Source organism: Colossoma macropomum, unplaced genomic scaffold, assembly GCF_904425465.1.
Source record: "Colossoma macropomum unplaced genomic scaffold, Colossoma_macropomum, whole genome shotgun sequence".
In the NCBI taxonomy this organism is placed as follows: Eukaryota; Metazoa; Chordata; class Actinopteri; order Characiformes; family Serrasalmidae; genus Colossoma; species Colossoma macropomum.
Window position 1 is genome coordinate 20,622,519 of NW_023494801.1, and position 129,645 is coordinate 20,752,163.

General features: G+C 38.1%; 8 protein-coding genes across 11 annotated transcripts; 3 read left to right on the forward strand and 5 right to left on the reverse strand.

Annotated features, from left to right (window-relative positions):
* Window positions 1-15,603: 15,603 nt before the first annotated feature.
* Window positions 15,604-17,169, forward strand: rasd4 (rasd family member 4). The gene has a single exon (XM_036590589.1). It carries the CDS (start codon window positions 15,830-15,832, stop codon window positions 16,454-16,456), a length of 627 nt encoding a protein of 208 aa, XP_036446482.1. The 5' UTR covers window positions 15,604-15,829; the 3' UTR covers window positions 16,457-17,169.
* A 2,430-nt stretch (window positions 17,170-19,599) lies between these two features.
* Window positions 19,600-34,553, reverse strand: prpsap1 (phosphoribosyl pyrophosphate synthetase-associated protein 1). Of its 2 annotated transcripts, XM_036589555.1 has the most exons (11): window positions 34,213-34,553; window positions 32,675-32,727; window positions 31,669-31,735; window positions 31,329-31,501; window positions 30,936-31,051; window positions 30,787-30,842; window positions 28,985-29,130; window positions 26,728-26,766; window positions 24,823-24,893; window positions 22,811-22,957; window positions 19,600-21,400 (listed from the first exon to the last, which is right to left on the reverse strand). In XM_036589555.1, exons 1-11 carry the CDS (start codon window positions 34,293-34,295, stop codon window positions 21,242-21,244), a joined length of 1,110 nt encoding a protein of 369 aa, XP_036445448.1. In that variant the 5' UTR covers window positions 34,296-34,553; the 3' UTR covers window positions 19,600-21,241. The 2 variants fall into 2 exon arrangements, with proteins under 2 accessions (XP_036445448.1, XP_036445449.1); XM_036589556.1 differs by lacking the exon at window positions 26,728-26,766.
* Window positions 34,554-37,474: 2,921 nt separating this feature from the next.
* On the reverse strand, window positions 37,475-66,106 carry LOC118821597 (myosin phosphatase Rho-interacting protein-like). 2 transcript variants are annotated; one of them, XM_036590294.1, is made up of 22 exons: window positions 65,950-66,106; window positions 64,288-64,365; window positions 64,132-64,197; window positions 63,507-63,658; window positions 61,986-62,070; window positions 61,654-61,825; window positions 58,467-58,800; window positions 55,201-55,300; window positions 49,811-49,909; window positions 49,603-49,659; window positions 47,109-47,177; window positions 46,934-47,023; window positions 46,117-46,226; window positions 45,525-46,023; window positions 45,251-45,337; window positions 42,704-44,608; window positions 40,957-41,104; window positions 40,761-40,875; window positions 39,178-39,337; window positions 38,281-38,382; window positions 37,961-38,047; window positions 37,475-37,793 (listed from the first exon to the last, which is right to left on the reverse strand). In XM_036590294.1, exons 1-22 carry the CDS (start codon window positions 66,073-66,075, stop codon window positions 37,599-37,601), a joined length of 4,836 nt encoding a protein of 1,611 aa, XP_036446187.1. In that variant the 5' UTR covers window positions 66,076-66,106; the 3' UTR covers window positions 37,475-37,598. The 2 variants fall into 2 exon arrangements, with proteins under 2 accessions (XP_036446187.1, XP_036446186.1); XM_036590293.1 differs by having other exon boundaries at window positions 55,201-55,303.
* A 2,119-nt stretch (window positions 66,107-68,225) lies between these two features.
* LOC118821802 (splicing factor U2AF 65 kDa subunit-like) lies at window positions 68,226-81,194 on the reverse strand. The gene is made up of 11 exons (XM_036590531.1): window positions 81,133-81,194; window positions 80,237-80,411; window positions 79,815-79,918; window positions 78,741-78,892; window positions 77,630-77,746; window positions 76,780-76,918; window positions 76,458-76,537; window positions 73,025-73,147; window positions 71,607-71,693; window positions 71,017-71,259; window positions 68,226-69,502 (listed from the first exon to the last, which is right to left on the reverse strand). Exons 1-11 carry the CDS (start codon window positions 81,191-81,193, stop codon window positions 69,371-69,373), a joined length of 1,413 nt encoding a protein of 470 aa, XP_036446424.1. The 5' UTR covers window position 81,194; the 3' UTR covers window positions 68,226-69,370.
* Window positions 81,195-84,559: 3,365 nt separating this feature from the next.
* dhrs7ca (dehydrogenase/reductase (SDR family) member 7Ca) lies at window positions 84,560-90,920 on the forward strand. The gene is made up of 8 exons (XM_036589247.1): window positions 84,560-84,697; window positions 86,666-86,743; window positions 86,835-86,991; window positions 87,097-87,209; window positions 88,912-89,122; window positions 89,219-89,311; window positions 90,187-90,339; window positions 90,435-90,920. Exons 2-8 carry the CDS (start codon window positions 86,732-86,734, stop codon window positions 90,641-90,643), a joined length of 948 nt encoding a protein of 315 aa, XP_036445140.1. The 5' UTR covers window positions 84,560-84,697; window positions 86,666-86,731; the 3' UTR covers window positions 90,644-90,920.
* Window positions 90,921-93,101: 2,181 nt separating this feature from the next.
* On the reverse strand, window positions 93,102-99,004 carry LOC118820911 (gastrula zinc finger protein XlCGF49.1-like). The gene is made up of 2 exons (XM_036589248.1): window positions 96,795-99,004; window positions 93,102-94,874 (listed from the first exon to the last, which is right to left on the reverse strand). Exon 2 carries the CDS (start codon window positions 94,777-94,779, stop codon window positions 93,985-93,987), a length of 795 nt encoding a protein of 264 aa, XP_036445141.1. The 5' UTR covers window positions 94,780-94,874; window positions 96,795-99,004; the 3' UTR covers window positions 93,102-93,984.
* A 2,019-nt stretch (window positions 99,005-101,023) lies between these two features.
* On the forward strand, window positions 101,024-103,110 carry im:6904045 (protein NATD1). 2 transcript variants are annotated; one of them, XM_036589250.1, is made up of 3 exons: window positions 101,024-101,274; window positions 101,397-101,518; window positions 102,106-103,110. In XM_036589250.1, the coding sequence occupies exons 1-3, from the start codon at window positions 101,118-101,120 to the stop codon at window positions 102,220-102,222; spliced, it is 396 nt and encodes a 131-aa protein (XP_036445143.1). In that variant the 5' UTR covers window positions 101,024-101,117; the 3' UTR covers window positions 102,223-103,110. The 2 variants fall into 2 exon arrangements, with proteins under 2 accessions (XP_036445143.1, XP_036445144.1); XM_036589251.1 differs by having other exon boundaries at window positions 101,400-101,518.
* A 380-nt stretch (window positions 103,111-103,490) lies between these two features.
* On the reverse strand, window positions 103,491-106,506 carry si:dkey-282h22.5 (uncharacterized protein LOC107988040 homolog). Its single transcript, XM_036589249.1, has 4 exons — window positions 106,375-106,506; window positions 105,783-105,876; window positions 104,894-105,020; window positions 103,491-104,327 (listed from the first exon to the last, which is right to left on the reverse strand). The coding sequence occupies exons 2-4, from the start codon at window positions 105,874-105,876 to the stop codon at window positions 104,054-104,056; spliced, it is 495 nt and encodes a 164-aa protein (XP_036445142.1). The 5' UTR covers window positions 106,375-106,506; the 3' UTR covers window positions 103,491-104,053.
* Window positions 106,507-129,645: the final 23,139 nt, after the last annotated feature.

Genomic DNA, 129,645 nt, shown 5'->3' on the forward strand with positions numbered 1-129,645 from the left:
CATTACAGAAGACTTGCAGGTTTATTAAGGATTCTATAATCTCCAGCTTCACCTTTTAATAAGTCTTGCATGGCATAGCCTACATAAGGCTGATTAGAAAGATATGGATAGGCATCTCCATTTGGACCTTAAGGGATGCTAATGCTGTAATGAAGGACGGGAAGAGAATGTAAAGGGCACGTTTTCATTTTGTTAAATATGTAGCAAGCAGTCATGGCTTACCGCCACTCCGCATAGGCAAACACATTGTACTTACAGAAAATGTCAATACATCACATGATAGAAGTCATTTACATTTCAAAAGGTCATATGATGTGCATATCAAGGGAGAAAATTCCCTCAGAAATAAGGCTGAGCGAGCTCAGCAGAAAGCTTTGTGTTTCATTAGGTAGAAAATTACCAAGTTTTCACCGGAAGGAAGAAGCATATGTTGCCATTTCAAGAGTATGTTCAAGAATGAAGCTGAACAACAGGCAATGATTTCCAGAGGTGATTATAGTCAGGATCGAGACCACAGGCTTTCCATAGCAGTGAGTGAACCACTGAGAGCTCTGTCCTGTAAGAGCAAACTGAAACTGGGAAAATTGCCTAATCCTTCATGGAAGTTAAATCATATACCGCTATGAAATACAAAGCCCCCAGGAAATGATGGATGTAGGGCAGCTCTTCTCATAAGATAGCTCAAAGCTTTGTGATCAGAAACAAATATAGCTAAGAATAAAATGACAGTGCTACTTGTATTTCAATCAATGTGACATCCTGATGAATAATATTACACAGGCATAGCTCTAAAATTACCATTATATTGTATAACATACGGTTCAGGCAGCTTGAAACGGTCAGTGGTCAAACGGCATGAAATCAGATCACTGGCATTTTCTCAGGATGATGTGTTCTGCTGAAAATGTATATTTTGCTATCAAAGTTCGCTCTGAATTTATGTGTAATTTATATCTGCAGCTACAAAATAAACAAAAGCTCAAAAAAAAAATAAATCTCACTAGCGGCTGTTTAGTGATTCCCTCTCTCTGCTTTCATCTGGCAAACAATTCAGACTAAAAAACAGGTGCCATGGCAACAAACAGTCCTCTGCTGAAGAAATGCTTATGAAAGATACTTACTCTATCAGAACTCATCTTGTAAAGAGATATTTTAGCTTTTATGTATGACAATCAACCAGTAAGTGCATGCAAAGTAGCAGCTCACAGTCTATGCACAACAAAAGAAAAACAGGGTGATATTTGTTATCCTGATCCAACAAGCTCAGGGTATGTCTAAGAAGACAGGCTGGCATTTAGGAGACTCTGTCCCTTGTGGTGATTAAAATAAAGTTGGTAATTACTTTTTATTGTCCTGCAGGTTTGCGGAAATTAAAACAACATGGGAAAACAACAAATTAAAACTTGCCAATTTTAATACAACAAGAAACTTGTACTTCTGCAGTGGGAAAGTGGCTTCTGTACTGGAGCACTGGTGCACAAATACAGCCACCAATCAATTTTATTTTTTAATATTAAAAAATGAATGGGTTAAGTTTTATTCATGTAATGATATTAGCTCCAAGCTGTGTCATTTATTTTCACTCAATATTCTCAGAGAAATATGCAGGAGCTGTTGGCATGAGAGGGAGTGATGCTAGTGAATTTAATGAGTTTTTAAAATACCAACTGAAGCATAATGGAACATCACAGCTCCAGGTTTCGGAGAGTGAAGGGTCAATTCCCTTGAAAATAATAATCACATGATAATTTATGCTAAGCATCCCGCCACAAGGTTTCTCAAAGAAGATGAAGCTTCAACTTACGGCAAGTTGCACTTGTGAATGTTGACTAACCAACATCAATTTTTTTTAATCAGAGTTCATCTGATTAAGAGTGAAACTCTTGCAGCCTAAAGCAAAACTTATGTCTGGTGTGCTGGAATAACCCTGCGAAAACATGCTCATCTTCCTCAACTGAAACTAGGTCGATCTGTGAAAAACGACTTCATAAATCTGAGGCACACTTTACAGAACGATCTCTCTGCATGTCGGAATTTTAATAGAAGGGAAAGAACAAAAAGCAGAAATGCATTGTCTTGCGCTTTTTTCATGCTTTTTTATTTTTTTTCTTGTCCTCTGAGACTTTGACCCTTAACTTTGTGTATGCCATCCATAACAGTCATAAAGTTACTGCAGAACAGGACAGTCCCTAAGCTACTACATTACCATTCCCGAAAGAATATCAACTATGCACTTGACAAACTTTGGCCAATGAGTCCTATGAATAATGAATAATCGTGACTGATTAATATGCTCTCATTGTTGCTGAACTAAATGAATACTGTTATTGTCAGAGCCTTTTTAAAGTCTGAAAAAGAGGTCAAAGATGCAAAACATTTTCAGTACCAGAGAAGACTTATGATGTGAAGTTGTTAAGGAAAAGTTTTTATTTTCAAGTATTTTAACTTTATAATGCACCGTCTATTATTGGAAAAAAGAGCTTGTTTCCAGTAAGTATACCCAAACTTTTGAACAACAGTGTATGCTAAGCTGTCTGTCTTGTCACGCTAATGACACAAACGAGCACTGACTTCTTAGTTCATCCCCTGTCAAACATGTTCGACTTCAATCAACATTTACAGTGTCACCTTAGACTCGTAAGACTTAGACTGTCATCTTAGACTCAGGGACACTCAGGTTCCTACAGAAAATCCTTTTTTTATTTTAATCTTGCTCTAAACATACATTCAGTCCAAGGAACAGGTCTCTAATGTTTAAGCTGAAGCTAATTTAATATGCCTGCACAAACAGTGCATTAAAACATATCGCTGTTGTCGGAATAAAACCTCCATTTTTGACTTTTTCAGTTTTTGACATAATTTAAAAATACCTGCTGCCCTTTTGTACGTAAATTTCATGATGAATGGACTAAAAGAAATGACTTGGAAAAAACAGTCTGGTTCCATTGACCTACATTAAATATAAAGTTGAATTTTTCTCTTTCCTGTAAAGTTACAATTTTGGAGATATAAGTTTTTTTCTGACAACAGTGATATACACTCTTAATAGTATTTACAACCCCATTTCCAAAAAAGTTGGGACACTGCGAAAAATGTAAATAAAAACAAAATGCAATGATGTGCAAATCATTTAAATCCTAAATTTCATTGAAAATGCATCCAAGACAACATAACAAATGTTGAAACTGAGAAATATTATTGTTTTTTGAAACATATTTGCCCATTTTGAATTTAATGCCAACAATACATTCCAAAAAGGCAACAACAAAAGGGTGGCAAAGCTGTGTAATGCTAAACAAAACACCTGGTGGTTAATTGGCAACAGGTCAGTAACACAATCAGGTATAAAATGAGCACCTCAGAGAGGCTGAGACTTTCAGAAGTAAAGATGAGGAGAGGTTCACCACTCTGTGACAGAGTGCACGATCAAATAGTGCAACAATTCAAGAATAACATTTCTCAACATTAAAATAGCAAAGAACTTTTACTTTTCATCATCTACGGTACATAATATCATTAAAAGATTCAGAGAATCTGGAGGAATCTCTGTGCACAAGGGACAAAGCCAAAAAACAGTATTTGCTGGCCATGATCTTGGGGCCCTCAGGTGGCACTGAATTAAAAACAGAAATGATTCTGTAGTGGAAATCACTGCATGGGCTCAGAAACACTTCTGAAAAACACAGTCTGTGCAAACAGTTCGGTGCTGCATCCACAAATGCTAAATAAAACTCTTAAAAGCAAAGAAGAAATCACCTATAAACAGGATCCAGGAACGCTGCCACCTTCTCTGGGCCCGAGCTCATTTAAAATGGACTGAGGGGAAGCGGAAAAGTGTCCTGTGCGACAACATTTGAAATTCTTTTTGGAAATCATGGACACTGTGCCCTCTAGGATAAAGACCACTCATCTTGTTATCAGTGCACAGTTCAAAAGCCAGTATTCAAGATGGTTTGGGGGTGCATTAGTGCACATGGCATGAGCGATGTGCACATCTGTGAAGGCACCATTAATGCTGAACGATATATACATGTTTTGGCAACACATGCTGCCATCCAGATGATGTCTTTTTAAGGGAAGGCCTTGCTTATTTCAGCAAGATGATGTAAAACCACATTCTGCATGTATTACAACAGCATTGCTCCGTATTGAAAGAGTCTGGGCACTAAACTGGCCTTGCTGCAGTCCAGATCTGTCACCACTGAAAACATTTTGGTGCATTATTAAATGAAAAATACAACAAAGGAGACCCCAAACTGTTGAGCAGCTGAAATCCTATGCTAAGCAAAAATGGGAAAACATTTCACTTTTAAAACTACAGCAGTGTCTCCTCAGTTCCCAAACACATACAAAGTGTTGTTAAAAGAAGAGGTGATGAAACACAGTGGTAAACATGCCCCCGTCCCTACTTTTTTTGGAATGAGTTTTTGGCATCAAATTCAAAATGGGCATATTTTTCACAAAACATTAAAATCTCTCAGTTTCAGCATTTGATTTGTTGTCTTTGTACTATTTTCAATGAAATATAGGGTTCAAATGATTTGCACATCATTAAATTTTGTTTTTATTGACATTTGCACAGCATCCTAACTTTTTTGGAAATGGGCTTGTATGTTTTGAAATAATTTATTAGAAGAACCACTTTTGATTCCCTTAAATATCTCTTCAGTGTATGGATCCTTTAAAGAACCACCTTTGTAAATGAGATATGTAGAGTGAATAATTATTTTGAAGTTTAATGAACTGGGACATGTTGCAAAAGTTCTACAAAATCTAATTTAATATAAAGAATAAAGGTTCTCATCCAATCCTTGGCTTGAATGTATGGTTCTAGGAAAAACTTTTACATTATGCCTCCAAATGATTATTATATGCTGTTCAAAGGAAAGGTGATGTAACAGTTATGAACATGCTTCAGTCCTAACCTTTTTGGAACATGTTGCAGACATCATATTTGGAATGAACATATATGTACAAAAAAGGTTCAGAAAGTAAAAGTATTTTTTGTACTGTTTTTAATACAGGTCAAATAGAATCTACTAATCACTGCTTTCTGTTTTTATTGGTGTTTACATACTGTCCCAACGTACATAGTAGGAATATATATATATATATATATATATATATATATATATATATATATATATATATATACACACATATATATATATATATATATATATATATATATATACACACACATTTTTTCTACTACTACTACCACCAGTACAATAACAGAAAATATTATAACTGTTACTTCTACTACTATTTTCTACTACTACTACTACCTCAGACTGTACAATATGATCAAAAACACTCCACTAACTGCACTAGCATTGTAGCTTCTGAGCTAGCTAACGTTAACTTCGCAAACTTGTTACAAAGTAATAATTATGAAAAAAAAGATTTACATTCCAGTTTACATTCTAGTGTACTTATGTTTTTTCCCACCAAGAAGTACAGCACAGCAACTGAAACCAGAACTATCTGTACCCTGGTTGAGTACTAGGGTCCATTTCTCATCACATAACAGAACCAGGAAAGTAGGGAACCATGAAAGTAGAGTTTTCTTTAGCTTGCGTGGTCACATGATTTTTAAAGTAAATTTAGCATTAGCAGTAAACAAAAACAACAGCAGAAATAATGGAGGAGCTTCAAGCTCTGATTTACCTTTTACTCAACATTTGGTTTTATGTGAAAGTCACAGACAGCAATTCTATCTATTTTTAATTCATTAATTAATTAATTTATTTATTTTAATGGGGGCATTTGATTCCAGTGACATTGCATGATGATTTTGTAAATCACCAGCTTGACCATGCCTAGCTCCACCCATATGGCACACCAAATGCAGCATGAGTACTCTAACGCACTGCCCTGTGGAAAAATGCCATAAATTATCATGTAACAGGCCTTTACGAGTGCATCCTCACCCAGAACAGTTATTAATAGCTAAATAAGGCTGTTTACACAGCAAGATAATGGAAAAATTCCAACTAAAGTCAGACACAGCTCGCCGCTGTGTTATTTCACCCATTATTAGATTTTCATAAGACCAACGATGTGTTTAAATGAATGCGTCCTTACATTATTTGTTAGCCTTGTATAGGAAGCAGTGGCAGGAAATGAGGGCAGCATGTAATGATGTATAGCATCACCTACTTGTCTCAGACGACCCTTGTGTATGCAATTTCTAACAATGGGTATTAGTCAATCAGTGACTCAGCAAGAGACAGCGAATCAAAGTCTAGTCCACTAGGCGGTCTAGCAAAAATGGCTTTTCACAGTAAGGAAATTTGTTAACATTAAAATTATTCTTCGGGCAACTCTGTTCACTGGAATATAAGATAGACACACCACATAAAGAGTGAACTTTAGGATAGGATATGACAAAAACAAAAAAGAAAAAAAAAAGCACAAATCAGATCAAACTGAGCACCTCAGAGTGACAGCTCTCCACAGGCAAGACAAGGTCATTTTAGAAGCGATATGTGAAGAGTGTGAATGTCTCCCTGCACCATGGGCAGCAGGGACAGAGGCTAGCAGTATAGGAGGCAACGTGTCTCCACAGCATGTGACTGGGTGCAGAGCGAACGTACCTGATTGACACATCATCTCCAGAAGTCAGACATGGATATCTGGGTTACAGACTGTGACAAAGTATAGAGCCGGTTCCTCCAGGCCTGCAAGCGACAAAGTTTGAGTTCACTGTCTTCTGGATGTTCCCTCCTCAGCTTTATGGGATCTCCAAGGTGGCAGATGGGAAGGGAGGGAGCAGAAGGGAGCGGGATAATGCAAAGGAGGGTAGAGGATGGAAAGGACCAGAAGGCGCACTGTGCTCTGTTTTGTGAAGGCTGAGTCACTGTTAGAGAAGGGAGAAAAGGAGGGGAAAAAAAAGCAACAACACATTGCACACATTGCCACTTTCGATATCTCTGTATTCAAACAATGTGTCTCCATATAGAAGGTGACATTCTTCGATATCAAAAGTTCAGTCTGACCTCACTGTGGTCAGTCAGACCTGCACAGTTGTTATGGTCAGCTTAGCTCAAGTGTGCAAACAGACTGACAATGTACTCTAACCTCAGCTAGCGCCATTGCAAAGACAGCTTGGATGCGTTTGTCTCACAAAAAAGGTCTGAAGTCACAGAGACACGCTTCAGCTTCACCAGTCAACACGCACAGATGCACACGCTGAGGCTGGAGGCTTCCAAATTCCTCAAATATGGTATTAAAAAGAGAGAAGTGAAAGCACACTGAACTCCTGCGCCTGACACTCCTTTCACACATTAAGGAGGAACGCCATGGACCTTTCTCAGAACAAGCCATAGGCAAAGGTCAGCAGCGTTGGACCAGGGGAGCATATGCAGCCAGCAGACAAATGAGTGGCCTTGTTCTAACTGTTCAACAGTGCGAGAGTAGAGAGCACAGAAACAGAAGCTGTTTCTATGCAATAAAGACTGCATGGATAGAAGAAGAGGAAGAGGAAATTAGACCAGAATGTGATATGACTGCAGAGGACACATATAACTAACAAAAGACTAAGCTTTGTTCAAGTGGGTCGCTATTTTATGGTATTTAATTAACACTAATTAAAGAGGGATGCAGAGGGTTTTGATTTATGAAGAAGTATCTGAACAATGCTCTTCTGAACTCCGCAGTGACATGTGGATCCAATAGGTTCATCCTGGAATCAAGTGGGTCTGTGGTGCATCAGTGGTGCCTCCCATATTATTAGTCACACCCAGACTGTAGTCTTTCATTTGAAGGCAACTTTCTTTCCTCTAAAAGAGGAGAATGAAAGTTTGGAGGCATAATAAACTAGTGGTGGACATTTAGGACTAGTGTTGTAGCACTTGAGTCCAGTCTCTGTGTTGTCTCAGTATTGACATTGTTTGGACTCGGTCTTGTCTTGGTCTCAGGGTAAGGTGGAAATTGTTCTTGAAAGCAACTTACTGCAATGCCAACATCTGAGGAAACTGGAAACTCATTTTTTTATCTATCGTAATTGAATAACAACACCTACAAACAGAATAAAACAAAGTCAATTTTACTATATGTTTACATGTTAAATGTTAATAAAATCTGTTTACTGCTAGTTGAGGACCTAATTCCTTTCCGTGAGGGTTTAACTGGCGATTGTTTGTTAATGTTCTTTGGTTCCAAATTCAGAGCAGAATGTTATTATTACTGTTTTCATTTAGTAATAAAAATGGATGTATGCTGTTTGGTTTATATTCAGTTGACTTTAGGTGGTGAGTCTGAATAAGCTTTAGAGGAAAAAAAAAAGAAATGGAATAGGCTCACCATTGTTTGTTTTCAAAATTAACATTGCAAAGTTGGACTAAGACTATATGATAATATTTTTAGGCTGTATTATGTAATATGTCACAAAATACTTAATAAAATGAAATGTTATTTATTAATGTACATCATGTATAATAATAATAAAGAATGTGCATCAAACTACAAATGAATTTCTGGGTTTTACCCTTTTTTATTAGTTTTTTTATGTTCTGAAAAAAATCCCAATCTGGTCTCGGTATTGTCCCGGTCTCAACTCAGACTTGATGTTTCTAGGTCTCAGTCTTGACTCAGACTCCCTAATGGTCTAATGGTCTTTACTGCAACACTAATTAGAAACCAACAGTACTATTCATGTCTGATTTGGTAGAGTTCAGACATTTGTCGGGGTCAGGTTGGTATTGGTGTCAGGCTTGTCATAGCTCGTGTTCTTATTCTTTCTCCACACTTTTATTACCTTAAACCAAAATCTGGCGTGCTAAGATCACTTGTGTGTCATGTGTGTCCATTATGCAGAATCTGTCTTGTACCCCCCCCCCTTTAGAAAAAAAAAAAGTATTAAAAAATGGAAAACGTCAATCATTTTGATTAAAAGGTAATTTAGCAAACACTATCATGAGGAACAAGGAATTTAACTTGATTGTCCGGTTGTTGATGGCCAAATATGAACAGAATTGAATCAAACTGTATTCAAGCTTAGACCAAAAGTTCAGGTTTAACTACAGCTGTACACTGAATGCAATCAATTACACTGGCTGAAAATGAAAGATGATTAAAACATAACTAATATAAGGTTGGTGAGTAAGATAAGGAAAAGCCTAAATTAATTGCAAACTTCTCAGAACTAAATATCAAGATATTTCTACTTGACATTTTTCAGCGAAATAAAAATGTAGGGAAAAAATAGATTTCCCAGAAGCAGCAGCCTGCCACTCATTTTTTTCAGAAAAAAATCAAAAGAGCTACACCCCTATGCCTGAATTCCTCTTCACTATTAGTCTGAATGAAGAATGAACTGCCAAGGCCTCACCCCAGATCTATTACTGGCTGGAAGAAAAGTCAATAGCATGCCTTTCAAGTTTGTCTAGGCACTACAGTGTGCTTATCATTTAAGGCTTCAGACATCAAAAAACTCTTGAATGATATAAATCCAATTAGACTGCGTGCCTTCATAAGATCCCAAACTGGGTCAGTGGTAAAAGCGCACTCGTGCACAAAAAGAGAACTAACGTTAGCATTCGGGATGATTCATATGGGTCAATGGCTGGCTGACTAGGCTGACAGAGGCAGGGAGCAAGCTTCTCATCTATGAGCTCTATTGCCCATAAGGCAGGCAAACAGTCCACAGTAGCCGGCGTTCTGCATAGCTGGAGTGTGAATGATGACGCACGCAGTTCTCATTAGTACAAATAACTGTCACTTGGCTTCGGTGTTCTCGGAGGAAAGAACTGGCTCAGGACGGCCTGTAAAATTGGAAAAATGGCGCTATCCCCAGTTGCCTCTGACAGAAAACCCAATTGTTTTACAGATAAATACAGCCCAGGGGTCACTACATTTATATATTGTAACTTTAAAAGGTCTGGCAACTATTATTGGTCCCATATTTTTCCCATCCTACAAACTGTGCTTCTTACTCTCCCAGCTGGGATTTGTTTGTCTCAGCCTGACACAGTAACCAAGTGCATTCAACTGAAAGATTACAACAGCTTGTTAATTTTAAATGGCTCAACAACGAGCACCACCACCACTGAACCTTCCAAACTGGAAGAAAATCAAAGTTTTGGTCTCAATGCGGTTTACATGAAAGCACTCTTACTCATTTGTCCATCACAGTTTGCTGCAGGGCTTTGAACAGCACCACTACAGTTGACCTAAGAATACCCAATTAACTCAGCAGAAACAGAAATGCAAACAGAGTTCTCGTCAGTTTGAGATTTCTGGGTCAGACGTGTCACTCAAGCCAGAGCTACAAATCCGGTGGCATCCAGATTCATTAACAATGACATACGATTGAGTGATATGGACTTTGTGTTCCAGGAACATTCAGGGATTTCACTGGGTGAAGGGATGCTTGGGGTATTTTATTGTCCAAACAAATAAGCATATCCAAATGTCAACTCCTGTGTGAAAAACAAATATTCTTCTCAAATAAATGTCTAAATTACTGGCACCCCTGTATTTATCACTTTGTGTAACCTCTTAAAATCCTAGGCTTATTGTACATTAAGGCGTATTATTCAGTAAGTACATGGACTGCAATGCAAATAGGCTGAGTTCTTCTTAGGTTACAGAAGTGTGTGTTAAAACCTTGGACCTGCCAGTGGGTCCTGGTCATAAGGTCATGGCTTACCATCATATCCCACGTTGTCCAGCATTATAAAAGACAGGATTTGAAAAAAAGGAATGTGCAGCTGTACTTCCATAGAAAACATCCCTCTAGATGCCTCAGATTTCTTCATCCTTGCTTGTGGACTTCCATCTTCAGGTCAGCCCACAGGTTTTCATTGGATTAGGTCAGGGAACAGGCTGGCCATTTTTGATCCATATTCTCCTGGTGTTTGGGGGAGTCTGTGATGGCTAACCTAAAAGATTCTCAGGGCCTTTGGGGGAAAAACAGCTCCACAAAATTGGATATTTAACATTAAACCCATCAACTCTACACAGTGAGGAATAAGTTATTTTGACACTTTAAATCAAACTCACCACTGGTGTTTTTTGTTGCCAAAAAGCTTTATTTTTATTTCATCTGACCACAGAACAGTTCAAATCAAAGTTCTAGCAACGAAGAAAGCTCAACCAAGTTCATTAAGTGAACTCAAGGTACTTGGGTTTCTGACAGCTGTGTATTTTTTATTAACAAACTGAGAAAAGATCGGCCTTGTTTTTGTTTAATGTTTTATTCCTATCTGTAGCAGCCCTCCTCCTTGCAAATTAGCACACATGGGTTGTAAAAATTCATTCCCCAAAGGCCATTTACACTACTAGCTAGTGGTTTATAAAATGCTTTCTTCTACTGAGGTTTCCAAATAGTTTGTTGGCATGGAGATGATGTCTAATTGTAGTTTTGGAAACTTGGACCAACAAAGTCCTGCAGATTTCCAAATGTGACTCAGAAAGTCTCAAACCATCCAACTCACAGTAAAAGATGGATGGGAATATTTCCCATTTGGATTTCTTTCTTTAGATAATTTTTTTATAATGAGTTTTTGTTTTTACTCATATTTACCAAAAATTCAACATAGCCTTTGCAAATATATAGCATACAGTTTTAACAGGGTGGATATAAACTGAGTTGCATTATAGATTTTTAGTAGGTTGAGTCACTGATGATGAATCCAGGTTGGCTGTGACAGCCGCTTATTTATAGTACATGGTGACAGAGGATGGCACCCAGAGCTGTTGATAAATGTAGAAGATAGTGGGCTGTTAGCTCATACTAAATGCTAAGAAAACTGTATATATAAAAAAAAAAGAAGACTGGGAATGAGGTCTGAGATGAATTACTGATATTTCTTCATTTTGGTGATCATTGATTATTTGGTGTCACTGAACATAGAACTGAAATAAAAAAGGATTTTCCTTTTCAGACACAAAACATGATGAGTGTTCTGATTACTACCTAATATGAATGAGTAAACACTGGAAAAATATGCACTCATTGTATACATCGGCCATACAATACAATCATTTAAATTAACCACACCTCACACGTTGATCTGCAAATAAAACCAATTAATCCAAAGGAATTTTGACAGACACTTTTATGCAGTGTTTAAATTTCAAAATGCAATCAAAATTGACTCCTGACAGAAATATGATGAGCATATTATATATATTTGCCACAATAGCACTGTTGGTATATGAAAATGGTTGCAACTGGAAAAGATTTGTGATTCATGTGATCGCCCGAGGGGAACAAAGTAAAAGCATTTTTCTGCAAATTACACAATTTCTATACACAGTTTCTACAATAGTGTACAATTTCTGCTTACTTTATTTTAGTTTAACATAGTGGGGAAAAAAGAAAATCTAAATCTAAAAATCTAAAATGCCACGTTCCTAATACGGTAAATTCAGCAAATAAACAGTAATTGTATATTAGTGTGCAGAAGTGTGCTCTTTGTAGCAGATGTGTACTCAAACTTTTGAATCGACTGTATGTATCAAACTTTCATATACTCTGCTGACCTGAATCTCAGCTTTTCAGTATTTTAAAATATATAGTAACAAAATATATCAGCTGAATGTGGCCCTCTCCCAGGAAATTATTTTAACTGCCAGAACAGGATGTTCTTCCTGCCACTGTCTAGGTGCTTGTGACACTGAATCTCTGGGTTTGGAGAAAGCTGATGAAAACTGAATGGCTCAATATCAGAATATTATGTTCAAGCACACGGTCCCGTCAGTCACATGGGATACTGTGAATCAGCCATGCTGTTCTTATCTGGCACGCACAACCTGTGTCACGATGGCAGTAATCTACGCATTTTAATTCCCATTTACATACTTTTACAGAGCTGGTGATTCATGGTGAGACATCATGGTGAAGTATCGCTGTTTCAATTACCCACGCAAGAAGGGGTGCTTGCAGAGATGCCCAAATGAAATAAGGTTTCTTACATCAGGATCATAAAAGCACACCACTGCAAATGTGTTCTTTTAGTAATGTGATAAATGCAACAATTAAAATGATTACAATACTACAGAGAGCAACAGTTACGATGCTATCATGGTTTCATTTCCAGAACAGTAATTTGACAGCAGTAAAAGCAGCTGTGTTTTGGCATATAACTGACAGCACTGCAGCAAGCGCTCATTAGCAACGGCAGAATATTGTGACAGAAAAAAAGCCTTGGGTGCAAAATTAAAAACTTGACAAAATGAATGTGTGGGTGGATGGATAGCATTGTGTTATAAAGTGCAGTGGACTACAATTTTAGTGGAGCACAGTGAAGTACACTCTTGAAAATAAAGGTTCCTAAAACAGTTCTTGGCTTGGATGATTTTAAGAAAAAAACTTTGGTTAGTCCAGAATCTTTATATTATGCTAGGGTTCTATAATGTACTAAATCATGGGTATAATGTCACTACAGTTCATATCTATATGACCTTTCTAAAGAGTCGTATCCATTTAAAGAGTCCCAGCAAGGAGCATGTTAGAAATACTTGAAACCCATTAAAAAGAACAGGCTGGACATTGAAATAATGCCACTGTTCTCTAGCCTCTTCATCTTACTAAGTCTACACTAGTGCCAGCACATTGCAGTGATGTGAATAGAGCCAGAGAGAGGGGACTGATTACGGTCTCCCACACAGTGGAAGCTTTGGAGCTAGAGGGGCCACGTCAGCAGAAGATGAGAGGGGCCAAGTGGCTCTCATACGAAGCAGCATGGCCTTATACGTGAGCCAAGCGGATGGATGGCAACTCACGGCACAGTCCCTGATGAACTCAGAGCATGATTAAAGCTCCTGGAATGAGAAGGGGAATCCCAGAATGACACTAAAAGAGTGACAGGGAAGGAAGACAAAGGCTTAGTGAAATTTATGAATATGTGATCTAAATAGAGAGAACTGGGCAATAATGGCTTTGTCATGATAAAATGAAGTAGATTAGCTCATTAAAGTCAGACAACTAAATTTAGGATGATAAGGAAATATGTCACAGAGCTTGTTCTGATTGGTCTAAAGTGATGTATATTTTGGGTAGTAGCCCTTGGGGGAACATTCAACATCCGGAGAAGAATCATGTAACCAAAAGGCTGATTTTAATATGAAACCTGATAAAATTTGACTTTTTGGACATTTGATTTTATCAAGAAAGAACATTTTCTTCTGTTTTGTGGCTAGTCCAGAGAACACAGGGACCAAAAGAAATTTTACATTTCATACATTTAAAAGCATAGAGGATTTCAGATGCAGCAACCATGCTAAAAGGTATGACAGAAATCCATACAAAAGTGAACAACAGATGGCTACTAGATCACCTTTATGACTGCACCCCTGCTATTAGCATATTTTAAATGTATATACACTTAAGTTCAAGGGTATTAATGAGTGTATAGTGTATCAGTTTGTACATTATTTTGTCTTTGTATGGATCTGTGTATTTCCTACAAAGCACCTGGAGTTCCTGGAGCAAGTGCTTTAAAGAGTTTTAACTCTCAAGAACTAAAACTGTGAAAAAGTTTGTATAAAAACTTTGTATAAGACCTTCTGGCCTATGTTTCTGACATATAACCAGTGCTCTACAGAGAGAACCAAGGTTTGTGAGCCGTATTCAGATACAGAAGAAACAGGAAAAATAGATATGCACATGCAAAAGCAATAGGAAGAACAATACTACTAGTCTCTTTCACACAGTGATGCTGATTAAAGGCAAAGACAGGAACTGCAAGAATGAAAAAGGCTTTCAATGTTTTATACTCTCAAATGCATAATCTTCACATACCTCACTTAAAATGCAGCAGAAACTTCTTTCTAAATACTGACCGAAAACTGACAGAATGGTAATGCGATGAGCACTACATAGGTTTCCATAGGGCTCATTGAAATTACATGACACAGTAAAGATCTGTGCAGTAATCTCGCATGTATGCATATAGTATGCCACACATGTAGTGTCATGGCTAAATATAATCTATTCTGCTCTCACAGCAACAGCTCTCATTTGTAAGCGGCATCTAATCCTCAACAGCTCGGTAAGGATTTCATGCATTTAAATGAGCTGAATAAAATATGTGTTAGTGAATTGTCAGTGTCTAACCTCTTTTTTTAAGGTTTCTAACCACACTAATTTGTGTAGAGAGAACAATTCCATTTAGATGATCTTTTTAAGATCTTAACAATATGCAACAGTGAGCCATTTACCATTTAAACAGTGCTTTAAGGCACAAGAAAGAGTCATTACTGTCATTATAGACTATCTAGAAAGCCAGACATAAAAACTAAATATAGAAGAAAACTATTTTATATCTCTAAATCTATAATTGTAAAATGAACAGAAAAGCCCATCAATAATAAAACGGTACACTGCTTCGCTCAGTACAGTGACAGATCTTTACTCGGAATATACAGAATCCAAAGCACAAAACACATCCACAGCTATGCAACCTCTTATCTGAGGATATCATAACATTTCTCATCTGCATGTTCCTTTTCCATTGGTCACAGAGTTAACAATAAGGGATGCTGCTTCAATACGATTGGCTGAGAGCTCGGAGGGGGGGCCTGCAACCTCTGTGATTGAGAAAATCTATAAATAGGACATGCAGGCGCTCACGAAACAGAAGCACCTGTCAGCTGTGCAGCATGCACTACTACAGCTTCTCAATGCCTGTTCACATGCTCTGAGGCAAGTGTTTATCTAGCATTCTCTGCAAAAATACCTAACCATTTTCTGAGGAGCTCCAGAGGCTTGTGGCTGAACGCTTGCCAATGTCAATTTCTGCAAACTTTGTTGAGGTTGTGATTTAAAAAAAAAAGTTTCATCAGGTTCATTGGGATAAGAAACAAGTCAGAGGAGAACATGTCCCTGGACGTGAAGGAGAAGACAGAGGTACGCCTGGTGTTCATGGGAGCAGCAGGCGTGGGGAAAACGGCTCTGATCCAGCGCTTCCTACAGGACAGCTTCGAGCCCAAGCACCGGCGTACAGTGGAGGAGCTTCACAGCAAGGAGTATGAGGTGGGTGGCATCAAGGTGACCATTCACATCATGGACACCAGCGGCAGCTACTCCTTCCCAGCCATGCGCAAGCTCTCTATCCAGAACGGGGATGCTTTCGCCCTTGTGTATTCAGTGGACGACCCAGAGTCGCTGGACGCCGTCAAGAGCCTGCGGGAGGAGATCCTGGAGATCAAGGAGGACAAGTTTACGCCCATTGTGGTGGTGGGCAACAAGACAGACCGGCAGGGCGAGCGCCGGGTGTCAGCTGAAGACGTGCTTGCCACGGTCGAGCTGGACTGGAACCACTGCTTTCTGGAAGCCTCGGCCAAAGAGAACGACAACGTGCTGCAGGTGTTCCGCGAGCTTCTCCAGCAAGCCAACCTGCCCAGTCGTCTGAGCCCCGCCCTCTGCCGTCGTAGAGAGACGTTCCCCAAGAATATCGGAGCACGACCGCCAATGAACAAGACCAACAGCTGCACTGTCTCCTAAAACAGGCAGGGAAGAAGCTGTGTGGGGACAGGGGGGCGAGAGGGGAGGAGGAGAGTCTGTACAAAGCCCTATGGCAGCGGAGAGAAAAGGCAATTAAGCTAAAAAAAAAAATAATAATAATAATAAGCTTGTTAAACTGCACACTCCTCACAATCTGTGGAACCTTCCAAACTCAGCATCACTGTCATCATCCCAGTATTGACAACAGCAAAGGTTTTAAAGACACTGACTGCTGATAAGGGGAGGAAAAAGGAGGAAAAGACAATGATTAGCTTTTACTCTGTGAGAAAATGCAGGAACTTTTGAAGACACTTGCTGGACATGCTGAATGTTGTGACAGTTTTCAAGTTGCATTAAGCTTGTGAAGCTCTGATGCAAGATCAATGTAAAGTGTCAAGCTGATGCAGTTGTGCCAAGTCTGAATGGTGTACAAGTCTTTCAAAAAAGTATTCTGATTATGTAAGTTATGTAGGCTGTAGCATAAACTAGCCTAAATGTACAATTCTCCTAATAGTCAACTGTATGAAGTTTGCATTGGTTTACAAGTAATTGCAACAAAGCTCTGAGCCATGGTGTTTTTAAGTTTTATCTCATTTCTCAGTACCATGCTTGTCACCATACACATGCACTTTCGATATTCTATAGACATCTTATGTTGCACATTTTTTATGTTTTGTTACTCTATCAACAAATAAATATTTAAAATGCTCAAACTGATTGTGGAATCAATGGAACTTTCCTGTAGAAAAAAACAAAGTGACCAACATTACTATTCTAAACAAACAGGCATGTTTATTGTTATTTATTACCTCAATAAAATCTATTCATGCTCACTGATGTCACCAAATGAAAACAGGTAGATGAAACAGGGGTGGCTCATATGGGGAAAAACAATAAAAGCACATTAGTGTAAAAAAGAAAATGTGGGTACAATGACTTTATTTTTATAAGTTTCACTTGCTGCACTGTAAGAAATCCAATTCAATGGGATATATGTTCTTTTTGTAATGACCACACTGTTCTTTAAGACTCATATTAACAATATGCTCAGTAAAGCATATCGTGATGTAATACGACAATTTTTCAAAATAACAGTAAACACTGTCACATTGCCCTTCCCTAAGGTGAACCCTTAACAGTCACACTCTGTGAGCTCAGGGCAAGTTTCCACATAACAAATCACATTTAAAGACTTGTAATGCATTATACAAAAATATGCATAAATCAATCCTACCAAGACATTCCTGCTATCCATTTCAATCAGAGAAAATCTCTATTCTTAAGTTGTATCTGCATAAAATCAATGGTGTGAAAGGATCATCCAGCAGCCTACTGCCCTCTAGTGGTAACTAACGCTGCTTGCATCTCCTCATCTTACACTACCCAAACAAGAGTGCAATTGTTACAAGCAAGTCAAAGCAGAAATACAGTGATAGGGAAGCTCACGCTTTGTTAATCAAATGCCTACTTTCTCTTCTCCTCCTCTTACGGGATGTCAGCTAGTTCCCAATGCCCCTTTCAGTGAATGGCCTTTTGAATGTGAATATCTGCCAGGGGATTTTCTATTGAAACTGATATTCCGGGCGAAAGAAAGAGGTCAGTAAATCACTTAATAATATTAAATATATTCACCCACATATGTAGGTCAATTCAGTTACACCATATTATTAGACAAACACTTCAAATTTACAGTATCCCTTTATTTGTTATGCAAACATACCTGCTGAAACCAGTTCCCCTAGTAACAGCAAAATACAGAGCTATTTTCAGTCTGCTTTCCACCAACATCTATACATAACGTATTTGAGTTTGTCGATAGCATCATATGCGAAACTTTGCTGACATGCTCTACTTATCATATAGACACACACAATCTTATTGAGCACAGCCACGCACACACACCAACACAGAAAGAATTTCCCCTTTCGAGACAAGGTGTATTGTTCCCCTGAGCTGAAAGAGGGAAGTGACCAAAGTGCCGGTGCTCTAGTTCCTCTTAAAAGTTCAGTTAAAACACACAGCTGCCTGTCCTGTCTGCCTAGATGTTAAACACACTCCAAGACACCAGGACTGCTTGACCCTTCCACAACCTGAGGTGAGTAGAGGTGTTAAACATAGATAGAATGTATTCAAATGAGTAACAGCAGCTGAAAAAGTGCAGTTGATATTTTTCAACTCTTGAAACCTTTGTAATTTTTTGTAAAGTTAAAAGGGAATTCCATCCACTGATGTGAAATCGTGCATTGCAGAGAAACCAAGCAGCCCAGATTTACTTTTCTTCATGACCAGTGAACCTCTATGAGCCTTCTGAGTTTTATATGTAATTCTGACAAGGACAAAAACTTCCAAAAATTTGATAAACCTCTAAGTTTTTTGGAACTATTTTGCAACAATTGGACTGTACGTCTTCACCATAAATGGATCTTTAAAAAATTACATTTCATGCCAAAACCTAATATCAAAACTATCATCAAACAATGTCTCATGCTTCAGGCAGAGTATTCATTACATTTTATTTACTACTGTACTCTGAGGAAGCTTTTAGAAGCATCACTTCTTCATCCCCACTGTAAACAATTTTACATCAAACTACTCTGAATGCCTTTGCTTACATCTTAAACAATTAACTGTGCAAAGCATGAAAAACTGATGGAATTCTCTTTTAAAAGGAAAAATTAGTACTGCTTCAATAGTTTACTGCACTATAGGATGCTAAATTTTAACCCTGGAGGACCAGTAATGTAAAGTTTAGGAATCTCCCTACTCTACTACATTTATTTCTTTGATAGTTAGCTGATGAGTTGAACCATGCATTAATTCTTGAAGAAGCGCTATAACCCTCCAAGTGTGGAATCAATAACCACTGTTTTAGAAACTGTAATGAGTGGTCTGCAGGGTGTATGAACTGCTGTCCTTGCCCCTGGACTTGGTCTAAGCTCCTCAGTGTCCTCTGAGTTCCCCTGAGGAGTTCTGAGCAAGTAAAGGGTCTGTGACTAATTCAAATTTGTGAGATTCAAGTACAGTCAAATCAATAAGCTCATTTACTTGGAAGTCATTTGTTTCAGATCCAAGTAGTCCATGCCACAGTAAAGATGTTCACCTGATTTATATTCAGCTCAATAAAGAGACAACAGAACACAATAAAGCGTTCAACAGTCTTTATTTACAAAAATATGGTTTACAAATCAACAGCAGTGACATACGTAACATCACAAACAAAAACTTTGATTAGAAGTGTTGGAATGCAGAGCAAAAATGCGCTGCATGGGAAAATAATAATAATAACAATAATAATAATAATAATAATAATAATAATAATAAAAAACAAATTAATCCAGCTTTGAGCACGGTTGCCATAGCAACCACTATTGCTCTCAAAGACGCCCAAGCAACTCACATGCCAAGCATGCACCCGCCTGGCTGAATGTCATCCACCATCAGAACTGGAAGTGGATGTGAAAGGGAAGGTATGGTGAGGAACACCGCGTAGACCACGTGCGCACAGAAAGACTTTTCACTCACAAGGAACGGCGTGATGGCAGAGCAATAAGAGGCCTCAGTGTCAGGATGTAAGAACACTGCGGTCATGCACGTTTTGGCCTTGGATGGAATGAAACTGCACACTAAAACCTCCATGAACTTAATGGCTCTGTTAGCATACATAAACTGGGTATGCTATCATTAATTATATAAACCTGTCTTGTGAACAACTAAAGCAAGCTTTTCTTAAACAGTTTTCCCTTTATTACTGTGGTCTGGTGTGTCGGCATAGTTATTGTTGTGAATCAGCTGCCAGGCATGGAACACAGGTTGGCCCATGCCATGTGATTTTACGGTCTTAAGACTATCTATACATCCCATGTCACTTTGCTTTATGGTTAACAATCAAACAACCTGAGCTATGACGATACTGTGTCTCAATCTAAAGGCAAACGTAAACATTCACTAGTGCATGGGTCAGTTTCATTCACATGCTACAGACATCAGCTTCAATAACGCCACGCTTCGTGCCATAAACTGCATTTCTTGGGTATCCCTTTAAAACTTTGAAAACCAGGTGTACCCTAGCACACATCAACTGAGATGACAGGACAGACACAACACATTTCAGACACAAAGTTTTGTTCCCTTAACTTTGGGATTACGTGCACAGCACTCTTAAGGAATGAATCAGCAAAGCACTCTCAAAAATGAATCAGCTCACCCAATACTCTAATAGTTTTAGGGCATTTTGGCTCAAGTGCAGATACTAGACTTAATATTAAGAAAGCTGTATAAAATAAACAGCAAGCAAGCAGCTACTCTTGCACACAACACATTTAGGGTCCTTCAAGTACTGGACATAATGTTTAAACAAATGCCTTCACTTGGCAGACTATTTAAGCAAGCAAATATTGAGGAGCGAATACAACATACAATTAATGGAGGGAATACAAATGAATGAGTGCAAATGAATGGAATAATATTCAACACTTTTGCATATAAGAGGTATTGCCGCAGTCAATGACTGCTGCACAGATTAACTGATTGTATAAGAGTAAAGAAGGGATACTTGCATTCAGACACAATGGTAAGGTTCCTAAAATTTAACTCAAAGCTCTATTTCTCCCTTAAGCACTTCTATTCAGACAGATTTTTAAATAAAATAAGTTTGTTTTATTGTTTAAATAGTTGTGTTTTGTAATACTTGGCACTCCTAGCATGTTTAGGAGAGGAGAGAGAGAGAGCATCCTCAGCTCTTTGGAAAGACCTCACCTCCAATGCAAGCGCAAAGCTGCTTGACGCCTAATCGTCTACAGTGATGTTGCGGAACAGGTAAGCCATTGATTCTCCGTTATGGATGCGGCGGATGGCTTCGGCCAGAATCATGCTGACGTCCACCGTCTTGATCTTCGGGCACTGCAGCTTCTGCACTTCATGCGGGACGGTGTTGGTCACTACCACCTGTAACAGAACACATTCATACAAGATGTCATATTGGATCAAGTCATTCATCACACAGTCTTTTGCTGGGACAGTGTACACAGTGTTATAAAAATCCCAGCAATATTGCTGTGTCTGATATACTTCTGCAGTCAAATTTTGAATACCCCAGTCAAATTACGTTGTATTTCTAAACGACAATAATACATCGTACAAGAAGCAAGCATTTGTCTATAAATATGGAATTTGTACAAGTGTATACTTTCCAGTTATACTGGAAAAAATAAAACATAAAATGTTCCATAACTTTTGCATAGACCACAAAATTATTTTCCAAAATAATTTAAACTCTGTAAATGAAAAGTAATTGTGTATTAAAATATGTAGATGTGTGTTCTCTGTAGAGGATGTGTTAGCTTATTTTCAGCAGGAAAATCAACATCATTTGATCAGGGTAAATCAGGAAAAATCAACAAAACATGTCATCTGACACACTACCATGCAACTAGTATGTTGGTGTAATTGCTCTGCTGAGAAAGGTCCCCCACCCACATGATATCTCGTCAGGGCTGTTCCTGTGTGGTTTCCAGTGATGGATGGGGTGGAAGTTGGCTCCCAAATTGTGCTTAGTGACAGGTGGGCTACAGTTAGAAAACATACATCTAACTTCTACATGCTCTCAGAAAAAAGGTACTGAAATGTCTCACGTGATGTGAGATAGTTTAGTACCTTTTTTAGGAAACATAATTGTGCCACATCTTGCTATAGTTATATCTTGTTAAATTACATTAACGCTATGCATTTTATTTTAGCACCAATGTAAGTGGCAGGCATATTAAAGTGGCACTGTTTTTTCTTGACTTGAAGTTTTTGTTGTCAAAGGTTTTCGTATACTAAGCTGTAAATATTTCTCTCTCTCACAGATGGGACAAATATGCATTAAAAATAAATATGCATTACAGACATCTAGCAATGTCCATCAGTCAGTCATTAACTACAAAGGAATCGCAAGTATTAAACATGACAATTTTATTGTATAAGGTCAAAAAAAGAACAGAAATTGTCACCATGCAAATTCTTACAAATTGCAGTAATAATTCACATAATGTGAATGTGAATTAGGTTTCAGGTTTATAGATTCAACATCAGTATAACTTAAATCAGGGGTTCCCAATCTCAGTCCTGATGACCCCATGCTCTGCACATTTTTGTGTTCTCTCAGCTCTACATACCTGACCCAGCCTAAGAGCGGCTTGTTAACTAGTTAATGAGCTGAATCAGGCATGCTAAATGAGATTGCAGAGGGTCACCAGGACTGGAATTGGGAACCTCTGATTTAGATCAATATTTCCCAATGCTGGTCCTGGAGCCTGCCTTGTCCTATACAATTAAAAGGGCCAAAGACCAAAGACCAAGACCAAAGTGACTCACCTCGTCTATGGCAGACTCCTCGATGAGACGCGGAGCGTCAGCGGACAGCAGGCCATGAGTGGCCATGATGTAGATCTTATAGGCTCCTCTTTCCTTCAGAATCTCTGCTGCTGCCACAAAATCCTCTACATCATCTATGATGTCATCCTAATAGCAGATTAAAAAAAAACATTATATACTAGTTTAAATGCATTCAAAGGTTTTGTTGTAGCTCAGTACACATCAAAACACATTCATGTTTTGCCACACTTCTCCACATTATGTTACAGTCTAAAAATCGATATTACAAGCGTGACTCCTTTTGGTCTTTATTCTGTTATCAAAGTCGCAGAAATATTCTGTTTACTCGCTGTAAGTTTGCTCTCTACCCTCAACAGCACTCTGATTGGTACAGCAGTGGTGTGCTTGCCTAAACAAAGAATTTACCCCTTAAATCCGGGGGAGATCGGGCTTCTATTTCCCATGCCAGTCTGTATTCTTTTATGATGCAGTAAGTGAATAATACGCCTTAGAATGTAACAACCCTCACAATTTAAGAGGATAAACTGTGGTCTCCTGGTTTTCACTGCTCTAACATGTACCTAACAAGCAATGGATGTCTATGTCACCAAAAAAAACTTGTGGGTATAGACTTTCACTTGCGCCTCCAGTGAAAAAAAAAAGTTTTCAGCTTCCAGGCCACTTTGAAAGAACAGAATGTTGAGTAAATCAACAAAGGCAACAGCATTCCATGATAAAAAATTAAACATGCATAGGCCTACACTGGTGAGATTGTGGGATTTAACAATAATAAAAGAACACTTATTTGTTTTGCATTTAGACGCAATTCATTTAGCTGTTACCTTCACTATGAACAAAAAAATTCAGTAATATTCACCTAGAAATTACATCATCTTTCGTTCTGATTTATGTTGTCAATGAGTCTAGAAGGCTAGTCAGCTCTGTATTCTGACAACTTAATTAATTAGATTTAAGCAATGTTGTTTTAAATCCAGCATAGCAGCAAAGCAGATTGTAGTTTGTACATTTTTCTCATAGCAGGTAGCTCGCTGCTACCACACTCCAAGCTTTGAGTGTGACATCTCCATCGTTGTCATTTGCATGACTCTCGTCCAACTGTACTTCAAATGTGCATGGCCTTCAGTGCTGCGTGCATCCAGTTCAAGGACACGCTGATAACACAGAAGCACTTTCATAGCGCTGGCAGTGCTACGTGGTGCAGAAACTGCATGGTTAGCACTTCTGATCTAAAACTTGCTTTATTTAGCTCTGCTCTCAAAGGGAAAAAAATAAGGATATGCATTGATGCAGCTTCTTCACAACCCACCAGTACGTCACGGTCCACAGTTTGAAATGCACTTCATTAGGCATCTAATTACGTTATATGGAATACAGAATACTTTAAGAGGCTGTTGTCGGCTGGTTTTCGCCAATGACCGAACAGCTCTAAGAGGCCCCGGATCTCAGACACTAAGAAGGGATCAGCCTAGTTAGGGCCTGGATGAGAAACTCCTTGGGATTTCCAGGTGCTATAAGCTTTCCAGCCCTACCTTTGTTTTGAAAGGTATACTGAATACACCTAAAAAGTAGAGGATATTATAGAACAGAGTGCAAAAAGTCTGCATCCATCAGGTCATCTAGAGTGGTGGAACTTTTTAAAAGGCTGTCTTGCCAGCCAACTTTCACCCAAGACCAAACAACTCTAAGAAGCCATCGTCTTGTTAGATCTCAGAATCTAGACTAGGCCATTCCTTTAATCAACAACCCCTTCCTGAGTTGAAGTAGGTGTGATAAAGCAGGAAAAGACCCTCAGACCACCATCTAACTCATTTGCGTGAGTGTAAAATAACAGAAATTCACACCACTGGTGACCACACGCGCATTAGTGCATGTGCAACCTACAAAAAGGATATTACATCATACAAGCATCGTCTGTAATTCCAACATCAGATAAATATTAATAAATACGTTTTCTCTCATCAGCTTTGCATATGTCATGCACCTTTACTTACAACAATGATGGCGATGCGCCCTCCAACATCTCCCACCACCGTGATGGGCGGTTTCTCCTTGGCCATCATTACTACAAAGAGAAATACCAGCAAGTCAGTCACAAACGTATTACAGAACGTTCTGAAGAGGGACACCATTAAACAAATCAGGCTCCGTTGTCAGTGTAGATTGGGTAAGATGGGTTTGAGTGCATTTAATAACCTAACCCGTTCTAACTCTAAACCATCCTGTCAAAATGATCTCTAAATGACAAACAAATCAGGTGAGGAGTCACACAAACCATAGCTGGTTTGCAGTAGCTTTATTTTTGTTTCCTTGAACTTTTTTTTTTTTATTTTATTTTTTTAAGATTCTATGTTTCCCATTTTACCCCACCTACAATCCAGTTTCAATTTGGAATGGCAATCTCAATGTAGCACATGCCATGCAGAAACCTCTTTTTGCCCAACATACCCAATCACAGAGAAGAATATCTAGGAGACTTCCACACAGAAGTCTGTGCAGATAAACTGCTCTGAATACACACAAACCAATCTTGTCCTGAAAGCCAACAAGCCTGACTCAGTCTGGGGAAGTACTCAAATTGAGGGGTGGTCAAGATTGCAGGCCCGTACTCGTTCAACATTAAGCCTTCAGCCAGAGGAGAGGCACGAGAGCACACAACCAGCAAACACACTCACACAATCGCACGCCTGCATACGGTTTAACACATAGGGAGCAGACTGCAGGTTCTGAGAGGGTTAATCAAGTTAAACATGCCTTCAACACATGCCTTTTATTTAAAGAACAAAATACACTACAGTGACTTACTAGAAGGTTTGATGAGTTAGAATGCTTTGCTCTAACTGGCCATGTCTTATGATGCATTGCCAGTCCTGAATGAAACTGAACCACTGCAACACCTTGCAGACAAGCCAGGTTTTGAGCTGTTGAACAGCTTTCATTTTAATGCAGTAACTTCATTTGAAACATTGAAGAGTCCATGACAAAGTAATCAAAGGACTGGCAAAGGACCATCAGTTTAGGTTTGTTAAAATGTGTGAAGCAAACCTAGAGAAACCTATTTGATACAGAGGCTTCCTGTCCTGTTGTACAGAGAAGAGAATGCATGCAACATGTGCAGGTTAACCAATATGAAATGCAATTTTTGCCTAATTTGGAACATCAAAACAAAAACTGTACTAAAATATCTGGGCCAGTTCCAAATGTTTCTAGAGATGTTTGGCACATTCTCAGCCTTTATTCTTATCGTTCAATAGCGTTCTCGCTGTATTTTTTCTACAGCTTTCCACAAGGTCATGTGTTTCCAAGACCTTACAGAGGCCTTGGCCACAAGCAGCTACAAGACAACTGTTCTAAAGGTCTAATCTACAGAATTCTCCACAAGCAGGCATGGGTGTGTTGACTGGCAGGATGGGCCCTGATCGAAACTGGACGCATGTACATATCTTGGACAGATATTCAATGGTTCCATTTGTTCAGAAGGATGGTGATTACGGAGTAAAAAAAAAAAAAACAAAAAACAAAACAAAAAAAAAGCACTTCATTTGAGGTTTCTCAATCCTGTTCAGAAGCACTCTTAAGTCTACACAGTCCACATCTCTACTTGCAGTGTTTAAATTAAATTAGTTACTATATTAAATTAATTTATTAAAAATAAGGGTATGTTAGAAAGATACAGACAGAGATGTTAGCTCTTCTGAAATAAAGAACTTCCAGCTACAATGGTGCAATGGTATGTGACGTAGGTATCAGCATGAATTAGTACAGCTTCATGTCTACAGTCCTCAGAATGCTTTTGGCTGCAGGTATTGAGAGGCCTCGATCACTGCATGCACGCATAGAGGAACCATTTCAGTGCGGTCACTGCTGTGATCGGAAGCAAAGACAGTTAACCATCGTACTTGGGAGCTCTATGCCTGGGAACGGAGCTTGTTGCTTGCCTATTACCAACAAATAAACATCAAGTTAAATAACGTCCACATACATACAGCTCAAAAACATAAATAAATATTAGACACAAAGATGATAGTAGAACTTTCACAATCCTCAACACCCACTAAGATATGAGGTCAGCTGTGTTATCTTTCAGTAGTTTCAGTGATGTCAGATTTTCTTTTTTCAAATACACCCAAAGCATCCGAGGTTCAAAAGTCACTTTTCAATAATATAAAATCATCAATCTTGCAGACACATGTAAAAAATGATTATATGATGTTACTGATCTACAACTTCATAGATTGAACTTTGTTGACTTGTCAGATCACAATACATGTTTCCACAAGGGCTGCTTGATTATGGCAAAATCATAATCATGTTTATTTTGGTCAATATTGCGATCACAATTATTTAACACGATCACTCACTGACTTTGGAAGCATCATATACTGAATTAAAAAAAAAAGCCTTTAACAGACTAAATTTTAGATGATTAAACAAATCGGTCGTATTGCCTTGTGGTGCAGAGATCACCATGTATCAAATCTTGTACAGTATTTGCTGTTGTTCCTCACTGGACTCGTTCAAACCAAAGTGTTTCCAAACAGCAAAACTGGTTCTACCTTTCCTGTAGGGGTGCAACACAAATACAATACATATTGCCATTTTTGCTTCTTGATACATTACGCTTTCAATAAAGAATTAGAAAAGAACGCTAGCATAACTTCTGCATTCATTTATTTATTGATAATACAAAGCACCTTGGCAAACACGTGTCAAGGTGTCACGGTTATCACTGCTCATAATAATGAAAGTAAATTTAAAAGTGTGGACTGTAAAGCTACATCTCAGTATTAAACTAACTGAACGTTATAAGTTTATTTACAGCCAGGTCTTGTGTTTTAGTATTTAATGTGTGGGATTTTCCGTCTGGTAGTAATGAAGGAGAGAGGGGATTTTCTAGGCCCCTTTCACCCTGTTCTTCAGTGGTCAGGACCCCCATGGACCCTCACAGAGCAGGTACTATTTTGGTGGTGGATCATTCTCAGCACTGCAGTAACACTGATGTGGCGGTGATGTGTTAGTGTGTGTTGCGCTGGTACAAGTGGATCAGACTGTGCATTGGTCCATTTCAGATGAGCTAGAGCCCAGAGGAGTTCGCTGCCTGTCTAGGCATTGTTGAAATATGGCTTCTGCTGTGCATAGTATAGTCTTAACTTGGATTTATGGAGATTGTTTGTGACACTGGTTTTGTGAAAGCATTTCATGTGATGATATCCATTATATCCATGTCAGTTTTTAATGCAGGGCTATCTGAGGAATCGATGGTCAGGTTGATGATATTATGCACTGAAACTTTTAAATATGTCTCAACATTTCTGGAATTTAGATTTAAACAATGATTTCTTATAAACAGTATGCTGAGCATGCTGACGTAGTATTGCGTTCAGTAATACTGCAACATAAAAGAAAGTGTTTAACTATTGCAGCTAGTACTGTAAGAAGTCAGATGTAACATATTTGATACATGTAACAAAGACAGAACATACAGCTTCTCTACTCAATTCAAATTCTGGATTGCTTAATTTTGAGAGAGCACTGCAAAACTCATCAAAGTTGCTCAAAGGCCTTTAACACTGTAAGGGCTGAGGATTGTCAAAGTCCACAGGAGACATTCAAAAAGCACAAATGAAAACACAATTAACTGGAGTAAATATCTGTCAAGCTATATTTATTACTCAAAAGTGATGCACAAGTTACCCCAAAAGACCTGCTTGCGATTTGGTGTTAATATCAGATTTGTCATCAAAACACAAAGGAAAGATGCCAATTTATCTTAAGTATCAGCTTGAATCGAAGAGGATAAGCACATAGGAAAATGAGTGACTGTACCTCATCATTTATGACATGCAAGGCAATGCAGTGAGAACAAAACAGTGTTCTGCAGAGAAGGCCTCAAGTAGGCTGTTAGTATTTAGATGCAGTGATTTCTATTGAGAGTTTGACCTCATCCCGACCCTCTTATAACATCCCTCAAGTAATTAAGAAAAGGTATGTGTGTTGAACTAACAAATAACTTGAGTGTATATTCATTCTAAATTTTACCTGCCAACCAGTGGCTGTGCAAATTGTCTTTTTTGGACAAACAATCTACGCTAAGACCTTACTAAGCATAACTGTGACCTTATGAGGTTTACAGTCAGAAGCAGAAATTGGTCTTACATGGCAGCTCCAGGCCGGGATGGCCGAAGGTGTTGCGGACGCAGGGAGGAGAGTGCCGTCCATCGGCCATGTCCGATTCAGAGCACTGGGCCTCCCCGTGAATGACGGCCAGGCCTAGACGTAGCCTCTCCGCGTAGGACTGAGCCCTGTGGTCAGCACACAGAGAAAGACATGGTCCTAATCCAGACTTGAGAAGTTGTAACTATGAAGTTTTTGCACAATGCATTGAAAGTTCAACATTTTTCCAATACTGCAACATTGTAAACAATTCAATAATTCTAACTTTCAAAACTAAAAATTATAACAGGTCATAAAGACTGAAGTCAAAAATCAAAGGTGTTAATCTAAAATCAATTTTAAAAATTCTCAGAATCATTATGATACTACGCTTGCTACTGATATCTAGAGCAGAGTTCTGTATCATGCCTACCATACATTAAAGTGCTTTGAAGCTTTGAATGTTGTAGCCATATGATGCCATATTATATATATATATATATATATATATATAAACATTTCAAATATGTACAGATCATGCTTATTGCTTTAATGGGTATTATTGCATGGTTATGCTTTAATGTGTTATGTTTTTGTATGGAAATCCTCAAAGTGAGTAACCAGAACTTTACAATAAGTTTAAGAGAAGGGGCGTTTCCCTGAGATTTTATGCCACCACGTAATAAAACTAAACAAGAAAATGCGGTGAAATGAGGGTTAAACTTGAAGGAATTGTCTTTTTTTTTTACTGCTTTGCTTCTCACTTCACTTCTCTCCATGCACATAGCTTTTGGATTCATTAATGGCTACTGGAACTATGGCATTAACTAGTGTTGTTTTGGAACAATTAACCACTCAAACTGGCAGTAAAGCTTCACCTCTTAGGAGTTCTTTAAGAGAGTGCAAAATCAAACAGCCATTTTTCTTCCATTTTCCTCCATTGTAAAAATGTGCATAATACAACTAACAATTACAGATGTAAGCAATGTCTATGGCCTATCAGCTGAGAAAAACTAACCTGAGTTTAGAAAATAAAGAAAAAGGAAAGAATTATTTACTATTGGCCACTAAAACCTTTGCCATGATGATGATATGCTAAAGGTAAGTAAGCTGGAAATGTGGGTATCAAAACTGCTTTTGTAATTATGACTATGTTCATGGAAAAATTTTAGGTCAGAAGCTTGCATTTATGATCATTACAATATTACATCAAGGCACCAAAATCTCTGTGAAGTCAGTCAGAAAACAGCCTTAAAAAATAGTCTGGCAATAGATCAAATTACACAATGTCACTTAGCTCCAAGTGCCACTTATGCTAGATTAATGTTGCTAACCAGACTGTCACCAAGCTCATCTCTGTAAATACAAGCCTAAAAATGTCTATTAACCTGCTCAAAACTCATCCAGATCTTCATTTGTCTTCACAGACACACCAACGTGGTTTAGAACACATTATGACTTAATTTAGTCCATAAAAACAATAGACTTCTCCGCATAAGTGAATGGCAGAGCAAAACCATTTTTGCCTCAGCACAATAAGTTGCATCATTCTGTGCAAGACAGCCAAAGGTGGGGTTATGGGAAATTCCTAAACACAAAATGAAGATTTTGGCATGTATTTACTAAGAGGACACCGGTGACATTCTGGTGTTCAGTGTTCCGATGTTTGTTAGCAACATAAGCCTAGCATCTCACTTTGTGAACTAAAGAAGTTTAGATGTCAAACATATCTTGGCCAAACTGTTCCTTAAAAGCCAGAAGTGGTGACAAAATTTTGTAGATATGTACATTTTCAGACCCAATACCTTTTTGCAGCAGAGGGGGACTTTGCAACAATGATGGCATTTCTGTAATCAGGGACCTGAAACAAACAACAGTACACAGTATATGAAATTTCATAATACTAGAACATTCTGCACTGCCACTGATGGTAAAAGGTAATGTAGTTACTGACCTCTTCTTGAATGTACTGTAGAAGAAACGGAGAGGCACGGAGGTTGTCCACAGGGAAACTGAAGAAACCCTGGATCTCTTTCTGATGGAGGTCCATGGTGATGATGTGACTCAAACCTGAGTCACAAGAGCAATTAAGGCTATTTAATTAAAAGCTTGTGAGCGAAAAAAATCTATTAGCTCTGTAAGCAACATGCAACTATATGTATGTTTATACATATAGTTCTTAAACATGCACAACATTAATATATTAAATCGGCATTCCACATTTCACCTGTATGTTTTTAGCTAAAGACTAAAAGGACATAACTGTGGGTGCAGTATTAACCAGTTCTCCTTGTAATAATAAAAAAAACACATTAATACCACCATAAAAATCAACAAATGAAAATACCTGCTTTGGCCAGCATGGATGCCAACAGTTTACACACTATGGATCCCCTCTTCCTCATCTTACACTGCTTACTGTAGGGAAAGTATGGGATGACTCCAATTATGTTTTTGGCACAAGAGGTCTTGAGGGCATACGCCATGACCAGCAGCTCCATGATAGCAGTGTTAACATCTCTGATAAACGAACAACCACAAAAATGTACATACATGAAATTTAACTGAACACCACTGTGCAGTCTACAATGTAAAAAAACAGCAAAATAATGGCAACAAGATCACAAACAAGCTACACTTCTGCTTGTAGTACACAGCTTTAGAGTTCATTCAGGAATTTACATTACCTGGGAATTGTCTGGATGATGAAGATCGTCTGGCCTCTAACAGACTCTTTAACATCAACTCTGGTCTCTGTTACGTTAGGCAGAAGGGGTCACAGTGAAATCAAGCTCAATCATCTTAGGCAAATGCTTATGCCAAGGATAACCATTCCTATCTGCAAAGAGCTGGTGTATTGCAGGTTTTCATCCCAAACATGCAGCAGCACATGATCATGATCATAATCGCTCCTGCGTTGTTGGAATAAAAACCTGCAACCACAACTGCCCCTTGCAGATAAGATTGGACAATGCTGGGCTATACACATGTTTAATAATGAAAATAACACCTAATTTGGATTACTTCAATTTGAAATAAAAACTAATCATAAAGCCCTAGACACAAAAAAACAATTTTCCTAAATTTTTTACATAATTAAGTAGGTAAGTAAATGTAAACAGTTTCATTCAGGGTGTTTTGAGGTGCGATGCTCCATTCTAAAACTTAGTGAGTCAGAAATGTTTATAGCAGTTGTGACAGGAACCAGACACTCCAAGAATGCAGAACTGAATTTAAAAGCTACCTCACACAAAACTACATGAAATGGTTATGAACGTGTTGCCTGATGTCTGAGACATTCATGGTTGAGAGGTACATGCAGGGCACTGTGAGGCAAAATAGTCCCCAAAACAAAACATTTTCTTTCACATTTTTCACCATTTTATCATAACAATTGCCATTTATATATTTATATATTATTGTCAACATTGCACATTAACACTCAGAAGACATGTAGTTTTACTAGTGGTTTTGGATAGTACATAAAACAGTCATATTTGCATTACTGACATTACAACTCCTGGTTCTCATCATTATCAGTGTAAAAAAAATCTGAGTCTGCGTGTTTCTACAGAATGGCACATTTCACATTACGATACTCTGAATTACTTTGTTTACATCTCAGTGGCAGAGTTATGGAGAACTTTTGAAAAATCAGTGGAATTCCTCTTTAAGTTGTGGGGTTCTTTTCACCTCTGTTAGCCTCCTGGTAAACCACAGACTTCCCCAACTCCACTCCAAGGCGCCTAAAGAGTGAAAAAGAAAAAACAGTCTGAATCAGAGTTTTGTTTACTGACAAAAACATAAAAACACAATTAAAGTACTATTCAGCAAGGCAGTTTTGCTTAATCACTCTATGACCTTCCCAAAATCAGGTCAAATCAATGAAGGACGAGTTCACATTTTGTAGGCAGACCAATCACAGTAGCTGCAGACTTCACCCCCCTTTTGTTTTCGTAGGTTTTAGATCTTACGTGCAAATTTGACCATGCATTTTACGGCATACTTCAACGTCAAACAGGATGGCTTTTGTCAGCAAACATCCCATCCTTATGAAAAATGCTACAGTGAGGCCAAAGAACTGAAGCCAGCTATTGTTTGGATTTTCCCGTTTCACCTTAAATGGTGCAGCAGTTACATTCCAGAATGTAACTGCTGCACCATTTAAGGTGGAACAGGAACATTCTAACAAGAAGCTGATGAATACAACGCCAAATTCAGCCTCGTGTGACCTAGCTAACCTAGCTAACGACTGACATTCTGCCTTCACTTTTTTCCCCCAACTACGAAAAGGGTCAAACTTGGCAAAATCATCTACTACGAAGCTAACAAGATAACACATCTAACATGTCCTTACACATCGTTGGCCTGCTAGTAACTAAATGATACGTAACTATTAGCTAGCTCAAATGTTTGCTCACTGCACGGCAAAATTAGCTACCTTAGCTAATCCAACCTATCTAACTTACTATAAAAACCTTATTCAACATTTGCAGTTGGAGGCTGAACCAGATAAGATTTAGGCCTCGTGAATCTAACAACGTGAAGTAGCTATTGTTAATACGACTAGTAAGCTAGCTACTTAACGTCTTACGCTTTCCTTGTTTATTACATAAACAAGCACTTAAGAACTGATGACTTGCTGAACTAAAATGATGACCCTGCCAACAACACTGTCCTCTTAGCCGGGGTCCCACCGCCTGTTTGTTTGATTAGCTTACTGTATCTGGAGGTTGTTTACTACCTATAATCATTTAGACAGAGATACGCTAGCTAAGTCAGTTCAGGATGGTTAGGTTAGAAACCAACGGCTAATTCATCCTCCACACTAAATATTCGATATAATAATGGGAATAATACTATTATCCGACATTACACGATATCTCTCATTGACCGAAACTCGCTCAGGAACGTTTGCTCTGGACGTTTCACAATACTGAGAGCTGTTTTTAAAAACACAACGTTAATGAAATATCAATATTTGAGAACAGTGACGAATTAAAAACACTGGCGGAAATACCACCAAGGATTTACCTAACAATATTAACGTAGCTACATGTGTGGCTAATAACGAAGTTTGGGAAATTAGCTAGCTAGCTAGCTAGCTTAGCTAGTTGGCTGTACGTGGAAAAGGTGCCGTTGCGCTAGCAAGCTACAGAAAGTAACGTTAACTGCAGTTCACTACAATGCCAACAAAGCAAAAGCAAAAGTGTTACTGACAGAATACATACTCGGTAATCTTCTTAGCAAGCTCGGTACATGCAGGCGTAGAGTTGGCTGAGAAGACGCGATAACCGCTTTTCGGGACGTTCATTCTCAAAGTTTGTTAGCTATGTCGTGCTAACACTTAACAATACGAATAAACTGAGAGCGGGACTCTTTTCCTGCTGACCAGTTACGTTTTTGTCTTTTTTTACCAAGAGACCTTCAAACGCGACGAAACGTCTAAATTACCAACTCCTGTCATTAAAACGGTGAACGCTAGGTTAACTAACTAACACACGCAGGAGCGTTAGACGCTGAGGAGTTTGTTGCCAAACAACCGCTCTCTCACTCTCCGTCCCGAGCGGCCCATAACCGCCATGAGCTCCTCTAGCGCGCCCACCTGGTGTGGATCCGGAGAGCGAAGAAACGCAGTTACTGTACTTTATTACAAGGTGTAGAAGAAAAAAATCCAATAAAGTGCAGGAGAAACACAAAACAAGGGAGGAAGGCAAAACGTTCATCACTACACTCACAAAACTGACTTCGTTTTTTCCTTTAGAACAGAGCGCTGCACAGGCTCAGCAGTTTGGACATAATGCTAACGTTAGTGCCGTTAGTGTGAGAGCTCCATTGTGGGGGTAATTGCTCAAAAAAAGTAATAATTACAATTTACTAATTACTTCTCTCAAAATGTAATGGGATTACTTTGATTTCTACAACCCCTACACTATGTAGACCATTTTTTTACAGGAAAATCCTACAAAGACAACATATCAGATGTTAAAACTGAGAAATTTTGTTTTTTGAAAAACGTGCCCATTTCGAATTTAATGCCCACAACACGGTCCAAAAAAGTTGGGCCGGTCATGTTTACCACTGTGTTACATCACCTCTTCTTTTAACAACACTCTGTAAGCGTTTGAGGAGACACCGCTGTAGTTTTGAAAGTGAAATGTTTTCCCGTTTTTGTTTGATATAGGATTTCAGGTGCTCAACAGTTCAGGGGCTCATTTGTCATATTTTTCATTTAATAATGTGCCAAATGTTTTCAGTGGTGACAGATCTGGACTGCAGAGAGGCCAGTTTAGCACCCAGACTCTTTTAATAGAGCCATGCTGTTGTAATACGTGCAGAATGTGGTTTGGCATTGTCTTGCTGAAATAAGCAAGGCCTTCCCTGAAAAAGATTGGTTGCCAAAACATGTATATATCGTTCAGCATTAATGGTGCCTTCACAGATGTGCACATCACTCATGCCATGTGCACTAATGCACCCCTATACCATCATAAATACTGGCTTTTGAGCTGTGCACTGATAACAAGCTGAGTGGTCTTTAGCCCAGAGGACACAGTGTCCATGATTTCCAAAAAACATTTCAAATGTTGATTTGTCGGACCACGGGACACTTTTCCACTTCCCTTCAGTCCATTTTAAATGAGCTCAGGCCCAGAGAAGGTGGCAGCATTTCTGGATCATGTTTATTTATAATATTTATGGTTCCTTCTTGTTTTAACTTGCATTTAAGGATGCAGTGAAGAACTGCGTTCATAGACAGTGTTTTTCCAAAGTGATCCTGAGCCCATGCAGTGATTTCCACTACAGAATCATGTCTGTTTTTAATCCAGTGCCGCCTGAGGGCCCAAAGATCACGGCCAGCATATACTGGTTTTTGGCCTTGTCCCTTGCATACAGAGATTTCTCCAGATTTTCTGAATCTTTTAATGTTATTATGTATCGTAGATGATGAAAAGCAAAAGTTCTTTGCTATTTTAAGTTGAGAAACGTTATTTTTGAATTGTTGCACTATTTGATCATGTAGTCTTTCAGTGGTGAACTCCTCCTCATCTTTACTTTTGAAAGACTCAGCCTGATGCTCTTTTTATACCCAAACATATTACTGACCTGTTGCCAATTAACCACCAAGTGTTTTTTTAGCATTACACAATTTTACCAGTCTTTTGTTGCCCCCCCATCCCAACTTTTTTGGAACATGTTGTTGGCATCAAATTGGCATATCAAAATGGGCATATATTTAAAAAAAAAATGATAAAATTTCTCAGTTTCAACATTTGATATGTTTTTACTATTTTCAAATAAATATAGGGTTTAAATAATCTGCACATCATTTTGCTTTTATTTACAATTTGCACAGCATCCCAACTTTTTTGGAAATATGGTTGTACTTCCTGGAAAAAGTAATCTCATTACTTTACAATATGTGACTACCAAACTATCTCACTATATTGGCAGATAATCTTTCTTGTTTTAAGCATTAGGTTTCGCAAATGATCTGCCAATAGTGAGATAATTTTACTTAACAAAATTACTTCTGTTACGTCTAGAAATTAGATAAATAATCATATAATATTCTTACAACAGTCTCAAGATGAGAAATATTAGATTGACCAAATTTAAAATGGTTTCACTTGTCAAGACATATTATTTGCAGTTGCGTCAAGAGCCCAAAGCCGAATAATTTAAAAATGTGTATCCAGGGAGCCCCACAGTCACTAAATCCACCCACACTATACATCCAAAAGAATTAAGACACTCTAATTACTTTATTCAGTGTTATTAAGCTGCACCCATTGCTAAAACAGGTGTTTAATTATGCAGTGACAGCTTGTATAATCTCCATACAAAAGCATTGCCAATATAATGGGACACGCTGGGGCAGAGGCACATGAGCCTAAGGTCTCTATGCACAATGCCAAGCATTAGCTAGAGGGATATAAAGCCCATTAGCATTCGGCTGCGGAGTGGCAGAACTGTGTTCTCAAGTGATGGAGCACCTTTGGAATGTGCTGAAGTGGCATTTATTATTCAGAACTAACCATTTAGCAGTAGTTGATCTCACTAATTCTCTTGTGGCTCACTGCATCACATTCTCATAGCAATGTTTCAACAGCTACAGAAGAGCTTAGGCTGTTACTGCAGAAAAGCAGGACAAATGCCCTACTGATACCCCTGATTTCAGAAAAAACAGTGTCTACAAACTTTTGGACATACATGCACATTGCATGATTTGTACTCTTGATTCACAAACACTACTGCAATGCATACCAGACCTAGCATGTTGGAAATCTGTAGAAAAAGAAGAGCAGAACCACTGAAATTTTCACAAGTCAAATTTCTGATGCTTGTTTTATTGTAATGCTTATTGATATAGGCTATAAAAATACCTTATTATTTCTAGCTTACACAGTGATGTTCTTTGTTTATACTTTGATATCTTTAAATCTTTGTACAGAAACACAAAAGAAACAAAATAAATAGTTCAATCAAGTCAGTCTAGATATCTTTTCATTGTAGCACTCCTCTTTATCAGCGAAGGTGGGTAACTGTCATGAGGCTACATTATGGGTATCCTGGTCAAAATCCATTATGTTAGAGAAGTGCTGTAGCTTTAATGTCAGCTTTTTAGTAAGGCGTGATGACCCGCATTAAGAGCAGTGGCAGAAGTCTTCTTCTCCATAGACTCTGCTAAGGCCTCGTAAGCAAGTCTCAGATGCTCCCTGAGCTGCTCGATCTGCTGTTCTGCCTTCTCTTTCACCATGCAGTGATCCATCTGTATTTCTTGGTATCTTTCTATAGCAAGCCTTTGATCCTGCAAGAAATTGAATACGCAGAATGACGCACATGCAAAATGCAACTGAACATGATGTTTTCAACTCATTTAATGCAATAAAAGTCACTAATCATTATGCTGGTGATTTGCTGTTGTGATTATCACATCATTGTACAATAGCATGGATACTAGCTTATCATGCTCACCGTTTGGGCACTCTCAAGTTCATTCTTCAAAGTGCTGATTTCCTGTTGTAGATAAATGACCTCAGTTTCTTTTACTCGCAGCATAATCTGAAATGAGAGACAAATGAATGAAACATGCATGGAAAAGGATGGCTTTGTAGTTTTCACTATTGTATCAGTGCTGGGACATTCAAAACTCAATATAGGCACAAAGCTCATATTTATCCTCCTAAGTATCTACTCTACAAACTAATCCAGATGGACTGGTGTCAGTTTTGCTGATTGGGCTTCTAGAAAAACAGAAACCCTCAAAATTGGTGTTTCTCAAACAGCACACTAACCTCCAGTTCATACTGTTGCCTATCGTCAATCAGCTGACTGGTACCATCCATCGCCACTGTTGACAATCTGATGACTTCCTCAGCAAGGTGGTTGTTTAACTCCTGTACAACGGGCACATACAATGTTCAGACACAGAGTAGCTAGATCTTACTGGTCCAGCATGGACCTCAGCTAGTTATAGGAATAAATGTGCAACCGTGGCAGTAAATGAAAGAAACCACTTATTCATAAGCATAGCTTTATAAAGATATCCATACAAACATTAGTATTTTGAGGCAAACCATTCATTTAAAAACCACAGTGCATCTCGGATAGAAAGAAGAAACAGAGGCAGATACCATAAAGTCTCTATAAATTTAAATGATTTGGTCATATATAGTGGCTGTAGTTGTAAGGCACTGTTGTTTTAAGCAGTTACATATCGGCACTGTCGCAAAAAAAAACCTCAAAAAATCTCCATTTTGTCGTTTTTCCTTTTTGGCATAGTTTGAAAACTACAGTTACCCTTTGAAATGTGTTAAAATTTCATGATCAATGAACTAAAACAAATGGTTAAAATTACTTGGGGAAAAAAATCACATTTCATTAACTTCTATTACAATGAATGTTTTTTTCCCTCTCCATTAAGGTTACTATTTTTGAGACATGAGATTTTGCTCCAACAGCGACAATATACTAACCTACTATGCTAACAGTGTGACACATACATATATGAATAAATATAGTTTAAAACCAACAAAACATTTTAAATGCACATATTTTTACAAAACAGAGTTGTGTTCTAGAATGTCTCATTAGAATGGGATTTTTGCCAATGTTCCATAAAACTTGTCCAATCTTGTGACAGTAGGAATAATACAATGCATTTGTGGGTGGAGCAATGATAGGCCAGTTACCTGGTTGCGTGTACTGAGTGCTAGATTCTGGTGCTGGCAATGCTGTAGAGCCTTCCTCTCTGCCTCCAGAGCTTGGGCCAGGTGGACACACTCCAGACATTTCTGTGAGTACAGCTCAGACAGTATATCCAGTTCCCTCTCAACTGATGCCAACTCCTCACTAATGTACACACACACACACACACACACACACACACACACACACACACACACACACACACACACACACACAAGCAATACACAGAGTTGCAAGTTTATTACTTTTACTGTGCAAATAGCAGAGACCATCCTTTGTTTATTTACTTTTCCAGTTTAAAAAGACCATCCAGTACAAGTTATTCATTTTTCAGGAGAGGGAAAAAAAGCAGAAAACATATAGTCAACATAAAATTTCACAGAAGTCTCAACCAAATATAATAACTTTTTTCAGTCCACTCTTTGCCTTTATTAAGCTTCCACTCTTTTTGGGAATCTGGCTTTCATTTTATCAAAATAAAAAAATCTGCACAGATATTTTTCCACACTTCCAAAGTTCAGTCTTGCATTTTCTGCTTCTCATAATCCAAGTAATCACAAACACATTCAATGATGTTGTGGCCTGGACTCTGGGGTGGTCAATTCATTGTCCCAAGAACAGCTTTATTAATAGTTTATTTGTAAATTTCCTTTTAGTGTATTTCCTTTTGTCAGTTACACCTTCTTGACACATCCTTTCAGACTCAAGAGTGTTGAGCTGTGTTCTCACAGTAGAAGGACGGACAGAAACACCTGTGGATTTTTTTTTTCAGATCTGAGGCAAGAGTGGAGCTTGATTCTCTCCTCTCTCTCAAAGATGAAGGCTTTAAGTACTGTTTATCCGATTTTGAGTTTTGGTGGTCTCACAGGTCTTGCATGATTGTTAGGAGTCCCATTTTCTCTATACCTTTTATTTATTTAACTTCATTTTAGGAAACTCTTTATTTTCCACTGATTTTCTTTTGACTTTCCCTTTCTTTATGCAAGTGGATTGTCTTATATCGAATCTCCTCTGAAGTATCTCTTGAAAAGTAGTTGATGGCTGTTTTAAATGCAAATGAAATAAATTAAAGGTGGTCTCTGATTTTTGCTCAGTACTGTACCTTTACTCATTGGCCACTTTATCAGGTACACCTGTCAAAGCACACCTTGCAGGTATACAATTACTGGTTATAGCCCATTTGCTGCTGCACAATTTGTAAGCCACCTGCTAGCTCAAACAACCATGGAAAAGAACCACCAGGATGACTGCTGACCAGAGATTATATTGTTGGTGTACCATTCTCAGCCAGCAGTGATAGTGGTAGTGGCATGTTAGTGGGTGTTATGCTGGTACAAGTGTATGAAGCACTGCTAGAGTTTGTAGGGTTTTTAAACACTGTATACTACATATAACAAGTTATATCGTACCAACATTTTATGCAGAAACAGCATATTGCTAGAAGTTCGTAACTGCAACGTGTGAAATATTGTAAACATGGTAATATAAAGTAATTGGTTATATAAACAGTAACATAGAATACATGATTTAGGTCCATCTTTGCCCTCTGACCTTTATATTCCCTTACCTGTGATTTTTCAATATCTCAGAAATGCTTGTGTCACCACTGCTCTTCTCCTGATTTGCCTTCTGCAGCACTCGCTCCAGCTCTGAGCAATGAGCTCTCTTCATGGCTTCAATCACTATGGAGGTTCACATTATCAGTTAAACCCACAAAAAACACTGAGAATAAACACCACTACTGTACAAATAAGGAGACATACCAGTGAGAGTGGCGGCTGCTTCTTCGGCTAGAAGCCTTTCCTTCTCCTCCTGTAGGAGCTCCTGTTCTTGCTGGTGTTTGATGAGAAGGTCTTCTGTGAGCTTCTGATGAGACTCCTTCAACAAGGTAAAGCCCTGTTCATAGGCAGCCTAAAGAAAAACAGCAGACCGTGTTAGAGTTAGGCCAATTTGCCGTGCCCAAAAGTCTACTTTAAAAGTGACAACAGGATTAGAGATAATGAGAACTATAATCAGATCTGAGTCATGGTCATGCTTGTACTAAAACAGTGATGCATTCAAAGAACACACAAAGAACTGAAGGATTATGATGTTAGTGATTTGTAAGGGTGTAATGATTTCAATAAAGTACTGAAATTTCAGAAAAAACAAGCTTTCAAAACAGGGTACTGAAATCTGAAACTGCACTGCTGATACGCCACTCGGTCTCTTGTCATCTTTGGTGGACATCACCATCAATGATGAAAACTTCTGAGCGCATCCTAGCACAGTTAAGTGGGTGGGGAGAGGGACGGGCTTACGCTATGTATGCTCCCACACTCAAATGACTGATTTCACTTAAGGGGTTGTGATTTTTTGGTCTTCTTTTGTTAGATGCCAGTGAGAACTTTGCAAACCATCTGGGAAATATAAATATTTATCTGTGCTAATCTCTGTAGTATGTAATTACAGCTTTGTAGAATCAAGACATTAACATATTGTCGCTGTCATGCAAAAAACCTTGTGTTTCTGTTTTTGCTGTTTTTTACTTTTCGCATAATTTGGAAGCTCCAGTTACCTTTTACATCGTGTTAAAATTTTCATGAGGAATGGACCAACAGAAATGGTCCAAAATAATTGGTGCAAAATCGTTTTACTTTAAATTCCATTACCAGTTAAAAATGTTTTTTTTCTTTCACCTGTAAAGTTGCCATTTTGCAGATAAAAGGTTTTGTCTTCATAGCAACGATATACAACATCGAAAACTGAATTGAGTCTTATTCTCAGAATAAGAAAACAGGAAGTGGGTGTGTATCATTATACCCCTAGAAAACTGGTCATTTAAGATCGAAGCAGCTAAGTTGAATTTTCTACATACTTCAATTGCTGAGATGTAAACCAAGTCATTCAGAGTGCTCTGATATTAACTGTTGCATTGTATGAAAACTTACCAGATTACTCAGAAACACTGTGGTGATATGAACCCCGGGTCACAATGACTACAGTATATATAGCTTTTTAACTTACTATACAAAATGATTAGTGAACACACACACACACACACACACACACACACACACACACACGTTCTTTGGGTACTATTTTGCTTGCATGTACCTCTCTGCCATAAATGGCTTTTAAAAATACGTTTTAAAACAAAACTTTATCTTAAAACTACTATAACAATGGTGTCAGACAACAGGCAGTGTATGTGTAACCATTTCAAGTAATATCGTTCTGTGATGTAGCTTTTAGAGGCATTAAACGCTTCAGATGTCTGCTTCCTATCACCACCACTGTCAACAAATTCTGCCCCTTTAGAATGGAGCATTTCACACTAAACCACTCTGAATGAGTTTACATCTTAGTGACTGAATTATGCAGATCGTTAGAATTCCCCTTTTAATAGAATGAATGTACGGAAACAAGGAAACAGGTCTTGAAATGGAGCTAGTAAGGTTAGTTAGCTGCTTGCATTAAGAAAGATTATTGTCTAATTTTAAAGTGAAGGATAAAAATGATTAGCACAACCACTATGTCCATCTTGAGTCTGTCCTTCTCCTCCTCATGTTGCTGCTGTAGAGAAGCAAGTCTCTTTGCACCGTCGGATAATAGGTGTTCAAGTTCCTTTATACGACTTTTCAAGGAAACAGAAGTTTCTGTCACCTCATTCGTCTCCGTTTTCTCACAATTGTTGTTCTGCTCCAGCACAAACTGGTTTTCAGTTTGTACTTCTACAGATGTTACATTGCTCCCTAATGGCTCAAAGATGGGCAATGTCCTCTCCTTCTGAACATCAAGAGTCCCAACCAAATAGGCAGTAAAGATGTCCAGGCCTGCACTGACAACAGGATCCTGCATCGATGATGGGAAGTCAGTTGTCTGCATGCAGATTTCACACTGTCTTTCATTAACTGATGACTCCAATTTAGATGCTACATGGTTTAGCAGGGTCAGTCTATTTTTCACATGCTGTTTCAAACTTCTCCATATTAAATCAAGTTGCTCATTCAACAGTATTGTCCTTTCCTTTTCATCCTTCATTGTGCCGTCATGAGTTTCAGTTATGTCAAGACTGCTCAAAGACATGTTAGTTGAAAGACGTGGGTCTGAATCTTTGCTCAGGGAAAACAGTGTACTGCTGTCTGTGGAAATGCTAAGGGCCGAGAGGTACATCCTAATCTCTTCCAGTTTTATCTTGCCATACCACAGCATTTTTTCCACACCCTGAAATGGATCGTCTTTCAAGGCATTCACAAAGCTTTCCCAAACTTTCTTCTCTAACAGTAGCCTCCTAATCATTGTAGGATTCAGCTGTATATTCTCAAGTTCTGAGGTAGATCCCTGTTTCTCATTCCCAGCTATATGTATGATGACCTCTAGTAACTTGCTGAGCACGCTGGACCTCATCCTAACCCTTTCCTCAACCACACGTTGAATTCCTTCTCTTGATTTCCTTCCATCCTGAACCTGCTGTTGTAGACACACCAGTCCTTCCCATTGAGATGATGTATCAGGTTCTAGCTCTCCTTGCAACGTCTTAACTGTCTCTTCAGCCTCTATTATCACGTGGCCATTTAGAAGCTGTGATTCCCTGACCAGCACATTCTGGGTCTGGAGTTCCCTACAGGTCTGCTCTGAGAGAGCTAATTGGCTCTCTAGCTCAGAAAGCTTGATCTCACTCTGACAACTTCTGTCAGTTTCCCCTTGGGATGATATTTTGCTTATCTTTTCACTGTCCTTGGTCAGGAAACCCAGGCCTCTTAATGTGGCTTCCCTCAACTGAAGATCTCTCTGCGTGTCCTTCAGATTCTCTTCCATCTCTGCCAGCTTGTTCTGTGCCTCCTGAAGCTTTTCACGGTTCAGGGATAATTCCATCTCAAGAGGCTCCACAACAGACTCCAGTTCTGGCTGGCAGCTATTTGGTTGGTGTCGCAGTTCTGCCTTAAGCCTGTCAATCTCTCTGTTTGCCTCAGCAAGCTGGTTCAGTAGTTCTTGATTATGTTGCTTCAGTGCCTCATTTTGCCTGGCTAGAAACTCGGCTTCCTGAGAGAATCGCTTTACCACAGTTGGATCTGAACCAATGTTTTCCTTCACCACTACCACAGCTCTTTCACTGAACCAATCAACCTCAGCCCTGCTATGCTCATCCTCCCAGTCTCTGCTTGCCTCACACCAAGTGTGTGATGTGAGGCTGGATTTGTTGAAAGTCATTTCACAATCCACATTGCATTCATTCTTTATTTCAGGCTCTTTTATAAACTGTGCTGAAGCACAGAGGCCCAGCTGGTTCCTTATCTGCTGTCTTCTCAGATTCTCCAGCTGAAGAAGCTGTTTGGTCTCTTGGTATTTGTCAGTAAGAGTCAGCACAGGATTTTGTTTATTTGAGCCCATCTTCTGTGGCTTATGTTGTACTCCAAGATCATGTGTCAGCTCCTGCTTGGAAGAGGAATGAAAATTTTGGTCATATATGATCAGATTTAAAAATCAGTTTTTTTTTAAATAAGCAGAAACAATGATAAATCACTGGTCTATGCATTTGGGCTGTCTAAATTTGAAATTTACATGCATGTGTGTGTGTGTGTGTGTGTGTGTGTGTGTGCGCGCGTGTGTGTGAGATAGTAAGTATATATACATATATACATTCTCCAAATGTAGTCAATCGGCCAAGACATGTATGATGCACAAATGTACACCTTTTTTCTGTAATTGCTGCCCACTGCGTTTGGCTACGCAGTTTAGTCCATTTTTGTAGTTGACAGGAAATCATACTGTGTTCTAAACCCTGACGAGTCTGAGTGAGCTTAATGAAGACCAGGAAGCAGTTTAAGCAGGCCGTGAGACGTTTTGAGGATGTATTTACGGTAAAGATTTAGTTGACCATTGACCTCTAGTGTTTGTTAACAATATTAGCCTCATAGCTCCAGCACTAAACTAAAGAAGAAAAATTGGGACAATTAACACGTCTTAGCTGATCAGCTACATCTGGGGTAAGCAGAAAATTGTGCACATTTGCCAAACTATTCTTTTAACCTAACACAGAACAATAATGTGAGTATGAATACAGTACAAACTTGCCTGGCAGCTCCAGTCAGCATTGTGCTCTTGCTCTAGTGATTGGTTCTCGTCTGCGGACTCTGTTAACCGGAGAGTCAGTTGTTCCACCTGACATCATTCAGAACAGACACGCACACACACACAGTTACCAAACCTAAACCCAAAGAATATTTGAATTTCAATACCAAGTATCTCAGTGAATATTATGTTTATTCAATTTTCAAGCTTTTAACTACTGTCTAAGCATCTTTATGTTCAAAAAGTATGTTCAATAAGCAGCACTAGCCCCTCTTACCCTCCTCTGGTAATGTTCCAGAAGTTTCTCCAGCTCCACAGGGCTCTTACTCTCGCAGTTCGGATACAGTGGCACCTTCTTTCCCTCTCGGATAGCTGTCCTTTCCACCTGCAGCCAACGTTCCTCAATCTCCCTCATCCTCTGCTGCTGCTGCTGCTGCTGCTCTGAAGAGCCAAGGCTGCTACTCTCATCCGTAGGACAGGCTGAAGAACCCATTACAATTGCATACCTCTGCCTGCGCTCTTCTCTTCCTCTCCTCCTGCTCCTGCTCTCTTGCTCCTTCTCAGTCTGGAGATCCACCCACTTCTGTTCTCTGCTAGTTTCTGGTTCCATCATGTGGCTATGTCCAACCTCATCCCAGCCAAAGGTTTTAGCGCCATGTTCATGTCTCCTATTGTGGCTGGACTGTTGTTCGGGACAGCGCTGGGTAGAGCGGGAGTCCTGAGTCACATCTGGCCCGCACAGGGCCTCCACTTGGAGAAAGTGGTTCTCTGCAAGGCTGGTAAAGTTCACAGTTAGTGAACCAAGCTGAGATTCACCACCAGTTCTTTCATTTCATTTGTCCGCAAATCAACCGACCTTTTTTACTCACCTGGCTACATCTGGTGCATTACGGTTCTGTATATTCTTCATAAGAGCCTGGATCCAGTTTTGCCGTATCCCAGCAGTCATAGCTGCCAATTTGTAAACCTGTTTATGAGTCTAGACAGATCAAACATATTATTTTGATCTAATCATCTAGTTTAAACTCATTAACTGACTTAAACTTTAGACTAATATCGTTTTGCTTTGAGTGACCCCATGTCTTAATTACATTCCATTTCCATTTTATTAAAACAAATGACTGAAAATTTTGTCACTACCAAAACAATCATAACACTACTGAAACGTTACCAAATGTTTCAGTAGTGACAATTTTAGCTGATTTTAAGCATAACTCATATATGACTTGCAAACACAGCTTTGAACAGTTGTACATAAAATTATAATATTTTTCATTAAATCACAAAAAAATAATTCATTGTTTCAGTAATGACAATTTACTTCAAAACTATAAATGCTCATCTTGTGGCCGTAAAGAAAAGGCCTGCAGTCTCACGCCATACCCTAAAATGCAGGGGTGTGGCTAAAATAAGGCTCTGCCTATGGACTAAAACTCTGTGTTTCGGTAGTGACATGAAAACACGGGACAATATTTTAAAAGTTTTACTTAAAATTTAAATGTGAAATCTAAATCTTTCAACTTCACTTAAAAAAAGAACTCAAAAAATCTTAAAAATGTAAAAAATTAAAGTATTGAATGAACGTTTACTTAATTTTTTTTTTGTTTTATTTTACTATTAGGTTGCAGTTTGAACTAATTGAGTAGAATGGCGCATGTATAAACGTTTGCCTTATGTTTGCCTTACATGTAGTTGAAAGCCATAATTCCTCTGAACTTGGTTCTCAGTCACTTGGTAACAGGTAGTCAGGTCAATTTCTCCCACCAGTTCTGAGGACTTAAACAAAAAAACAGAAAGTCATTAAGATCATTCTGATCATTCATGAACGTGACATGATGGAAAATAAGGTCAGTGAACCTGCCTCCTCGGCTCCAGAGTCTAAGTAGTAATGCAGGCTGTGAGCAGACAGCACAAACCAGTACTTCCTCCACTGGCAAAAGACAAAAGAAGTTTGAGACACACACAGTGCTGAAAACATGTCTGTGCTTATAGATAAATCATCATCAGTGACATCAGTATATCAGCACCAGTTAGTACATCACCTACTTATTTTAAAATGGATAAGTCCCGTCTTAAAAGCTGACAGGCATTCAAAGCTGTTGTAAAATATATACACACACCTATGACTGCTTTACAACAACTGAATTCTGTATAACTGCACCAAATCAGGAAAAATACTTGTGCTAGAAATGAAATTATCTTTGACTGTAATGCTGCTTGCATGAACCACAGAGAGTACAGATAAAGTAATAACCTGGTTATGTTCATAGTGAGAGGCTGACAGTTTATTTTCCTACCTAGAACAAGGCTGATCAGTTAGCCAACAAATTAAACAACTCCTCCATTAATATCACAGGCTTTGAATTAAAGTACTTACTGCATTATTCACTGTAACAATGCAACATAAAAGACTACAAATCATGCCACTTCAATGTCTAATATACTTTAAATGACCATGTTTTAGTCAGATCTGCCTTAAGTAGCATCAACCAACTCAAATGGTTTGCTATTCACTAAACAGTGTGCTATGCAAGTTTTGAAATTCTAGCTTCTACACCTAAATAATGCACTTATGTGTCCAGGGTGGATGTGGCTGCATCCCAAATGACTATTTGTTAGCTATATTATGCACTGTTTGAGTGCAGGAGCCAGCATTTCAATTCCTATGTAGTGTACTACGTAGGGAATAGTGAGCCTTTTGAGATTCAGCCCCAGTGTGGAAAGAGGGATGTAAAACACCATTAGCTTCATGCTAAATAAGACTGGAATTTGCATAGAGGCGCTAATGGAAACATTAATTTTTTTCTGTTTCTTTAAATTAAAAAACATATTTCATATAGAAAACAAATATAACGTAAGTGTACATTAACATTTGTAGATTTATTGTTTGGCCAGGGGTGCTCAAACTTTTGCATACAACTCTAGGCTTGCTAGATTAGCTATTGCTTAGTCGTACGTTTTTCTGGCTCAAAACAAAGAAAGTTGAAGATCACAATTTTGTTAAAGCTGTGTTGCAACTGTTTAAGCATAAGCTGGGTAGCACTTACTCTTACATAAGTGCTACCCATGATTAAAACTGCCTATTTTACACTGAATGAGGAGAAATGTGGCGAAATGCATCGTCCATTCATTGGTTACTGGAAGGTTTTTTATGGGACATACATTGTATATGTATATTGTGTGCCTACAAAAGCAAGATAAACCTACTTAGAATGAAAACATGAACTTAGGTTCCTGGGGCTTTAAAGGCTGCCAAGACTGTAAACATTTCTGTCATCACTTCAAGAAAGTGGAATATCACTATTGTCCCTCTTACAAATAAAGTATGTACCACAATTTGTCAGAGGAAAAACAGAACATAGTGAGCAGTATGGCCTAGACATTCAGCAATCTGATCCCACGGGGATTCCCCCATAAATGTTTCCCACAGTAAGGCATCTTACTTTGCCCTGCTGCATCTCATTGAGTACACTAGCACAGACAAACAAAATCTGAGCCAAACACTGTCAGTCTACACGAACTTTCCTAATTAGGCACAGACTACACTGGTCACTGGCAGGTCAAGAAACCTGCAGGGAATTGTTCCTCACACAAAATCCAGAGGAAAGCTAAAATAATTATATGTAAGCCTGACCCAAATAATCTGAATACTCAAGCATTAGTTTATTACATTAGTATTTAGTTCTCTATTTAGTATTTAGAAGTGTCGTCTTTTTTAAACCACACAAATTATAGCATTGAATAGATTTCATCAGCAGAAGTTTTAGAAAGAGCAGTTATGGTTAATAAAGGTTAAATGCTAAAAATAAATGAATTATAGCTGGTTCAGTTGAACACATCATAAATTGTTTCCAGGTTTCCACGTCAGCTTGTCTTGGAGCACAACAAACGGCACTGTTTTCCCACGGCCATTGAAACTAACAAAGCAGAGATGTCTGAGAAATCCCATGTGGGAGCTAGATAGCTTGGTCGGATTTAGTGCAGCTCAGTATGAAAAGTTAAATTTAGAAAAAAAAAAAGTACTCAAAAGTAAAGTACTCAGAGCTTTTAAATGCACTACTAGTGCATTGTGTCTCTAAAATATTGTGACACACATCATCAATTGTGATATTTTTGCTGTATCGCCCACCCCTAATGGGAGCGCAAAGGCCATAATTACATGTCATTCTGTAGTCAAAGGTGTTCAACCTTGTATCTAGATGGGACTACATTAGAGCTTCCCTATCAGATCCAAAACATCTACTAGAATGAGCTTCATTTCCGGTTAGAGTAAGGAACATTCTCAAATAGCTGTTAGGGCTGTAAAATCATCCCGACGGGCACAGCACACAATAGTCCAGTTTACATGTACTCACCTGTTCATGGTCATTCAGGCTGAGCAGCCATCCTTTTTTGAAGTTCAAAAGGTCTGGCTGTGAGGATAATGAATAGTCCATTTAACATGGGCTTTGTCATTTTATCATTGCATAAACAAAACTTTGATCTTTCATCATGTCACTTCAACACTTCAACTCCACACTGAATAATCGGTTGTTTGATGATGTGGTGGACACACTAACTCACCCTCATGGTAGAATCTGAGGCCCTGCCATCCAGTGACCTTGCTCTCCTCAGCGGACAGAGGCTGTTCTGCGGAACTTCTAGAAATCCTTCGGATTTCTCCTAAACCAAAAAAGAAGAACAATACATACAATGCTGTTTAAAAGCTTGAAAGGTTTATTTACAATTAAAAGTGTTTTGGGAACAAGAATTTATGACATGGCAAAAGTAGTAAATGTTAATAAATGACTGTAATGATCTATTTACAGTAATCTCTTGGCATAAAATAACTATGAATAGCTAGTTGATCGGTGAGATTTGGTACTTGGTCACCACTTTTCAAATCTTAGGCGTTCTGGATATTGATTTTATTGTAAGTAGTAACAGTACTGCGTAGAAGTCAGAGACCATCCTTCATTTGTTTAATTTCCAGTCAAAATGGCTATTACGTAGAAGTTATTCCTGTTTCAGCATCATGAAAAAAAAGTCTCAACAACTAAATATATAACAAATTTCAGAATTTAGTGGGTTTACCTCTTTTTGTCTTTCTTTCAGCATCCATTCAATTAATTCAAAATTTCAAAGAAATCTGCAAGGACATTTTTCCACACCTCCAAAGTTCAGTCTCAGAAGTTGGTTGCATTTCCTGCTTCTCGAAATTCAAGTAATCCCCAACATATTCAGTGAAGCTGAGTTCTAGACAGTCCATTGGTCTGTGTTCTGAAACCACCAGCAGCTTCTTTGTTTGATTTGTAATTTTTTGTCTATTTCACTTTCTCAGCTACACATCCTTTCAGACCCATAGTGTTGAGTCTTCTCACAGTGGAAAAATGGTCAGAAACACCGGAGGATTTTTCTGATCCCAAAGCAAGAGTGAAGCTTGAACTCCAGTACTGGAAACCTCAGTTTTTTTTCCCCCACTTACTTTTCTTTGACTTTCCTCTTCCTCGTGTGGATTATCTTATATCTAAAGTCCACAGAAATATCTCATAAAAATAAATGGCCGTTTTGACTGGAAATTAAATAAATGACTTTTGCATAGCACTGTATCTGCAACAAAACTGGTTTCATATTATTCAAAACAGTGATTCCAAACTTCTGACCAATAGCGTAAATGCACTTATTTTGTGCAGTATTGAGGTCAGTTCATCAGCCATCAAACACAAGATATTTATGATTTAAAATAAAAATAAAATAAAATGAGTAATTACAAATAATTCACGATAGCTGCTACTGTGATAGTGATATTGTGGAACCTGATGAGCTTATGTTTTTTTGGGGATGGAGGTGTTTGCCTATTAAAAAACATATACAACTCTAGTTTGTCCACATGGATTCGGCTGATTCACAAACGGATATCTGATATTCCTATTCCTATTCCAGGTCTTTCATTCTTGCGGACCAAAAACACTTTTAAACTGTTCTCGACTGCTTCAGAAAACAAGTAATCCATCGCTGACATTGGCATTATGTCATTTTCCATTGAAAACATACAGTTCCTCATAGTGTAGCATTGCACAAGCTAGTAAGCACCAGTATGACAACAGTGTAAAACTTCTCAAGCAAAGCTAATTTTAGCCATTTTACGTTGCAAGGAACTCTTCCCCTCAAGTAAAAGCAGGATGGGAAACAGGAAGTTGAACTATCCAGGGGGTCCAGCTCCACAAGACTCAACATAGCAGACTGAGAGACCTTTAACCTCCCTCCTCCAAACAAAATCAAGATACACATATGCAAACACTCTATATAGACTAATCTACAGAAAGCAACTCTAAGAATGCACAACACTTTAAGTCAAACCATTCTTAACTTTGACCATCAGGCAAAAAGGCTTTGATTCACTTTGAGGGGCATTTGTTTTGGATATGTGAGTTGCTACGTATGTACTGCTGTAATATGCTGCTAAAACAGATGCCAAGAATGTGAGAACTGGCTATAAACAGTGAGAAAGAGACTCAGTAATGCAACAGTATATACCATTATTGGAGGTCTTTTTGTTCCATGTGTTCTCAACTGCAACCACTTGTTATGTGAGGTGATACAATTAGACTTGCAAGTCTTAAATCTGTCATTTAAGGTGCTGATATCATGTTTTGCCAGCATTGTGCATTGTAAAGTGCAGACACCTTGTCTTCTTAGCAACAACAGCAGGAACAATGTCCAAATTGTTTCAAGGCTATGGAACACAGACAGTGTACAGATGACAGTAACATGATAGCTTAATAAAGCGAGTGTATTTGTGCTAGTAAACAGTAAATAAAGAGTATTAGTGAAGAGTATTTAGACTAGACTACATCATAACATGTATCAGATGCTGAAAATCAGCTCAGCCTCCTTTTTTTCCAAGGTATATGGAGATACATGATGCCTTTGGTCTTGATTTTATTAATCCAATAGTACAAAACCAGATTTTTTTTTCTCTTTCTGGTGAGAGGAAAGCTTCTGTCCATGGTGCCTTTGGCAGGAGTGGTTAGATAGCACAGTGTAGAACACCGCAGTCACACATACACATGGAAGCTTGAGGGTTTGATTTGCTATCCAGGCAGCAAAGACTGCTTTACTAAACAGGGATGGGCATCTCAGTTACACTTCGTCTCTCGGGGTCCCGAGTGGCACAAGTGTTATTATTGGCCCCATCATCAGGAGACTGGCCTTATCATTATTGAATCACTCATGTGCCTTCGAAAATTCTAATTTACCATTCAATTTTTTAACAATTTCATGACTAGTTCAGTCTCTGGTGATGTTATAGTTATGTGGGGAGAAAATTGGAGAGAAAATTGGGGAACTGAAATGAAAAAAAAAACAAAACAAAAAATGAATCTCTCGAGTTAAATTAAATCCAGAACCAAACCACAAAAACCATAACAGGTGACCCACAGCTTGAATCATTCAAGTTACTTTAACCTTTAACTTCTAGCTGGAAAACAAATTCTTTCTCTGTTTGCCCTCTGGTGGAGTATAGAGCTCAGACATTTCAGACTTCTCTCAAATATAAGAACATATAACGTTAAAGAGTAACTCATTTGCTATTTTTTTAAGCTATTTTTACTATTACATTTTTTACAATTTCATTACTAGTTGAAAATTCTGACTCATGACTAATACCAATAAGAATCTGTTGGCAAGACTCCTAATATAACATTCACTTATCATTGTAAATATGAAGAATTTAATTCCAAAATGCAACACAGACTACTTTTTACATTTTCCATGATATATGTTGTTAGGAGTTCTATGTTATGATTAATACCACTTTTATTAGAGAAATAAAAATGTGTTTTCCATTACATGTCAGCTGCCATTCTTTTCCGAACTCATATCCACAGCTGGGTCACACTTTATTTTGTTGGGCCCATATAAATGTTCAACAAATACTTAAATTATTAATATACTTTCGGGTAATAGTTGATTATCAACAACATTATGGTTAGGGTAAGGTTTAAGAGTAGGATTAGGTTTTGTGTTGTTTAAGTTAAGGTTAGGGTTAGGTTTAAAGTTTAGGGTTAGACTCAAGTTGTTACAAATGGATATACAGCATTTTGGAAAGAAACTCAGTGTTGCGTTGTCTACTTCTTGATTCTGTTTTTCTAATAAACAAAATTCAAATAAGATAAGCGTAAGAGTAAACTTTAATTACATAATTCGATAAAGAGTAGAAACAAAGAAGGCCAAAAGTTATAGATCTCAGTATACTACAATATGACAGAATGCAATACATCATTAATCTTTAAAATTTGCAATAGAATTGCACATCTGGGAAAAATAAAGTGCAGGCTACTCATGAGTAATACAGCCAGTAAGGAATTGCCACAGATTTAATGACCAGAAAGAAACAGGAAACATGCTGAGCGTTCACACGCAGAGCAGTCTCAGCGCAGAGCACAACTGTTGAGTGAATTACATCCTACTCCTACACAACAAACAAACACACCCACACACATACACATGCCGGGATACCCTGAGGACAGGTGACTGGTTCATTCACTCATTCCAAGTCTATTACATACATGCTTGTATAACTGTGGGTCTTTCTGTACATCTGACACTGTGAATCAGCAGTATTACACATATGCTCACAGATCAGACACCAGCTCCCTGCTATCAGCTTACATGTCTAGTGAAGAGCTGACATTTCCTCCCTACTAACACCTGGTCTCGTGAGTCACGGCCAAACAAGCCCCCAGGCAAAACTGCCACAACCAGCTGTGCAGTGCCCTTAGCACTGGAAACAAAAATGATAGAGCAGCTTGACTGAAAAGGTGATGATCTGATGAAATAATTGCCAGGTAAATATAACAGACTTAAAAGAGAGTCTCTGTCACTTCTTCCTTGTTCAATCTGGGCTAGCAGCAAATTTCTAAGGTGAATAAGGCATTAAAGCCTAGACTTGACTTAAATGTACAGCTAGCAATAAAATAAAAATAACAAGCAATAAACTAAAAAACAGCTAGCAATAAAAAGCTATATAGTGTGCACTTGGTCAATACCTATATGACAATTTTGTGGCCAATACCGATTTTAAAGGACTAACAATTACAATAGCCAATAATATCAGCCTATGTCATTTTATATTTTAATTTTAGTATCAAATAATTTTAGTTAAGCTGTGATCTAATGACAGATATGATTGTCAGTTGTCAGTCACCACACTTCTTAAACTTGATACAATAGAACTACAAAACAACATAATGTATCATTGGGGGTGGAGCTAGCCAGAATATTATGTGCTTTCGATTTTTGTTTATCATCTCCTTTTTTCTTACTTTTCATTAATTCTCTTTTTTAAAAAGTATGTAAGTTTGTATGTAATTTCATGCTAATTGTTAAGTTTGGATGTTTTTTGTGCCTGTGATACTGATATATGTAAACTACCTCTGTTCTGATTTGCTGCCCTGTATTGTGGATCAAAAAGCAGTCTGAACAGAGACTATGAACTCCAGTGGCCCGCACAGAGCCCTGACCTCAACCCCACTGAAAACCTTTGGGATGAACTGGAATGTCAATTGCCAGCCAGAACTTCTTATCCAACATCATTGCCTGACCTCACAAATGCTCTTTTGACAGAATGGGCACAAACTCACACAGACACACTCCAAACTCTTGTGGAAACACTTTCTAGAAAAGTGGAGGTGGTTAGAGTTGCAAAGGGGGAGCAACTCCATTTTAATGCAGATGGTTTTGGAATGGGATGTCCAATCAGCTCATATAGGTGTGATGGTCAGGTGTCCACATACTTTTGGCCATATAGTGTATATCGACACTAGCATCAACGCATGTATATGAAAAATACCAGATATTGGCAAGAGCAGAATTCCCATATCAGTTAGTCTCCAATTGCAGTACTAGTGTTTTGCACGAATTGCGCAGCCCTAACTGTGTGTCAACAAGGGAGGAGAACAGTGGGACAGTACCTTCTGGATTATGTGAGTCTGGCTTCTACTTCTGCCCTGCCTCCTGCAGCGCTGACACATTTTACCCTTTCTTTCATCAGTCGAGTAGTCATCCTGAACCCTGCTGAGAGAGAGAGAGAGAGAGAGAGAGAGAGAGAGACAGACAAACAACAGCTTGAGATTCAGGTCCAAAGTCACTCAGATACCATGCCTTTCATAAAACAATCCTGGTGGCAGACGTTGGCTAAGCACTTTATAAACGACTGTTCACATGTGACCTGAATGTGCCTCCGTCCAGTTTTCCTTATTTATCTTAAACCGAATTAAATTCCATGACAATATGTCATATTATGCTTTTCTGAGCATATCACGGATATCGTCAGTACTTAAAAAAAAAACGTAATTTAATTACATAGACAGCATAATTAGCTCTGTTTAACTGGATTTAGTGCAGTGCAATGTGTGAAATGTTAAACACAGATCACTGAATTCATAGTTTTACTTATAGTATTTATTAAATGTGGCACATATGTCTGTTCCTACTAATCAGAGGTCAGAAAAAAATAAATATTGTGGCATATTGTGTATCGTAAAAATGTAGTGAAGTATTATGATACCACATTTTTGTAATATCACCCAGGTCTAATTAAGCCCCTGCTAAAAGCTGTTAGCAGTGGGATGTACGAAACAGTGTCCTTCCACACTCTATCAAAGCACGTGCCGATTCGAGAAGTAAACGTATACACAGAAAACATGTCCGTCATTCAGGATTCACTTGTTAAAGCTCCTCCATATGCAAACATGAAACAGGACGTGTTGAAAGTGGATGTCATAGACGGACGACCCACTTTTCTTAGTATGCCTTCTGAAGGAATGATGACACTGAGTGTTAAAACATGTCACTATACAGGTAAAAACACACATAGGATTAAATTCCTGGAATGTGTATAAAAAAAGGTCAAGTATGCAAAATGCAATTACAGTACACTCGTTTCTGAGCAATTTAGATTAATATGGGGTATATTCAAAAAGAGAGAATGGAAGATGGTCACTGATCCCTCACTCCAGCCAGACAGAAACATACTATCAAAAAACAAAAACTTCCAACAGACAGAGCCAAAACTGTAACTCAGCTCAACAGTGTTAGATGTTTTCAGCACTTTCATTAACTACTGCTACTGATGGACGTACAGACCTATGCAGTTAAGATCTCACAGTCAAGTTCCGTTACTATTAGACCTATAAGTTGCTGTAGGTAGTGTGTTCTGTATATACTGTTAAAGAGTCAGAAATCTTTGTTGTACTTTTTCCCCCGAGGCCCACAATTGGCATCTGTGTGGCTCTATCTATACTTCATTTTTACAAGACTATTTTCCAAAAATAAATAAATAAATAAATAAAAATAAAACACCTGTCTTCATTCCTGTGCCTTTAAGACTGACATATGTAAATGACCTCTGTTCTGATTGGCCACCCTGATGCTGTTCCTCGTTCAAAAAGCAGTCCCAGCTGAAACTCCTCATTTCTTCCACATGAATGACTGAGGCTAACCTGCTGTAGGTCGAATCGACAGATGTGCTGGATTTTGAATGAATTCAAAACAGACTGTTTAGCTTAGCTTTCATATAAGGACTGCATGAACTCTATGTTTTAACAATGATTAGATTCTGTATCTAGTATCTAGTAAAGCCCTTAGATTCTAGATTTTACATTTTGGGGAGTAAACTCTGCACTCTTTAGAGGGCTCATATCATGAAAACCTAATTTTCCCTCATTCTTTTGCCATAAAAGGGTTCAATGTGGTACGTAAACACTGTTAAAGTTTCAAAATGCACTATTAGCTCCCCATTCCATATGGAAACCAAGATGAAAAAACAGCTGGTTTCGAATGTATTGTTTTTGTGATGTCACAAAAACCAACACATTCACATATATCTGCCCCAAACTACAGCAGTTTAGCTTCACCCATTCATACAAAAACTATAAGGAGCGTTTCAGTGGGCTGCTCTTTGAATGTGGCACAATACAGAGCAGTCAGTTTACAGCAGAGCTCATTTACACATTTCAGACTTAAAGACACAATAATAAATACATCTGGGTGAATTCTAATGGATAAAAAGAGGCTGAAACATGTTAATGTAAAAATGAATTGAGATTGTTTCTACATGAAACTCTTTCATTTTATTTCAGAAAAAAAAAAACATAATATAGGGCCCTTTAAATGTGTATATAATCAAAGGTTGACCATATTTACAATACTGTATTATACTGTTCTACACATACTGTTCAGTCTGTATATGGTGCATTTTGTACATAAAGCAAAAATCACTAGACCTTCTAAATCTTCATTACATTCACTATTTTATTATTATTAATATAATAATACTATCATAAGTAGAAGTAGAAGTAGTAGTGGGAGGAGGAGGAGTAGTAGTAGTAATAGTAATATTTATTCTCTTAATCTACAGGGAGACCCTGAATATTCTGTTGTAACTCCCACTAGGATGAAGCAATCTGAACCAAAAAAATCCGCTACATACCTTGACGTATATGTAATCGATTGCATTATGTGATGCTGGAAGTAATCTCCGTTTTCTGCCAGACACATGAAGGGGTACGGGGGTATGCACCCAGCAGTTGCAAACGGAGGTTAAACGTCGCAATGGCTGTCCGGCACCTACCTCATCACTCCAACGCAGGAGCATCCCGGCTTGTTCAAAGCTCCATATACTGAGGAGCACATTGCACATTGTTTCGTTCAGATTGCTTCGTCCTAGCGCGAGTTATTACAGACTATTCGGGGCCTCTTTTGAGTGAAACCCCTGTATTTATTTATTTATTACTACTCACTTGGCCAATAAAAGCAATTCTGAATCTGATTCAGATTCTAGCCTTTGCTTTTCCCTGAAAAGTTCAAAATCTGATCACGCATGAGGCTTTTTAGTGACGCAGATCTCACACTTTACAGGCTGTTGGGAACTGGACTGGGAGGGATTCTATAAGCTAAATTTAAAGGCAGCTTGCCTGCTAATGGTGGGGTAAAGGCCTTTGATCTCACGCTCTGCATAGGCTGTGGCGCGAGTAAAACTTTTAACTACATTGAAGCCATCTGCCGTCCCTCACTGCAAATTGTTTGCACATTGGGACTATCCTTGACCAAACACACACACATACACACACGCAGGAAGAGAACAGATGCCCATACTCACAAACACTGCGAAAGAATGAAGCTTTTTGAGATTCCTAGCTGGATTTGCAGAAGTTTTGCAATCATGACTGATTGTTACCTGCTGTTGGTGAAGCAAGAATCCTCGCTGTCACATTCTTCACGGTGCTGATCAGTTTGGTCTCTCTCTATGGCCTGTGTTAACGAAAAGCTCCCATCGTGACTACTAGCACTGCTGTCTGCGTCCTCATCCAGCTCCCAGTCCACTGAGCTGGAGGAGCTGCTGAGAGTGGAGTTAGAGGGTGGCAGGCTGCAGTCCAAAGGGAATGGGTCACACTCTGTGGCCCATGGCTCAGGACTGGGGCAGGACAAATGGAGCCGTGGGGGCAAATGGGAGCTCTCAACAGTGTCCACCCTGCACATCTCATGGAAAACATCAAGTTGCTCTACTTTTCCTATAGAGATATGGAGACATGACTTTAGCAGAACTTCTTCATACAGCCGGTAGTAAAAATCATCAATATAGGGGCTAGGGGCGAGCAATATGACAATATTTATCGTAATTGTGATAAATTACAACACATTACTTTTCTAAGCATATCATGGATGTCATCAGTACTTAAAGAACACAGAACAACTACAGCTTTCTTTAAAAAAGGGGCATAATGAGTCCTGTTTAATTGGATTTAGTGCAGTGCAGCGTGTGACACTCTGCAAAAAAAAACACTGTATTCCTAGTTTCAGAAAACATTTTATAAATGTGGCACCACTGGTTCTTTTACTTCTCTGATCCAACTTATCAAACCTCAGAAAAATGACTTAAATGACAAAGTTAGTTGATAAGCTCCTTACGTCAAACAGTAATATGGTTAAAAAAATAATAATAATTTGCAAGTTTGGTGTCTGAAGTTTAAATTTTTTGTTTGGCACTAGAGCTATGAGACTGGTGTAGCTACAAGTAATGGAAGCTAATACCCCAGCAATTAGCACTGTGCAAACTGCCTTGGTCTGTATGTGTCAATAACTACATTGTACAGTGTCTAAAAACGCAAAGCAAGCCTATTTGAGATTACATAACAATTCAATGTGATCATCATTAAGTGTGATCATTAGCCTGCACTAAAGAAGTGAATGTCAGATCCCAAATAACATATAAAAAAAAAACTGAGACCACTGGTAAAAATGATTCTAATTTCATTCAAGGTTTTTCATTAAAAATGCCATTATCAGCATAAAGATTTGGTGAAAAGTCTTTGAATGTTTACATGAATTTCAGGATTTCTTAGTATTCAATACTTCCTTTTGCTTTAACACCAGCCTGCGTTTGAATAAATGGACTCTATAAGTCCGAGCAGAAGCCTCTGATCAGTAGATGAGAACCACCTGGTTTTAATGTAAGGAATAAGACATTTCTTCTTTTTTTTATTTTGTTGTTCATTTCCAGGTTTAAATGAATAATAAATATCAGATTTCTAAAGTGTATACACACAGAATACTTTGCACCCTTCATTTATTTAATTTCCAGTCAAAATGGCTGTTAAGTACAAGTTATTTATTTTTCAGTTTTTCAAAGAAATGTGCAATGATCATTTTCTGTTTCTCGTGCTCCAAGCAATCCCAGAAACATTCAGTGATGCTGAGGTCTGGACTCTGGGGTGGTGAGTCCATGAGTCCCAAGAACACCTGACTTCTTTGTTTGATTTGCAAAATTTCTTCTCTTTTGTCTGATTCCTTTTCTCAGTAACAGATACTTGTCAGCTCCACATCCTTTCAGACTCACAGCGTTAAGTTGTCTCCTCACAGTAGAAGGATAGACAGAAACAACTGCTTCAGATCTGAAGCAAGAGTGGAGTCTCATCTCTCAACTATGAAAGCTTTAAGTACTGTTTATCTGATGGTCAAAGTTTTGATGGTCAACCAGCTTGCACACTTGTTAAGAGTCTCATTTTATCTTTTAATCATTTTTAATTCCAATTTCGAAAATTTCTGTTTTTTTCTCCAATTGTTCCCCTTTGACTTTCCTCTTCCTTATGGAGGAGTATTATTTTATATCTAATCATCCCAGAAATATCTCCTGAAAAAAAGAATAACTTGAACTCAATGGCTTTTTTTTGCCTGTAAATTAAATAACTGAAGGGTGGTCTCTGACTTTTGCACAGTACTGAGTATAGCCTGTTGGAGTGTTCTATGCACTGTACTCTATAATCATTGAGGTCCCTCAAATGCTGTTGCTCAATTTCTCTAATGAGAAGCCCTGCAGGAAGAGTCTCCACAGGAAGACTTTCTTTTAGTCTTAATCACATGGTCTGCCTTTCAATGAGACTAGCTTAAAGTCGAAAATGGAATCCACCACGAATCTGGTAATGTCAGGAACAGCTGAGGGAAGCAAAATGAAACAATGTAACAGTAATTCAAGGTAACCTGCATGCACTATTCGGTTTCCTGATATGTTGCTTGTTGGTCATATGAGCAAAAAGGAGATAAAAACAAGATATGTAATCTTCTACACTTTTAAAAAAAGATGGCTCTTCAAACGTAGTAAAGACAATATATAGAACCATTTGCACACTTAAATAAAATGCTTAAAGAAAATGGTTCTTCAGATTGATGGAGAATGTGTTGTATATTGTCTTATATAGAACCTTTTTGAAAAGGGATCTTCTATTGTTACAAGACACTGCAATAATAGAAGAGCCCTTTTCAAAAAGGTTCATATATAGAACCATATACAACACATTCTCCATCAATCTGAAGAATGATTTCACCATGCAAAGAACCCTTAGGCATGCAAATGGTTCTTTAAGTGTTCATAGTTCTATATAGAATCATTGTCTTTACTAAAGAACCCTTGAAGAACCATCTTTTTTTAAGAGAACACAGAATAGTCACAGCCATGCAGGCAAGAAGCCAATGCTGCGGTTTCATTTAAATCCTTTAACAAGATAATGAACTAAAATATGTCACAATCCAGGTTTGAAGCTGCTACTGTTTTTTAGCTATGCTATGTACCTTTGTCCATTTTTATAGATAACAGTATGTCATACAGTGTCAGAAACCACATAGGCAGGTCTATTGACATATTGTTTGTATTTTGTACAGTGTTAATTGGTTGGGGTATAAGCTTCCTCCACTTTTTAGCTACACTAGCCTTATAGTTTTAGTGCAAAATTAAAGAAGCAAATTTCGAACACCTTCTCTTGGCTCCTCGACAGACTGTTCTTTTTTAAGTTACTACAAAGTCTACACAAATAAGACTTTTAGAATAGACTTTTTTTCTCACCAACTCCTCCTCTTTTTTTGACACTTACCTGGGCCCAGGTATTCAGTAGCAAGAGCATTTGTCCCATCTTGGTCTCTCCTATTTGCCCAAGTCTTTGTACTCAGTCCATCATCTTGCTCTGGACTGCAGGGTTCATTGCTTTCTGCTGCTCCTGTTTCTGAGGCTCCAATATTACACACTGCTTTCTCACAAGTTTGCTCCTGAGAGGCAGATAAATAGGTTTAGAGTTCCCACTTCTGTCTAAAGGGACCACACTGGTAAGACAAAATAACAAAGTGAACATATGAACATGAACAAAGTATGCTGAAGGTTTTAGTGTCTTGCTGAAGCTGATCACTTTAATTAGACTGAGAGGATCACCTGGGATTGAACAGAAGACGCCTTCCTCTTCTTTCTTCGGTTCTGTTGATTGGTCTGAAGAAAAACTGTGAGCTGCTCGTTCCAACTGGACACATAAAAAGACACAATTGTAACCACAAAGAGATTCCAAAAAAAAAAAAAACAAGAATTTTCATAATTATAACCACAGTACATCCACATTTCACAGAACTAGGGCCATCACAATTACTTGAGTGAATCTGATTATTTGATTCAAAAACATACTGATTATAATGATATCTGATCTCAATGAGAGTAAAAAACTGATTCTGATGCATTTTCAAAATAGTGTTTTAACATTTTTAATGAAGTTTAAGTAATCTTTATCCAACATCTAAGTATTACAGAATATTTGAAGTTCTGCATTACTTGTTATCGTTCCATGACGTCCACTTATTTTGCTTGGCCATTTCAATAAGTAATGTATATAAGTATATATATATAAGTAATCATCAAAATAATCCACAAACTACTTAATTACTAATACATTGTATGTCCAAAAGTTTGTAGACATCTGATCATCCAACTGTTCTTCTGAAACCAAGGTTAGTAATACAGAGTTTGATTCTATTCTTCTGAAAAGGCTTTAGACTAGATGTTGGAATACTGCTGTGAGGACCTGACTGCGGCCACAAGAGCATTAATGAGGTCAAGGCCTTCAGTTCAGGTCATAAATGTCAAAAATCACCCTAAATGTAAAAAAACCCTCTATAATAATGCTGATTTGTACTAGCGACCCTATGGGACTCCAGTATGCATTAAGCCAATAGCAATTCACATGAACAGCAGATGTTGTTTGAAGCACGTGACAGACATTACCTTGTTGTAGCAGTTTACAGTGACTCCTTCAGTAAAGAGCCCTGCTATAGAGCTACTGCAGCTGTTTTCCATTTCTAACATCCGACTAAAACCTGGTTAGACTACGGCTCATGCTCGCAGCCAGTGAAGTATCTGGGACTCCCAGAAGGCCTAGGGTGGTGCTTTTTCACACAAAATTGGTTCTACCCATTGAAAATCTAACCGTGATTGGTTGATTCCACTGTCAGTTCCTAATTTTGTTAGTGGTGAATCTGACACATTAGGCCTTCAGTTCAGCTCCTGAAGTCCTAATCAATGGGACTCAGTTAGGTTAGGACGCTCACTTGGCTGTACCTACCTAGATCCTGATTTAATAATTTCCTTTTAGGCATTTCCCTTTGTTTCCAACCAAACCATAACAATGATTTTTTTACAATACTTTTGAGAGAGTTTAAATAAAACAACATTATTGCATTAAATTAAAAATATAGATTTTATTTTCAATTTCACAGAAATGCCTTCTCTAAAGGTGAGTGTTACCTGAGTGTTACCTACTGCGCAACTGATTCAGTAATTGTTGCACCTTAAAGTAGATGAATTCACTTTTGGACATATAGCGCATATTTCATAGTGCCATTCTTACTCGGAACTGACTTATGGCACTACACACACCTCTGTCTTTAACTAATGAGACCTGTGACTGACCCGCTAATGATTTCTTTACTGTCTCCTCGGATGTAGAGCTCCTGCTCCGGGGTGATGATGCAAAGAGCATTCTTCTGCCCCGTCCTGGCCTCACCGTCAATCACCTCAGTGCACAGATTCAGGTCCACGGTGCCTTGTGGAATAGTACTGGGCTAAACAAACAACACACAGCAGACGGTATTCAGTCAGAAGAGGTCTAGACAGCTACATGATGCAATAGCCACATTCACATTAATTGCGATGGTTGTTTACTTCATACAAAATGGATGAAATCATTCTCAAAATCATTCCATGACATTCTCGGTCCAAGAAAGTATCCCAACCCAAAGTGTAAGATATTCCACCACCTGTGTTTGATGACTGTTTACACAAATCTGCGTGAAATTTGTTGTGGAGACTAAAAGCATGGCCTACATTTCATCCCATGAGGTGAGTTCTGTTCTACATTGTTGGAGAGGCCTGCCGCTGTGTCTAACCAGCAGCAGCACATCTGGCTACAACATGCACAGAACCCTCATAAATCCATGAAGCAACTGAGCCACCCAGACCTATTCCTGTTCTCCTGGTTTGTTTGTTTGTGAGCGTATGTGTGCATGCATGATGGCCTACTAGTCTCCTCTCTTACCGACTCATCCAAAGCAAACTGCAGACTGCCATGTTCATAGAGGATGAAAAAGCGGCGCTGCCATTTCTGAAAACAAACAAACAAACGTCATGTTTCCCAGACCTCAGCAAGATACTTTCAAAGCAACAAATTCCTCTCCCTTGACACTGTTTGTACCCTGGATCGCTGCATCGGATTATCAAAGTCAGTCCCTTCGGGTGCGAGGCACAGCCAGCTCGCATAGATCGGCTTTGCCTGTAAAAAGAATGAAAGAATTTACAAATAACAGGATATTTTTTAAAAATCAATCAAACATACTGCTAATATAACAGCTTTAATTAGGCTATTTAAGTGCAAAGAAATAATGTGGAGGAAACACAGCTGGCTAAATTCAACAACTAAACTCGTTTTAGAATTTTTGTGACCAATTGTTGGTGGGCTAGTATTCATATCACAGGTAGAAATGCACTGATATAGGAATTTTTCATGTACATATGCTGATACATAAACCTTTGTGACATTAAAATGTAGAAATCAGGACTACATTTCCTGATTAGCATTTGGAGAAACATAATGTTTATTTCTAAAGGGTTACAAATGTGCTGACACCTCACAGCAGGAACGGCCTGGGTCCGACTCCTGGCCGTGTCCTTTCTGGGTGGAGTTTGAATGTTCTTCTTGTGTCTGCATTGGTCTCCTCTCACAGTCCAAAGGCATGCAGTCAGGCCAAATGGACACGCTAAACTACCCCTAGGTGTGAGTAAGCGTGTGCATGTATATGTCTGTGTGTCTGCCCTGTGATGGACTGGTGACCTGTCCTGGGTGCTTCCCACCTTCCGCCTGATGACCACTGGAATAGGCTCCAGCTCCCCCCGTGACCCGGAAGGATAAGCGGCTTGGATCATATGTGTGTGAGTGTGTGTGTTTGGTTACAAATGCAGTAAAATGAATAAAATCCCAGGTCAACAAAATGGCCTACATGGTGCAAAAGCCAATATGCATTTGTTCAGAATTCTACAATATAAACCGTCCGCAGGGACAGGTTCCAACAACATTTACCACTATTTTACACTTACCAACATTACATATAAAACACAGCAAGTATGTGTAGATTCATTAGTCGTTTTGGATTGTAAATAAAATGTAGACATCATGATACCTGGTTCCTATCGGCACCACTGTAAATGAATCTCAGTCAGTGAGTTTAGCTGCAATGAACCTTTTCATATCAAACCACTCTAAATGACGGAGAAACAATTGGTGGAATTCCCCTTTAACACTGTCTGGGTAACTAAAGATTGCACATGCTTCTGGAAATGTCTTGCCTACTTAGAAAATAACTTCTTTGTAGTAAAATATTTTTAAAAGTGTACTGAATTATTTGTAATACTGCAATAAAACAATACAAACAAGCGTAGTTCAAGTTCATCTTTAATCTACATCTCTAACCTGTGTTGGCAGAGACAGTTTCGTTCGCCTCTCCTCTCTTGACAGACTAGGAGTGAGTAACACTTCATCACAGGGCTAACATACAGACTTCACAGAACCTCTACAGAAAACTTTAACATAAAGGAAATCGATTTATCTAAACACCAGAGCTTCAAAAAACATAAACTACTTAAAATGTCAACTGAAATGTACGTAAACCGACAGGTGACTGAATTAAGTTGTCTGAAACTCTAACTGCACCATTTTGACAGCCTAAGTCTTCGATAAACTCTAGTCAACCTGAAATCACTGATCAGCGCTGCTACAGCTCTCACGTTCAGGCAGCTAACAGTTAACGTTATGCTACGTTGCGTCAAGTATCATCTTGTCAGCGCGAGCCTTTAGCCTCACCTGGTCAAACTCCTCACTGGTCATCAGGTGCAGCTCACGGGATTTGAAGCAGTTCTGGCATCTGCTTTTGTTGAATATGTTCGCCTGAAATTTGCTGCAGGACTGATCCGTTTTCACAGACGACATGTTTCACCGACTCTCCTTCAAGCTGAACTGCTGTTAGTCTCCGAGGCCGGTCGGCCGCGCTATTTTGTTTTGCACGCCCGCATTCCCGAAAGCTCCGCCCCCTGAGCTCTGATTGGCCAATAGTCTTCTAGAGACCCGCTGAAAAATTTGCATACAGCCTAACGTAGGATTATCTACCTATCAATATATATATGAGAGAGATTGATAGGTAGATAATCCTACGTAATCCTATATATACATATATATATATATATATATATATATACACATATACATATACATATATATATAATATATATATATATACACATATACATACATATATATATATATATATATATATATATATATACACACATATACATATATATATAATATATATATATATATATATATATATATATACATATATATACATATATATATATATATATATATTCAGATATATGTATATTCAGAAATATCTGAATATCTTCCACATTGTTACTGAACTGTCCTTATCACCCACGGTACCACGTCACTGTCTCATCGCTAACAACACCAGGACTGTGATTTAATCACAGACAGATCATCACAACCGTGATGTTATTCTCAACACGACCTCAAGTGTTCAGTTGCTTTTATTCAACGGTTCTACAAAATGAAGAAAACAAACAGTAGAGCCAAATGAGCCCCGAAGTAGTAAAACAGTAAAGCCAAATGAGCCTCGACACTGTGTAAAATGTGCTTTGATATTGACGGGTCCTTTCACCAAAAAGCAGTGGTCTTTTTCGTTAAGGACAGAGGTCTCAAACTGTCTCCGCATCAGAACAGTAAAGCTACACCACACGACTTTTAAAATCCTAACTGACTGAAAAACGGAGAGAATCACACAATTAACGTCTGTCTTTAACAGCAAGTCCTGTTATTTTGTCGTGAGGACCCCCAAACTGAGACATAAAGAGAGTAGAACACACGTTTCGGCTACGAAAAGCACTCAAATTCCCAGCTCGCCCCGCGTTATCACGTGACACAAAAAAGCTGAACTGGACCGAACCTGTTGGGACCTTTATCAACAAATCAGTCAGTCAATCCACCTTTATTTAAACTCGGAGCACATTGAGGCTGATCTTCACTTACAATGTAACCGAGCATTACACAAAAAAGAAAGGACTGAAAAGAGTAAATATACATTTGTGATAGTAAAAGTATAACAAAGGAAATAAAATATGACCAAAATTATTATTAAAACGTAATTAAAATTATTAAACGTAATTAATTAAAATTATTAAAAGTAAATAAAAATGAGGAAACATTAAGACAAATAAGACAAATCAAGATAATAAATTAAACCTGTTAAGCAGATTAGTAAAAAAGAATAGATAAAAAATCAACATTAAAAGTAAATGAATAAAACCACTGAATAAGCTAAAAAGCATTATCTAAAAACAGATAAAGTAGAAAACTATAGTAAAACAATAATAGTAATGATAAAATGACAAAATAATACAAAAAATAAGTACAATAAATTGAAAGAATAAATTGAATGAAATTAAAATAAATTAGTGAAATATTTTACTAAGAACTGACTGCTGCCTTGAAATCATTAAGAGAGTGATTATTTACTCTGAATTCAACAAGCAGCTCCTCTGTCCCTGCTGTCTGCTGCTCACGTGACGGAGTGCATGCAAATCTTTTTTCTCTGTCATTGGCTGTTACCTGAAAGTTAAGTCGCTGACCATCTCACACTACAGAACTTGTGAAAGTTGTAAAAATCAAACATGCCTGAAAATATCAGAGGGCCTCCTGAGCTGGGAGGAGGGCTAAAGATTGACTTGCTTTCCCTTCACATGGTCAGATCAGCTGTGCTGTCAATCATTCCAGATTGTGAAAATTTGTCAGAAGTGCCAAATCGAAGTTACAACTGAGCTAAAAATGATGCAGTGTAAAACAGTGCTTGAGCTGTACTACCATTGTGGCTGAAAAAGGCTTATTTCCTCAAAGTGACCAGCAGAGGGCGACATTGAGTACCATGTAACTCAGACAACATTTTAAAAATTTAAAGTCATGACACAATGGAGTCAGTTCAGGTCTGTAAAAATGAGAAGGGATTAAATGTAGCTAATAATACTCAATACTTCTGAATTAAAGTACAGCTGACAAACTGGAGGTTGAAGTATTGCAATAGGCATTGTTTATTGCAGGCAAGGCAGTGGCAGGTTTGAATTTACAAAACCAATCGCTAAAACGTTTCACATTCTTTGTAAAATTATGATTGTTCATAGATGATATTTTTCATTGATTACTTGATTTTTTTTCACCCTTAAGATGTGGCGTCATGAAGGATATGCTTGAAATGTGACAAAAAACTGTGATTTAGGGGAACTGTAGTGTCTTCTTAGTGGCAGTTCTATAAACTCCTCAAATTTAAAACTGCTGTAAACAATATAACGTTACTTCAAATGCATATTCTGACCATCAACCAAACCACTTCAGTATTTTTCCTACTGAGTGTCTCTGGATTTCTTGAGGGTAAAATGTAAGATGTAATGCTCTCATTATAAACAGAACTTGGGCCATGAATTCTTATAATACGTACAAATATCTGGATGAACAGGCAGATTTGTGCACAATTGCTCTCTCTCTCATTCTCCCTTGCTTATTTCTATTCACACACAGTGTAGACCTATGGATGTTTTTATAGGTACAGTATTTACACTCTATTAGCAGCTTTTAAATCAACATATATGAACACTTTCATTTTATCTTACAACAAGATACAACAATTTAGAATAGCATCAATTACATTTTGCTGGTATGAAGCACTGTTACCCTAACCAAACTACAATAAAATCTAATTTAATTTTTCATCTAGAACAAAACCAAGGCCATCGTAAAGAACAGGTAACAGGTAAGCTTGAGCGCACAGCTAAAATGTAATTTCACAGCGTTTCATTCTTTTGCCGTTGAAGATAAATGCTATATTTGATTGTAAAGAAAGAGATAAATGCTGGCTGGATCTTTTGGTTTTGGGTTAATATAAAGTTTGATCATCTCTGCTAATACTAAAAGCTAAAAGCTAAAGGTTTTTGTCACAGTTTGTTAAAATACTTCACTTCACAGATGAGTACTAGTTTTTTATGCCCTAATGTTGGTCAGAAATCTAGAAGCTGGCCTACTCACATCATCTCTTTTAAAACTATATAAATAGCAAAAAAGCAACTGTGTAACAGCGAAAGGAAACAGGACCGATCTTGACTTCCTTCCTTCCTTATGCTGCAATCTTCATTTTGGTGAGTCAGTCTAGTCTCAACCTTCAGAATTCGTGTCTGTGGTACATGTCTGGATCGTAGTACTTGGTGACCACCACGCGGTTCGCAAACTTGCGTCCGGTCAGGGCCTGCATGGCCTTCTGACAGTCGGCCGCTGACCCATACTCCACAAAGATCTGAAACAAAAGCAGTCTTTGTCAACAAAGCCAAAAATCATTTATGTGTGCAGAGAGCATTCTTCTTCAGTATGTGCACAAAATTCATGATCATTACTGTCTTTGAGCATGAATTCTTCAATAATTATTAGAGAGGCACCAAAATTAAAGCTGGGCAGAAAACCAAAAACAAGTTTATATTAGAAATTCGCCTTTATAATAATACTATTGCATACATTTCATTCATTTCTTTTGGTTTTTATATATGCTTTTGAATTCAGTTTAAATGATTCAAAAATGTATTATTGAAAAGCCAGTCCTTTCAACAGAATGTTTTTCTGAAGTATAGAGGACCAAGAACTGATTTACAGGGGTTTGACCTTACTGACACTCTGTTGTAAACTGTTTCTGTCTTTTGGCAGTCTCTGCTGAAGAGCCATAGTTGTTGATGTGTAATGTGGTGCCATGTGTTACACATCTCTCGCAAGGTTTTGTGCTCGCTGCTCCAAAATTACATAGTGCTATAGCAGGCGTTCTGTGCCCTGAGTGGAAATGACAGAAACATCATTCCCCCCTATTATAAGTTTTTGAAGCTATTTTGAAGCTCTTGTAAGGTAAAATTGTCACATAATGTTGCTTTAAATGAAAACATTTTTTTTAACTTGAAATGCTACAAGGTAATGGAAAAACATCACTCATAATGAGTTACTGTCATAGCTACTGACATAAAATGGGTGCAACTTGCCCAATCTGGCAACCCACACTTTCTTAAAAAAAATGAAAACAATTGTAAAGTCTTTTCAATGAGCAAGGGGCTGACCATGTTTCAGAATCTAAACGACTATATTTAGAATCGATATATTTATATATGTACATTTTAAGTAACTTACAAACTGTTTTGTATCAAAGCACATGCAAAACCCAACTGTGTTTGTCTTATCGCCTGGTGCAGTTTTAATACGTTTTTAATCTCCGGAAGGACAGCTCGCTAACCAGCTTATTCTCATTTACTCTTGGAAATTAATGCAGTTTCTGTTTTGAAAATGACAGTCACCTGCAATTAGAGCTCTAATACAGATGGTTAACAACAGAGTCTCGAATGCTCAACGTCTGACTCCTGCCGAGTTTTCACTGTGGCTCTGACAGGAATGAACCATTTGACTGACATGAAAATAAGCCAACCATAAACCATTGTTTTTGCATGATGTGCAGGACATGCAGGCAGATCATCTTGCTCTGTTCAGTTGTGCTGCTAGAGCACACTACTGGTGACTCGCTAGCGTTAAGCTTCATAAACAAAACTTGATATTTCTCACAGACTTATAAAAATCAATGCATGGAAGCACGTTCTTTCATCTTACCTAGTAAAACTACGGGTCTTCCGAATGCCTGTTTCATTTATGAATTCTTTAATTACTTGAATTTATTGAATTTAGATTGAAGTTACAATTGTCAAATTATACAGTGACTTTATTTTTGTGAAGCAGCACCATAGAAAGCTCATAGCTTTCAACATATTCCTTCCACAGACTGACCTTGCCACAACCGGGTACCTCCACGCCATCAATGGGCCGTGGGATTTCAATGGAGCGCACGTTGCCGTACTTGCAGCATTCCTCGCGGATGTCCTCCAGGATCTCCTCGTAGTCCTCATCATCCAGCAGCTCCTCAGGCATCACCATGTTGAGGAGACACAACACCTCAGTGGGCAAACCAGAATTCTGCAGCCTCTGCAGCCCAGGAACTTGCAGAGTTACTGGTGTCTCTATGATGGCAGTCTACACACAACACGAATTGCAATAAATTTTAACAGTTTGCTCATGCATTACCTCATTTTTTCCCTTTTTCAGCAAATCACTGTTCAAAAAACCCCAAAAAGTTGCTATGGGGGCAACCAGAGACCACTGAATGGTTGCCGAATGCCTAAAACCAGCTGGCAAGGACAACAAGGACTATGTCGAACCAAACTGGTATGCAAGGATGGAACGTACTATGTATTTGATACAACTAAAAAACACCAGCATGGTGGGATAAGGATGCGAAGGAAAGTAACTGTATCTGCATTGGCGACCTTGGCAAATCGAAAATGAAAGGAGCCCAATGTGGGTCTGGCACTGGCACTTACTGGATTGGCGTTCTTTGCGCCCACACTGGCCCGCTGGACGATGAGCTTTTTATCACCAAGCTGCATGCCATTCAGCCCTGCCACCGCCTAAACACAACAAACACTTTCATTTAGCCTTGGATTGTGTATATAGGTCATTCCCTCGTTATGAAGGTCACATTAGCATCTTGTTTTGCTGACAAACTGACATTCAACAAATTCAGAAATTTGTTGAATGTCATCGACAGAATACATCATGAAAAATTCTGGGTGTAATCCAAAGGACTTACAATGAAAATATTTTAACAAGGACACAGACTGTCACTGATGTGAGGCACCACTTCTGAAGGTTGGTATAGTGTAGTGGGTAACACCTCCGCCTTTGCCTTCTATACTGTAGACTGGGGTTTAATCCCCTGCCTGGGTAAGTACACTACGCTATACCAGTAAGAGTCCTTGGGCAAGACTCTTAACACTACCTTCGCCTACCTGTGTAAAAATGATTAAAATTGTAAGACGCTCTGGATAAGAGCGTTTGCCAAATGCCGTAAATGTACAGTTTGCCAAATGCCGTAAATAAAGCATCGAAAGCTACTTGAGTGAGTGCCCCCCCCCCATCTTCAACCTGCTAAATAAGTATGTGAGTATTCACCCATTTCAAAACTGGTTTTAACAAGCCCTCGTCCAAGCCCTTGATGCCATCCTAAGGGTCATTACGTTACTTTATTAGCTCAAGTGAAGTGTGTTAGATGAGCCCTTAAAGGACTGAGAAACTGAGAGAACATAAGTGTCAACTTAAGCAGCAAAACCTCCTCAGTAATCATTGTGACCTGATGCATTTCCTTTTCAACCTTGAAAAAAGTAGTTGACAAAGCAGTTTAAGCCACATTCGTAAAACGTTGAATGAGACACATTTGATTTGCTCTGCTTTAGGTTGCAAACTACTCTCTTAATCTCTTATGAATTACTGTTGATAAAACTTTATCCTACTCTACAAAAAAGGCAATATAACATGATGTTAACCCAAAGTTTGTAGCCAAACAAAACAGTTTTTCACAAAATGTGCATATGCTACATTAAAAAAGTGTTTTGTATTAGAAAGTCTGCATGACTTGTTGATTAATACTCTGAAGCTAACCTGACTGAAGGTGAGAGTGTTCCTTTTGAATAACTGAATAATCCACTCCTCACTGTCACCTCCTCCCTATTCAGCAAGTAGCCACTTCTGACTTCAAGAAGGTGAGGGCATGTTAAAAAAGTCCCGAAATGGAAGTGAATGAGTGAGTGAGTCACAGGCCAGGCCCATGAGCTTTTTTCTCATCTAAAAATTGTAGAAATATTGCATCAGCATCCTATTGTTTTTTTCCGTTTTGTTTTTTGCCAGCAAATCCTAGCTACAGCTATATACAGAGATTTTTCTCACAGAAACATCTGTTTACCTGGTCAGTGGCACCAATATCCACATATTCACAGAAAGCATAACCTTTCGACAGTGATGTAGCACTGTCTTTAACAAGGTTGAAAGCCTTGAGTGGTCCAAATGATGTCAAGAGCTCCTTAACCTGCACAAAAGAGGAGGACAAAACCTTTAGCGCGGCAAAGAGTATAATGAGATGAGCAAAAAGACATATTTCTTTTCCATTATAAGACTTGTAGGTAAAGAAATTAAGTGGTGGAATGATTGGGGTGCAAGAGATGACAGCAGGAAAAAAACCCAAAGATATCACATTCCTTTAGATTAAAACTTACTGCTGCTGCAGTATTATAACATTATGTAAGATAAATAACATACAAGCATAATTAAAGGACACTAGCATTTCCTTGTCCTGGTGGAAACGTTTATAAAAAAAAAGTACTAACTTGAAAATGAAACAGTGATTCTGCCCAAAAAAACATATATACTATAACAAAGTCTACACTGATGGTAATGAAATGCTTATATCTGTGACTCTGTTATTTTAACAGAAATTAGTGCAGTACAGTACTATGCAATGACAAGAATATTCATGTTCTAAAAATTGTTGGAATAAACATACCACTGTATGTTTCTACTAAAACCACCATCATTATTCTTAAATATTGTGCCTTTAATGAAACTAACCCACCCCAGCTAGCCACCCGCCACCCCCTCCCCGCTACCCAGAAACCCTCTGCGGGTTAACGCGCTCCGAAAGAGTGATGGTAGAAAGAGAGCAGCCAACGGGGGAACCCTGCTGGCAGGAAGTGTATCCGTGCGAGGAACGGAAATGTCTTACTTGCCTTGTATTACATGTTGGCATGGCAGCAGTAGATCAGTAATACTGAACAAATTATGAGCGCAGACTTAACGATCTTACAGGCCCCTAGCTGGGGACAAAGTGGGGGGAACAAAAATGAAAGAGCTGTGAGTTTCAGAGCAGTAACAGTGACTGCAAGAAAAAAAAAAAAGAAAGAAATGAATATCAGGGTACATTCACCTCCATCTGAATCTAGTAATTTGGTCTGGCAGTTACATTCCAATTAGCTAACAACTATATTCTCTCTGAGGAGCCGTGTTAACTCCCCTTTCTCTTTAGAGACTACAATGGAATCATTTCTAGTTTTTATGTGGATTGTTACATCAGTAATCTTCTAATGAAGTCAAACAATCTTACCTTCTCTTAACTCCAAAATCATAATATCCATCCAACTACAAACATCACGTCATATACGAGTAGGAGATATTAGACACTGAGCCACTAAGTCTAAATGTCAACATGCAGTTAATGTAGTAGTTGGTAGGAATTTATTTTGAGGACTAAATGTATTTTGAGTAGTAAATCTGGGGCTAATCCATAAAAAGAAAGTCTATCTACTTCAGACATGTCTAAAATCAACACTATGTTTATAAAATGTCTATATGTATGCTAACCCACTAAATGTTGTATAAAGTAAAGCCAGGCATACACTACACAACTTCCCAACAGATTTTGAAAACAGACTAATTTTGAGGCTACTTTTTTGCAGAACATCTCACACTTAACATCAGACTTCTGCAGAATTTCTTTTTTTTCTTTTTCTAAATAAACACTTAAATTCCAAATCTTGCCGTTATCACGTGACACAAATGAAACTGGAACTGGGCCAGACTTGTCTGCTTTTTTCGCTATGCATATTATGTGTGCATAAAATCACTATCCAAGCATAAATATGGGGTTAGGAAACACAGATATCTTTCTAATCTGCAGTGAGACCTTTGAGGAGTGTGCCAAAAGTTTCCACAAGCAAAGTGCCAAAGCATCCAAAATATGTTGCAAATACAAATAATGGCAGTTATGAACTATTTCAACTTTTTTTTTCCAAAAAGAGTATTACTCTTTCGCTCATTTTCATATAAATATATTACTCATTTTGACAGTCTTTGCTTGCATTTTTTTTTGCATTTGCTGATATATATATGTTTTCTTGATACCTGGCTACGCGTTCAGAAGACCTGTCAAATCAGTTGACCAATAGAGAGTGCGGGTGAAAACCCTATTCTAAGACCTGCCCTTGTGAAAATGTCAAAAGCAAAAGAAAAATTTCAGAAACAAAATATATCAGTAAAATCAGCAAACAGGAAAAAAAATGAAACACTGGCAAAATGAGCAATATATATATATATATCAAAATGAGTCAAAATAAGATGTAATCTTTTTGAAAAATTTGGTTTGATTTAACTGTCATTTGTATTTGCAACATATGTTGGACATTTTGATACTTGCTTGTGGATTTAATTATTGTAATTGAAACATTTGGCACAGAATTTACTCCATAGACCCCAAGAAGCATTTTATCATGAAACTGGCAACGTGTTCTGGTTATTATAAAGACAGTAAAGTAACAGAGGCACTCACGCATTTATTTATCAGTTTTCAATAAGCAGCCCCTCCATTGCTGTGCATACTCACGCTCTCTGTTGATTATACAAATCAAACATTTGAAAATATCAGAAGGCCTCCCATTAATCCTCGTTTTCCCTCCCACACTACCAGACCATCAGAGCCGTCAAAAGGCTTCTGGAAATTCGCTTCAGACTGTAAAAAATGTATAAAAGGGGCAAATTTAGGCTAAAATCAAGCAAAAAATTGTGTAGTGCACGCCTGGCTTTAAGGACAGATCTAACCAAACCAGATCTATTATGATATTAATGGGTATATTGATGATTTGACAGGACAGCTGAAAATGGCATAAAGTACAGAGCGCAGGCTTCATTCTTTCATTTTTTAATTAAAAATTGATAGTTTTCCTAAATTTTCAGCCTTGGACATCTGTAAATTTGTCCCTGGAAATCCAAGAAAAATGTAGCAATTTTAGCCTGTCTTAGCATCCTATTCCAGTGGATAATGCATTTATGGCAAAGCATTCTCATTACTGTGGGTAAAGACTGTTAACACCAGCTAGAATGGCACAGATGACTCATAAAGAGGCTAAGCTTGTTAAAATAAGTGGGACAATGGGTCTAGTTAGAAAATCAAAATACAGATAGGCATTTAAACTATCCAGTAGCTTTTTAAGCAAATTTTTTGAGTGAAGTAACATATTAAAGAAAAAATAATGTAAATAATACATCTGAGACTTTTTATATCCATGTTTAAAACAGTGGGGGAGTGCAACTGTACATGTTAAATTTCTCCCTAAAATCAATCATATTCAGCTATAACTGTTGGCACCGCCATCTGTACCCAGGAGGTGAAGTTCAAATCACTGAAAAGTTAACAGCATGACTGGGCTCAATCAATATAACATAAATAAGTGAAGCCTTTCTAGAGACAACTGGAAAAACGTGCATGCTTGTTACCGCTGCTCTTAGATGGATGGAGTGAGTTTAAGATAATAACTGAAATGACATTTTATGCAAAGGCTAAGCCATACCTGATCATCATTTAGATAGTTGGGCAGACCTCCAATGAAGAGTTTATGGGGAGAGTCTGGTACAACTGTGGACACAACTCCTAGTGGAACAAAGAAGCCATTATATTGCATTAAAATTGTAGCTGTTTAAGTGTTAGCTGATTAGTGACTAACTGAAAGGATCATATCAGTCACTTCAAAACAAATGCAATTATTTCTCATACACAGATTAAATCCAATGCCAAAGGTAATTCACCAATGAAAATCCTTTTTAGTCCAGGCCTAAGCCTGTTCTTCATCTGGGAAACTGGCCCATTGACTGCCACTTTGTGCTAATCTTAACCTGGAACGTGGAAGGCCGGCTGCTCAGAAATGCCGGGCAGGGGGCGATAGTCATGAGGCCGTCTGATCTTCAGTGACTGCCCTTGAAAGATGATTCCATCAAACGCCATGGCCTGTGTGGTCTCATCTACTGACCTGAACTGAAACAGAGAGATTTACACATAAGACGCTGCAGTCATGAGGACATTGCAGCACCTCATTCTACAAGGGAACCTAAACAGACAAGGTTATGTGGGGTCAGAAAATATGATCTCACACGCATTTGCTTCCAAACTCTAATGCTTTACTGAAGCTTTAGGTCTGCCAAAAATAATCATTTCCACTAGAGGGCAGTGTTGAACTTTGTGAAGAAAACTATTGCAAATTATAAATCACCAAATTTCTTTTTTTTTTTTTTTTAATGCAGTTTACAGAATGCCTTTAAATCAGCTCTGCAATTATCTTAAAAATACATCTTTTTATATGTGCAAAAATACACTCTGAAAACACTTTAAAACACACAACACAAAATTAACATAATATTACAGCAAACAGGAAAAGCACCCCATACTTTTTTCTGTAATTCTAAACTTGGTTTGGACTGCAATGCCCCCCACTGCTTTTAATAGTAACACCATTTGGATAAGGAGGTCCGAACGTTTCATTGTCACAGATTAAAAATAGCTGCACTCGGCTGTTCAGCACCACACCATACCACTAACTCTGCAATTTTCCTTGTGACTTTAGACGTGACTAGAAAAAAAAAATCAGCATGTATATTCACTGTTAAACACTAAGCAGTTTCTGTTTACATCAAAACCAATTCCCCTTTTAGGCACAAAAAGGTAAATCACTGACTGAAGTTTATTTACCTCAAGGAATGCAAAGTTCTTGTCCTGATTAATTTGCACAGCAAGCACAGGGTTGCTGGGTGCCTGAGAAAGCCCAGCAAGTCTCATCTGGGTGTTGAAGAACTCTGCCATTGATTCCTAAACAGGATACGCAGTACATTATATAAAGGATGTTACTAGGAATTTCAATCATAAACAGTAATTTATTCTGTTTGGAATTAGCTAAAGTAATTCATCTATCCATGTTCAGCCCACTGATGTGTTTTAGCAATACACTGCTGTGAGGTTAGAAAAGTCTTACAGAACACTCAAAATCCCATTCAGTCTAATGAGAAATGAGCACACAGCTCAAAATATGGAAATGCATTGTTACATTTATTTTGTCACTGTAAAGATCAGGTGTCACAGACATGCATGGCTGGGAGTCCAAGAAAGCCCTAAGACCTTGCTCTCTCTGGGTGAGTAGGGTGGATTTCCCCTTCCCCATAACTCAGCACGATTTTAAGTAATAGGAATGTCTGTAATAGAACTGGCAGTTAGCGTTTTCGTCCAAGCGTTTTCGTTCAATGACATTGTCTTAGCAGCAGTATGAAAAAATGAGGTGGTTTCACGTGACCCGGAAGAAGTGTGTTAGCCGTCACCCTCCCAGCTTGGCAGCATCATGTGATTGAAGGGGAAGCCTAACTAGTTGGTAGAATTGGCAATGACAAAATTGGGGAGCAAATTAAATAAAAATGAAAACAAAAATAGGTCAACTTTTATTTTTTTAGCATGTAATCATGCATGGTGGCAAATCTGTTGTTGTTTTCAACTGGCCTAGTTTTAGCTACAACAACATGGCAGCACTGCATTTTAGACTGGAAATGTAACATTACTTAGCAAACCTGCATTCATTAGGTTGAATGTTATTTTTGCCATTGATAAGCTTGTCCAAGCTCCCAACAGTTGCTACAAAGAGCACTCATAGGTCAAATGCTTGCCATCACAGAGAAGCAGACGGGAAATGGTGGCATTCTGAAAATGTAGTTGTTGACAGGAATCATAATCCAATTGAAAAAATACTGATGCCTTATAAATTATCAAGACAATTGTTTACCATGAAACACATGGGCTGCTATTTTAAGAAGCTTACCTCAGTCACTCCAAAGGGTATATTGCCAACATAAAGACGTCGAGCTTGTCTGGTCATTTGGCTGCCAACAATAGGCACTTGTGTTGGCGTCACAGCCACTCCGGCTGTGGTAGACGTCGCCAGCAGCGCAATGGTGGGGATCTGCCCAGCAGCTACGACAGTTTCAAAGATTAATTAGAGAAGAATAAATTAAAAGATCTATTTACAAGTACACAATATAAGTCAGTTAAAAGAATGCCGTGGCTCAGTTGTTACGCAGCTGATGACAGTTAAAGGTTAGACATTAACTTTTTAAATGATGACTCATGTTTACTACATAAATAGATGAACTAATCCAGAGCTGGAACAGTACTACAGTATTAAAACAAAACAACAAACTGAAAAGAATATTTTTCATACAGGTATATTTAACATAGAGTTCACATGTTCACAACTGTCAGCAAAACTTAACCAATATAATGAGCAACATGCATGTCTCCTATATTTATTATATATACAGTACTCTGCTAAAGTTAATGACCAGACATGATTTTTTTTTACATTTTTTTATAAGTCCAAAGTTCAGTCTTAGAAGTTGGTTAGAAGTGCTTTCTGCTTCTTAAGAACTACCTTATCCCAAACATATTTTCATTCATACACTGAATGGAGGTGTTCAATCCATTGTTCTGAGAAAAACAGCAGTTATTTTGTTTGATTTGTAAATTTTCTTCTTTTTCGTCCCCTTCCCATTCTCAGTAATGGCTTCTTGACAGCTACATGTCCTTTCAGACTCATAGTGTTGAGTGGTCTTTTCACAGTGGAAGGATGGACAGAAACACCTGTGGATTTTTTCAGATCTGAAGCAGAGGGGAGATCGATCTTTTCATCCTTATTTTGAACTCTAGTTTATAAATTTTTTAATATCTCTGGAAAAAATGATAATGTGTACTTAATGGGCAACCTGACTAAAAATTCAATAAATAAAGGGTGGTGTATGAATATTGCACTATACTGTAGATATTTCCGACACTGTACAGAACCCGGCCTAAGCACATTGGCTCTAGATCTATGGGTAAAGGAGGACAATTGCTGTACCTTGCATTGCTTTGTACTGCGCTGGAGTAATGTGTTCAAACCCCGGGGGTGGAACATCCCAGTATCTGTATGTCCTTTTCTTTCTTGTTCGTCGAGGAGAATAGCTGAGGACACACACAAAAAAAGAAAAAGTGTAGGCCAACAGCTTATTCAGAAAACGGAGAGAATCTGACTCATACGCCTAAACCAGGCATTTTTCAAGCTTCAAGTAGCCTACAAGTCTATTCCACGACACTTTGAAACTGCCAACCAAATAACACAACTATTATCTCTGCACCTACTTCTTTTCTACTACAACTGCCAACAGTAGAGATGCACAGGAGACGTCAGAATGCCAAGAGTCTGGATAGCAACCCTGAGCTTTTGATTTCTTCTCCTATACATTAGATAAGACCTTGGCTTGTTGAGAATCTTTTGGACACCTGTGTTTCTTATGGTCCCTGGAGCTGCTCCGGCGATCCCGGCTCTTGCGGTCTCGACTGCGGCTGCGTTTCTCTCGGCTGCGGCTCCCTCTGTCTTTGCTCCAGCTGCGATGCTTCTCACCACGACTCAGTGAGCCACTGCGGCTCCTTCTCCTATGCTTCTCCTTCTCTCTCTCTATAGGAAAAGTAAAGGAATCAACAATGCAGGCTGTCAAATTATTGATTTCGAAATGGGATACTAATAGAAGATTTAGGAGGGGCCATAAAATATCTACAACTGAATTACATTGTGACATTCTCATATTACAGCTATGATGTCAAAACTGAGCAAGACATTTAAAAGAAATTACTGTACATCACAGCAGCACCTGCTTAATATACAGCCATTTCCAGGTTACCTTTAAAAAATAAAATACACAGGCCTATTTCGCAATAGGGCCCACAGATGTTTGTGTGAGCCAAGCTAACTCAGCTGGACAGACGGCAGTCATGTTCTGACCAAACTAGCTAACCTAACTAGTTTAGTCAGGCGTCCAGGTTTTCTTCATATAATCGGCGTAGCTAAAACCTTGAATAAAACTGTAAGGATTTCGCAGTCCTGAGTGTTTTGGCATCCTGAGCTACAGATTAAAGAATTAAAAACCGGTCACTGACTGACCAGCTGACTGGACCGAGACTGAACCGTGAAACACAGATAGCTAACGGCTGACAGACCATTCAGTGAATTCTTGCCCACTAACAAGAAAGCTAAATTAACGATTTAAACAGAGCTGCAAATGCAAAACTAGCTCGCCAGCTGGCTAGCAAGCTACATGCAAGCCTTTTATGAAACGGCACTGCGAGGTGCAGAGTGTAAACATAGCAACAGTACATGGAAGCAAATTAAACTGTATTACCTTGTCTATTCTCACTTAGCTGTTTCTCGAATTCCTCAAAATCCGACATTTTTTTTACCATAAACCGGTCCAGCCGCTCTGTTTTAGCCGCCGCTGAGGGCAGCAGCAGCAGCAGCACCGGCTGTCAGTGCTGGTCGAGCCGGTGCGGTGATGGATTAGGGGCGCGTCCCATTCGGAAGGCATCACGCCTAATGCCTACTCCCTACGACGTATCCGCCCTCCACAGCTCGGAAGGTTTACAGGAGCTGTTTTCCAGTCGGAGTACTTGCGGTCTGAAAACTTTTAGTAAAACCTTTGCTAGTGTAAATGTACCAATCCACCGGATTTCCCAGACCCAGATTAAGCCTAACCCTAGATAAAATAGGGTTTTTAAATGATGAAACACCATTGTCACTGCAGTTTAGTCTAGACTAAGGCATAATCCAGAGGTGTCAAATACTAAGGCTCTGTCAAAAATTGCATACTACCATAATAAATAGTATGTTAATAGTAGTACATCACCATTAGATTTCCATTCATTATAGTATGGTCGTATACCGTTTTGGACGCTTAAATAATCAAGACTGTCCTAATGGTTCTTATCCAGCCCGCCAAATTAATTTAGAATCGCATTCTAAATTAAAAAACGTAACTTCCAAAATAATGATTGAAAAAAAGTTTTGGATTAAACTATGGAGGTAATGATACATAACCTTGCGGAAAAATGTTAAGATCAGTTAGCTAACTAAAGCCCTATTCGAGCTGGATTGGTTTTACCTGGGGAGGTGCTGTAATTTGAGTGATTACCGGTGAGATCCGTGATTTTAATCCAGTATTAACCTGCCAAGTCCATAGTTTTTACAAGTCTGATAAATAATAATTTAGAAGTGAATCACCTTCTATAACACACTGAACTCAGAGCTCCCTCAGTAATAGCAGCCCTGTTCAAATTGATAATGACAAAACAACAAAACTAAGGAACAGAAAACAGCACCTCCATTTTTTGCACTGAAGACAAGGCTAACAGCTATATAAAGCTTGATTTGACAAAATTCCCAAATCCTCAAGTTCAAGACAAGACTCATTTTTTGGTATTATTTAACATTTTACCATTTATCCACCCAATGTGTTTTATTGTTTTTGAAGTAAGATCAGGATAGGGATGTATGATTAGAGACGGAAGTGTGGTGCCTGTTGAATAATGCTGAGGTAAACGTCTGCGCAATGATGTTTTAATCTGAGCTATTTGGGGTCTTTTGGAGAAATTACACAGCTCCTATATCCCTTATGAGTTGGCCAGTCAAATCACGCACATATTATATTACTATACCTCATCTGGTAAAACTAATCCAACTCCAATAGGGCTTACATTAGCTTTTCTTAGCTTAGCTGCTGTCATTTTAATAAATCAGTCAGATCAAATAGGACACTCCTATTTAGGACACTCTGTTGGTACGATTTTCTTTAGAACACCATTTTTTTTAAATAAATGGTTCTAATAGCACTAAAAAAGGGTTCTTCTATCGGTACAAGCTTGACATGGTAACAATAGCTGAACCTTTTTGGTGCTATAGAGAAGTCTTTTCAAAAATATACAACACCTTCAGAACCACTTCACTATGTAAAGAACCATTTCAGCATGAAATTGTTCTAAATAGAACTCAATTCTAAAGAAAACCATTGCCTTTACTAAAGAACTTTCCTTAAAAAGACATCTTTTTCAAGTGTGTAGATGAACTGTGTTCACATAGTATCAGAGAATACACTGGATGGTGTCTCAGATCATAAACTAGGGTAACGTAGAACTTGCCTAAGGTTAACACTTAAATTTCCAACTTTTTGAGTGCAGCTTCTCTGTAATATGCTCAGAAATTCAGAATAGTTTTGTGCACAGCTCAGTGAATAGACTAGTCTTATGACTAAATCTTACAATTTGGCCAGTCCAGCATTTCTCCTGTTTACTCTACCAAAGCAGTTTTTCAGAGCCTTTTTAACTAGTTGATACGAGGGCTCAGAAACAGAATAAGGAAACAGTCAGAAACATTATTTCAGTGTTTCCATTTTTGCTTTCCAACCCCAACATAAGATTCTTAAATCGGTTAGAACAAAATGGAACAACAGTTCATTCCATTTCATTTTATGTCGGCTGTATGTAGACCCAATATATTAAAATAGTACCTTTGGAAAGCTACTAAACCCAGCTGTTGTGTTTGTATAGATAAAGGCTTGTTCACACATATACAGGCTATGAAATTTTAATGTTTGTGAGCAAGTAAGTTGCTCCAACACATAGCTGTGAAATAGCCAGTGTGATAGCCCAAATTATACCTTTATATATGTCGGTTATGTAATGACTTTTTGTGAAGTGGTTATGAATAAATACGTTGTCTGATGTCTGAGCCATTCTTTTATAATAGCTTTGACCATATTTGGGCCTATAACCTATTTTTAAAATACACTATTTCACCATCATTAACATTACATATAAAAATAGAGAACACTTGTAGGTTTGTACTGCATTTGAGATGTAAACATTGTGATGCCTGGCTTCCTCTTTATCACTTCCTTATCACTACTATCATCAAGTAGTCTGAGTCATTATGTTTCTCTACAATACACCATTTCACTTCAAACCACTCTAAATTACTTTGTTTACATTTTACTGTTTTAATACAGAACGGCTAGAAAATCTCTGAGTTTCTACACTGTAAAAAGTGACTTCATGTGGTAACAAATAAATTAACTAGTTTTATTCAACCTAAATAAATACTTTGCATGAATGATTCTTTCAATCAATGTAGTTTTTTAAGCTGAATAAAACTAGTTCAACTGCATGTTACCACATGAAGTCAATTATTTAAGTAGATCTGACTAACCACTTTTTACATACAGAGAATAGCTGCCTGTCTCTGTCTATGTAATACACTGGAAAATGCATGTAGAATAAATAATTGGGCCAACATCTCTTTGCCAAAGCCATTTTAATTCAGGTTAGCTAAATGATCCTGAAAGATAACCTTCAGACGCTGTATGTCGACACTATAAGCAATGGAAATGGTGGTTTAAGTCAGGGAGTCTGCAAAAGTGTTAACAGTCTATTTTCAAATGGTAACCTGATCCTATTTACTGCTCCTTTCTGCACACTCAGAGCTCAGTTGTGTACATGTTGTACAAAACATGTTTAACTGTATTGTTCAAAGATCACAGAAAATATCATCAATTCAGTTTTTCTGTCTTATGTTAATAAAGTAGCTCATTATTGTTGTCTTGGCTGTGAGTGTTCTTGCTGAATACTGCCATACATTCAAAAAAACACTGACCCACCTAAAGCACAGCTCCAGAAATAGGCCGCCACTTAACCGCCTGCAATAATGCTTCAAACGCTGCTATGTATACAACTTACATGACAGACGACAGCTTCAGCTGTGTGCTATTAAAAGCACTCAAATCTCAGAGCGCTGCCTGGTGCCTGCTGTCCAGCGCCAAGCTGTGGGAAGAGGTACTGGAAAAGATTGCAAGCATTTCTACCCTTAACCCAGGACAAGCTAGCTGAAATCCTCACCTCAAGCTCACACTTCTACGTTTTGTAAGTCTCACAGAGTGATACATTATATATCTGCATGTGTTGACTGATTATGTTACTGTACTGCTGGAAGTTAGACTGGAATGAGACTCCATTGCTTTTTTTATGCAGGGAAGTGGAAGGTGGCTTATCATGACTGCAATGAATCTGCTTCTTTGTGTTCTACCTGATGGAAACTTGTCTTTGATTGCATTTCATTGGATCTAACTTACATGACTGGACTTTGCATTTGGAATAGATTTAAAGATAGCAAATATATTTAGCTCTTCTATAAACACACACATTGTACACGGTGTTGTGGATATGGAGCCTCCAGACACACTAAAATTTAAAGGCGAATCCCACTGATTTTTCAAAGTTGTTTAAAAAATGTAAAATGGCTCATTGTGAAGGACCTTACTGATGCAGTTTTCTTTAGAGTGGTGATGGAAACCAGGAGTCACAATGTCTACAATGCAAACATAGCCACTTTATTTACTATCCAAAACACCCAGTAAACCTCCATGTGTCTTCTAAGACTTTGTATGTAATGTTGATAATGGTAAACCGTAGTAAATCATAAAAAAGGTTTCTTTGGGTACTGTTTTGTCCCTGCATTTACCTCTTCACCATGAATGGATTAAAAAAATATTTTTGGCGTAAAAACTAGCGCTAAAATTACTCAGGTATTCATAACCATTTCATGCAATAATTGCCTGTGAGAGAGCTTTTAGAGGCACACTTTGGACATCTGGGGCCATATTACAGAAACTTCTTGAGTCTGAAATCTTATCTGTTTAGTCATCATGACAACTTTAGTTGGGTTTAAATTAATACAGAAGCTTACAGAACAACAGTTCTTCAATTCATAATCTTATCCATTAACTCCAGATAAGAAAACAGTGTTACAGAAACATCCTAACTAGATAAAATTTCCTAAATTCTGTCCTAACTTTAAGACAACCTCAGAGGAGTCTTTACTTCTGTTTTATTTGTCTGTTTCTACTGTTTTGTGTAGTGTCAGGCAGCATAGTTCACTATAAGTGGCATAATGACGCGACATTTATCTACACTGAAAACTTTGAAGTTTCTGTAATACGACCCCTGATTCACAATGTGCTGCACTACAAACCCCAGCTTGCACTGCGACATAAAGTGCACTCCCCTGTTAAGGGCTATTTAGCGTGTCCAATCGGCCTACCTGCATGTCTTTGGACTGTGGGAGGAAACTGGGGAACCCAGAAGGAAACCCACGCAGACATGGGGAGAACATCTAAAGGGCGCCGTTTGAGATTCAGCCTCAATATGAGTAAAGGAGCTTTGTTGGATTAGATGCTATATAAGACCTGCGGTGGTAATTTTGTGACCAAAAAGTACTTACAAAGTGAATGTTTTTGCATTAAACAGTAAGATATGTTCACTGTTAAACAACAAAAATGTAAAAGATTTATGAAATGATGCAGTATACAGTGAGTGTACAGTGAGACCGAATGTTCTTCTTCTCATTCAGCAGTCAGTGGTTGCTTGGCAACCATAGCATACTCTAAAGGTACTATATTTCTTGGCGGAATACTAGTTTAAGTTGACTATTATTAATAAAAACTTGAATAATTTTCTAAAACTTTGTGTATTTTAACATATTTTTGTTAGCTGCTATTTTATAAAAACAATGAGCCGCTCAAAGTCGTGAGATTTTTTTTTTCTTATACTAAATGAAACTATTGCACACAATTGTGTTAATATTTGATATTCAGTTAACACTCACAGTTTTAAGATCACCCTTCCCGGTGATAAAATCGCAGTAACGCAGAGCTTCTCGTGGCTTATTGCTTTAATATCTTGTCTTTGTACTAATTCAAATACAGGCCAAAGTAGATTTATAAATTACTGCTTTCTGTTTTTATTTGCATTGTACCTGCTACCCAACTTTTTATGAATTGAGTTTATACATTCCTGCTCTCTTTATTCTTTTTTTATGACATTTTCTTCCAGACTGACGTAGTTCAGCTAAATATTTTTCCTGCGAACTGATGATTAAACAGATCTAACACTGCGGACATGGACAGTGTGGTAAGAAACTGTTGCATTTAAAGCAGTAAACACTAAAAAAGCACTGATGTGCTGTATCAGAGTACAGATGTTATTGTGTAATCTCTTTCAGAAGGCAGGCATGACCACGGTTTGGCTGGTGCCTGCTGTGGTGGTGGTCACAGCAGGGGTATTCTATCTGTACAGTCTGATCCTCCAGCTGCTGAACAAAACCGCACTGCGAAACAAAGTAGTGCTAATAACAGATTCAGCGTCGGCTCTGGGGAAGGGTATGCTATTGTTCCGAGTTATTGTTCCTTCAGATTGTTATTTTCTCTACAACTATATTACAGATGGATTATTGTTGTAGCATTTACTGTTCTTGGCCTTTTTAGAGTGTGCAAAAGTCTTCCACAAGAGGGGAGCGCGGCTGATTCTTTGTGGGAAGAACTGGGAAAAGCTTGAGGCTCTTGCAGAGCAGCTGGCCAATGAATCAGATCCAACTTTAGTAAGTAAAAGACAATATTATAGTAAATACATTGATGCTGACAACTCAAAGGAACCCCACTGCACAATCAAACACAACACAAAACAAACATGCACATACACGTACTGAAGTCAGAGTTGAAAACACAGTTTGGGTTTTGGACTGACTTGGACTTTAGACTAGAATCCTTTTGCTTTGAGTGACTCTATATTTTAATTTAAAAATATTCAACTTTGTAACTACTAAAACAATCATAACACTATCGAAACGTTACTGCTGGTAGTGAGAATTTTAGCTAATTTTGAGCAGAACTCAAGAACACTAGCCATAACATGATATCAATCACAGCTTTGAACAGTTGTACACACTTTAAATTACAAAAATCATAGAAAATCATTTTTCATTGAAACATAATTGCAGAAAATATGCGTTTCTTAGCAACAATTCTTATTGTTACACACTGATTTTCAGACTTTGGGACACATTTAATTCAAAATAATGGGATTTAACTGCTCACCATGTGGCCATGAGGGACAGGGATGCAGTCTCACTTCCTGCTCTAAAATTCAGGGGTGTAGCTAAAATAAGGTTCCACCTATTGACTAAAACTTTGTTTCAGCAGTGACTCGAAATGAGACACAATTTTTTAAATGAAGTTTTTTTGTCTTGATAAAATGCAAAGACTTGATAAATCCAAATCATTCAATATCTCCTTAAAAGAAATCAAAAGATTAAAAACTTGTATGCCCCCCCCCCTTTTCTTCTTACCTAACCCCCTTTTTTTACCCCAAGGCATCTCCTCAGGTTTTAATGTATATAGTTATTTGTTTACTTTTACAGAATGTCAAAAAGAAGGGGAAAAAAAAAGATTTTTTAAAGAATAAAAAAGATGGAGAGATATAGATCACAAGGTGTATGAAAGGATATATCTAATTGGAAATCAACATGTGCATGGAATTGTATGTTGTCATTGCATGCTTTTGAATGAAAAAAAAAAAACTTGGTTTGGTTTTCACAAGAAATTTAGGGGTTAGGATTTGGAGCCACCTCCCAATAGAAAGTACCCTCTAAATGATGATTTTGCATGAATTTATCTTATTACTATCTTAAGCCTTAGGGACATTTCTGATAACAGATTAAAAACACTTCAAAGCTGAAACTTTCGTGAAACAGTCATTGTATGACCATACAAGCACAGTAGCTATGAATACAACGTAGCAGAACATTTATCTGCGAAATATGACTGGAGATGGAAATACAGTTAAACTACAAATCCCACGTCTTAGTGCATTTCTGCTGCTTCGCAGGACATTAGATAGTGATGTCATTTGCATGACAGATTTTGTAGTCATGTTTCTGTCCAGTGGGGAAGGAAAGTGGCAATCTTACTACACTTCTGCACTACCCTGGAGTAAACTACAGTAATTCTCTGAATTTAGCACCACTGCAGGACTCTTGTTGAAATTCCTGTAGTATTAAGATTCCTATAGATCTTTTTCATAGAGGTTTCCCCAAACTCTTTATAATATCTTATAATGCCTGTAATGGAGCATCACTGTTCAAGCTGTGTAGTTGTATACTGATCTGTAGTTTATTTAAGCCTATGAACATGACCAAGACTGGCACCCACACACACTGCATTGAGGGATGAATGTCTTTGTCAACACTGCAGTTTTGTTCCAAGCTTATTCATTTCAATATCTGTTCAACGAAATATTTCCAGACGTTCCCACCCAAGTTAGTAGAGCTGGACTTTAGCGACATGAAGTCAATGCCAGATGTGGTCTCAGACGTGCTGGACTGTTATGGCTGTGTGGATGTGCTCATCTTCAACAGCAGCATGAAAGTGAAGGCGCCGGTACAGACACTGTCTCTGGAGATGGACAAGCTGGTTATGGATGCCAACTACTTTGGACCAATCACATTGGCCAAAGGTACAATATGAAGCCCCACAAGCAAACCACAAATCAATCCTGTCATTTCGCTACACGTTTCTAAAACGCTTTTTAATGTACACCTTACAATTGCAGGTGTTCTACCCTCTATGATCACCAGAAGATCTGGCCACATCATCCTGGTCAACAGCATTCAGGGAAAACTGACTGTGCCTTTCCGCACCACCTGTGAGTTTAGCTAATAGACACTGAGAGATAGCTCTATTTACATGTTGGCAGACACTGAATGAGTCCAAAGCCTTTTTCTTTTTTGCATAAAACTCTAGGTCATAGTTACCAGAAATAGATTAAGCCTAAGCCTAAAACTAAGCTGAATGCAATCAAATTCTTATGTTACTGCAGCAAAAGGGGGCACAAACTCCCAATTAATAACCTTAATTTCAGAAGAAATGTGTTATGAGCAGCTGTCTGCAAACCTTTAGTGCTGGTAGCTGCTCATCCCACATTTCTTCTGAAATTAAGGGTATTAATTTGAAGTTTGTGTCCTTTTGCTACAGTAACAACCTTCTGAGAAGATTAGATTGCTGTGAGGACTTAATTGTCCTCTGGATTTGTACTGATGTTGGATGATTGTTTCTGGATCACAAACGCCATTCCAACCCATCCTAAAGTCACTGGAGCTCCATCACTCCGGAGAATGCAGCTCCACTGCTCCACAGCCCAACGTTGGGGGTCTTTATACCCTACTAGCATTGGGCCTGATGACTTGTGTGGCCCATTCCACTGCCAGTGCTTTTCTATGGAGAATTATACAAGCTGTGTGGGCACAGTTGTATGCCTATGTCAGTAGCAGGTGCACCTTAAAGTAGCTAAATTTTGTAATTAGAATAGGACTTTTGAACATAAAGTGTACCTTAACAATAAAGCAAATGTAACACCAATGCAAATATTTAGAGGAACAAAGAGTGCTATCACTTTTGTCTTTGTGTTAAAGCTTATGTATATGACTTCAACTGATAAAACAGAGCTAAATCTACAATCATCCTCTGAGTCCTGAAAAAACAATAGCCGCTGCCAGTCACATAGATGTTCTTCCGTTTCAGATGCTGCCTCTAAACATGCAGTGCAGGCCTTCTTCGACTGTCTGAGAGCTGAAGTACAAGAGTACGGCATATCTGTTAGCACTCTCAGTCACACTTTTATAAAAGCTGCTCCCTCAGCCAAACAAACCCCCACAACAAATTCCATCTTGTCAGGTACGTCCACCTCACCATCAACTCATGCAGCTAACTTCCTACTTCAGCTTTGTGTGACCCCTGGATGCTCATGAGTCGTCTCTTTGAAAATGCAGTCCTCACCAGACAGAAACCTCATGGCGTTTCACCGGAGGAGATGGCCGGTGAGCTTCTGAAAACTTTGAGCAGCAAGAAGAATGAAATCATCATGGCGCACTCCATCTCCAAAGCAGCTATCTACGCAAGGTCCATCTTCCCCAACTTCTTCTTTGCTGTAATGGCGGCCGGAGTGAGGAGCACTGCAGCTATGGAGCATGTACAGTGAGGGAAAACAGTATTACTTGAGATGCAGCCTACATGAGAACAAACTGTATTTGTCAGAATGGTTTGGAGGTTTGGTAGGTAAGGACTGAAATGGGAACTGTGGGCAGATGCCGATATTTTTCACATGTATCTGCTGATGTCGATACATCAAAATCTAAGTGGATTATAATTACAGGGGAATTATTTTTATAAAGGAATATAAATAAAAATGTAGTCCAATGTCATCTAAACATTCTGCTCTTCCAAAGTATAATAAAGATATAAAATATTGGTTTGAATTATTGGCCAAATCTAAACATCTGTCCATGCTGATTTTTAACACAATTATGTGCTGATATCCTAAGTTAAGTACACTGACTCAGTGGACAGGGTAAATCATGTCAGATTATCTTTTTCAAACTAAGATATCCTGTGAATTTAGATTAAAAAGTAAAATAGCAGGTTAGCAAATATGGCTATTCAGTTTACATTGGCTCATACTCTTATAATCCTGAGGCTTTCTAAGGCCAATTTGTTGACTGAATTTGTTAAATGTGATTCTGTACAGAAAAAAGATTGTACAGAAATGTACAGTAAAGTTAAATATGTTATATTTGTGAATTACAGCTGCTTTCACCTAGAGAATAAAACTGCCAACAGACTACTGCAAACAGAGCTAGGTGGTACATTTGGCCAAAACTTGCCTCAAAAAAACCCCAGAAAAGATGCATGAACTCTGGACACATCAAGTTAAATCAGAGTAAACCAAAAGATCCACCAAAGCAAAAACATGTAATTTTAATTTTAGAATGATGCAAGTTGCGAACAGCGCTGTACTAAATTATACTGCCCTCTGGAGGAGAAAGAAAACAGTACTAGCACCGCTACCTATTAAATCTATCTCAAAGTAGAAGAACCCAATATTTTCATTTCTGCTGTGTATCCTTAACGGCAATTATTAATCATTTTCATTGATATATAATCAGTTTATCACAGTTTATCAAATGATTTTCATTTTGAATGATACAAATGGTTTGGGATTCATTTTGTACTGTCATAAGCTTAAAACCCATTCATACATAAACTAGTCGTAAATTTGTACATATGTGTAACATTCAGTTAGCTAAACATGAAATTACATTCTAAAAATTACAACTAAAATAATAAACATTACAACAACAATAACATTTATTTGTATAGCACTTTTTACAACTAGTGTTGTTTCAAAGGAGCTTTACAGAAAAGCAGTTTATGGAAGGATCAAAAGAAGAAAAAAAAAGAAAATAAGAGAAAATAAAAAAGGAGTCCATGTTAGACGTAAGTAACTGAATCCGGGTCCAAGCCCCCCATGAACAAGCCAGAGGTGACGGTGGCAAGGAAAAACTCCCTTGGAGAAAGAGGAAGAAACCTCGAGAGGAACCAGGGCTCAAGGGAGGAACCCATCCTCCTCTGGTCGAACCCAGATGAAACATTCATCCAGGGTACATTAAATATAACACTGAGAAAAATTATCCATGGCACGCTTTATGGGCTAAAATCAAGATGTCCAGGAAGAATAATTGTTTTCAATTTATAAATCCCAAAGTCTCTCTTTGGTTAACTTTCTGTTTCTTTCCTGCATGCATCTGGAATAAGATCAAAACTTAATATTCTAAGTTTAGAGGGATTATTTTAATGGATTTAAAATGCCATGGGGTGATCCTCACTATCTTCCCTGATAGCACACTTATTGTGAAGTTTTGCTTCTGCCTACATGTGATGAAGACAGAGACCTGTCTTGTCACCAGGACAGCACTGAACACCACCCCCGAAGCTTTTATAAAATAAAAGGTGTAAACTTACCTTAGCACCTTTGGGAATTGGGGCTTTCCAATGCAAGCACCTTCCACAGATGTATGTGGAATATATGTATGTCTATGGCTTCTTCTTCTACAAGCTGAAAGGATCCATGCTCATCCACAGCGAGACATGTAACAGTATTAATTATTATTTTGTAAATATTCTGATAGTGGTGTGGTTCACGTCTGGTATATAAGCACTAGGATCTTGTTGAAGGTTAATTTTGTTTATGCTAGTGTTGTTGTCTGGCTTTGCAGCCAGCAGACTGAAAAGGCATTCTGTTTTTGAGGCTGCTAATTATTAGTGACTACTGGAGATCAACCAAGGGGCAAATGGAGTCACTTTAAAAATCAATAGTTGGTATTTTCTTCATTTTCCCAAAACAATAATTACTGTATCTGTTCATGTTTGGTTTCTGATCACATCAATAAAACAAGCACTGGAACTTACCTAGAGAAACATGTGCAGTTAACTTGTAGCACACCCCACTCTCTGAACCCACTCAAGCATCACCCAACATAACACAGCATAAAAAAGTACAATAATATTCAATATATTAGATAAAATGTTTGCTTACAAAAAGAGTCCATGATACCAAATTGTCCTTCTCAGACTTATTTATTTAGAGCATTTTATGATGCCTTAAATAATTAACATGACAAAAAAGGACTAGTGTTGGTTAGAGGGAACAGCTTCTCTCTACTGCTCCCTGCTGTCAATCATAGGAATAAGAAACTCCCAGACTACGTTCAAATAGTTGAATGGAACATGCAAAGTCAGCATTGCCAAGACCGATGTCTTGATAACGATTCATGGAAAATACGTTGTACAGTTCCTAATCACATAATCAATACATACATAATAATTACACAATGATGGAGGTATACAAACCACAGAACAAAAAGACAGCCTTTTTATTACAGTACTTGTATAGATTTCTTTAATATTTCTGCTTAATTCAATTGTTGAGAAGTAAACAAACTCATTCAGAGCGGTCTGAAATGAAATGGTGCATTGTAGACTTCAATTTCTTTATACTGGTGGTGATAGGAACCAGGGGTCGCATGTCTACACAGCAAATTATAACCATTGTATTTATTTTACGAAACAAACAGTGGACCTACACAGTTTATATGTTCTGTGCATAATGTTAAAATATTGGTGAATATGTTAAATTTTTTCGAGTACTCTGCATGTACCTGTCCTCCATTAATGGCTCATAAAAATACATTTTAGGCCCAAACCTTCTCAAAACTAAAATGTCTCAGGCATCAGGCAGCATATTTGTAACCTCTTACTATAACAGCTGTCTGTGAAGTAGCTTTTCCAGGCTTTAAATGCTTCAGACATCTGGTTCCTATCACCACCACTGTGGACAGTTCTGACTGTGCGGTGCATTCCACATCAAACCACCATGAATTATAACATTATGCAGACATTTTGACAAATCTGTGGGATCAGCTTTTAACTGATTCTATTAGCAAAGCTGTTTAAATTGCAAAAATTCAAACAGCATTATTCATATCAAACTAAAACAACCTGATAATAAATATCGGCATTTTGATCCGACAAACTTGTGTCAGGAGTTTCTGAGTCCCTGTTAATGCATTTGTGTGTCTTGAACGTGTTTGAATGCCTGAAGCTCTTGCCACACTCAGAGCAGTAATACGGTTTCTCTCCTGTGTGAATGCGTTGGTGTAGCTGGAGATGACTCTGTCGATTAAAACTCTTCCCGCAGTCTAAACAGCAAAACGGTTTCTCTCCTGTGTGAATGTTCTGATGCGTTTTGAGATGACTCAGTACGTTAAAACTCTTGCCGCACTCCGGGCAGTCATATGGCTTCTCTCCCGTGTGAATGCGCTGGTGAGTTTGGAGACTACTGAGCTGATTAAAGCTCTTCCCACAATCTGAGCAGTAATACGGTTTCTCTCCAGTGTGAATGCGCTGGTGTTTTTTGAGGGTACCCTTCTCTCTAAAGGTCCGTCCACACTCCGAGCAGGAATAGGGCTTCTCTCCTGTGTGAATGCGCTGGTGTATCTTCAGATTGCCTTTATCTCTGAAGCTCCTTCCGCATTCGGGACAGTCAAACGGCTTCTCTCCGGTGTGAACGCGCTGGTGTCTTTGGAGATGATTCTGTAGAGTAAAACTCTTACCACACTCCAAACAGTGGTGAGTTCTCTCTTTGACTGTATTTTTCTGTGTTTCTCTGACAAAAGTGTCAAGGTAGGGAGGAACAGAAGGTGTCTGCTGAGGACTGGAGCTACCTGTGGACGCTATATCCTCACATTTAATCTCTCCAGGTTCCAGCAGGGTGTTCATGGTGGCAACTCTTGGTGTGTTTCTGGAGATTTAACCTGTGCAGGAAGGTGGACGCTAGGAGCAGAAGATGGCTTGCAGCAGGACGTCATTCATCTCTGGAGGAGAAAGAAAGATAGAAAAGATATATTCAAAACTCAGTGGCAACAACAACAGTATGATAAGATGATTGGGGACTGTGCCTTGTATAGACAATGCTCAGATAGTTTCTCACACACACACACACACACACACACACACATACATCATCTAAACCGCTTATCCCTTTGGGTCACGGGGGGGGGGAGCTGGAGCCTATCCCAGCTGTCACTGGGCGGAAGACAGGAAACACCCTTGACAGGTCGCCAGTCCATCGCATGGCAGACAGACAGACATACACATTCACACACACAGTCACTCACACATTCACACCTAGTTGCAGTCTAGCGTGTCCAATTGACTGCATGTCTTTGGACTGTGGGAGAAAAATGGAGAACCTGAAGGAAACCCATGCAGACACAGGGAGAACACGCAAACCCCACATAGGCCGGTCACCCGGCCCAGGAATTGATCCCAGGCCCTTGTTGTGAGGCGACAGTGCTACCCACTGCGCCACCGTGCCGCCCTCAGTTAGTTTCAGATACATTTAAAAATTAATAATAAAACATCAATTGTGAATCTACTTCATTGTTGTAGGGGATCACGGAACTGTACAGTTTTGAACATTTCTGCTGTGGGCCTTTACGGAAATGGGTGAAAGTTATCCAATTCATGGTAAGAAAAAAAAAAAGGGAGTCCCCAAATACCTCAATCTGTGTCTGAAGAACTATATACAAATACGTTTTATTCAGTTCTTACTGGTAGTAACTTTTTAATTACTCTATAATAGCTAACAAGTTCACACTATACATTAGCATTAAGCCATGCTGCTCTATGACGTTTAAATAAAAAGGGAGTAGGTAAAACATTTGAAACTGGACTATGTAAATTTTGTAGAACGTTTTGAAATGTTGGTTGTGCTTTGGACCCCTTCCCCGAGCAGATGAATCTTATGAGTGCGAGCACACTGAAAGAGTATTTAAAGAGAACTCAGTCAAAACATAGGGCACACCATATTTTAATGTGTTTTTTTCTCCTCACTCAGTAAAGCTAGTTTTCAATTTTAACAGAAACATCTTACACAGTGCAGCTGAAAAAAAGAATAAATAAGCCTAGAAAGGACAGTGTTAAAAGCTTTGGCCTGTGCCAGCCCCAAAACACTGCACATAAGCATAATAATAAGCCAATTTAACTACTTAGTTCTTCTTGATTTAAAGTGAACATGTTAGACCATGGAAACACATGAAAATGTGCTGGACTTTGGAGGGGGCGCTTCAGGACCAGGACTGGGAACCTGCGTTCTGGCCACTGCTGCGCTTCTTTAGTAAAAGCCAAAAACTGCTTTATTACATAGGATCCTCCTGCTATTCTTGTACCACCAAATGTGCACATATGATGTTCATAGCTGCACATCCATGATCTCTTCTTGCACGTTTTCATATAGACTACAGAATATTGGTCAGTTTCATGTGCGCACAAATTCTCTGTACAGTGTAACATGAAAATGAAGAACTCGATTAGCTCACTAAGGGACAGAAGAGCACACAGGCTGAGACTTTGGGACCAAACAGGCACAAAATCGCACTTTAAATCTCCACTAGATAACATAACTACAATAGATATATATACATTAAGCACGTCTTTGAGAGCACATTGCGTAAATACTAAACACGGCATTAACAAATTGCTCTACTCTATAATTACAGAGTTATATTACAACTCCATAATATAAACAATATAACGAAATAAAAACACGGGCCTAGGAGCTGAAAGCTAGCTAATGTTGCTCCTGTCTGGACGAAGGCTTGTTCTCTGTTGGCTAATTTTCGTCGCAAGCATTTAAAAAAAAAAAACAAAAATAAAAAAACATCTCTCCAACTATTTCTCTAACGGTTAATAAAACAATGTTAATAAAGTGAAGATACTGAACAGGTCCCTACTTTTAATGGAGCAGCTTCTGTTTCTTAACGGACAACATCACTGTGTCAGCAGCACAGACGGGACTGCTGAGCAGGAGGAGGTCTTCTTCTCCACTTTGCTGTGGTTGGAGAACCAAAATTAGCGCCACCACCTGGACTGCAGGGGCCTTCACACTGAAATGAGTGTGAAAATGGGGCCAGTCTGAGCTTTGGCGTTATTTTTATCCTACAAGTTTAAAACAACATTCATAAAGTAAAAATCTTCATTAATTCTCTATCCCTGTATTCCATAAACCCCGCCTCCTGCGCTACGATTGGCTAGTGGCTCATACGAACTGTTCGCTGATTGGCCAGTCGCGAAGTCGTTCACAACACCGTAACAACCATAGAACTCGGTGGAACCTGAGCAGCATCGGAGGGGCGGACCAGAGTGAGGACCTTTAAAAGAGGAAGAAGGCGGAAGTAAAAGTGGCTGACCCTCACAGCTATTTGCAGCAGCCTCTTTATTGCACTTTTTCACACAATTTCATAAAAGAAAATATTCTAATTAACTTACTGTTAAAAAACTGCCACTGATGCTTTCATGCGAGGATCAGTTCTAACAAGAAATCATTAGGACTGGAAATATTGATACTTCAGTATTGGTCTGTCCACTGCTACTTTGCAGTGGTCAGAAACTACTCATGTACTGATGTTATAAAAAAGGAGAGCGGGCACTGTGGGAAACACACTGTAAAGCTTGTAAAACTTAACATGGTGTCTGTTTACACAGTCTCGTCTGTTAATGAGCCAAACCACTTGCGGAGATTTGCACATGCGCAGTAAACAAAACATGCTAAAATCACATTTTTTGTGTGCTAGCTATTTGAGTCAAATGGTACAAATTACTATTTATGCTGTTTTTGTCAGATTTGATCACTGATTTCAAATATGTGTTTGAAACTGATGTGGGTTTTAGTTTCGGATTTATCGGTCTCTCCCCATTCAAAGAGATACGAGCCTGGCCTTGTATTAGTGGAAACTGTCAGAGACACTGCAAAAGGCCACAACTGCGCTTGCATGCAAGGACAACAAGGCTGTAAGACAGTGGTCTCCAATCCTGGTCCTGCAGAGCTTAGTGCCAACCACGATTTGCCACATCTGCTCCAGCTAGTCAACCTCTTCCCAAGTCCCTGATTGGCTGGATCAGATGTATTAGAGTTCAGTAAGGGGCAGAGCTGCTAACTGGATACAGTTTGGCACTAACCTGTGCAGGAAGGTAGCTCTCCAGGATCAGGGTTGGAGACGGTAAGATGTCCCATTTCTCATTATGCCTTTCAAAGGGGGGCTCGCTAGCGCCCTCTATGAACCCTCACTGCACGAATGCGGACTCAGCAGCGGCCTATTACCCAAAATTCCACGAGATACGGGCGAGGACCAGTCAGAGTGAGGGAGTGAACACAAACAAAAAATTCAATATCATGAGGTGCTAGTGCCACTAAACACTGCACTAATGTTTTTACATTAGCCCATTAGCAAATGTTCACATGTAATTCACACGTTGAGGGCAAATAAAGTTTATAGTACAGTTAAAATACTTATTTAAAAGAATGAAATGATGTAATAGTGTAAAAATTATTATAAGGGTATAGAGAGAGAGAGGGGGAGAGAGAGAGTTGTTTATTTAAGATAGGTAGTGAGCTAGTTTGATCCAGTGATGGGTAGATGAAGCATCTTGGCTTCTTTCAGACTGTGCCAAAAAAAATAGAAGATTTGGAGCATTATTTAAAAACAGAGAGCAGAGTGAAATCTGGTGTTTTGCAGGAATTATAGCAGCCATAAATCTCGAGATTGCAGGAAGCATGCATACAATATTTTGCTGATTTATTTCACAGTTTTAATATGATGGGTGCAAAAAACTTTGTGTTCATTTTGATCTTCTGACAGTAATGTTCACTTATTAAAGTGTTTACTTACTTTCAATTAATTAATTCATTATTTAGAAATAATTACATTACTTATTAATTTATTTGGTGGGTGTAAGTGTGCTTCAATAAAATGGTCAAATGTGTTATAAATACGACTGTCTTATAGTTTGGGTCAAAGTTCTTCTGCTGTTTCAGTTGCAGTCAGATGACAAGAGCTTGATAGAGTTAGTTTCAATAAATCATATAATACTTGAACACAATAAATATCTGTATATATATATATATTAGGGGTGGGAATCTCTAGGCACCTCACGATTCGATTCGATTACGATTCAGAGGGCTGCGATGCGATTATAAAAGATTATCGATGCATCTCGATGCATCTTTTTTTTCTATATAGCATCTATATTTTCTCACTGTGTGAGCTGAAGTTTCGAGTTCAAGTTTATTTGTCACTTGCACAACATGTCAGGACATTGTGGTGAGGCTCAGATAATCACTCTACAGAAAATAAATAAGTAAAAATAAAAATACAAGAAAAACCAACTGAAATATATTAAATATACACAAAATATACACACGATATATACAGAATGTAGAGACAATATACATTTTAAAGTGACTAAGTGACTCGGTGTTATTGTTATTTAAAGTGACTTGGTACTTTTAAAGCAAAGTATTTGTAATGATCCATAATGAATTTACTTCCAATATCTTTTTTTTAATAAAACAAATGGAAGTGATGTGGCAAGTGAACTAGAAGGCTCTCATTCAGTGCTCTCGTTTGGAGCACGAGAAGCTGCTGCCACTCATCTGCGATAAAATGCGCAGTTACGGTGAAATAAGATCCAGTGGTAATGGATGTCCACGCAGCACATGTTACAGCTATTCTATGAAACATAGCGCGAAAGCCCTGTTTCGCAATGACTGAGAACCGGCGTACAAACTGCAGGTCACATAGCAGCGATGCGTTATTCGCATTTATAAGCAGCGCAGTTGGTTTCCTGGTACGTTAAATCTGCAACGAGACTTTCAAACACTAAAAAAAGTGGCGAAGCTGAAGTCAGCTTCTCTTTCGAATTCTCCCGTTCCACCTTAAATGGTGCCGCATTTACATTCGGCGCCTCAGTCAGATTTTAAGGTGGAATGGGTAAATTCGAACATGAAGCTGGAGAATAAGAAGCGACTTAAGCCTCGTAAAACAGTCGAACGTTGAGAGACTTGTAACTGATCTACTTCTGAGGGAAAGTTTTCTGGCGGAGATGGGAGGAAAGCGGCTATAGCTGAAGCTTAAAGCAGAGCGAAGTAAATCTGCGCTCTCGTTTATACTGTTTAGCCTATACTAGGACATCAACACATACTGAGACATACTGGACATTAAATGTTGCGGCTCCCAAGCTGGTTTGATTTTTGTTGAAAGGTCAAAATGGCTCTTATCATTTGTATTGTGACTCCTGATCTAACCTGGCTTTTAATGCAGAGGGAGCCGGTCGGATTTCTCACTCATCCAGTTGTGTTTTTGTTATGTGCCGCCACAGACTGTCTGGGCGCTGTGCTTACCCACTTCCAAGTTCTGCCTTTTGCGTTCCGTCAACATTACATTATAAATTAAATATTTAGAAAATCTATTTTTGACATGCCCTGCGATAGACTGGCGACCTGTCCAGGGTGTATCCTGCCTTCCGCCCAATGACAGCTGGGATAGGCTCCAGCACCCCACCGCGACCCAGAAGGATAAGCGGTTTAGAAGATGTATGTATGTATGCATTTTTGACATTTGTGAATCGATTCAGAATCGTTCACGTCCGCATCGCGATGGGACGATATATATATAAAAATCAGTGGTAACACATACCTCTTTTGTTATATCTTGGCACTTTAAGTGTTATTTATATAATTGTAAATGATTACCCACATGGAGAATAAATACATGGGCATGTATTTTTTTTAATATGTGAGATACGATTCAAATACACTGTTTCATTATAAAATGTATTCCAAACGCTAAAACAAATTTAAATAAAAATAATTCTGGCCACTTTTATTCTTTTTTTTTAATGTATTTGATAAATACAATTGACTTTTTTGTATGGGTTAATAATTACTCTTTATTATTTATATTTTTGTTTAGCATTTCTTATTTATATTTATATAGCTATTTATATTAATTATTATTTATCATTATCACTGTGTATTTTTTAATTTATTTAGCTTGTACGAATATAATTAAAATAATTCAATAATAAAACAGGTACGTAACAAAACAAGTAAACAGACAAGAGAGTTTGTGGAGTTAGTGCGCCCCCTGCTGTTACTCTGCTGAATTTACAGGGTCCACTACACTGACCTCCCACCTGAACAGAGAGGAAGACCTCTCGTAGTCTCGGAGGGTAATAGAAACGGACTCTTACGGCAGAACTGTGGCGCTGTGCACATAATGCTGTCTCGAAACTGCCTCTGTAACCTTAGACGAGCTCAGAGACTCACAGCAGTGAAACTGAGCGAGTCTCCATTTTGTGGTTTAAGTACTGAAGCTCATCGCGTCATTCACGACAGACAGCAGCGCTGCTTCGTTGTCCGGTTGGGCGGCGGAGGTGAGGAGAGCGGAGCAGAGAGCTTTCCGCCAGTTAATGCCCTGTCCTCGCATATCTTGGGGACGGGTATGCTGTGAAGTAAAATGGCCGTGTTTCTCTTTTCACTCCGTCTTAATCCTCAGCAGGTCCAGAGGACAGCGCGGTGCTGAAGTACTCTTACAGGACTGACCGGCACGTTCAGCTACTGTCCACGGTGGTCCCAGAGTCCTTCAGAGGGAAAGGTGTAGCCGCACAGCTCGCAAAGGTAAAGTGTTTTTAACCTTGGTAAACCTTGATTATTAACCAGACTACTTCTCCTTTATCCGGCAGGTTTGCCTGTCTTAAAGGGGAATTCCACCATCTTTTCAAAATCTTTGCATAAAGGGGAATTCTACCGATTTTTCAAAAGATTTTGCATAATTTCGTTGTTGCAATGTGAACAAAGTCATTCAGAGCGGTTTCATGTGAAATGGTTCTTTGTAGAGAAACTTACAGACTCCGGTTTTTTTTTTTACAGTGCGGAGGTACATGGATGGTGTTGTAAAGCAAACACGTACTAAAAAAAACTTGTTCCCCCAACTTCACCTATATTTTACCATGATCATTACATATAAAACTCAAGAAAACTTGTGTGGTTATTTTGGAACGAAAATAAAACGGCCATGGGCATAGTAGACATTGCGGCCCCTGGTTCCTGTCACCACCACTGTGAAGAAATAGTTGGTAAGATTCTCTGGAAATAATCATTTCACATCAAATCAATCTGAATGAATAATAGAAATAAAAAAATAGATAGAATTTCCCTTAAATAGCAAGAATGAGCATAACAGCATCTATTTTCTGACCCTACAGGCTGCACTGGACTTTGTGGCAGAAGAACAATTAAAAGCTACAATCTCTTGCTGGTATATTAAAAAATATGTAAAAGAGAATCCACATCATGGATACCAGGCATACATTGAAGATTAATTTTACAAAGCCTGTTCATCGCATGTTATAGTGCTCAAATTCCTGCTTACCAAATCACAGTCTTAGCTGGACTGGATACAAATTTTGGTAGACACTATAGCTGATCCATGTCAAAGTGCTTTGGATCTTTATGCCATGTCTGCCAGAAGTATAAGCCAGTTGTTTAATTTGCAGATGTGCTAGTGAAGACAATTTTTATTAGACAGTCCTTGATGGTCAACAGTATCTAGACATGTCCCTGATCTGGACAGTCCTGCAGCACAGACAAGTGCAAAAACTTACCAGAAATATTGAATTTTTGATGCCTGTTTGAAGCCTCAGTGCCTTTATTTAACAACCCTCTCAACTGCTGTATCCCCCTAAATGGGTGAAACACCAAAACACATTCAAACATGGGCCTTTTGCTTTGAGAACACTGTGAGAAGTCCACAGGCAGGGTACTGATTAACAGTCATCTGACTTTTTGGCAAATATACCACTGGGCAACAGTAGGAACTGCATTACATAAGCTGCACAGATGCCTAATGTACACATGATGAAGTCAATGAACTTTCTGCCTCTAGGCCAATGGAAAGGGCTGTGATAGAGGAGGATGTTTTAAAGGAGGAGCAACCAACTTTGTGACTTTTTTTATTCATCTGGATCGCTGGATGGGTGTTGTTTATGACACCACTTAGCAGCAAATCCTCTGGCTGCTGGAATAAAATAGCAAAACTTGATAAATGATGTTCGATTGTCTAATCCCAGTCTCCTACAGCTAGTCCTCCCATCCTTCATTAAAAGTGCACAAACATCTGTGTCTTATTGTCTAAAAATGTTGCACGTTCACTCATGTGGCTCTATAAATAGGGCCTGACAATAAATAAACCCAACACCTGGAGTAAATTATGCTATTATTGGTCATTTCCCATTGAAAATCCTACATAACCTTGGGTTAAGAGAATGTGTCCAAATACAGAAAGTTAACAATGCAGCTATTCTGTTAAAAATGTACTTTATAGTCTCATGGCTGTGCATATAACATTGCCATTATAGTAAGATTAATCAAGTCTACTTTACATGCTCTGGATATTCTCTCATAACCATTTACATTCAATTCAGTCTTAAGTTTATTTATTTAGTGCATCTGAATGTGGAAATATCCCCTCCAAAGCAGTGAGACCACAGAGTGCCTGTTAAACTATGCAATAAGTCATTTTAATACATAAATGACTTATCTCGTCCATATAATTATACCTTTATCATGACCTCAAAACACTTAAAAGACATAAATGAACCCATTATATTAGAGTCACTACTTACAAAGAATCTAAATGTGTTCTCCAATAAACAGTCTTATTTGATGCATAGACCTCAATTCATATAAATCTCATTGTAAATATTGCAAAAAGTGCCCGTCATATAATTTTATATAAGCAAGTGTTGTCAGCCCTGCTGATTTGGTAGATAATTTTCTCTAAAAAGATACTGTAAGCAAAGCTTTATTGACCTCCCTGCATTTTAACATTAAAAAATACATCACCCAAAAATACTAAAGCTACATATGATACTGACCATCCAGAACAGGGGTGTCCAATCTTGTCTGCAAGATTCATTCCAATAAAGCAGGAGTGCACATGATCAATTGTTTGCAGACTGGGACCAATTGATTAATTTCAACTGGAATGAAAACCTGCAGCCACACTGGCCCTTTGCAGGTAAGAGTATACAACCCTGATCTAGTAGCATTGATGCATTATTGGCATTTTGGGTGAAGTATTCCAATAATGATTCATATTCCCATTAGATTTTCATTTGATAGCTCAAAACTCCTTTGAAATGCCTTTGTCCACTAAGTACCAGGGCCTCTTCTGGCTCTTGCCCTCCGAATCCACTGGCCTGTGTTGGAAGCTCTCACAGACGCCTTCACAGGCGTCTTAGTTGTGGCTCTCATAACTGGCCGCCGAGGGGGCATCCACATTGAAGTTCTAGGCACTTTTCCTGCCTGAAGCTCATCCACGAAGCCCTCCACCTTGTCAAATTCATTGGTAAGCTTTGCCAGGTTCTCCTTCAATGTGTTAAATTGCTTGTAAAGATCCCCCACCGCATCAGACAGAGGCTTAATCCTGCACACATCAACAGTGAGAGAAGTGAAATCCAAGAAGTGAGAGTTTTTACAGTTAAGTCTGCCAGGTCTGATGTAAGCAGCTCTTGCCCGAGTTGAGTCACGGCACAATCTTTGTGTAGTCAGGGACAAAAAATGCCAACATTAGCCTAAATAAATACTGCTTGTGTGAATACAACATGGCTAGCTATATATAACACATATACATGCATGTTAGGTAGTATATGCTCATAATTCATAGTTTATTATGATTTTAACAGAACATAAACACACTTTCCAAGTATTTTTCTGCATGGAGCATGGCTCAAATTTAAGGGCCCAAACCGGTCACAAGTTACTGCCCATGGTAAAACAATCTTCCAAAATGACTTCATTGAACCACAAAAACCTGTAGAACATCAACACTGATTTCACCGGATAAACACAATTAGCAGCTGACTCATAGAAAAACACAGCTTTTCTGTCTTCTTTAATGAAACATTTACAACTTACTAATCAACTAGGCATCTCAGTGCTTTTTCTCCTTTACAAATTATAAATATGGGTTTTGTACAGCTGTTCACTTACCTCACATATTCTGGTAAGACTGAAGCATGGTCGTTGACTAACAGATCCTTCACCTGGTGCACAATAGCATATTTCCAGTTGTCCAGCACTTGGGTCATGTTCGAGCAGCTTTTGCCATTTGTTTTATCTGAAAGGATTGAACAGATCTTAGTTGCCTAGTTATTGACCATTCAACCAATTATGCCAAGCTTATTCTCAGTCACAAACTGGGGTTCAAGGACTAGCAAAGAAAAAATGACTTTGTGACAGAAAGTAAGTCTTTTTGAGGTTTTTTTTATGATTAACAGTTTTTATTGATTATTATTTTAGGTTAAGACAAAACCACATATATTTGTATTATTGGAACAACATGACACCCTTTACACTGTGGCGGTACAACGTTTTTGTGATGTTGAAGTTAATGTATATATATATATATATATATATATATATATATATATATATATATAAATTATACCTGATTTTTTGGTACAGAAACCCTCACAAATATAAGTGTTCATAAAGGGGGGGTACAAGAAAAATGTAATGATATTTTGTATAAACACAATGTACAACATTACACCTGATTATATTTTCAATATGGACCCATTTCCACCCCAATATGACAACTGGTACATGAGTGTGCCTTTACTTTGTGTATAACTGATCTGGCAATGAAAATAAAGCTATTGATGTGATATTGATTAGTAAGCTAGGAATATTGCTATTTTGGTCTTCAGCTAAGAACAAAACAGTCAAAGGGACCTCAGAAAACTGATATTTTAGCAAAAACCTTTTTACAGCAGTGATGCAGAGCACAAAAAAAGAAAACACTCCAGAATTATGTCATTTCTGCACACTGTCCACAACAGCTGCGCCGAACTGTTAATGGCATAATGAAAAGCATTACCTCTGAGCTCCAATGTCTCCTGAGTCCACTTCTTCCTCTGAGCGGCACATAGTGAGACCAGCCACAACACAGCCAGAGCCCTCCTCATCCTCATCTTCCTCAGCAAAACAACAATGATGTCATTGCAGTTGTGTAATCCTTTGATATGCAGTTAACTCAGACACTATACTGGTATGAATGGACCCAGCTAGGCTTGTAAGCCTGAGAGTTCAGTCCGACTGCCCAGTATTAACATATGTTCCAGACATTTCAAGAAAGAAAACAGCCTTCATGCTGGGTTTCCTCTGACAAAACAAAGTGAGGAGGAGTTGGAGTTTAGGGATTTGTGATCAGAGATCTGGATTTCACTGCAGTGCAATGTACCAGTATCATATTTTATCATTAGTGCTTAAATCTGGGTGCATTGCCTAGTGGCAGTGCATGCACTATGATGACAACAGATTGATCAGATTTATCATGAAGATATCTCTATTTAATCTAATTTACACCTACATATGCTCGCAATGACCTCAATGCACGTGTGATTTGACAAGAAGTTGACAGAACGACAGGCTAAATGTATTTTGACCTCTGAAAAGCTACAGTCAAATACCTGATTTAGTGTGGTGAGCGTGAGTTCCTCTGCTCAGTGATATCCGAGCCCTGGATTAATCCAGCTGTGTGGTTTACAATGAGGAAACATGTCCGGAGTTGCTCTTATATCAGTATCCTAAGCCCCAAAAGCCATCCCTCAACCTGCTCCCGCCTCCATAACTGGACAGAGAGAGAGAGAGAGCAGGCGGTATCAGATTCTGACTTAAAATTAAATTTTTCACTTAAGCATTCCAGCTGAAGCTGGTAGTGTATGGTAATTGTAAATACTGCACTTTCTCAAGGAGAGGTTTAGAAATTGTTAACATGCTGATGGAAATCAAATCATTGTAATGTTATGTGTTAGTCATCACTGCTTTTCATGTTTTGTTGTTGCTGTAGCTCTAGAAAATTTTAATTAACCTTTTTTTTGCAGAATAACAGAGTTGCCATTTTGTTGTTTTAAAACTGTAGTAAACCTCTATATCCCAGGGCAATAACATTTAATTGACCTATTCATGCCCCGCCCCAAATGTGCTCTTTCATTGGAACCATTGCCCCCTTAGGCTAGCGATACAGAGCACTGGCAAATCCCATTCAGTTTAATTCAATCTAGTTTAAAATACCATGACTATGTTTTTGTAGCTAATAATACTATGTTTTAGTTGGAAAAGGCAACCAATTTCCTACAAACCTAATATTAGCTTGATTACATGCCAAAAAAAACTACACCTCACTCAAATGATAGACGAACCAGAGTGAATCGAGAATTGAGTGATTCTCCCAACAATCAAATGCAGCACCTTCTCTGAACTTCCAGAAAAGATGCAGGTTTTAGCAGAAACTGAAATTCAAATAAAAATCCAACGTTTTAGAGAAACAACCGACGAGCCTTCCAAAGCGGGTAAACGTGCAAATAGGACATGGTGACATTCAGCAGTTCAGTGAACATCACAAAATATAGATCCAAAGTCCACGAGACCAGAAACCACAGGGTCAGATTCCAGAGATTTGGATTGGTCAACTGACTCAAAGGCAGCCCCAGCCAAGTCATCTGCCCGGCCTCACCCATCTTCCAGCGAGCGGACTTGAGTCACAGAGGTGGTTCGGAAGGAGCAGTCATATCTTTCCCGGCAGTGGTCCCAGTTGCAGGCTCGGCTCCAGTAGAGAAGCGTTTGATGTAACAGCATTGCTCCAGCACGGCATTCCTGATTCTCACTGTAATGGTCTGTGGAACATCTGGGCCTTTTCAGTCAGCCCAAGCAGCCATCTCTGCACTCCGTAACAGTAGAGACGGCAGCAGCAGACCTGGAACTGGCAACCTAGGTGCTTCTGACACTCTCTATGGGCTCAGAAAAAGATAATCAGTACATTTTATTCAAGTGGAAAAAAAGAGAAATAATAAGTTGCATGACTGTCTGGCCTGAGTTAAACAGCATGTGATAGATGACTGGGTCTGAACTTTATAAAGGGATCCTGAGAGAAGTGACTGAATGGTTTTGTTTGGAAGCACGCGTGTGTGTGTGTGTGTGTGTGTGTGTGTGTGTGTGTGTGTGTGTGTGTGTGAAGTTTACGGGTCCATGTTGGAGCTACTGAGACCAACAGGAGTCAGAAGAACGGGTTTATTGCACTATTCAAAGCTCATTTTCACAACTTCATAACTTCAGCACATTTTTTACCAACACTCTTAAAAATAATAACACTCTTTAAAGTAATTGACATAAAGTTTATATCGATGTTAGTTAGCAAGGTTCAAGTAAAGTTTTACCAAAGGTTCTGTAGGGAATCAGAAGCTGTTCTTCTGTGGCATCGCTCCAAAGAACTCCTTGTTTTTTAAGAGCCTAGGTGAAATTGGCCTGTTCATGCTCCGTCCACAAATGCATTCTTTTCTAGGCTGGATAAGCTTTATAGGACATTGGCAATGACTTTATTCAACCAAAAGGCCAGAAGAGTCGTAGGCAAAAGTCTGTGCACTCCTGACTAAAATGTATATAATATTGATTTTTTAAGCGAAAAGAAATACAACCTCTGCAACAATTTAAAATGTTTTTCTGCAAATGATAATGCACAGTTCCCTTATATATGATGATCTTAAAAAACAGAAAAAACACCATAAAATATTAATTTTGGGAAGAATTTGAACAAACCTCTCGTCTGCACTCCTGTAAGTAGCTGACTCTGAAAATGAATCTGATGCCTACAAATCAGGGAAAAGTTATAAAAAGATACCAAAGTGCTTCCAGCTTACAATTTCCACTGTCCACGATTTCATTAAGAAATGGCAGTTAAGGGGAACTGTGGAAGTCAAGGCAAATCCAAGGCAAGACCAAGAACAGGTTCAGATAGAACTGCTTGTATACTAGGCTAAAGGCAAAGCAAAACCCCCATATCACAGTAAAGGACCTGCAGGAAGGTTTAGCTAACACAGGAGTGGTGAGGAGAAAAAGAGTCTTCAGATATGCTAGAAACCACAAATTTAGACTTAATGCAAATAAATGTACACTATTGTTCAAAAATTCTGAAATCATTTGTAATAGTAATAATTGCTGTTCTTTTATTCTGTAATAACTGTACTATAAGTTAAATGTTTTAGTTAACATTTTAGGTTTTTGGAGACATCAAGAAGTTATTAAATGATAACTAATATACCATAATTATCTATTTATAGTAATTTTGGGACACATTTGATCATCACTTTTCAAATATGAGGCATCCTGGGTGTTTATTTAATTGTTGTTTTTTTTTATTATGACTGTTTTATTGTATTGACTTCATTCTCAATGTTATACAGCTTTCTCAGTCATTATAGAATCATCTACAAATCTGTTTATCATTCTGAACACAACTTATATTTCTTATTTTTCCACAGATTCCTACAAATTAGTTGAAATCTGAAGTTGTAGAGTTGTAGCATCATATTAAGATCATTTTATACATGTATCTTGGTTTTATATTAATGAAAACAGTTTAATTGGTAATGAAAAAAGTTTAATGAAACTTTTAATTGGTAGTATATATCTGCTTATGATACACATGGTATATTATACTGTGTTAGGGTCTATTCATGGCACAATAAGAAACACAGATGATTTAAAGTTATTGTAAGAGTGTTGACATGGGTGTTTTATGATTTCAGTAAACAGCGTTTATAAGGGTGATGCCAAAATAGAAACCAGTGCCTTGCTTTGGAACAGATCTCTCTTGTTCTCTTGCATATGTGAACTTTTGAGCTGAATTATGTAATGTGAATGTTCTGAAAGTGTACTGAATCTGTTTTAGATAAAGTAATTCTCAAAGGAGATGAGCTGGAGTAAAGCTGCAGTGCTTGCGTAATTCTGTGCTGGAAATAAATAACAGCTTGTAGTGTTTGTGCAAAATGAGAAACATTTTGACGAGATTTCCTTGTATTTTTTAAAAGTTTTTAAACATAATACTAAGTCAAGAATCAATGAACAAGCAAACTTTAACAATAGACACTGACCTCTCCAAAATTTGCTTGCACAGTTCAAAGCATGTAAGTATGCAAGTCCATTGAGAAGGACAACGCCAGTGATTTTTTTTTCTTTTTCTCTATTTCTGGTAGCAGTACTGAAAAACTTAGATTTGTATCTCGATATAACAATTTCTCAATATTATGACTTAGTATCTCAAAAAGGACTTATTTCCTTACAATATCTGAGAATAGTCTCATATACAAAGAAACTATTGTCATGCATCCCTCAGGCTCAGAGGTCTGTAAGGACTCCATTTCCCAGAATCCCCTGTCCCTGTCTCCGGAATATTAACTTGTTACACCTGTTATCATATAATAGGTGTTAGTATAAAGCCGGGCTTGTAGGTTAGTTTGTTGCGATGTATTGCTTCTTGTCCTAAGAGCTACTGAGCGTTCTTCGTCTGTTTATGTGATTTTTCTGGTTCTGACTGTATTTTGATATTTTGACTTTTGCCTTTTTTGCCTTTGCCCCTTGGGCTCTTTGTCATTTCTGGATTTGACCTTTGCCTGTTCTCTGACCACGTTTTTGGATTGCGATTCTAACATTAAAGCCTCACTTTCTTTCTTTATCCGTGAGCGTCTGAGTTATTCTGCCTCGTTACAACTATATTTCTATATATTTTCAAAAATATGCCAAGTCTATACTCCATATAAATATAAGAAATATACTATTACATATATTTTACATGTGAATACATTTCAATATATTGACATATATGTGCATATATTGGCATATATCTAAATGATAAAAAATTGCACAGTTGAAATGTAGCACATATATTTTTAATATGAGGAAGTATATGTACATATATTTTCTTGACTTAGTATCTCAAATTAACAACTTATTTTCTGAGATATTTGACTTGAAATGTTGTGTTAAAGAGCTGCTACATTAAAAAGTAATTGTTTCAGGATGCCATTATTTTGAGATTTTAAGTCAAACTTTTGAGAAATTTTCATTTTGAGAAAATAAGTTACTTTTTCAACACAGTAAAGAATAAGATGTGAAAATGTTGACATATTGCTGTCAGGAAAAAAATTATTGATACTGAAAAAAGGTCAGCGTGTCCTATAATGCTGGTCATTAATTTTTCATTATTTTCTAATTTCTAATATTTTTCATACTCTAAAACATTCATGCTAATATTGATAATTGGAACAGCAGCTATGCTAACTATGTCCCTCATAAACGTTTAGTGTTAGAAAAATTAGCATTGTTGACTAAAGTACTCCTGGTGACAGTTTGAAAGCAGCGTTTGGAGGTATGAAAACTCCATCCACGATTCAATAATAGGTGAGAGAAGAACTTTATCAGAGGACACAGGAAATGCTGTCCACCAAATTTAGATATGAAAGAAATACAGAATGATAAACAGGCTTGATGGCAAGTTCTGGAATGAGCAGACATGGTTGTAATCTCACCACTAACAGCAATGACTAATGAGAAAATGGATGAGCCAATGTGAAAGGATAACACTAACAATGCTGATCTTTTTCTGAATAAGAGAATAAGCCCAAAGGACGGTTGATAAGGAATATCCTACTACATTGTGTTCTGTTTGGATTGTCATGGTCACGCTGTTGGGCTTAGTATAAATATTTTAAAGAAAAGATTAATGACAAAACACAGGATATGAGCTTGAGAATTACCTCACAAATCCCCATTGGAAGAGAAGTCTTTTGGGACTGCATCAGGGCTAATGTACTAATGTGAAAGCTAAAGTCTATGGCAGGGGTCAGCAACATGTGGCTCTGGCTCTTTTTCTGCCCTGTTGCGGCTCCACAGAAGAATTCGATTTTTAGGTAAACATAAAATAATTCTCCTTTGCAGTAAAATAAAAGCTCTGCTGATCATTCTAAGACAGCTTTAACAAATGCTGGCATTAATGTATAACTGCTAATTCACCAACCTTTCAGAGAACATTGATAATTTCAGAGGAACATTGATAATTTCGAGGCAAATGCACTTATTTGCGTTTATAAGCACTCCAGCTGGTCTCCTGATGTGTTTAATCTGCAGCGAGAAACTGTCAAAGACTAAAAAAGTTGCGAAGCTGAAGTCAGTTTCTCATTCGCCAGCTTCTTGTTTGAATTGTTGTGTTCCACTTTAAATGGTGCAGCAGGAAAATTCGAAAAAGAAGCTAGCAAAAGAGAAGCTGACTTTAGCCTCGTAAAAAGTCGAATGTTGAGAGGCATTTTACAAGAAAATGTTCTACTTTTGTGGAAAAGTTTCCTGCTGGAGATGCGAGAAAATCAGCTATAGCTGAGCTAAAGCTCAAAGCAGAGCAAAGTAAGTCTGTGTTTTCGTTTACATGTTTTAGCATATACTAGCACATTAGCATATACTGAGACATATTTACAGCCAAGATAGTAAAATGGACATAAGTTGTTGTGGCTCCAGCAGTGTTTTATTTTTGTTTAAAGGACAAAATGGCTCTTCTTAACATTTGGATTGCCGACCTCTAGTGTATGGTCTTTAAATTACATACACAGACGTGTATAACGACACCAGGAACCCCTATGGGATCCACTAGAGTACATATCTCTCAGAATAATCAGGTTATAGAGAACGGTCCTGGCAGCCATACTACCAAGAGCAGGGAATGCAGTCTGTCAGCGAATATAGTAAACAGAAGGAGAAAGATGGAGGAGTGACGTTTCTGATGACACTGTCTTATTATTGTCATGAAACACAGAGTGAAATAGAAGAAGAAAGTGGAATCTGGCTTTTGTTAAGAAACTGAAGTATGAGTTGTGTGTACACTGTAATCGAAAAGACTGGAAAAGAAGGAGGATGAAAATGGAATCAACAGAATTTTGACCTTTGGCCTCTCTAAACAGGCAGACAAATAATTTTTCATTCTTTTGGCGTTTGTCTAAATTTTCCTCAGTTCTGATTTCAAACATACACAAATTTCCACAAATGGCCTCATGAAGCATTTCAGTAAGACAGGGGTGCTCTGGTCCCAGTGGGCCGGTGTCCAGCACAGCTTGGTAGTTTCCCTCTTCAAACTCACTCACTAAACCTGGCAATTATCTCATGAGTGTAATCAGGTGTGTTTGAGCAGATAAATCACCAAACTGTGCTGGACACTGGCCTTCCAGGACTGGAACTGTGCGCCCCTGATCTAAGGCCAGGCACACACTGCAGTTCTAGCCTGTTTTTAAAGTCAACATGAATCGGAAATCAGAACGCATTTTTCTTTCTTAACATGACCTGATTTTACTCTTCAGGATTTGACTGGATTGTAAAAAGTGAAGTCAGACTCTGATGCCAGTATATACATGGATATGCATTTTTGTATATTTGAAATACTCAAGTAACTGCAATTGCAATCCATGCTGAAATATATTTTAAACTCTGAAATGTATTGTATGTATTTCAGAGTATACTGCCATGTTAATCAAATATACTTTAAAACACATTTATTTTAAAATGTATGGAGAAATGTTACACATAGAAATGTACCATACAAAAAGTAAATGTATGTAAAAGTATTTATCGAGTACATTTGAAAATGTCTGAAAGTGGCCAAAATTCTTGTCTAATGCACTTTACTGTTTGGAAAACCTTTTGAAAAGAATCTGTATTACTTTTTCAGATGTAGATGAGGTGACGTGCTGGTTAGCAGGCTAGTCTGTTAGCGCTGCTCTCACATTTCTTACACTTTCCCTGCAAAAGAAAGAGGAAAAGACTTCAAGAAAAAAAAAGTCAGGATAAATAAATCTGTGTATGACTGTAATTACCTAGCGTTTGAGCAAGAGAAGGACTGTGTGCATGTGCACATCGCTCCATCATCAGCTAACCCCCTCTCAGTGTCTCAGCCTAGCAGTGCGACAGAAAACAGTGCAAATATTGCCAGATAATTGAACTACCTCACTCCTGTTGACATAAACAAAGGTTTTCAGCATAAATGAGCTGAAACATCTCATAACTGGTTATTTTACAACCGTTCCAAGCACTGAAAGAGAGTGGCGTGAGGAGAGGAAAGGAGGTTGTCTGCCGACATGTGTAGCTGGAAGTGGAAGTGATGACAAGTGTTTCTGCTCAATGATTGGTCAGGATGAGAGGGTGATGATAAGATAATGCTGGTTAGTATCATTTTTCCCACCCGCTGCAACACATTGACGCAACCAGATGGCAAAAAAATGGCCTAAATTTCATGATCGGGCTGAATTTCAGCTTCAGCACCAAAGGCTAACAAAACAGAGGTAAAAAAAAAAAAATTGACATTTGTGGTAAATTTGTATAAGTCATCTTTGCTCTGTTTGACTGACGGAGTAGAAATGTTAATATGGTGATTTTTAATTTGTCTTCAGAAAGTAGTCTATAGGGAGACATTAGTATTGTAGACCCATGTATATCATCGCCTGCTTTTAGTTTCAGTGCACAGTGTGGTGCAGATTAGCAAGGCTGCTGTAGCACAGTCTCTCAGTGTGTTTGCTCAGTACTCAGGTGCTCAGCATGTTGTGTGAATGAAAAAGCTTTACTGGAAATTGTCCAGAGGTGTCAGTTGGTGCATGCAGTGTGGGAACCCACATTGTAGCATGTCAATTGGACATTTTCATACAATGTGAGCATAAAAATCACTTTGTCTGTACATAATTCAAATGTACAGTGTGAGTCACCAAAGAACAAGATTTTTAAAATCACACAATGCATGCTTTACTTGAGATCTACAGTTGACCTATACATGCTCTGCCCACAAATGCATTCGGTTGGCAAAAATCCCATTCAAACCTGTTGAGAAACTGTACTCAATTTTGTTTAGAGTCACTACATGACATTGAATTTGCTTTTAAAAATAGTATGCTATGGAGCTGCACAGTGTAGGCAGAGTGGAAATGGCATTAGCATGACAAAATTCGAATTACATGACACAATCTTTCCTAACAGTGTGACTTTTTTTTACACATATGCATGAAAAAGTATTACTATAGCAAGGCCTTGTTATAGCAAGGCTAGCACCCCTATGGGATTTCAGGTAGAATGTTGGTGCTAAGCCAATGGTGATGCACCTGAACATTTTTTGGCTGTTCTAGAGTAAACAGATGTTTGAAGCTTGTAAAAGACGTTCCATATGCTTTACCTGAAACTTGTAATATGCATTAATATATTGTCGCTGTTGGAACTAAACCTCATATCTCCACAATGGCAGCTTTACAGGAGAAGTAAAAAACATTCACAACCTTCAGTGTAAATTAATGTAAAGAGATTTTATGCCCGGCAATTTTGGATCACAATATTCTTCACTGAAATTTCACAGAAATTTTCCCTGCCTTAAGCCCTGACAATGTGAAAGGCGGCTGGTATTTTCAAATAATGTCAAAAAATTAAACAATGAAGATACAAGGTGTTGTCCTGACAGTGACAATGTATTTCATATATGTACTGCAGGAAAGGAAATCTATTGTAAATATTTTAACCCTTTTGCTTCCACCCAAAACTTTACAGTGACTTAGGAATGTAACTACAAACTAAAAACAGACATGTATCATGAGGAAAAATATCTAAAATTAAAATTAAGTCATTCAAAAATTAGGTATTGTGACAAAAAACTTTCAGTTTCAGTTTCTTATTAGGTTCAATAAGATTTTTACAGGCCTAGAAAATACTTCAATAATTGTATTTTGTTACTACAATTAAGTATTATTTTGGAAGTTTTTACTTTACTGAAGTATTATTGAAATTGAGTACTTTTACTCAGCTGTGTTTCCTACAGTTTCTGTGAATGTAATTTTTGTTATTTATATCCAGGGGTAGAAATGACCATGTATTACTGGGGGAGGCCTAGTGTTTTTTGTTTGTTTGTTTGTTTTTGAAAAATATCCTAAAATATCAGTTACATTAAATAGACTAGATATCCAAACAAATGCTGACAAGCTTTGAGGAAATTAGAAAGTGCAGCACCACTTCAAATTGCAAGGACATGGTACGGAGACTGACTGGGCAGGTCCTGCTGCAGTGTGACTTTCGATCGGCTGAACAGGCTGTCGAATGAACTTAAGGTGAGTTGAACAGACACTTTGTTTCATGTACACACTTGAGAATAGAGTACAACAACTACATGTGGTTTCCCTGTAGAAATAATTAACAAGATTTTCAGTATCTGAGCCAGAACTTTTACAAGACTTTTACGGGGCTCCAGTACGTCTTGGCCTGTTTCAACCCTGTTATATCCACAACTTTGCTAATTCATCTGTGCACAGAGTTTGTTGGAAAGAGTTAGTCACTCCAGCTCAAAAACGTGTGTCCTGATTGTTCGTTTTGTGTGTTTTTACCTGATGCTTCAGTATGTTTAAGTGTAGATACTTTCTGACTTTCAGTATATTTTTGGCTCCGTGGTTCCACTTTGGAGTAATGTTTTAACGCAGTACCCGTACTTTCACTTAAGTATATTTTCTCTGTGTTTTTCCACCCCTGGATTTTAGCCAAGGTTTATCTCACCTTGCAACAGATGCTGAAAAATAACACATGAACATATTTGTGGGTGGGGCAATGGACAGGTCAGTTGTGGCCATATCGCTGTCAACTGATTGAAGAAAGGAACTAAGCCATTTTTCTTATGCAATGAGAGCATGCCCATGTGTGCTTTTGGGTACTTCCAGTCATGGACGTCCGTGGTATCACTGTAAACAGAAGTGAGGTCCTGGCAACATTCTGAACCAGCTGCACCATTTGCAAGTGACAGAAATGTTCTTTCATTTTCCTGTTTATTATAACAATCCAGAAACATCAAAAACAACTGCTTACACCAAAGCTCTCCATACTCCCCAGATGCTGTATCTGGATGAACACCTCTGAGACAAAACTGGCCAGTTCAAGCCAATCAGTGGAACATCTCAGAGATAACAGACAGACAGTCTTCAGCATCACTCTCCAACAGCAAAGCCTCTACAGAAGAACAGACAGGCCACAGGGCCAGGCTCTGTTTATTCCATTCATAGAGACTCCACCACATGTTCCAGCATGTTTGTCCAATCTAGAATACATTTCAACCATCAGTCATTTTCACTCATGAGGAAAACGTTCTAGTAACTAAGCTCTTAAACAATGCAGGATCTGCGACTGCAGTTGAGGCCTGGTTTTCTGGCAAAAGGTTTCAGGCCTGTGCCAGAGAAAAAGGAAAGTACTGGATGATGAATAGTCTGAAGCAGGACACCGGTCCAGATCCCTACTTTCCACCAGGACTCATCCTTAGCAGACTCGTCCTAAATATTACTCTCTGACTCTGCAGTCAGGACCAAGTCTGCCCAGCCCAGCTTCAGTAATATGGACTGATTCACTCTGGTGTTTTGCAGTTGGACCAGAAGTTCTCCAAAGATCAGGCCAGCCTGTGGAAACAATGACGGCATGTAGGACTACAGATGCCAGCGAGAAGGAAAAGCAGGCCCACGTTCTCTCTGTTTTTCATCTCTCAGTCTGTCCTCTCACACCATTCTATGTTTACCCGTGGTAGAAGTGCTTGCAAGCTGGATGATGACTGTATTAGCCACAGTGCTGTTCAGATCTCTAATTTATTTGATTTCTAGTAAGTACAAGTTATTCAGTTTTCAACATCAGGAAAACAAGCAGAAAACACATACTAACAGAAAATACACAGAAGCCTTGAAAATGTAATATATTTTTTAAGTCCATTCACCCAGTGTGTCCATCCTTTGCTTTTATTAGAGATTCCATTCTTTTCAGAGGCCTAGCTTTTAGCTTTTCATAAAAATCTGCAGGGATATTTTTTTGCACCTGCAAAGTTCAGTCTTTAGTTATAGTAGTTGGTTATATTTTCTGCTTCTCACATCCAAGTAATCCCAAACACATTCAGTGATGTCGAGGTCAGGACTCTGGGGTAACTAAATGCTTCATGACAGCTACACATCCTTTCAGACTCATAGTGTTGAGGTGTCTTCTCACAGTGAAGGGACGGACAGAAGCGAAAGATCTGAAGCAAAAGTGGAGTTTGTTTTTTCTCCTCTCTCTCAAAGATGAAAGCTTTAAGCACTGTTTATCTGATGGGGACAGTTTTGGTGGTCTACCAGGGCTTGCACGGTTGTCAGGAGTCCCATTTTCTTTATATCTTTTAATGATTTTTGGAATTCCAGTTTTGTAAACTCCTGTTTGACTGACTGTCCTCTTGCTCATGCAAGTGGATACTTTTGACTAGAAATTAAATAAATATAGGGTATATGGTGGTTTCTCACTTTTGCATAGTACTGTAGGTTCTTTTCCATGAAGAGATTACCTCAGAGGTTTGAATCTAAGGACGTGATAGGTGGCTATAAAGATTATAAAGAAGAAAGGTTAGTTTTCAGCAGCATATGCCTGTCATATCTCTGTTTTTCATCTCTCTTTGGTCTTCCTCACACTACTCTCTGTTTACACTTGACAGAAGCTCTATATTAGCCATATAGGCCCTTTTCCATGAAGAGGTCACCTCAAGTGTTTGAATCTCAGTACGTAATTGAAAGCACTCTGCACAGATGGTCTAGAAGTACAAAGGTTCAATTTCTGCAGCATATGTTTGTCACGTCTAATAGGCAGAGCATTTGATAATGAGAATGAAAGAAAGTCAGTCTACAGTCTGATCTCATCTACCTTTAAAGAACAAACTAGTGATGCCAGTGATTAGCAGTGACAGTAACTGCTTCCATGTCGGAGGAGCTCAAAGATTTTAGTGCATTTTCCACACATGGTCATTACAAGACGTGGCAGGAGTTTCATCCAACTGGTCTTATGATCCACAGTTGCAGTCACACAACTTAACAAGGAACCACAACATGGGCCGAGTACAGCTGCAAAATGCCACAGACACTCTTTTACAATTCAGTGCCTAGTAAATTATGCAGTCTTTTAGGAATTTCAGATACTATCGTACAGCATGTGAATTTTTTAAAGTGAAAGTGCAGAAACAAATAATATGCACAGTTTTCTCTTACCTCAAATATAGTGGATCCAGACAGGTTTGGTTTCCGAAGTTTACTTCTTTAGTCTTGCACTGGAGCTACAAGGCTAAAATAGCTAACAACTAATGAAACTTGGAAGCTCTGGGAAGCTAAATGCCTATCAAACATTTGCCTTTAAATGTTGAGCTGTTAAGTAATCTCAAATAGACTAGACTTGTTCATGTGATTTCTTTCATACTGTTAATTACAGTGGTGACTATTAGTGTTAGGTTTTCAGTTCCGGTCACAAGTGTCACAAACATCTCTACAATAAAGTTCATTTCTACTAGCACTCCTATGGGATTCTTGTAGTACGTTACTGTAAAGCTAACAGCATTTCACATGAACACTTTTGGCCATTCTAGACTGAACATAGACATTTGAAGCTTGTAGCAGACTGAAAAAATTAGCACAGACCAGAATGCATTTCATGCTTGTCCATGCCAGTTTGTGCTGGTCTAGAGCTGGTTTAGCTGGTCATCCAGCATGGTCATAGGACACATGGACAGCATCTAAAACACAACATATGCTGGTTTTGCTGGTGACCAGCAATGCTGGTCTATGCTGGTTTTTCTAGCTGGGATGTTTTACCCTGTGGCACTTCTATTGAAAATCAAAACATGGTTGCTTGATTCCACTGTCGGTTCCTAATTATGTTAGCAGTTAATCTGATGCATTAGGTCTTCATCCTAACCAATGGGAGAGCTCGGTCGGCTGTATCTACTTAAATACTATGCAAAAAAGGTTCTGATTGGATACTTTACTTTGAGTACTTCAAGAATTTAAACCTTTTGTTTCCAGCCTAACCTTAACAATGAATTAAAAGTGTTCCTACAATATTCACAGAGTTTAAATAGAAGCATGATGATTATATTAAATAAAAAAGTACTGAAAATTACAGACATGTATTTTTTATTTTACAGAAATCATTAGGCCTCCCCTGAAGGATTGGAAGGACCTCAGGGTGACTATAAAAATGGACAAAAGTGTATATATAACTGCTTTTACTACATAATATACTCTTGTCTATTTTTATAAGCCATTTGAATAAATTTCATATGATGTTAGACACCCCATAGTCTAATTGACATCTTGACACAGTTTGAAACAAATATGTGATGATTTAGGCCATTTGTGTGGTGTAAGCTTCTATTATTTGTTAGCTACATTAGCATCATAGTTACAGTGCAAAATTAAACAGCATATGGGTGACTAGATTTAGGGTAAGTTAAAAATAAAAATTGAATTTGAAATAAAAATTGAAATTGAAACTATAGTAGAATACAGCAGTAGTGTAGAAAAAGCATTGGTACAGACTGCAGAGCAAAGTTACAATAGTTATGAGGACTGGTGTTTAAAAGGAGGACAAGCAAGTGAAGAAAGATGTGGAAAGTTGTGCCAGTAGGTGACATAAAAGCAGCTCTAAATTATGATGAGATGAACACATTTCCAAAGCCCTGAACTCCTCCACAGTAACCGAGATCCACTTCACACTCCTCAGGAGAGACAGGCAAACCAATCACTACCAGACTGATCATCTACACTTAAGCATCTTTCTCAGATCTACTCAGTGTGAATGTGTTTTTGTGTGCTTATGAGTCCATTCAGAACTTCCATGAATTATCAATTTAATTTGTGTTTTATATCTTAAATATCTTGCTATTTTTCTGTTAAGGCAGGTATGCTCTAGAACTCCTTCAAAGGTATGGATTCTTTATTTCAGCTGGTGGCTCAGTGGAGTGAATCTAGGTTAATACGGTCAGTTGGCACCCAGGCTTCAGCTCACCGCCAGATTCAGCAGATGGGTTTCATTTCTACCAGTGAAAGGGGGAGAAAAATGGTACATTTCCACACAAATACCCAATTAAACATCACCCAATCTGCCTTGTGACCAGGTCCAAATGTCAAATGGAAAACGATGAAGATGATGAGAAAATGAAAGGAATGTAGCCGGCCCTATAGATCGTCTTCAGAGAAAAGGTGCTGTGCTCTGCTGAAACCTGTGATAGAGGACCATTTGGTGATCTTAATAGTCCTTCATGCTCCAGCAACCATCTAGACTCTATAAAATAAAATAAAGTGTTCTTTAAAAGGGTTCTTTAAATAACTATCCATTGAATGGCCTCTTAAATAACCAGGCCTGGTTATTTACTGTCCTAGCATGAACTGACCTGACTAAACGAGATAAAACATAATCTTGAAGTGTGACTATTTGAGCTAAGCCTTCAGTTCAGGCCATAAATGTAAATATTAGGTCAAAAAACAGAAAAAAGAAATCACCTCTATAATAATGTCCATGCCTGCTAGTTCCCCAATGGAATTTTTAATGATATGTTAGCACTTAGTTAATGCTAGTAAACATAAACATATTTTGGCAGTTCTAGATTGAACATAAACATTTGAAGCTTGTAAAAAACAATCCACGTGTTTTATTTGAAACATGTAACAGACATATAGGTTTTATTGTGTATGTAGCAGTTTTATCATGACTCTTCAAGTAAAGAGCCCTGCTATAGAGCTACTGCTGCTGTTTTCCATTTCTGACAACTGACTGACTATGACTTATTTCCACAGTCAGTGATGTATCTAGGATTTCCAGAAGGCCTGGAGTGACTATGAAATTGGTCGTACTATTATAAATCAAAATATGATTGATTGATTTCAGTGTCACTCCCTATTATGTTGGTGGTGGTTTGTTGTGTTCGGTGCTCATCATGGCTGTACATACTAGATGATTAACTAGCAAATTTAACTTCATTAATATAATAGAATACATATCCTGATCTTTGCTATATGAAAAAAACTCTCCCCAAAACATTTCAGTTGTCCACTAGCGAGTGACTAGTGTAAAAGCTATGTTATAGAAACATTCCATTTAATTCCACTGTTCATATTTTACGTTTACTGATATACGGCACTTATTGTAGGTTAGGCACTCAAAGATGGCTGTGTTAAAATTTCAAATTTCCCAAAAATGAAATTTTTATACAAACTAATTGAGGTTTTTGTGTGGGCCTTAATGCTTTCTAGTGATAAATAGGCAGGCTTTAAAGTGGAAAAGGTTGAGAACCCCATGATCCAGAACGTTTCCCACTTGGAAATTTTCCAGTTGAATGCAGCATATATCTAGCTTGTAAGGCCTTCAGTTCATCTCCTGAATGAGACAGCCTGCTTGGCTGCATCTACATGGATACCATAAAGAAAAAAATACTCATTAGCTCAATTTCCATTGGCCATTTGAAGAATTGAAACTTCCAACTAACTAATTTAATGACTAAATGAGTTGTACAACAATAATTAGAGAGTTCAATATAAACAGCATGATGACTCTATTGAATAAAAAAAATTATAGACAGTTTTTTTTTTAATTCCCAGAAATCATTAGGCCCTCTCTGAAGGCCTACACTCTTGAAAAGATGGTTTTTAAGGGTTCCTTAAAAAAGGTTCTATATAGAACCATAAACACTCATGATTTCACATGATTAAAGGATTCTTTGCATTGTGAAAGGGTTCTTCAGATTGAGGAAGAATGTGCTGTAGATGGTTCTATACAGAACCTTTTTGAAAACAAGTCTGTCTAGCACCAAAAACTACTATTATTATGATGTCAAGCTTGTTACAATAGAAGAACAGTTTTGGTGCTACATAGAACCTAGCTTTCATGATGCAAATAACCCTTTAATCATGCAACAGGTTCTTTGAGTGTTCAGAGTTCTATATAGAACCATTTTCTTTAATAAAAACCCTTGAGGAACCTGATGTTTTGAGGTTTGAGGACCACTGTCTTGAGGTTTGTCTACAGTAAACACTGAATGTGCAGGTCTCACAGATCTAACAGTAAGAAGCATCTTTTCTTGTCTTGGGTTACTGTAAAAGTGAGTGAGTGATTCAACCAATGAAATGTACCCTCTGCAGCCTTTAATTTACATTCTGGGAAGTTGCAGTTCACCATATACTAACAAGGCTAAGACGTATGCCAAGGCAGTGCAGCAAAACTACAGCTCCACTATATCACTGTAACGGTGTCTCTTTGGCTCTGGGAGCACGAGAAGAGGTTTGGAAACATTCTGGAACTGAGCACCTCTCCAAAGGAAAATCTGCTCCTCTCATTCCTTGAATACCTACTGCGCTGAGTTATCCCTTTCAAACCGTTTGCAGTGCACGGCCACAGCCAAGGCCAGCACAGGTTCCAGGAGCTGGAAAACCTCTGCACAGTTGGCCTGTCTGGAATAACGGCACGTGCAGAGTCTCTGCCATCACAGCGTGCTTTGGAAAGCTTTAAAAAGGGTCAGCAGTACACAGTAGTTGAGATAAATACACATGGCATTTGGCACATATTGTGCTTTAATGTAAATCATTGTTTCCCAGCACCAAGGTGTGAAATACAGGGGGTCCTGGGGGGGTCTGAATGACTCAAAATTTAAGCTTCCATGAAAATAACTTCATCATGATGTTATGCTGTCCGTTATTGAAAAATAGATACTCAAATCCAAATTCAGGGACAGTTCATACAGCACGGCTGTGGCAAATTAGTTCACTGAGTTGGTCTTTCATAACTTAGCTACTATAACTAGGCCCAGGATACCGCTGAAAAACTTACAGTATATTTGTAAATCTGAACATTTGCCCAGTTTCCCAAGAGACTGGTGAAAAAGGGTGAATTGTTCTTTAGTTCTCAAACCGAAGACAAAACAGGAGCTGTGTAAGATCTCAGTGTGTGGAAGAGCGCATTTCCAAACTAGAAAAGAGGCAAAAGAAGTATTGTTAAGCTAGCACCACTATGGTGAGGGAGTTAGCAGCCAGCCAGCAGTGGAGTAGCCAGCCAGCATGGGAGCCCCTGAATACCAGGGGGTATTTCACACACTATCCACTCCTGCATATTTGTGTTTTTACCCATCATTACAGAACTGTGCAAAAGTCAGACCACACACTTCATTTAGACCTGGTAGACCACCAAAACTGTCACCATCAGATAAACAGTACTTAAAGCTTTCATCTTTAAGAGAAAAGAGAAAATCAAGCTCCACTCTTGCTTCAGATCTGTAAAGAATCCACAGAAAGAAAGAAAATTTGCAAATCAAACAAAGAAACTGCTGGTGTGCTCGCAACAATGGACTGACCAGAAACTGCAACCAACTTCTAAGACTGAAAATTGGAAAAATATCTTTAGATTTCTCTGCAAGCCTCCAGAAAATAAAAACAGCTTTGATAAAGGTAAAGCGTTTGATTTGTAGAGTTGACACACTACATACTGAAAAAACGACATTCTATTTAGTTGCTGAGGCTTCTGTGTAATTTTCTGGTAAATATTTCTCAACACTGAAAAATCAATAACTTATATTTAATCACTGTATTTAATGATTTAATGATTATCTTCCTTGACTAAAGGTACTGAGATGTACCCCAGTGGGTGAGAAGAAGGGTACCGCCCCAGTGACCGTTTTGTTCCTTTATTTCTCAGAGTAAACTGTGTATCTTTCTATGAATCAGCACTGCCTTTTGTTTCTGTATATCAGCTCAGGAGTGTCTTGTATTCTGTGTGTACCAGCTAGGAGACACTCTCTGAGTGGACAAGAGAGCACTTTTGTAAGTTGATCTGGAACATAATCATAAATATAAATGTAATGCCAAATTGAGGAACAGATCGGCAGCAATCATGTTAATGTCAAAATTGAGCACAATTGAGTGGGATTCCATTTTCAAGTGGGAATTTTGTAAAATCCTCCACAATTCCATGAAAATGGAATCCATAGAGCTCTAGGTGTGCTAAAGCAGGGGAAACCACCACTGTGCAGGGCAAAGGTCTATTAAGACCGGAGCTGGACACGCATACCTTAAAGGGAATTCCATCCATTTTCCAGAATCTCTGCATGATTAAATAGTGAAGATGTAAACAAAGTCATTCAAAGTGGTCTGATTAGAAATTCTCTGTTTTAGAAAAACTTACTGAATCAGAATTATTCACAGTAATATGATACAGGAGTATTTAATGCCTGTAAAAGCCACCTCACAGAAAGCTATAAACCATGCTTGAGTCTTTGTTTCACTATGAAGATAGGATTTTGGCCTAAAACATATTTTAGAATAACATTAATTGCAGGGTACACAAGACATTGTAAGGCAAAGTGGTCCCCAGACAAAGCCTAGATTTTCAGATTTACCAGTTTTACAATTGTCAGTGTTACATATAAAACTCACAGCTAGGTTCACTGGTCAGTTTGGATTGTAAATAAATGGCTGTATTTGCGTTTGGTTTTCCTGTCACCAGCATTGTAAAGAAATCTGAAATCTGAGTCAGTAAGTTTCTCTACAATGAACCATTTCACATCAAACAACTCTGAATGACTTTGTTTACATTTACACAAAAAGGTGGCTCTAGCTGGAGGATGAACTGTGTGAATATGCGTTATGAATGCTCCATATGAGGCAATTTATTCTGCCACTCCCATGATGTTGAGTTGGGTGAGAAACACGTGGATGTTTTGGAGGGGGTTCTAGTCGTCTTGGTGCTGCTGAGCTCACAGCAGACTCCTCTTGGCTCAGAGGTGACAAATTTACTGATAGAGGCTTCATAGTTAACTGTTGTCTGGAATTTTAATCTCTGCTGTTGCCATGAGAAATTATCACGTTGGACTGTTGGGCTGTACACTCAAAAATAACTATGTTATTGAATCAAATAGAGACAGTATACAAGGCATATGTTGATGGAACACAATTCATATTTCAGTGCAATTTATTTCAATTTCATTGGAATTAAGCCATTTTCATTAATGGAAATGTACATTTATTCATTCAAGTAAAAATTACTTAAACACACAGCACAGTTAATGTAGGGGAGCACAGGGAATAAGCGAACTCGGCACAATTTAACACAGACTTTTCATGTTATACAGGGTCAAGCAGCATGAGCTTCTGGCCACATTACCACATTTCCTAGCCACAGTCTCCCATAAAAATTCAGAACAATTCATCAGAGTTTTAAAGAGTTCTGTGTTCAAATAGTGTTTTCAGGGCAAATTTATTAAAAAGTAATTTTTTTCAACACAAGTTTTTTTTTTTTTCGGTTACTGAGCTGATTATATAAATCACAAAATCCAACCTTATATCACTGTACCGTTTTAAAGTGTCAAGCTCACAGCATTTGCCAGCTAGGCTTAAGTACAGCCTTCGCACTGTGGGGTTAGTTGTTAAACGGTGTTACAACTAAGCTGCCTTTAGTAAGCAAATACAATTTTTTTGTTCCACATGTTTACACAGATTTTAAAATGAAAAAGAGAGAAAAGCTTTGAAAACAGGGCTTTACTTCTACTTTATTAGTGCCTCAAGTTCACACGTCAACATTTTGGTATTAAAAATTATATTAATGAAATGAACATTAACAGTTGGTAAAGCTGTAGTTATTCAGAAATAATGTTCCATATTTTACTGATATGGGATGTTTTTTATTTGCTGTCCTTCACTGGATAAAACATAGATTTGTCATTGTTTGACACACAGTCTCATATCAGTTTTCATGCACAATTTGATGTGTGTGTCTATCTCTCAGTTAAGCTGTCTGTCTTATAGATACATAATGTATAATGCAGTTTGGTTGGAAAATATATTTGTTTCTTACAATAGAATTATGTTGAATTAACTTTGTTTGCACTGATTCATCAGACTTTTCTACCAAGTGTTAAACTTACCCTCTGTCTGTTACAGTTAACCCACCTATAGGGTATATTGTAACATTGCACTTCCGGTCATTTTCAGTGGAACTGTAGATGAACATTAGGCACTAGAAACAAGTTCAAGTGTTAGTTTATAGCAGAGATGTGTATCACTGCTGTCGGAACCAAACCTTGTATCTCCATTTTTGTTGTTTTTCAGTGTTTAACATAATTTGAAAATGCCTGTTGCCCTTTACATTGTGTGTAAAATGTCTGGTTCCACTGACTTACATTAAAAGTAAAGTATGTTTTTTTCTTCTTCTGTAAAATTAGCATTTTGGAGATACGAGATTTTCTTCAGACAACACTGATATGTTGCTTGTATAAAAACATGATTATTCCAACTTAAATATTTTTAAGATTATTTGTGACCCGTTCTCCACTTTTTATTGTCAACATCTCAGCAAATGGAAAAATCTTAAATCTTGTCAATATATCTAATATTTCTAGAGGTTTGTTTCTTATTTTAAATTGTCCATGTACTGCATTTTTCTTTCATTGTTTATTGTATTCCTCCTGAAGTTGACCTATAAGTATTGTATGGTCAAAAACATTCAAATTAGACTTGAACAGGCTATTTTTGTTTACTGGGTCTTTAGGGCTAAATGTGTCTATGATCTCTATTCTGATTGGCTGAATTGTTATGAATTGTATCTTGTTCAAAAAACAGTCCAGACTGAAACACTGTGTATAACTTCATTGTGAATAAAGCTCCAACTATAATAGACAAATAAAAAGAAATAGTTACACCAAAATTTGCAGAAAAACAGTATAAAATTCAAAAAGTCAAAATTACAAATAAAAAAAATAGTAAAGATAATATAATGTCATTCTAGTTTACATTGTGGGGCATGTAGTGGTTATATAATACTGCTTGGTCACTTTACAAGTTATTGCTTAACATCAGAGATCTGAGGACATTTTGACGTGTGCAAAAGTCACTGCACTTCAATCAAAGATCACAAGAAAACAAATATTGTTTATTTTAAATGAAATGCTATTGTCTGATAAATTGTATCTAATATGACCAGTTTTGATTTCAGACTAACTGTAAATAATCACAGTCAGGGGTGTTCAAACTTTTTTCAAAAAGGGGCCAGTTTGTACTGTGTCAAAATATCAGAGGGCCAAAATATTACTCACAAATGATTCAACATATTATGTTTTCAGTAATCAGTACATAGACTAAGCTTTCTGTGAGCTGCTGTGTCTCCTATCACTGTATAAAAGATGCATGAGGCTTCTTTTATTGTTGAATTGCTCAAAGCGATTCTAATTGCTAAGCACTTACAACAAATAATTAAATTGTTTAAGAGTATCAGCAAAACATGTCTAATGTATTAAATATATTCCTGTTCTTATCCTATATATAATTTGTGCGACAAGCTAAACAAAAATCAATCATTTTTCAGTTTTGTTCTGTATTGTTCTTTAAATATCAAATAAATGCAGCAATTGCATTCAGAAATGATAAGACGTTGGTGCAGCCGCTTTTAGAAGCCAGGGACCAAGTAAAATCTGTGCACAGGTCACATTTAGCCCTGGGCTGGACATCTATCAAAGAAATATTCTCAGGATTTTCAAGTCAATTGTTTTTCTTGTGCTTTCATCTGCTTATTGAATGTTTTGCTCCTAAATTGGCCTGAGTGGTCTGAAGAAGCCAATAAGAATCTAAGACTTAGCCTGAGGTCATCAGAGCATTCATACACAGCCCTCCACACACACGCACTCTTGGCCTAATCTCAGCACTGTGACTCTCACATGATGCAGGAATGCCCGCGCTCTCAGCTACACACTCTGCACACTGCTGCTGGTTGGGGTGAGGGGGGCCTCACTGCAGCACTCTCTTCCTCTCTGCTTCTCACTTGCCTCTGGAGTCAACTGGCATCCCACACTGACCATTCAAGTGGCCATCCAGAGTCCTCGTCCAGCAATATGAGATGAGCCGCTTTTCACTTTCAAGGAGATTTCCTTTCTTCTGGGAGCGGAGGGCAAACGTACAAGATGAAGAGACCAGACCCCTCGTACCAAAGGTAATGCAGCATTACCACATAGCAGCCCTCAAGAGCTTTATGTATCACACACAACAGAAAGCTGTTTAGATCTCGCCATTTTTCTCTGAGAACTGCAAAAGTGCAGGAACAACAATAATAAAAGACCTTTATAAACAGTAACTTTATTATCCGATAGCTTGTTAATGATAGTTAATAATTATATAATTGATACAATTTGACATTTTGTTTGCTTAGTTGTATACAAACATAAATACCACTATTAACCATTATGAAAAACTACTAGTTGCCTGTATATTGTTTTAAAACCCCATCAAAGCTTTCCATAAATAAAATGTAATAAAATTTAAATGTAATAAAATATATATTTATAAATAAATTAAGTTCAGATGATTTATAATTTAAAGAATAGATTTTGTCACTCATATAAACTTTATAACAGAGATGCAATTAGCGCTTATGTTTTAAAATTTCACATATTAGTTATGTACATATTATTGTTATGAAATAATAATAATAATAATAATAATAATAGTAATAGTAATAATAAGATAAATAATAATAAATATTTATTATTAAATGATAATTTTACATATTATCATTTAATAATAACAAACTACGAATTAAGGAAAGGTTTATGCATTGCAAATTAGCAAAGTCATAAAAACCTACTTAATCATTTAAATGACAATGCAGACAATTACTTATACATCATAGATGTGCCAATAAGTAAATGCTTAATATTTCAATTTGTTCAAAGTAATCAAATAGCTAAATATGTATTTCCAAACTGCTGTTTAAATGTTTACATTTCTGAATAGTGATTATGTTTTTGTACATCAGTAAGTAAAAAAAATATATTTTTATTAGTTAAATTTCGTTTAACTGGGTAAAAATTCAATTAGTAGCATTTGGTAATACACAACCAATCAATAACAAAAACAAACTGCTATAATAATTACATTGCTGTTTATTAGGCTTGTTATCATGAATTCTTACTAGAACATCTGATGACTGATGGAAGTCGTCAGATGTGAAAGTTAATCACACTCCAGCACTTTAGGCAGAGCTTCCTTGCATTATTTCTGTTAATAAGCTTTTATTCCTTTTTGTTATGTATATATGTATATTGGCAAATCTGC

What these genes read in the sequence shown, in the direction of transcription:
- im:6904045 (XM_036589250.1), top strand. Translation starts at nt 101,118, where the DNA reads ATGCTGTCTCGAAACTGCCTCTGTAACCTTAGACGAGCTCAGAGACTC. An exon ending in TGTCCGGTTGGGCGGCGGAG is followed by an intron (nt 101,275 to 101,396) that starts GTGAGGAGAGCG and finishes CTTAATCCTCAG; the next exon opens with CAGGTCCAGAGGACAGCGCG. An exon ending in TAGCCGCACAGCTCGCAAAG is followed by an intron (nt 101,519 to 102,105) that starts GTAAAGTGTTTT and finishes CTGACCCTACAG; the next exon opens with GCTGCACTGGACTTTGTGGC.
- si:dkey-282h22.5 (XM_036589249.1), bottom strand. Translation starts at nt 105,876, where the DNA reads ATGAGGATGAGGAGGGCTCTGGCTGTGTTGTGGCTGGTCTCACTATGT. An exon ending in GGAGACATTGGAGCTCAGAG is followed by an intron (nt 105,021 to 105,782) that starts GTAATGCTTTTC and finishes CAATCCTTTCAG; the next exon opens with ATAAAACAAATGGCAAAAGC. An exon ending in GTCTTACCAGAATATGTGAG is followed by an intron (nt 104,328 to 104,893) that starts GTAAGTGAACAG and finishes TGATGTGTGCAG; the next exon opens with GATTAAGCCTCTGTCTGATG.
- LOC118821802 (XM_036590531.1), bottom strand. Translation starts at nt 81,193, where the DNA reads ATGGTAAAAAAAATGTCGGATTTTGAGGAATTCGAGAAACAGCTAAGT. An exon ending in GCTAAGTGAGAATAGACAAG is followed by an intron (nt 80,412 to 81,132) that starts GTAATACAGTTT and finishes CTTTTCCTATAG; the next exon opens with AGAGAGAGAAGGAGAAGCAT. An exon ending in ACTATCTAAATGATGATCAG is followed by an intron (nt 73,148 to 76,457) that starts GTATGGCTTAGC and finishes TCTTTTGTGCAG; the next exon opens with GTTAAGGAGCTCTTGACATC.
- dhrs7ca (XM_036589247.1), top strand. An exon ending in AGCGTCGGCTCTGGGGAAGG is followed by an intron (nt 86,992 to 87,096) that starts GTATGCTATTGT and finishes TGGCCTTTTTAG; the next exon opens with AGTGTGCAAAAGTCTTCCAC. An exon ending in ATGAATCAGATCCAACTTTA is followed by an intron (nt 87,210 to 88,911) that starts GTAAGTAAAAGA and finishes AAATATTTCCAG; the next exon opens with ACGTTCCCACCCAAGTTAGT.
- LOC118820911 (XM_036589248.1), bottom strand. Translation starts at nt 94,779, where the DNA reads ATGAACACCCTGCTGGAACCTGGAGAGATTAAATGTGAGGATATAGCG.
- prpsap1 (XM_036589555.1), bottom strand. Translation starts at nt 34,295, where the DNA reads ATGAACGTCCCGAAAAGCGGTTATCGCGTCTTCTCAGCCAACTCTACG. An exon ending in TTACCAGGAGGCTAACAGAG is followed by an intron (nt 31,736 to 32,674) that starts GTGAAAAGAACC and finishes CTAACGTAACAG; the next exon opens with AGACCAGAGTTGATGTTAAA. An exon ending in GGCGCATCGCCATCATTGTT is followed by an intron (nt 22,958 to 24,822) that starts GTAAGTAAAGGT and finishes ATCTGCTATTAG; the next exon opens with GATGACATCATAGATGATGT.
- rasd4 (XM_036590589.1), top strand. Translation starts at nt 15,830, where the DNA reads ATGTCCCTGGACGTGAAGGAGAAGACAGAGGTACGCCTGGTGTTCATG.
- LOC118821597 (XM_036590293.1), bottom strand. Translation starts at nt 66,075, where the DNA reads ATGTCGTCTGTGAAAACGGATCAGTCCTGCAGCAAATTTCAGGCGAAC. An exon ending in TACTGAATACCTGGGCCCAG is followed by an intron (nt 58,801 to 61,653) that starts GTAAGTGTCAAA and finishes ATATCTCTATAG; the next exon opens with GAAAAGTAGAGCAACTTGAT. An exon ending in GCCTGAATGACCATGAACAG is followed by an intron (nt 47,178 to 49,602) that starts GTGAGTACATGT and finishes GTCTTTTGCCAG; the next exon opens with TGGAGGAAGTACTGGTTTGT.